Raw genomic sequence first — 144,179 nt, forward strand, 5'->3', positions numbered from 1 at the left:
CCATGCCAGCCACAATGCATCCATGACAGTCACACTGCCCTCATAACAGCCACACAGTTTCTAATCTCAGCCACATTGCCACCATGAAAGCCAAAATGTCCCCATGACAACCATAATCAATATTATGCCTAATATGCTAGTCACAATGCCCTCGAAACCAAACTACAATTCCTCAATGATAACCACAATGTCTACCATCCCAGCCAGAATGCCTCCCATAGCAGCAGCAATGCCCATATGCCAGCCACAATATCCCCATTACAGCCACAAAGACCTTCATGACTGCAACGATACCATCTATTCTGATTTTGCCAGTCAATGCCCTATGACAGCCACAATGTCCACCATGCCAGTCATACTTCTCTCAATGCCCCATATGCCAGCCACATTGCCCACTTAGCCATTAGCAATAAAACCATAACAACCACAATGCCTCGTGACAACCACAATGCCTCGTGACAACCACAATGCCCGATGACAGCTAAAATGCACTCATGACAAATACAATGCCTTCATTGACAAATTTACCAGTCACAATGCCTCCAAAAATGTCACAATGCCTCCAAAAATGTCACAATGCCCTCAAGACAGCCGCGCTGTCTCTAAACCCAGTCCCGATTTTCCCATGAAAGTCACAATGTCCCCTGACAACCACAATCTCGGAATGTATTATATGCCAAGAACAATGCCTTCAATGCCAATTACAATTCCCCAAGGACAACCAGAATGCCCTTAATGCTCCCTATAATAGCTACAATGCCCATATGAAAGACACAATGTCCTTCATAGCCGTAAAATCACCCTGAATGCTTCCTATGTCTACATCATAGCCTCCATGAGAACTACAATCACTCACATGGCAGCAGCAAAAGGCCAGTTATAGTGCCCCCATGACAGCCACAGTGTCTAATGCCTGCCGCAATGTCCCCATGAAAGCAACAATGCCCCCATGAAAGTCACAATTCTTGAATGCCTCCTGTGCCAGCCAAAGTGCCCTCAATGCCAATTATAAATTTCTTGAGAATAACCCCAATGCCCTCATTTCTCCCTGTTTGCCACTAAGCCCTTTATACCAGCCACAAGGCGTACATGACAGCAAAACTTTCCTAATAGGAAAGGGCAGATGGTGATAAATGTGTATGTTGGAATGTAAATGCAGTGCACCCATGTGTAGAAAACAAAGGCATTAACAATGCCTTTAAATATCTATAGCCAATATATGTACTACTAGACATATATCCTTATATACCAGGAAGGTATTACCACACCTCTGAAAGTCCAGAGCTATAATCTAGCCTGATAATTATCAGTAATTAATAATAATATTAATTACCGGTCCACAGATTCCTCCATTGCCGCTGACTGGAGGATTCCATATCTTAGTTCTCATCACTTTCAAATGGACACCTAGAATAAAAAGAAAAGAAAAAAAGACGTGTGATAATACTTTCCTGGTATATGCTATAGATGAATTGGAAACAGTAAAGAGACCTTAGTGTGTCTAGTTTCTAATAACACCCTAAAATATTTTAAGGGGCAATTAAACAATTTCTGGGAAAGCCATTCTGAGGAGCCAAACTAGAAATCCCACCTCAAGCCTTCCTATCCAAAATTATGCACCGATCATGCCATCCTGACTAGAAACCATAAGTAGGATATAATAGTCTCTAATCACAACTCCTAAATAATTCAACAATCACACCAAAGATCAGCTGCCAAGAAGAAATAGCAGTCTCCTCCACATCTGTATAAAACAGAAAAACATTCTATAGTCCATTCAGTGTACCATTTACAACTCATATATGACATGGGCCTAAATGTGACCTAGAGAGGACACAGTATAGCTATTATCAGTCATCATGAAGAATATCACACATTCAACAAAGACCTCACATGCGTCAAGTTAAGACACAAAGTGATATCACTAGTAGCGAAAATAGCTAGATGCTGACTTGCAACTTGTGGCCAAATGACTAGAGAGGCAAAGAAAATTAGACACATCAACTATACTGTGCCACTCATAGTAAAAAAATAAATAAACATTGTCCACACAAACCCTAAATCAAAAAGTCATGACAGTCACAATTTTCCAGTGACAGCCAAAATGCACCTATGACAGCTACATTGTCCCATCACATCTAAATGGCTCCAATGACAGCCACAAAGTCCTCACTGCCAGCCACATTTCCCCCACATGACAACCACAAAGTCATCAATGCCCCCTATGCAAATCACAATGCCTTCAATGCCTGCTAAGTTAACCAAAATTCCCACATGACAACCGTAGTGCCCGCCGTGCCAGCCACAGGACCTTAAAAAAAGCCACAATGCTTTTCAGGTCAGCCACAATGCCCTCACAAGACCCACAATGTACCTTATTCCATCTACAATGCGCCATGCCAGCCACAAGGTTCTTATAATAGCCACATTATGCCCCATGTCATTTACATAGTCTCCTAAGTCACTAAACCCCCATGACACCCACATTGACCCATGACACCTACATTGATCCCATGACACACGCAACCTACGTTATCTCCACCAAAATGCCATAATGGCAGCCACCATGCTGTCAGTGGCCACTATGCCAGCCACAATGTACCCATGCCAGCTACAGTGTACTTTATCCCAGCAGCAATGCCGTTGATACCCCTTATCCAAGCTACAATGACCACCCAAATGTCCTTTATTCAACACACAATGGCCTGAGTATCTATATGCAAACTACAATTAACCACATGACAGCCACAAAGCTCCCATGTAAGCCACAATGCGCCAATGACATTGCCCTCAATGCCACCAAGGCATTTACAATGCCCAATGTTGGCAATAATGCTCCTGTAAGAGTGACTATGCCCTCATAAAACCAACAATGTCATTTATAAGGGACACAATGCCACTATGACAGACAAAATACCCTCCATGACAGCCACAAAGCCGCCAGAAAATCAACAATCATGCAACCACAATGGATTTTATCCATGCAATAATGCCGTCAATGCCCCTTATGCCAGCCCGAAGGCCAAAATGGAAACCACAAATTGTCAATGCTCCTTTGCAAGCCACTATGCCTTTATTAAAGCCACAATGAACTCACTTTCCCCTTTGCTAACCAAGACATGACAGACACAAATCCCCCGTGCAAGCTATAATGACACCTGCAAGCCACAATATCCTCAGGACACTCACTATGTCCCATAGCCCAGTCATAATATCCTCAATGTTAGCCACAACTTCCTCCATGCCTGCCACAATGCCAACCAACCTCAAAGCCCCCATTACAGCCACAATACCACGTGACTGCCATAATGCTTCTAACCAATATTCCATATGGCAGCTAAAATGTCCCCATGACAGCTACAAAGTCCAGTGTCCCTTATTCCTTTCAAAATGCCCCTTATCCAAACCAGATTGCTCTCAATGCCGCCTAAGCCAACTGCAATACAACCATGACAGCCACAATGGCTTCAATAGCCCTATGACAACTACAATACCCCATGACAGTCATTATGCCAGGAGCCACAATGCCACTATGTGAGCCACAATTTACTTTAGCGCAGCCACAGTGCTGCCAATGCCTCTTATGCCAGCCCCAATGCTCCCACCTATAGGAGCCATTATGCCCACATGACTGCCACACTGTCCCTGAGCCCAGCCACAATATCTCCATTACAGCCACAATGTTCTCAATTCCCCTTTTGCCAACGAAAATTCAGAAATTACACAATGCCCTCCTCCATGCCTGTCACAATGCCATTAATGGCCCTATTCCAACTAGATTGCCCCTATTCTACGCACAATGCCCCTAATGCAAGCGACAAGGCCACATGACACCCGCTATGTCTTATCCAAATAGCCAAATACCAGCCACAATGGCTCCCATTAATGCAACAATGCACTCATGAGAGCCACTATGCCATAATTCCAGCCACATTACCCTCCATGCCCCCTTAGCCATTCGGAATACAACCATGGCAACCACAATTCACTTATTGCCTCTTAAGAGAACCATAATGCCCCAAGACAAACAAAATGCTCTCAGGACAACTATCACATTCCCAAACACAATGCCCATTTTAATACCACATGTCCAACTAAGTCACAATGCCCTTATTGTTCACTTTACCAGTCACAATGCCAACACAAATATCACAATGCCTCCAAAAAAGTCACAATGTCCTCATGACAGCCAAACTATCTCTAATTCCCAGTCACGATGTTACTATAAAAGCCACAATGTCCTCTGACAACAACAACCCCAAAATTAGCCACCAATCACATCAAAGATCAGATGTCTAGAAGAAATAACACTCTCCTCCACATCTGTATAAAACAGAAAACCATTCTACAATCTATTCAGAGGACCATTTACAACATGGGGTGAAACGTGACCTACAGAGGACACTGTATAGATAATATCATCCATCAGGATAAATATCACACATTCAATAAAGACCTCACAAGTGCATGTTATGACACACAGTGATATCACTAGTAGTGAAAATAGCTGGACACGGACTTGTAACTTCTGGCCAAATGACTAGAGAGGCAAAGAAAAGGAGACACATCAACTATACTGCGCTACTCATAGCAAAAAATTGAAACCCTGCCCACACAAACCCTACAAAAATTAACCATATTTCAGGATAGACTTTCATGAACACAGCTAATAACCAGAAAGCTTGTGTTAACATAATGACAAACAAAATATACTGGGCTTGGCAATGACATTGTCATTTTTAAGTTTAGGAACACCTCAACCAAACCGAATCTGATCAGGGAAATCCAACTCAAAATCATTTTATTCTCAAAACTGCATGAATTATTTCTATCACACCTACATTACTTAAAGATAACACTTTCTATAAAAATTTTATCAACATTTAACAGCCCCACAAAACATTAAAAACATACTTTTACTGAAATGTTTAAGCAACTGTTTCTCACTTAACTTGTGCCTCCTGGAACAAAAACCCTTTGAGTAAAATCTATTTTTCTTCTTTGCTCTCCTAAATTAACAAGTTATGACAGACACAATGCTCCAATGACAGCCAAAATGTCCCTATGACAGCTACATTGCCCCTTATAACAGCCACTATGCCTCCATGACATCCACAATATCTAAGCCACTATGCTGGCTACAATGTCCCCATGCCAGCCACAATGTACTTTATCCCAGCAGCAATGCTGCCTACAACCGTTATCCCAGCCACAATGACCGCCACAATGTCCTTAATGCAAGCCACAGTGCCCTCAATGCTGATATACAAACTACAATGCGCCCATGTCAGCCAAACTCTGTTTTATCCCAGCATCATTGCCATTATGAAAACCACATTGTTCCCATTGCAAACACAATCCCCAAATGCCTTATATGCCAGACACAATGCCTTTAATGCCAATTTAAATTCCTCAATCAGAACCACATTGCCCTCATTGCTTTCTATGTCAGCCATAATGCCCCCATGTCAGTCACTATGCACTTCATACATGTCCTGAAAGCCTCCTTTGCGAGCCACAATGCTGGCATAACAACTACAAAGACCCCAATACAGCCACAATGCCTCTTATGCCAGCACTTTCATCTTTGCCAACAACCAAATGATAGACACAAATTTCCATACCAGCCATAGTGACACCTGCCAGCCACAATGCCCTCACGACACCTGCTATGTCACTTATCCCAGTCAAAATGCCCCTGTTAACCAGTGTTCTCCATGCCAGCCACATTGCCAACCAACAACAAAGCCCCATGACAGCCACAAAAACCCCATGTCAATCATAATGCCACAAAAAAAAAATCGCCAATAACCCATATCCAAGCCAAAATATCCCCATGACAGCTACAATGACCGCAGTGTCTCTATTCCCACCCACAGTGCCCTCAAAATCCATTATGCTAGCCACAATGCTCTCAATGCCCTAAGCCAACCAGCATACAACCATGACCACCACAATGGCCTCAATACCCCTATGACAACTACAATGCCCCATGACACCACATTTGCAAGACAGAATGCCAGCCACAGTAATCTCACTTCCCCATGCCAAGCACGTTGACTCAATGACAACCACATACATTCAATGCCCCTATGACAGCCAAAAAGCTCTCACTGGCCTGACACAAAGTTCTCCATGCCAATCACAATGTACTCACTTCCCCTTTGTCCATCACAAAGCCCCCATGCCAGCCATGATGGCACATGCCAGTCACAATTCTACCATGACACCGGCAGGTTCTCTATTCCCACCCACAATGCCCTCAGAACCTATTATGCCAGCCACAATGCCCTAAGCCAACCACAATAAAACCATGGCAATCAGAATGGCCTCAATGCCCCTATGACAACTACAATGCCCCATGACAATGTTGCCATAACAATACCAATATCCTCATCTCGTCCAAAATGCCCTTATGACACCCACAATGTCCATTATTTCAGCCACTGTCTTTATTACAGCAACAATAACCTCCAGGCCAGTCACAGTGCTCTATATTTCTTTTTTCGTCAACCACAATTGGATTATGCCAGGTACAGTGCCCTTCAAGTCAGCCACAATACACTCAATGCCTCCTTTCCTAAAAGAAAGTCTCCATATCACCCACAGTGCCGACATAAGAACAGCTATATCCCTTTTTCTAGTCACTATTCCCCCATGCCAGTCACCATGTACTTTATTCCAGAAACAATGCCGCCAATGCAAACCACAATGCCCACATAACAATCGCTATAGGTCATCCAAATATCCCAATGCCAGGCAGAATGGTTCCCATGCAAACAACAATGCCCTTATAAGAGCCACTATGCCCCCATGACATCCACAATGTGCCCTATCCCAGCCACAATATCTCCATTACAGTCAAAAGCCCCACTATTCCAGACACATACCCCTCAATGCCCCCTTAGCCATTCAGAATACAACCATGACAACTACATGCCCTTAATGCTTCTTATGAAAACCACAATGCCATATGACAACCAAAATGTTCTCATGACAACTACAATGCCCACTTTCTCAATCACAATGCCCATTTCAATACCGCAAGGTCTCCAAAAAAGTCACAATGCCCTCATGACAGCCACACTGTCTCTAATTCCAGTTACGATGTCCCCATGAAGGCCACAATGCATGCCATGCCAGCCACAATGCACTAAAATGTCTTACATACCAACTAATCACAAAGCCTCCATGACAGTCATAAAAATCCCACAACAGCCACAAATGAAATCAACAATGTCCCTTATCCCAGCTAAAATGCTCCCATGACAGCTACAATATCCACAATGTCCCTTATCCCAGACAAAATGCCCCATGACGACGACAATGCCCTCAATGACTCTTAAGCCAGTCACAATATCCCCATTTCAACACGATGCTAGGTACTTTGTTCTCATGACGGTAACTTTTCCTCTACAACTGCTACCATGCGAACATGACAACTACAATTCCCTCACTGTTAATCAGCCGATATGCCCAAATAAACATTTCTATGCTCTCTATGCCAGCCACAATGGCTACATGACTGTCACACTGTCCCCCATGATAGCTACACTGTTTCTAATCTCAGCCACATTGCCACCATGAAAGCCAAAATGTCAACATGATCATCACAATCCCCAAATACCTAATATGCTAATCAAAATGCCCTCAATACGAATTTCTCGATGATGACCACAATGCCCACAATGTCCAACATCCCAGTAACAATGCCTCCCATGGCAGCAGCAATGCCCATGTGCCAGTCAAAATGCTCCCTTAAGAACCACTATGCCCCCGTGACCCCCACATTGTCCCTTATACCAGACACAAAACCCTCCAAGCCAGCCACAATGCCCTGAACTCCCCTTTTGCCAAAGGCATTATGGAAATGACAGCCACAAGGTCCTCCATGCAAGTCACAATGCCAATCATGGGCTATGCAATTTAGAATAGACATATTCTAACCAAAATGCCCCTAATGCAAGGCATTATGCCACAAAGACACTCGCTATATGCCTTATTTCAGTCAGAATGCTCCAATACCAGCCAGAATTGCTCCCAATATTAGCCACAATGCCAACCAACCACAAAAACCCCATCATAGTCACAATGTCCCGTGACAGTCACAACGTATCCATGTAATAATCAACAATAGACATCACAGCAACAAAGCCTCCGTGAAAGATGCAATGCACAGTGTCCATCATCCCACCCACAATGCACCTTATGCCAGCCACAATGCTCTCAATGCCCCATTAAGAAAACAACCATGACAAGCACATTGCCCTCAATGCCTCTTATGACAACCACACAGCCCTATGACAACCAAAATGCCCTTATGACAACTGCAATGCCCACTTTACCAGCCACAAAGCCCAATAAAAAAACACTATGCCTCCAAACAAGTCACAATGCTATCATGACAGCCACACTGACTCTAATCCCAATCACGGTGCCCCCATCAAAGCCACTGATCACCATATTCCTGGAATGCATCATATACCAGCAACAAAGACACCATTGCCAATTAGAATTTCCTAAGGAAAACCACAACGCCCCTATGAAGGCCACAATGTTCTCCATAGCAGTAACATTACCCTGAATGCCTCGTATGTCTACCCCAATGCCCCATGACAACTACATGGCAACATCAATAGTCCAACGGCAAAACAAGTATGACAACCACAATGCCCCTTGACGGCCTAATTGACCCATGATAGCTATAATGCCTCATTAGCCAATTTAGCAGCCACAATGCCAATATAAATACCTCAATGCTCTCCATGCCTGCCCTAATGCCCACAATGTCGCTTATATCAGCCACTACATCTTTATTACAGCCACAATGAGCTTCAAGCCAGCCGTAGTGCATTCAATTCCTTTTTGCCAACCACAATGGGATTATGCCAGTTACAATGCCCTTCATGTCAGCTTGAATTCCTTCAATTCCCCCTTTCCAAACAAAAATGCCTCCATACCACGCACAAAGCCCCCATGAAAGCTACAATGCCGACATGACAACCACTATATCCCTTTTCCCAGTCACAATTCCCTCATGCCAGCCACAATGTACTTTAGCCATACAACAACGCTGTCAATGAACCTTAAGCTCGCCGCAAAGCATTTAAAGCCCCTACACCGGCCACAAATCCCCATTAAAACCAAAGTGCCCTAACTTCCTCCTTTGCCAGTTACAATGACCTCCATGCTAGGCAGAATGCTCCTAATTTTCTATTCGCCAACCACAATATCTCCAAGACAGACACAAAGCCCTCATGTCAGCCATAATGCCACATTCCAGCCACAATGCCCCCATGCCAAACACAATGCCCCAATGACAACTACAAACCTTTAATAACCGTATGCCAAACATACTGCCTCCATGACTGCCAAAATATCCTCACATCCCCTTTTGGCCTTAGGACACCTGCTATGTCCCTTATACCAGCCTAAATGCCCCAATGTTAACCACAGTGTTAACCATGCCAGCCACATTGCCAACCAACCACAAAGCCCCATGACAGCCACTAAAACCCCAGGAAAGTCACAATGACACCAATAAATCAACAATAACCCATATCCAAACCAAAATATCCTTTTGACAGATACAATGTCTACAGTATCTCTATTTCCACCCACAATGCCCTTAAAACCCATTATGCCAGCCACATTGCCCTTAATGCCCTAAACTGACCACAATACAACCATGACAACCACAATGGCCTCAATGCCCTATGACAACTACAATGCCCCATGACAATGCTCAAATAACATTCGCAAAATCCCTTATCTCCGCCAAAATGCCCTTCTGACACCAACAATGTCTCTTATCTCACCCACTGTCTTTATTACAGCCACAATGAACTCAATGTCAACCAGAATTCTCCATTCTTTTCTGCCAACCACAATGGGATTATGCCAGTTACAATGCCCTTCATGTCAGTCACAATGCACTCAATGACACAGTTCCAAAAAGAAAGTCTCCACAACACCATCAGTGCCCCCATTCCAGGCATAATGCCATAATGACAACAGCTATATCCCTTTTCACAATTCCACCAAGCCAGCCAAAATGTACATTAGCCAAGAATAATGCCGCTAATGCCCCTTATGCCAACCACAATGCCTCAATGAACAACACAATTTGCTTAATGTCTATTATGACAGCCACAATGCCCTGAATGACCCATATGCCTGCTACAATGTCCCTATCACATCCGCAAAGCTCCATGTAAACAACAGTCAACAATGTACTTGATCTATGCAGCAATGCCATAAATGGCCCTCAAACCTTTAATGCCCATATGCCAACCATATTGCCTTTATACCAGCCACAATGCCCTCACTTCCCCCTTTGCAAACCACAATGAGTAAATGACAACCACATACGTTCACATGCCCTTATGACAGCCAAAATGCTCTCACTTGCCTAACACAAAGCCCTCCATGCCAGTCACAATGTACTCAATTCCCCTTTGCCAATCACAAAGCCCCAATGCCAGCATGATGGCACATGTTAGCTACAATGCCACTAAGAAATCAACAATGTTCCTTTTCCCAGTCAAAATGCTGCCTGGACAGCTACAATGTCCACAATGCCCCTAACCCAGTCAAAATGCCACCATGACAACAATAACGTCCTTTATCCCAGCAAATAAGACTTACGACAACCGCATAGCCCTCTATGACTTATGCCAGCCACAATGCCCTCCATGCCAGCCACAATGCCCTTAATGTCTCATATATAAAACAACAATGCCCCATGACACTCACAATGCCATCAATGCCCACAAGGCATCCACAGTGCCCCATGAGAGATCATACGGCCACATGACAGCCATTATTTCCCTACAACAGCTAGCATTCGACTATGACAATTAAAGTCCCCAACAACTTTTTTTTCACTTTTTTACTAGTCCCATTAGGGGACTATAATATGCGATTCTCCGATCGCTATTATAATACACTGCAATACTTTTGTATTGCAGTGTATTACTGCCTGTCCGTTTAACACGGACAGGCATCTGCTATGTCATGCCTGCGGCATGATCTAGCAGGCATTCACTCCAGGCAGCCTGGGTGCCTTTATTAGACCCCCGGCTGCCATTACAGACACAGACACTCGGCGATCGTATCGCCGGGTGTCGGTGGGGGAGAGAGGGAGCTCCCTCCCTCTCTCCAAAACCACTCAGATGCGGTGCTCGCTATTGAGCACCGCATCTGAGGGGTTAAACGTGTGACATCGATACTAATATCGATCTCACACGGCAGAGCAGGGACGCTCCCAGCCCTCAGCTGCCTCTAGCCACAAAGCCGCCAGAAAATCAACAATCATGCAACCACAATGGATTTTATCCATGCAATAATGCCGTCAATGCCCCTTATGCCAGCCCGAAGGCCAAAATGGAAACCACAAAATGTCAATGCTCCTTTGCAAGCCACTATGCCTTTATTAAAGCCACAATGAACTCACTTTCCCCTTTGCTAATCAAGACATGACAGACACAAATCCCCCGTGCCAGCTATAATGACACCTGCAAGCCACAATATCCTCAGGACACTCGCTATGTCCCATAGCCCAGTCATAATATCCTCAATGTTAGCCACAACTTCCTCCATGCCTGCCACAATGCCAACCAACCTCAAAGCCCCCATTACAGCCACAATACCACGTGACTGCCATAATGCTTCTAACCAATATCCCATATGGCAGCTAAAATGTCCCCATGACAGCTACAAAGTCCAGTGTCCCTTATTCCTTTCAAAATGCCCCTTATCCAAACCAGATTGCTCTCAATGCCGCCTAAGCCAACTGCAATACAACCATGACAGCCACAATGGCTTCAATAGCCCTATGACAACTACAATACCCCATGACAGTCATTATGCCAGGAGCCACAATGCCACTATGTGAGCCACAATTTACTTTAGCGCAGCCACAGTGCTGCCAATGCCTCTTATGCCAGCCCCAATGCTCCCACCTATAGGAGCCATTATGCCCACATGACTGCCACACTGTCCCTGAGCCCAGCCACAATATCTCCATTACAGCCACAATGTTCTCAATTCCCCTTTTGCCAACGAAAATTCAGAAATTACACAATGCCCTCCTCCATGCCTGTCACAATGCCATTAATGGCCCTATTCCAACTAGATTGCCCCTATTCTACGCACAATGCCCCTAATGCAAGCGACAAGGCCACATGACACCCGCTATGTCTTATCCAAATAGCCAAATACCAGCCACAATGGCTCCCATTAATGCAACAATGCACTCATGAGAGCCACTATGCCTCAATTCCAGCCACATTACCCTCCATGCCCCCTTAGCCATTCGGAATACAACCATGGCAACCACAATTCACTTATTGCCTCTTAAGAGAACCATAATGCCCCAAGACAAACAAAATGCTCTCAGGACAACTATCACATTCCCAAACACAATGCCCATTTTAATACCACATGTCCAACTAAGTCACAATGCCCTTATTGTTCACTTTACCAGTCACAATGCCAACACAAATATCACAATGCCTCCAAAAAAGTCACAATGTCCTCATGACAGCCAAACTATCTCTAATTCCCAGTCACGATGTTACTATAAAAGCCACAATGTCCTCTGACAACAACAATCACGGAATGCATTATATGACAGCAACAATGCCTTCGATGCGAATTACAATTCCGTGAAGACAAACCCTAAGCCCTCAATTCTCCCTATGCCAGCCACAATACCCTCCATACCAGCCAAACATTTCCCATTGGGGAAGTGGAGATGGTGATGAATGTGTATGTTGGAATGTAAATGCAGTGCACCCATGTGTAGAACACAAAGGCATTTACAATGCCCTTAAATATCTATAGCCAATATATGTACTACTAGACATATATCCTAATATACCAGGAAGGTATTACCACACCTCTGAAAGTCCAGAGCTAGAAACTAGCCTGATAATTATCAGTAATTAATAATAATTACCAGTCATTTGATTCTTCTATTGCCGCTGTCTGAAGGATTCCATATCTTGCTTCTCTTCAATTTCAAATAGACACCTAGAAAAAAAAAACAGGAAAGAGGTGTGATAATACGTTCCTGGTATATGCTATAGATGTATTGGAAACAGTAAAGAGATTTTAGTGTGCCTAGTTTCTAATAAAACCCCCAAATATTTTAAGGGCCATTTAAACCCTTTTTTGTGATACATTCTGAGGAGCCAAACTAGATATCCAGCCTCAAGTCTTCCTATCCAATAGTATGCACAGACCACCCCATCTTGACTAGAAGCCACAAGTAGGATATAATTGACTCTGATCACAACCCCAAAATTAGCCACCAATTACATCAAAGATCAGATGTCTAGAAGAAATAACACTTTCCTCCACATCTGTATAAAACAGAAAACCATTCTACAATCTATTCAGAGGACCATTTACAACATGGGGCGAAACGTGACCTACAGAGGACACTGTATAGATAATATCATCCATCAGGATAAATATCACACATTCAATAAAGACCTCACAAGTGCATGTTATGACACACAGTGATATCACTAGTAGTGAAAATAGCTGGACACGGACTTGTAACTTCTGGCCAAATGACTAGAGAGGCAAAGAAAAGGAGACACATCAACTATACTGCGCTACTCATAGCAAAAAATTTAAACCCTGCCCACACAAACCCTACAAAAATTAACCATATTTCAGGATATACTTTCATGAACACAGCTAATAACCAGAAAGCTTGTGTTAACATAATGACAAACAAAATATACTGGGCTTGGCAATGACATTGTCATTTTTAAGTTTAGGAACACCTCAACCAAACCGAATCTGATCAGGGAAATCCAACTCAAAATCATTTTATTCTCAAAACTGCATGAATTATTTCTATCACACCTACTTTACTTAAAGATAACACTTTCTATAAAAATTTTATCAACATTTAACAGCCCCACAAAACATTAAAAACATACTTTTACTGAAATGTTTAAGCAACTGTTTCTCACTTAACTTGTGCCTCCTGGAACAAAAACCCTTTGAGTAAAATCTATTTTTCTTCTTTGCTCTCCTAAATTAACAAGTTATGACAGACACAATGCTCCAATGACAGCCAAAATGTCCCTATGACAGCTACATTGCCCCTTATAACAGCCATTATGCCTCCATGACATCCACAATATCTAAGCCACTATGCTGGCTACAATGTCCCCATGCCAGCTACAATGTACTTTATCCCAGCAGCAATGCTGCCTACAACCGTTATCCCAGCCACAATGACCGCCACAATGTCCTTAATGCAAGCCACAGTGCCCTCAATGCTGACATACAAACTACAATGCGCCCATGTCAGCCAAACTCTGTTTTATCCCAGCATCATTGCCATTATGAAAACCACATTGTTCCCATTGCAAACACAATCCCCAAATGCCTTATATGCCAGACACAATGCCTTTAATGCCCATTTAAATTCCTCAATCAGAACCACATTGCCCTCATTGCTTTCTATGTCAGCCATAATGCCCTCATGTCAGTCACTATGCACTTCATACATGTCCTGAAAGCCTCCTTTGCGAGCCACAATGCTGGCATAACAACTACAAAGACCCCAATACAGCCACAATGCCTCTTATGCCAGCACTTTCATCTTTGCCAACAACCACATGATAGACACAAATTTCCATACCAGCCATAGTGACACCTGCCAGCCACAATGCCCTCACGACACCTGCTATGTCACTTATCCCAGTCAAAATGCCCCTGTTAACCAGTGTTCTCCATGCCAGCCACATTGCCAACCAACAACAAAGCCCCATGACAGCCACAAAAACCCCATGTCAATCATAATGCCACAAAAAAAAAATCGCCAATAACCCATATCCAAGCCAAAATATCCCCATGACAGCTACAATGACCGCAGTGTCTCTATTCCCACCCACAGTGCCCTCAAAATCCATTATGCTAGCCACAATGCTCTCAATGCCCTAAGCCAACCAGCATACAACCATGACCACCACAATGGCCTCAATACCCCTATGACAACTACAATGCCCCATGACACAACATTTGCGAGACAGAATGCCAGCCACAGTAATCTCACTTCCCCATGCCAAGCACGTTGACTCAATGACAACCACATACATTCAATGCCCCTATGACAGCCAAAAAGCTCTCACTGGCCTGACACAAAGTTCTCCATGCCAATCACAATGTACTCACTTCCCCTTTGTCCATCACAAAGCCCCCATGCCAGCAATGATGGCACATGCCAGTCACAATTCTACCATGACACCGGCAGGTTCTCTATTCCCACCCACAATGCCCTCAGAACCTATTATGCCAGCCACAATGCCCTAAGCCAACCACAATAAAACCATGGCAATCAGAATGGCCTCAATGCCCCTATGACAACTACAATGCCCCATGACAATGTTGCCATAACAATACCAATATCCTCATCTCCTCCAAAATGCCCTTATGACACCCACAATGTCCATTATTTCAGCCACTGTCTTTATTACAGCAACAATAACCTCCAGGCCAGTCACAGTGCTCTATATTTCTTTTTTCGTCAACCACAATTGGATTATGCCAGGCACAGTGCCCTTCAAGTCAGCCACAATACACTCAATGCCTCCTTTCCTAAAAGAAAGTCTCCATATCACACACAGTGCCGACATAAGAACAGCTATATCCCTTTTTCTAGTCACTATTCCCCCATGCCAGTCACCATGTACTTTATTCCAGAAACAATGCCGCCAATGCAAACCACAATGCCCACATAACAATCGCTATAGGTCATCCAAATATCCCAATGCCAGGCAGAATGGTTCCCATGCAAACAACAATGCCCTTATAAAAGCCACTATGCCCCCATGACATCCACAATGTGCCCTATCCCAGCCACAATATCTCCATTACAGTCAAAAGCCCCACTATTCCAGCCACATACCCCTCAATGCCCCCTTAGACATTCAGAATACAACCATGACAACTACATGCCCTTAATGCTTCTTATGAAAACCACAATGCCATATGACAACCAAAATGTTCTCATGACAACTACAATGCCCACTTTCTCAATCACAATGCCCATTTCAATACCGCAAGGTCTCCAAAAAAGTCACAATGCCCTCATGACAGCCACACTGTCTCTAATTCCAGTTACGATGTCCCCATGAAGGCCACAATGCATGCCATGCCAGCCACAATGCACTAAAATGTCTTACATACCAACTAATCACAAAGCCTCCATGACAGTCATAAAAATCCCACAACAGCCACAAATGAAATCAACAATGTCCCTTATCCCAGCTAAAATGCTCCCATGACAGCTACAATATCCACAATGTCCCTTATCCCAGACAAAATGCCCCATGACGACGACAATGCCCTCAATGACTCTTAAGCCAGTCACAATATCCCCATTTCAACACGATGCTAGGTACTTGGTTCTCATGACGGTAACTTTTCCTCTACAACTGCTACCATGCGAACATGACAACTACAATTCCCTCACTGTTAATTTTACCAGCCGCAATGCCCAAATAAACACTTCTATGCTCTCTATGCCAGCCACAATGGCTACATGACTGTCACACTGTCCCCCATGATAGCTACACTGTTTCTAATCTCAGCCACATTGCCACCATGAAAGCCAAAATGTCAACATGATCATCACAATCCCCAAATGCCTAATATGCTAATCAAAATGCCCTCAATACGAATTTCTCGATGATGACCACAATGCCCACAATGTCCAACATCCCAGTAACAATGCCTCCCATGGCAGCAGCAATGCCCATGTGCCAGTCAAAATGCTCCCTTTAGAACCACTATGCCCCCGTGACCCCCACATTGTCCCTTATACCAGACACAAAACCCTCCAAGCCAGCCACAATGCCCTGAACTCCCCTTTTGCCAAAGGCATTATGGAAATGACAGCCACAAGGTCCTCCATGCAAGTCACAATGCCAATCATGGGCTATGCAATTTAGAATAGACATATTCTAACCAAAATGCCCCTAATGCAAGGCATGATGCCACAAAGACACTCGCTATATGCCTTATTTCAGTCAGAATGCTCCAATACCAGCCACAATTGCTCCCAATATTAGCCACAATGCCAACCAACCACAAAAACCCCATCATAGTCACAATGTCCCGTGACAGTCACAACGTATCCATGTAATAATCAACAATATCTCACATCACAGCAACAAAGCCTCCGTGAAAGATGAAATGCACAGTGTCCATCATCCCACCCACAATGCACCTTATGCCAGCCACAATGCTCTCAATGCCCCATTAAGAAAACAACCATGACAAGCACATTGCCCTCAATGCCTCTTATGACAACCACACAGCCCTATGACAACCAAAATGCCCTTATGACAACCAAAATGCCCACATTACCAGCCACAAAGCCCAATAAAAAACACTATGCCTCCAAACAAGTCACAATGCTATCATGACAGCCACACTGTCTCTAATCCAAATCACGGTGCCCCCATCAAAGCCACTGATCACCATATTCCTGGAATGCATCATATACCAGCAACAAAGACACCAATGCCAATTAGAATTTCCTAAGGAAAACCACAACGCCCCTATGAAGGCCACAATGTTCTCCATAGCAGTAACATTACACTGAATGCCTCCTATGCCTACCCCAATGCCCCATGACAACTACAAAGCCTTACATGGCAACATCAATAGTCCAACGGCAAAACAAGTATGACAACCACAATGCCCCTTGACGGCCTAATTGACCCATGATAGCTATAATGCCTCATTAGCCAATTTAGCAGCCACAATGCCAATATAAATACCTCAATGCTCTCCATGCCTGCCCTAATGCCCACAATGTCGCTTATATCAGCCAGTACATCTTTATTACAGCCACAATGAGCTTCAAGCCAGCCGTAGTGCATTCAATGCCTTTTTGCCAACCACAATGGGATTATGCCAGTTACAATGCCCTTCATGTCAGCTTGAATTCCTTCAATTCCCCCTTTCCAAACAAAAATGCCTCCATACCACGCACAAAGCCCCCATGAAAGCTACAATGCCGACATGACAACCACTATATCCCTTTTCCCAGTCACAATTCCCTCATGCCAGCCACAATGTACTTTATCCATACAACAACGCTGTCAATGAACCTTAAGCTCGCCGCAAAGCATTTAAAGCCCCTACACCGGCCACAAATCCCCATTATAACCAAAGTGCCCTAACTTCCTCCTTTGCCAGTTACAATGACCTCCATGCTAGGCAGAATGCTCCTAATTTTCTATTCGCCAACCACAATATCTCCAAGACAGACACAAAGCCCTCATGTCAGCCATAATGCCACATTCCAGCCACAATGCCCCCATGCCAAACACAATGCCCCAATGACAACTACAAACCTTTAATAACCGTATGCCAAACATACTGCCTCCATGACTGCCAAAATATCCTCACATCCCCTTTTGGCCTTAGGTTAGGACACCTGCTATGTCCCTTATACCAGCCTAAATGCCCCAATGTTAACCACAGTGTTCACCATGCCAACCACATTGCCAAAAAAACACAAAGTCCCATGACAGCCACTAAAACCCCAGGACAATGACACCAATAAATCAACAATAACCCATATCCAAACCAAAATATCCTTTTGACAGCTACAATGTCTACAGTATCTCTATTTCCACCCACAATGCCCTTAAAACCCATTATGCCAGCCACATTGCCCTCAATACCCTAAACCGACCACAATACAACCATGACAACCACAATGGCCTCAATGCCCTATGACAACTACAATGCCCCATGACAATGCTCAAATAACATTCCCAAAATCCCTCATCTCCGCCAAAATGCCCTTCTGACACCAACAATGTCTCTTATCTCACCCACTGCCTTTATTACAGCCACAATGAACTCAATGTCAAACAGAGTTCTCCATTCTTTTTTGCCAACCACAATGGGATTATGCCAGTTACAATGCCCTTCATATCAGTCACAATGCACTCAATGACACAGTTCCAAAAAGAAAGTCTCCACAACACCATCAGTGCCCCCATTCCTGGCATAATGCCATAATGACAACAGCTATATCCCTTTTCACAATTCCACCAAGCCAGCCAAAATGTACATTAGCCAAGAATAATGCCGCTAATGCCCCTTATGCCAACCACAATGCCTCAATGAACAACACAATTTGCTTAATGTCTATTATGACAGCCACAATGCCCTGAATGACCCATATGCCTGCTACAATGTCCCTATCACATCCGCAAAGCTCCATGTAACCAACAGTCAACAATGTACTTTATCTATGCAGCAATGCCATAAATGGCCCTCAAACCTTTAATGCCCATATGCCAACCATATTGCCTTTATACCAGCCACAATGCCCTCACTTCCCCCTTTGCAAACCACAATGAGTAAATGACAACCACATACGTTCACATGCCCTTATGACAGCCAAAATGCTCTCACTTGCCTGACACAAAGCCCTCCATGCCAGTCACAATGTACTCAATTCCACTTTGCCAATCACAAAGCCCCAATGCCAGCATGATGGCACATGTTAGCTACAATGCCACTAAGAAATCAACAATGTTCCTTTTCCCAGTCAAAATGCTGCCTGGAAAGCTACAATGTCCACAATGCCCCTAACCCAGTCAAAATGCCACCATGACAACAATAACGTCCTTTATCCCAGCAAATAAGACTTACGACAACCGCAATGCCCTCCATGCCAGCCACAATGCCCTTAATGTCTCATATATAAAACAACAATGCCCCATGACACTCACGCCATCAATGCCCACAAGGCATCCACAGTGCCCCATGAGAGATCATATGGCCACATGACAGCCATTATTTCCCTACAACAGCTAGTATTCGACTATGACAATTAAAGTCCCCTCACTGTCGATTTTACCAGCAACAATGGCCAAATAAACACATCAATGCTCTCCATGCCAGCCACAATGCATCCATGACAGTCACACTGCCCTCATAACAGCCACACAGTTTCTAATCTCAGCCACATTGCCACCATGAAAGCCAAAATGTCCCCATGACAACCATAATCAATATTATGCCTAATATGCTAGTCACAATGCCCTCGAAACCAAACTACAATTCCTCAATGATAACCACAATGTCTACCATCCCAGCCAGAATGCCTCCCATAGCAGCAGCAATGCCCATATGCCAGCCACAATATCCCCATTACAGCCACAAAGACCTTCATGACTGCAACGATACCATCTATTCTGATTTTGCCAGTCAATGCCCTATGACAGCCACAATGTCCACCATGCCAGTCATACTTCTCTCAATGCCCCATATGCCAGCCACATTGCCCACTTAGCCATTAGCAATAAAACCATAACAACCACAATGCCTCGTGACAACCACAATGCCTCGTGACAACCACAATGCCCGATGACAGCTAAAATGCACTCATGACAAATACAATGCCTTCATTGACAAATTTACCAGTCACAATGCCTCCAAAAATGTCACAATGCCTCCAAAAATGTCACAATGCCCTCAAGACAGCCGCGCTGTCTCTAAACCCAGTCCCGATTTTCCCATGAAAGTCACAATGTCCCCTGACAACCACAATCTCGGAATGTATTATATGCCAAGAACAATGCCTTCAATGCCAATTACAATTCCCCAAGGACAACCAGAATGCCCTTAATGCTCCCTATAATAGCTACAATGCCCACATGAAAGACACAATGTCCTTCATAGCCGTAAAATCACCCTGAATGCCTCCTATGTCTACATCATAGCCTCCATGAGAACTACAATCACTCACATGGCAGCAGCAAAAGGCCAACCGCAATACAATCATGACAACCACAATTCCCCTTGATGGCCTAATTGCCCCCTTGACAACTACAATGCTTCTGCAGAAGCCACAATGCCCACTACATGACAGTTATAGTGCCCCCATGACAGCCACAGTGTCTAATCCCTGCCGCAATGTCCCCATGAAAGCAACAATGCCCCCATGAAAGTCACAATTCTTGAATGCCTCCTGTGCCAGCCAAAGTGCCCTCAATGCCAATTATAAATTTCTTGAGAATAACCCCAATGCCCTCATTTCTCCCTGTTTGCCACTAAGCCCTTTATGCCAGCCACAAGGCGTACATGACAGCAAAACTTTCCTAATAGGAAAGGGCAGATGGTGATAAATGTGTATGTTGGAATGTAAATGCAGTGCACCCATGTGTAGAAAACAAAGGCATTAACAATGCCTTTAAATATCTATAGCCAATATATGTACTACTAGACATATATCCTTATATACCAGGAAGGTATTACCACACCTCTGAAAGTCCAGAGCTATAATCTAGCCTGATAATTATCAGTAATTAATAATAATATTAATTACCGGTCCACAGATTCCTCCATTGCCGCTGACTGGAGGATTCCATATCTTAGTTCTCATCACTTTCAAATGGACACCTAGAATAAAAAGAAAAGAAAAAAAGACGTGTGATAATACTTTCCTGGTATATGCTATAGATGAATTGGAAACAGTAAAGAGACCTTAGTGTGTCTAGTTTCTAATAACACCCTAAAATATTTTAAGGGGCAATTAAACAATTTCTGGGAAAGCCATTCTGAGGAGCCAAACTAGAAATCCCACCTCAAGCCTTCCTATCCAAAATTATGCACCGATCATGCCATCCTGACTAGAAACCATAAGTAGGATATAATAGTCTCTAATCACAACTCCTAAATAATTCAACAATCACACCAAAGATCAGCTGCCAAGAAGAAATAGCACTCTCCTCCACATCTGTATAAAACAGAAAAACATTCTATAGTCCATTCAGTGTACCATTTACAACTCATATATGACATGGGCCTAAATGTGACCTAGAGAGGACACAGTATAGCTATTATCAGTCATCATGAAGAATATCACACATTCAACAAAGACCTCACATGCGTCAAGTTAAGACACAAAGTGATATCACTAGTAGCGAAAATAGCTAGATGCTGACTTGCAACTTGTGGCCAAATGACTAGAGAGGCAAAGAAAATTAGACACATCAACTATACTGTGCCACTCATAGTAAAAAAATAAATAAACATTGTCCACACAAACCCTATATCAAAAAGTCATGACAGTCACAATTTTCCAGTGACAGCCAAAATGCACCTATGACAGCTACATTGTCCCATCACATCTAAATGGCTCCAATGACAGCCACAAAGTCCTCACTGCCAGCCACATTTCCCCCACATGACAACCACAAAGTCATCAATGCCCCCTATGCAAATCACAATGCCTTCAATACCTGCTAAGTTAACCAAAATTCCCACATGACAACCATAGTGCCCGCCGTGCCAGCCACAGGACCTTAAAAAAAGCCACAATGCTTTTCAGGTCAGCCACAATGCCCTCACAAGACCCACAATGTACCTTATTCCATCTACAATGCGCCATGCCAGCCACAAGGTTCTTATAATAGCCACATTATGCCCCATGTCATTTACATAGTCTCCTAAGTCACTAAACCCCCATGACACCCACATTGACCCATGACACACGCAACCTACGTTATCTCCACCAAAATGCCATAATGGCAGCCACCATGCTGTCAGTTGCCACTATGCCAGCCACAATGTACCCATGCCAGCTACAGTGTACTTTATCCCAGCAGCAATGCCGTTGATACCCCTTATCCAAGCTACAATGACCACCCAAATGTCCTTTATTCAACACACAATGGCCTGAGTATCTATATGCAAACTACAATTAACCACATGACAGCCACAAAGCTCCCATGTAAGCCACAATGCGCCAATGACATTGCCCTCAATGCCACCAAGGCATTTACAATGCCCAATGTTGGCAATAATGCTCCTGTAAGAGTGACTATGCCCTCATGAAACCAACAATGTCATTTATAAGGGACACAATGCCACTATGACAGACAAAATACCCTCCATGACAGCCACAAAGCCGCCAGAAAATCAACAATCATGCAACCACAATGGATTTTATCCATGCAATAATGCCGTCAATGCCCCTTATGCCAGCCCGAAGGCCAAAATGGAAACCACAAATTGTCAATGCTCCTTTGCAAGCCACTATGCCTTTATTAAAGCCACAATGAACTCACTTTCCCCTTTGCTAACCAAGACATGACAGACACAAATCCCCCGTGCCAGCTATAATGACACCTGCAAGCCACAATATCCTCAGGACACTCGCTATGTCCTATAGCCCAGTCATAATATCCTCAATGTTAGCCACAACTTCCTCCATGCCTGCCACAATGCCAACCAACCTCAAAGCCCCCATTACAGCCACAATACCACGTGACTGCCATAATGCTTCTAACCAATATCCCATATGGCAGCTAAAATGTCCCCATGACAGCTACAAAGTCCAGTGTCCCTTATTCCTTTCAAAATGCCCCTTATCCAAACCAGATTGCTCTCAATGCCGCCTAAGCCAACTGCAATACAACCATGACAGCCACAATGGCTTCAATAGCCCTATGACAACTACAATACCCCATGACAGTCATTATGCCAGGAGCCACAATGCCACTATGTGAGCCACAATTTACTTTAGCGCAGCCACAGTGCTGCCAATGCCTCTTATGCCAGCCCCAATGCTCCCACCTATAGGAGCCATTATGCCCACATGACTGCCACACTGTCCCTGAGCCCAGCCACAATATCTCCATTACAGCCACAATGTTCTCAATTCCCCTTTTGCCAACGAAAATTCAGAAATTACACAATGCCCTCCTCCATGCCTGTCACAATGCCATTAATGGCCCTATTCCAACTAGATTGCCCCTATTCTACGCACAATGCCCCTAATGCAAGCGACAAGGCCACATGACACCCGCTATGTCTTATCCAAATAGCCAAATACCAGCCACAATGGCTCCCATTAATGCAACAATGCACTCATGAGAGCCACTATGCCTCAATTCCAGCCACATTACCCTCCATGCCCCCTTAGCCATTCGGAATACAACCATGGCAACCACAATTCACTTATTGCCTCTTAAGAGAACCATAATGCCCCAAGACAAACAAAATGCTCTCAGGACAACTATCACATTCCCAAACACAATGCCCATTTTAATACCACATGTCCAACTAAGTCACAATGCCCTTATTGTTCACTTTACCAGTCACAATGCCAACACAAATATCACAATGCCTCCAAAAAAGTCACAATGTCCTCATGACAGCCAAACTATCTCTAATTCCCAGTCACGATCCACAATGTCCTCTGACAACAACAATCACGGAATGCATCATATGACAGCAACAATGCCTTCGATGCGAATTACAATTCCGTGAAGACAAACCCTAAGCCCTCAATTCTCCCTATGCCAGCCACAATACCCTCCATACCAGCCAAACATTTCCCATTGGGGAAGTGGAGATGGTGATGAATGTGTATGTTGGAATGTAAATGCAGTGCACCCATGTGTAGAACACAAAGGCATTTACAATGCCCTTAAATATCTATAGCCAATATATGTACTACTAGACATATATCCTAATATACCAGGAAGGTATTACCACACCTCTGAAAGTCCAGAGCTAGAAACTAGCCTGATAATTATCAGTAATTAATAATAATTACCAGTCATTTGATTCTTCTATTGCCGCTGTCTGAAGGATTCCATATCTTGCTTCTCTTCAATTTCAAATAGACACCTAGAAAAAAAAAAACAGGAAAGAGGTGTGATAATACGTTCCTGGTATATGCTATAGATGTATTGGAAACAGTAAAGAGATTTTAGTGTGCCTAGTTTCTAATAAAACCCCCAAATATTTTAAGGGCCATTTAAACCCTTTTTTGTGATACATTCTGAGGAGCCAAACTAGATATCCAGCCTCAAGTCTTCCTATCCAATAGTATGCACAGACCACCCCATCTTGACTAGAAGCCACAAGTAGGATATAATTGACTCTGATCACAACCCCAAAATTAGCCACCAATCACATCAAAGATCAGATGTCTAGAAGAAATAACACTCTCCTCCACATCTGTATAAAACAGAAAACCATTCTACAATCTATTCAGAGGACCATTTACAACATGGGGCGAAACGTGACCTACAGAGGACACTGTATAGATAATATCATCCATCAGGATAAATATCACACATTCAATAAAGACCTCACAAGTGCATGTTATGACACACAGTGATATCACTAGTAGTGAAAATAGCTGGACACGGACTTGTAACTTCTGGCCAAATGACTAGAGAGGCAAAGAAAAGGAGACACATCAACTATACTGCGCTACTCATAGCAAAAAATTTAAACCCTGCCCACACAAACCCTACAAAAATTAACCATATTTCAGGATAGACTTTCATGAACACAGCTAATAACCAGAAAGCTTGTGTTAACATAATGACAAACAAAATATACTGGGCTTGGCAATGACATTGTCATTTTTAAGTTTAGGAACACCTCAACCAAACCGAATCTGATCAGGGAAATCCAACTCAAAATCATTTTATTCTCAAAACTGCATGAATTATTTCTATCACACCTACTTTACTTAAAGATAACACTTTCTATAAAAATTTTATCAACATTTAACAGCCCCACAAAACATTAAAAACATACTTTTACTGAAATGTTTAAGCAACTGTTTCTCACTTAACTTGTGCCTCCTGGAACAAAAACCCTTTGAGTAAAATCTATTTTTCTTCTTTGCTCTCCTAAATTAACAAGTTATGACAGACACAATGCTCCAATGACAGCCAAAATGTCCCTATGACAGCTACATTGCCCCTTATAACAGCCATTATGCCTCCATGACATCCACAATATCTAAGCCACTATGCTGGCTACAATGTCCCCATGCCAGCCACAATGTACTTTATCCCAGCAGCAATGCTGCCTACAACCGTTATCCCAGCCACAATGACCGCCACAATGTCCTTAATGCAAGCCACAGTGCCCTCAATGCTGATATACAAACTACAATGCGCCCATGTCAGCCAAACTCTGTTTTATCCCAGCATCATTGCCATTATGAAAACCACATTGTTCCCATTGCAAACACAATCCCCAAATGCCTTATATGCCAGACACAATGCCTTTAATGCCAATTTAAATTCCTCAATCAGAACCACATTGCCCTCATTGCTTTCTATGTCAGCCATAATGCCCCCATGTCAGTCACTATGCACTTCATACATGTCCTGAAAGCCTCCTTTGCGAGCCACAATGCTGGCATAACAACTACAAAGACCCCAATACAGCCACAATGCCTCTTATGCCAGCACTTTCATCTTTGCCAACAACCACATGATAGACACAAATTCCCATACCAGCCATAGTGACACCTGCCAGCCACAATGCCCTCACGACACCTGCTATGTCACTTATCCCAGTCAAAATGCCCCTGTTAACCAGTGTTCTCCATGCCAGCCACATTGCCAACCAACAACAAAGCCCCATGACAGCCACAAAAACCCCATGTCAATCATAATGCCACAAAAAAAAAATCGCCAATAACCCATATCCAAGCCAAAATATCCCCATGACAGCTACAATGACCGCAGTGTCTCTATTCCCACCCACAGTGCCCTCAAAATCCATTATGCTAGCCACAATGCTCTCAATGCCCTAAGCCAACCAGCATACAACCATGACCACCACAATGGCCTCAATACCCCTATGACAACTACAATGCCCCATGACACCACATTTGCGAGACAGAATGCCAGCCACAGTAATCTCACTTCCCCATGCCAAGCACGTTGACTCAATGACAACCACATACATTCAATGCCCCTATGACAGCCAAAAAGCTCTCACTGGCCTGACACAAAGTTCTCCATGCCAATCACAATGTACTCGCTTCCCCTTTGTCCATCACAAAGCCCCCATGCCAGCCATGATGGCACATGCCAGTCACAATTCTACCATGACACCGGCAGGTTCTCTATTCCCACCCACAATGCACTCAGAACCTATTATGCCAGCCACAATGCCCTAAGCCAACCACAATAAAACCATGGCAATCAGAATGGCCTCAATGCCCCTATGACAACTACAATGCCCCATGACAATGTTGCCATAACAATACCAATATCCTCATCTCCTCCAAAATGCCCTTATGACACCCACAATGTCCATTATTTCAGCCACTGTCTTTATTACAGCAACAATAACCTCCAGGCCAGTCACAGTGCTCTATATTTCTTTTTTCGTCAACCACAATTGGATTATGCCAGGTACAGTGCCCTTCAAGTCAGCCACAATGCACTCAATGCCTCCTTTCCAAAAAGAAAGTCTCCATATCACCCACAGTGCCGACATAAGAACATCTATATCCCTTTTTTCAGTCTTTATTCCCCCATGCCAGTCACAATGTACTTTATTCCAGAAACAATGCCGCCAATGCAAACCACAATGCCCACATAACAATCGCTATAGGTCATCCAAATATCCCAATGCCAGGCAGAATGGTTCCCATGCAAACAACAATGCCCTTATAAGAGCCACTATGCCCCCATGACATCCACAATGTGCCCTATCCCAGCCACAATATCTCCATTACAGTCAAAAGCCCCACTATTCCAGCGACATACCCCTCAATGCCCCCTTAGCCATTCAGAATACAACCATGACAACTACATGCCCTTAATGCTTCTTATGAAAACCACAATGCCATATGACAACCAAAATGTTCTCATGACAACTACAATGCCCACTTTCTCAATCACAATGCCCATTTCAATACCGCAAGGTCTCCAAAAAAAGTCGCAATGCCCTCATGACAGCCACACTGTCTCTAATTCCAGTTACGATGTCACCATGAAGGCCACAATGCATGCCATGCCAGCCACAATGCACTAAATGTCTTACATACCAACTAATCACAAAGCCTCCATGACAGTCATAAAAATCCCACAACAGCCACAAATGAAATCAACAATGTCCCTTATCCCAGCTAAAATGCTCCCATGACAGCTACAATATCCACGATGTCCCTTATCCCAGACAAAATGCCCCATGATGACGACAATGCCCTCAATGACTCTTAAGCCAGTCACAATACCCCCATTTCAACACGATGCTAGGTACTTTGTTCTCATGACGGTAACTTTTCCTCTACAACTGCTACAATGCGAACATGACAACTACAATTCCCTCACTGTTAATTTTACCAGCCGCAATGCCCAAATAAACACTTCTATGCTCTCTATGCCAGCCACAATGGCTACATGACTGTCACACTGTCCCCCATGATAGCTACACTGTTTCTAATCTCAGCCACATTGCCACCATGAAAGCCAAAATGTCAACATGATCATCACAATCCCCAAATGCCTAATATGCTAATCAAAATGCCCTCAATACGAATTTCTCGATGATGACCACAATGCCCACAATGTCCAACATCCCAGTAACAATGCCTCCCATGGCAGCAGCAATGCCCATGTGCCAGTCAAAATGCTCCCTTTAGAACCACTATGCCCCCGTGACCCCCACATTGTCCCTTATACCAGACACAAAACCCTCCAAGCCAGCCACAATGCCCTGAACTTCCCTTTTGCCAAAGGCATTATGGAAATGACAGCCACAAGGTCCTCCATGCAAGTCACAATGCCAATCATGGGCTATGCAATTTAGAATAGACATATTCTAACCAAAATGCCCCTAATGCAAGGCATGATGCCACAAAGACACTCGCTATATGCCTTATTTCAGTCAGAATGCTCCAATACCAGCCACAATTGCTCCCAATATTAGCCACAATGCCAACCAACCACAAAAACCCCATCATAGTCACAATGTCCCGTGACAGTCACAACGTATCCATGTAATAATCAACAATATCTCACATCACAGCAACAAAGCCTCCGTGAAAGATGCAATGCACAGTGTCCATCATCCCACCCACAATGCACCTTATGCCAGCCACAATGCTCTCAATGCCCCATTAAGAAAACAACCATGACAAGCACATTGCCCTCAATGCCTCTTATGACAACCACACAGCCCTATGACAACCAAAATGCCCTTATGACAACCAAAATGTCCACTTTACCAGCCACAAAGCCCAATAAAAAACACTATGCCTCCAAACAAGTCACAATGCTATCATGACAGCCACACTGTCTCTAATCCCAATCACGGTGCCCCCATCAAAGCCACTGATCACCATATTCCTGGAATGCATCATATACCAGCAACAAAGACACCAATGCCAATTAGAATTTCCTAAGGAAAACCACAACGCCCCTATGAAGGCCACAATGTTCTCCATAGCAGTAACATTACACTGAATGGCTCTTATGCCTACCCCAATGCCCCATGACAACTACAAAGCCTTACATGGCAACATCAATAGTCCAACGGCAAAACAAGTATGACAACCACAATGCCCCTTGACGGCCTAATTGACCCATGATAGCTATAATGCCTCATTAGCCAATTTAGCAGCCACAATGCCAATATAAATACCTCAATGCTCTCCATGCCTGCCCTAATGCCCACAATGTCGCTTATATCAGCCAGTACATCTTTATTACAGCCACAATGAGCTTCAAGCCAGCCATAGTGCATTCAATGCCTTTTTGCCAACCACAATGGGATTATGCCAGTTACAATGCCCTTCATGTCAGCTTGAATTCCTTCAATTCCCCCTTTCCAAACAAAAATGCCTCCATACCACGCACAAAGCCCCCATGAAAGCTACAATGCCGACATGACAACCACTATATCCCTTTTCCCAGTCACAATTCCCTCATGCCAGCCACAATGTACTTTAGCCATACAACAACGCTGTCAATGAACCTTAAGCTCGCCGCAAAGCATTTAAAGCCCCTACACCGGCCACAAATCCCCATTAAAACCAAAGTGCCCTAACTTCCTCCTTTGCCAGTTACAATGACCTCCATGCTAGGCAGAATGCTCCTAATTTTCTATTCGCCAACCACAATATCTCCAAGACAGACACAAAGCCCTCATGTCAGCCATAATGCCACATTCCAGCCACAATGCCCCCATGCCAAACACAATGCCCCAATGACAACTACAAACCTTTAATAACCGTATGCCAAACATACTGCCTCCATGACTGCCAAAATATCCTCACATCCCCTTTTGGCCTTAGGTTAGGACACCTGCTATGTCCCTTATACCAGCCTAAATGCCCCAATGTTAACCACAGTGTTCACCATGCCAACCACATTGCCAAAAAAACACAAAGCCCCATGACAGCCACTAAAACCCCAGGACAATGACACCAATAAATCAACAATAACCCATATCCAAACCAAAATATCCTTTTGACAGCTACAATGTCTACAGTATCTCTATTTCCACCCACAATGCCCTTAAAACCCATTATGCCAGCCACATTGCCCCCAATACCCTAAACCGACCACAATACAACCATGACAACCACAATGGCCTCAATGCCCTATGACAACTACAATGCCCCATGACAATGCTCAAATAACATTCGCAAAATCCCTCATCTCCGCCAAAATGCCCTTCTGACACCAACAATGTCTCTTATCTCACCCACTGCCTTTATTACAGCCACAATGAACTCAATGTCAAACAGAATTCTCCATTCTTTTTTGCCAACCACAATGGGATTATGCCAGTTACAATGCCCTTCATATCAGTCACAATGCACTCAATCACACAGTTCCAAAAAGAAAGTCTCCACAACACCATCAGTGCCCCCATTCCTGGCATAATGCCATAATGACAACAGCTATATCCCTTTTCACAATTCCACCAAGCCAGCCAAAATGTACATTAGCCAAGAATAATGCCGCTAATGCCCCTTATGCCAACCACAATGCCTCAATGAACAACACAATTTGCTTAATGTCTATTATGACAGCCACAATGCCCTGAATGACCCATATGCCTGCTACAATGTCCCTATCACATCCGCAAAGCTCCATATAACCAACAGTCAACAATGTACTTTATCTATGCAGCAATGCCATAAATGGCCCTCAAACCTTTAATGCCCATATGCCAACCATATTGCCTTTATACCAGCCACAATGCCCTCACTTCCCCCTTTGCAAACCACAATGAGTAAATGACAACCACATACGTTCACATGCCCTTATGACAGCCAAAATGCTCTCACTTGCCTGACACAAAGCCCTCCATGCCAGTCACAATGTACTCAATTCCCCTTTGCCAATCACAAAGCCCCAATGCCAGCATGATGGCACATGTTAGCTACAATGCCACTAAGAAATCAACAATGTTCCTTTTCCCAGTCAAAATGCTGCCTGGACAGCTACAATGTCCACAATGCCCCTAACCCAGTCAAAATGCCACCATGACAACAATAACGTCCTTTATCCCAGCAAATAAGACTTACGACAACCGCAATGCCCTCTATGACTTATGCCAGCCACAATGCCCTCCATGCCAGCCACAATGCCCTTAATGTCTCATATATAAAACAACAATGCCCCATGACACTCACGCCATCAATGCCCACAAGGCATCCACAGTGCCCCATGAGAGATCATATGGCCACATGACAGCCATTATTTCCCTACAACAGCTAGTATTCGACTATGACAATTAAAGTCCCCTCACTGTCGATTTTACCAGCAACAATGGCCAAATAAACACATCAATGCTCTCCATGCCAGCCACAATGCATCCATGACAGTCACACTGCCCTCATAACAGCCACACAGTTTCTAATCTCAGCCACATTGCCACCATGAAAGCCAAAATGTCCCCATGACAACCATAATCAATATTATGCCTAATATGCTAGTCACAATGCCCTCGAAACCAAACTACAATTCCTCAATGATAACCACAATGTCTACCATCCCAGCCAGAATGCCTCCCATAGCAGCAGCAATGCCCATATGCCAGCCACAATATCCCCATTACAGCCACAAAGACCTTCATGACTGCAACGATACCATCTATTCTGATTTTGCCAGTCAATGCCCTATGACAGCCACAATGTCCACCATGCCAGTCATACTTCTCTCAATGCCCCATATGCCAGCCACATTGCCCACTTAGCCATTAGCAATAAAACCATAACAACCACAATGCCTCGTGACAACCACAATGCCTCGTGACAACCACAATGCCCGATGACAGCTAAAATGCACTCATGACAAATACAATGCCTTCATTGACAAATTTACCAGTCACAATGCCTCCAAAAATGTCACAATGCCTCCAAAAATGTCACAATGCCCTCAAGACAGCCGCGCTGTCTCTAAACCCAGTCCCGATTTTCCCATGAAAGTCACAATGTCCCCTGACAACCACAATCTCGGAATGTATTATATGCCAAGAACAATGCCTTCAATGCCAATTACAATTCCCCAAGGACAACCAGAATGCCCTTAATGCTCCCTATAATAGCTACAATGCCCACATGAAAGACACAATGTCCTTCATAGCCGTAAAATCACCCTGAATGCCTCCTATGTCTACATCATAGCCTCCATGAGAACTACAATCACTCACATGGCAGCAGCAAAAGGCCAACCGCAATACAATCATGACAACCACAATTCCCCTTGATGGCCTAATTGCCCCCTTGACAACTACAATGCTTCTGCAGAAGCCACAATGCCCACTACATGACAGTTATAGTGCCCCCATGACAGCCACAGTGTCTAATGCCTGCCGCAATGTCCCCATGAAAGCAACAATGCCCCCATGAAAGTCACAATTCTTGAATGCCTCCTGTGCCAGCCAAAGTGCCCTCAATGCCAATTATAAATTTCTTGAGAATAACCCCAATGCCCTCATTTCTCCCTGTTTGCCACTAAGCCCTTTATGCCAGCCACAAGGCGTACATGACAGCAAAACTTTCCTAATAGGAAAGGGTAGATGGTGATAAATGTGTATGTTGGAATGTAAATGCAGTGCACCCATGTGTAGAAAACAAAGGCATTAACAATGCCTTTAAATATCTATAGCCAATATATGTACTACTAGACATATATCCTTATATACCAGGAAGGTATTACCACACCTCTGAAAGTCCAGAGCTATAATCTAGCCTGATAATTATCAGTAATTAATAATAATATTAATTACCGGTCCACAGATTCCTCCATTGCCGCTGACTGGAGGATTCCATATCTTAGTTCTCATCACTTTCAAATGGACACCTAGAATAAAAAGAAAAGAAAAAAAGACGTGTGATAATACTTTCCTGGTATATGCTATAGATGAATTGGAAACAGTAAAGAGACCTTAGTGTGTCTAGTTTCTAATAACACCCTAAAATATTTAAAGGGGCAATTAAACAATTTCTGGGAAAGCCATTCTGAGGAGCCAAACTAGAAATCCCACCTCAAGCCTTCCTATCCAAAATTATGCACCGATCATGCCATCCTGACTAGAAACCATAAGTAGGATATAATAGTCTCTAATCACAACTCCTAAATAATTCAACAATCACACCAAAGATCAGCTGCCAAGAAGAAATAGCAGTCTCCTCCACATCTGTATAAAACAGAAAAACATTCTATAGTCCATTCAGTGTACCATTTACAACTCATATATGACATGGGCCTAAATGTGACCTAGAGAGGACACAGTATAGCTATTATCAGTCATCATGAAGAATATCACACATTCAACAAAGACCTCACATGCGTCAAGTTAAGACACAAAGTGATATCACTAGTAGCGAAAATAGCTAGATGCTGACTTGCAACTTGTGGCCAAATGACTAGAGAGGCAAAGAAAATTAGACACATCAACTATACTGTGCCACTCATAGTAAAAAAATAAATAAACATTGTCCACACAAACCCTAAATCAAAAAGTCATGACAGTCACAATTTTCCAGTGACAGCCAAAATGCACCTATGACAGCTACATTGTCCCATCACATCTAAATGGCTCCAATGACAGCCACAAAGTCCTCACTGCCAGCCACATTTCCCCCACATGACAACCACAAAGTCATCAATGCCCCCTATGCAAATCACAATGCCTTCAATACCTGCTAAGTTAACCAAAATTCCCACATGACAACCGTAGTGCCCGCCGTGCCAGCCACAGGACCTTAAAAAAAGCCACAATGCTTTTCAGGTCAGCCACAATGCCCTCACAAGACCCACAATGTACCTTATTCCATCTACAATGCGCCATGCCAGCCACAAGGTTCTTATAATAGCCACATTATGCCCCATGTCATTTACATAGTCTCCTAAGTCACTAAACCCCCATGACACCCACATTGACCCATGACACCTACATTGATCCCATGACACACGCAACCTACGTTATCTCCACCAAAATGCCATAATGGCAGCCACCATGCTGTCAGTGGCCACTATGCCAGCCACAATGTACCCATGCCAGCTACAGTGTACTTTATCCCAGCAGCAATGCCGTTGATACCCCTTATCCAAGCTACAATGACCACCCAAATGTCCTTTATTCAACACACAATGGCCTGAGTATCTATATGCAAACTACAATTAACCACATGACAGCCACAAAGCTCCCATGTAAGCCACAATGCGCCAATGACATTGCCCTCAATGCCACCAAGGCATTTACAATGCCCAATGTTGGCAATAATGCTCCTGTAAGAGTGACTATGCCCTCATAAAACCAACAATGTCATTTATAAGGGACACAATGCCACTATGACAGACAAAATACCCTCCATGACAGCCACAAAGCCGCCAGAAAATCAACAATCATGCAACCACAATGGATTTTATCCATGCAATAATGCCGTCAATGCCCCTTATGCCAGCCCGAAGGCCAAAATGGAAACCACAAATTGTCAATGCTCCTTTGCAAGCCACTATGCCTTTATTAAAGCCACAATGAACTCACTTTCCCCTTTGCTAACCAAGACATGACAGACACAAATCCCCCGTGCAAGCTATAATGACACCTGCAAGCCACAATATCCTCAGGACACTCGCTATGTCCCATAGCCCAGTCATAATATCCTCAATGTTAGCCACAACTTCCTCCATGCCTGCCACAATGCCAACCAACCTCAAAGCCCCCATTACAGCCACAATACCACGTGACTGCCATAATGCTTCTAACCAATATCCCATATGGCAGCTAAAATGTCCCCATGACAGCTACAAAGTCCAGTGTCCCTTATTCCTTTCAAAATGCCCCTTATCCAAACCAGATTGCTCTCAATGCCGCCTAAGCCAACTGCAATACAACCATGACAGCCACAATGGCTTCAATAGCCCTATGACAACTACAATACCCCATGACAGTCATTATGCCAGGAGCCACAATGCCACTATGTGAGCCACAATTTACTTTAGCGCAGCCACAGTGCTGCCAATGCCTCTTATGCCAGCCCCAATGCTCCCACCTATAGGAGCCATTATGCCCACATGACTGCCACACTGTCCCTGAGCCCAGCCACAATATCTCCATTACAGCCACAATGTTCTCAATTCCCCTTTTGCCAACGAAAATTCAGAAATTACACAATGCCCTCCTCCATGCCTGTCACAATGCCATTAATGGCCCTATTCCAACTAGATTGCCCCTATTCTACGCACAATGCCCCTAATGCAAGCGACAAGGCCACATGACACCCGCTATGTCTTATCCAAATAGCCAAATACCAGCCACAATGGCTCCCATTAATGCAACAATGCACTCATGAGAGCCACTATGCCTCAATTCCAGCCACATTACCCTCCATGCCCCCTTAGCCATTCGGAATACAACCATGGCAACCACAATTCACTTATTGCCTCTTAAGAGAACCATAATGCCCCAAGACAAACAAAATGCTCTCAGGACAACTATCACATTCCCAAACACAATGCCCATTTTAATACCACATGTCCAACTAAGTCACAATGCCCTTATTGTTCACTTTACCAGTCACAATGCCAACACAAATATCACAATGCCTCCAAAAAAGTCACAATGTCCTCATGACAGCCAAACTATCTCTAATTCCCAGTCACGATGTTACTATAAAAGCCACAATGTCCTCTGACAACAACAACCCCAAAATTAGCCACCAATCACATCAAAGATCAGATGTCTAGAAGAAATAACACTCTCCTCCACATCTGTATAAAACAGAAAACCATTCTACAATCTATTCAGAGGACCATTTACAACATGGGGTGAAACGTGACCTACAGAGGACACTGTATAGATAATATCATCCATCAGGATAAATATCACACATTCAATAAAGACCTCACAAGTGCATGTTATGACACACAGTGATATCACTAGTAGTGAAAATAGCTGGACACGGACTTGTAACTTCTGGCCAAATGACTAGAGAGGCAAAGAAAAGGAGACACATCAACTATACTGCGCTACTCATAGCAAAAAATTTAAACCCTGCCCACACAAACCCTACAAAAATTAACCATATTTCAGGATAGACTTTCATGAACACAGCTAATAACCAGAAAGCTTGTGTTAACATAATGACAAACAAAATATACTGGGCTTGGCAATGACATTGTCATTTTTAAGTTTAGGAACACCTCAACCAAACCGAATCTGATCAGGGAAATCCAACTCAAAATCATTTTATTCTCAAAACTGCATGAATTATTTCTATCACACCTACATTACTTAAAGATAACACTTTCTATAAAAATTTTATCAACATTTAACAGCCCCACAAAACATTAAAAACATACTTTTACTGAAATGTTTAAGCAACTGTTTCTCACTTAACTTGTGCCTCCTGGAACAAAAACCCTTTGAGTAAAATCTATTTTTCTTCTTTGCTCTCCTAAATTAACAAGTTATGACAGACACAATGCTCCAATGACAGCCAAAATGTCCCTATGACAGCTACATTGCCCCTTATAACAGCCACTATGCCTCCATGACATCCACAATATCTAAGCCACTATGCTGGCTACAATGTCCCCATGCCAGCCACAATGTACTTTATCCCAGCAGCAATGCTGCCTACAACCGTTATCCCAGCCACAATGACCGCCACAATGTCCTTAATGCAAGCCACAGTGCCCTCAATGCTGATATACAAACTACAATGCGCCCATGTCAGCCAAACTCTGTTTTATCCCAGCATCATTGCCATTATGAAAACCACATTGTTCCCATTGCAAACACAATCCCCAAATGCCTTATATGCCAGACACAATGCCTTTAATGCCAATTTAAATTCCTCAATCAGAACCACATTGCCCTCATTGCTTTCTATGTCAGCCATAATGCCCCCATGTCAGTCACTATGCACTTCATACATGTCCTGAAAGCCTCCTTTGCGAGCCACAATGCTGGCATAACAACTACAAAGACCCCAATACAGCCACAATGCCTCTTATGCCAGCACTTTCATCTTTGCCAACAACCAAATGATAGACACAAATTTCCATACCAGCCATAGTGACACCTGCCAGCCACAATGCCCTCACGACACCTGCTATGTCACTTATCCCAGTCAAAATGCCCCTGTTAACCAGTGTTCTCCATGCCAGCCACATTGCCAACCAACAACAAAGCCCCATGACAGCCACAAAAACCCCATGTCAATCATAATGCCACAAAAAAAAAATCGCCAATAACCCATATCCAAGCCAAAATATCCCCATGACAGCTACAATGACCGCAGTGTCTCTATTCCCACCCACAGTGCCCTCAAAATCCATTATGCTAGCCACAATGCTCTCAATGCCCTAAGCCAACCAGCATACAACCATGACCACCACAATGGCCTCAATACCCCTATGACAACTACAATGCCCCATGACACCACATTTGCAAGACAGAATGCCAGCCACAGTAATCTCACTTCCCCATGCCAAGCACGTTGACTCAATGACAACCACATACATTCAATGCCCCTATGACAGCCAAAAAGCTCTCACTGGCCTGACACAAAGTTCTCCATGCCAATCACAATGTACTCACTTCCCCTTTGTCCATCACAAAGCCCCCATGCCAGCCATGATGGCACATGCCAGTCACAATTCTACCATGACACCGGCAGGTTCTCTATTCCCACCCACAATGCCCTCAGAACCTATTATGCCAGCCACAATGCCCTAAGCCAACCACAATAAAACCATGGCAATCAGAATGGCCTCAATGCCCCTATGACAACTACAATGCCCCATGACAATGTTGCCATAACAATACCAATATCCTCATCTCGTCCAAAATGCCCTTATGACACCCACAATGTCCATTATTTCAGCCACTGTCTTTATTACAGCAACAATAACCTCCAGGCCAGTCACAGTGCTCTATATTTCTTTTTTCGTCAACCACAATTGGATTATGCCAGGTACAGTGCCCTTCAAGTCAGCCACAATACACTCAATGCCTCCTTTCCTAAAAGAAAGTCTCCATATCACCCACAGTGCCGACATAAGAACAGCTATATCCCTTTTTCTAGTCACTATTCCCCCATGCCAGTCACCATGTACTTTATTCCAGAAACAATGCCGCCAATGCAAACCACAATGCCCACATAACAATCGCTATAGGTCATCCAAATATCCCAATGCCAGGCAGAATGGTTCCCATGCAAACAACAATGCCCTTATAAGAGCCACTATGCCCCCATGACATCCACAATGTGCCCTATCCCAGCCACAATATCTCCATTACAGTCAAAAGCCCCACTATTCCAGACACATACCCCTCAATGCCCCCTTAGCCATTCAGAATACAACCATGACAACTACATGCCCTTAATGCTTCTTATGAAAACCACAATGCCATATGACAACCAAAATGTTCTCATGACAACTACAATGCCCACTTTCTCAATCACAATGCCCATTTCAATACCGCAAGGTCTCCAAAAAAGTCACAATGCCCTCATGACAGCCACACTGTCTCTAATTCCAGTTACGATGTCCCCATGAAGGCCACAATGCATGCCATGCCAGCCACAATGCACTAAAATGTCTTACATACCAACTAATCACAAAGCCTCCATGACAGTCATAAAAATCCCACAACAGCCACAAATGAAATCAACAATGTCCCTTATCCCAGCTAAAATGCTCCCATGACAGCTACAATATCCACAATGTCCCTTATCCCAGACAAAATGCCCCATGACGACGACAATGCCCTCAATGACTCTTAAGCCAGTCACAATATCCCCATTTCAACACGATGCTAGGTACTTTGTTCTCATGACGGTAACTTTTCCTCTACAACTGCTACCATGCGAACATGACAACTACAATTCCCTCACTGTTAATCAGCCGATATGCCCAAATAAACATTTCTATGCTCTCTATGCCAGCCACAATGGCTACATGACTGTCACACTGTCCCCCATGATAGCTACACTGTTTCTAATCTCAGCCACATTGCCACCATGAAAGCCAAAATGTCAACATGATCATCACAATCCCCAAATACCTAATATGCTAATCAAAATGCCCTCAATACGAATTTCTCGATGATGACCACAATGCCCACAATGTCCAACATCCCAGTAACAATGCCTCCCATGGCAGCAGCAATGCCCATGTGCCAGTCAAAATGCTCCCTTAAGAACCACTATGCCCCCGTGACCCCCACATTGTCCCTTATACCAGACACAAAACCCTCCAAGCCAGCCACAATGCCCTGAACTCCCCTTTTGCCAAAGGCATTATGGAAATGACAGCCACAAGGTCCTCCATGCAAGTCACAATGCCAATCATGGGCTATGCAATTTAGAATAGACATATTCTAACCAAAATGCCCCTAATGCAAGGCATTATGCCACAAAGACACTCGCTATATGCCTTATTTCAGTCAGAATGCTCCAATACCAGCCAGAATTGCTCCCAATATTAGCCACAATGCCAACCAACCACAAAAACCCCATCATAGTCACAATGTCCCGTGACAGTCACAACGTATCCATGTAATAATCAACAATAGACATCACAGCAACAAAGCCTCCGTGAAAGATGCAATGCACAGTGTCCATCATCCCACCCACAATGCACCTTATGCCAGCCACAATGCTCTCAATGCCCCATTAAGAAAACAACCATGACAAGCACATTGCCCTCAATGCCTCTTATGACAACCACACAGCCCTATGACAACCAAAATGCCCTTATGACAACTGCAATGCCCACTTTACCAGCCACAAAGCCCAATAAAAAAACACTATGCCTCCAAACAAGTCACAATGCTATCATGACAGCCACACTGACTCTAATCCCAATCACGGTGCCCCCATCAAAGCCACTGATCACCATATTCCTGGAATGCATCATATACCAGCAACAAAGACACCATTGCCAATTAGAATTTCCTAAGGAAAACCACAACGCCCCTATGAAGGCCACAATGTTCTCCATAGCAGTAACATTACCCTGAATGCCTCGTATGTCTACCCCAATGCCCCATGACAACTACATGGCAACATCAATAGTCCAACGGCAAAACAAGTATGACAACCACAATGCCCCTTGACGGCCTAATTGACCCATGATAGCTATAATGCCTCATTAGCCAATTTAGCAGCCACAATGCCAATATAAATACCTCAATGCTCTCCATGCCTGCCCTAATGCCCACAATGTCACTTATATCAGCCACTACATCTTTATTACAGCCACAATGAGCTTCAAGCCAGCCGTAGTGCATTCAATTCCTTTTTGCCAACCACAATGGGATTATGCCAGTTACAATGCCCTTCATGTCAGCTTGAATTCCTTCAATTCCCCCTTTCCAAACAAAAATGCCTCCATACCACGCACAAAGCCCCCATGAAAGCTACAATGCCGACATGACAACCACTATATCCCTTTTCCCAGTCACAATTCCCTCATGCCAGCCACAATGTACTTTAGCCATACAACAACGCTGTCAATGAACCTTAAGCTCGCCGCAAAGCATTTAAAGCCCCTACACCGGCCACAAATCCCCATTAAAACCAAAGTGCCCTAACTTCCTCCTTTGCCAGTTACAATGACCTCCATGCTAGGCAGAATGCTCCTAATTTTCTATTCGCCAACCACAATATCTCCAAGACAGACACAAAGCCCTCATGTCAGCCATAATGCCACATTCCAGCCACAATGCCCCCATGCCAAACACAATGCCCCAATGACAACTACAAACCTTTAATAACCGTATGCCAAACATACTGCCTCCATGACTGCCAAAATATCCTCACATCCCCTTTTGGCCTTAGGACACCTGCTATGTCCCTTATACCAGCCTAAATGCCCCAATGTTAACCACAGTGTTAACCATGCCAGCCACATTGCCAACCAACCACAAAGCCCCATGACAGCCACTAAAACCCCAGGAAAGTCACAATGACACCAATAAATCAACAATAACCCATATCCAAACCAAAATATCCTTTTGACAGATACAATGTCTACAGTATCTCTATTTCCACCCACAATGCCCTTAAAACCCATTATGCCAGCCACATTGCCCTTAATGCCCTAAACTGACCACAATACAACCATGACAACCACAATGGCCTCAATGCCCTATGACAACTACAATGCCCCATGACAATGCTCAAATAACATTCGCAAAATCCCTTATCTCCGCCAAAATGCCCTTCTGACACCAACAATGTCTCTTATCTCACCCACTGTCTTTATTACAGCCACAATGAACTCAATGTCAACCAGAATTCTCCATTCTTTTCTGCCAACCACAATGGGATTATGCCAGTTACAATGCCCTTCATGTCAGTCACAATGCACTCAATGACACAGTTCCAAAAAGAAAGTCTCCACAACACCATCAGTGCCCCCATTCCAGGCATAATGCCATAATGACAACAGCTATATCCCTTTTCACAATTCCACCAAGCCAGCCAAAATGTACATTAGCCAAGAATAATGCCGCTAATGCCCCTTATGCCAACCACAATGCCTCAATGAACAACACAATTTGCTTAATGTCTATTATGACAGCCACAATGCCCTGAATGACCCATATGCCTGCTACAATGTCCCTATCACATCCGCAAAGCTCCATGTAAACAACAGTCAACAATGTACTTGATCTATGCAGCAATGCCATAAATGGCCCTCAAACCTTTAATGCCCATATGCCAACCATATTGCCTTTATACCAGCCACAATGCCCTCACTTCCCCCTTTGCAAACCACAATGAGTAAATGACAACCACATACGTTCACATGCCCTTATGACAGCCAAAATGCTCTCACTTGCCTAACACAAAGCCCTCCATGCCAGTCACAATGTACTCAATTCCCCTTTGCCAATCACAAAGCCCCAATGCCAGCATGATGGCACATGTTAGCTACAATGCCACTAAGAAATCAACAATGTTCCTTTTCCCAGTCAAAATGCTGCCTGGACAGCTACAATGTCCACAATGCCCCTAACCCAGTCAAAATGCCACCATGACAACAATAACGTCCTTTATCCCAGCAAATAAGACTTACGACAACCGCATAGCCCTCTATGACTTATGCCAGCCACAATGCCCTCCATGCCAGCCACAATGCCCTTAATGTCTCATATATAAAACAACAATGCCCCATGACACTCACAATGCCATCAATGCCCACAAGGCATCCACAGTGCCCCATGAGAGATCATACGGCCACATGACAGCCATTATTTCCCTACAACAGCTAGCATTCGACTATGACAATTAAAGTCCCCAACAACTTTTTTTTCACTTTTTTACTAGTCCCATTAGGGGACTATAATATGCGATTCTCCGATCGCTATTATAATACACTGCAATACTTTTGTATTGCAGTGTATTACTGCCTGTCCGTTTAACACGGACAGGCATCTGCTAGGTCATGCCTGCGGCATGATCTAGCAGGCATTCACTCCAGGCAGCCTGGGTGCCTTTATTAGACCCCCGGCTGCCATTACAGACACAGACACTCGGCGATCGTATCGCCGGGTGTCGGTGGGGGAGAGAGGGAGCTCCCTCCCTCTCTCCAAAACCACTCAGATGCGGTGCTCGCTATTGAGCACCGCATCTGAGGGGTTAAACGTGTGAGATCGATACTAATATCGATCTCACACGGCAGAGCAGGGACGCTCCCAGCCCTCAGCTGCCTCTAGCCACAAAGCCGCCAGAAAATCAACAATCATGCAACCACAATGGATTTTATCCATGCAATAATGCCGTCAATGCCCCTTATGCCAGCCCGAAGGCCAAAATGGAAACCACAAAATGTCAATGCTCCTTTGCAAGCCACTATGCCTTTATTAAAGCCACAATGAACTCACTTTCCCCTTTGCTAATCAAGACATGACAGACACAAATCCCCCGTGCCAGCTATAATGACACCTGCAAGCCACAATATCCTCAGGACACTCGCTATGTCCCATAGCCCAGTCATAATATCCTCAATGTTAGCCACAACTTCCTCCATGCCTGCCACAATGCCAACCAACCTCAAAGCCCCCATTACAGCCACAATACCACGTGACTGCCATAATGCTTCTAACCAATATCCCATATGGCAGCTAAAATGTCCCCATGACAGCTACAAAGTCCAGTGTCCCTTATTCCTTTCAAAATGCCCCTTATCCAAACCAGATTGCTCTCAATGCCGCCTAAGCCAACTGCAATACAACCATGACAGCCACAATGGCTTCAATAGCCCTATGACAACTACAATACCCCATGACAGTCATTATGCCAGGAGCCACAATGCCACTATGTGAGCCACAATTTACTTTAGCGCAGCCACAGTGCTGCCAATGCCTCTTATGCCAGCCCCAATGCTCCCACCTATAGGAGCCATTATGCCCACATGACTGCCACACTGTCCCTGAGCCCAGCCACAATATCTCCATTACAGCCACAATGTTCTCAATTCCCCTTTTGCCAACGAAAATTCAGAAATTACACAATGCCCTCCTCCATGCCTGTCACAATGCCATTAATGGCCCTATTCCAACTAGATTGCCCCTATTCTACGCACAATGCCCCTAATGCAAGCGACAAGGCCACATGACACCCGCTATGTCTTATCCAAATAGCCAAATACCAGCCACAATGGCTCCCATTAATGCAACAATGCACTCATGAGAGCCACTATGCCTCAATTCCAGCCACATTACCCTCCATGCCCCCTTAGCCATTCGGAATACAACCATGGCAACCACAATTCACTTATTGCCTCTTAAGAGAACCATAATGCCCCAAGACAAACAAAATGCTCTCAGGACAACTATCACATTCCCAAACACAATGCCCATTTTAATACCACATGTCCAACTAAGTCACAATGCCCTTATTGTTCACTTTACCAGTCACAATGCCAACACAAATATCACAATGCCTCCAAAAAAGTCACAATGTCCTCATGACAGCCAAACTATCTCTAATTCCCAGTCACGATCCACAATGTCCTCTGACAACAACAATCACGGAATGCATCATATGACAGCAACAATGCCTTCGATGCGAATTACAATTCCGTGAAGACAAACCCTAAGCCCTCAATTCTCCCTATGCCAGCCACAATACCCTCCATACCAGCCAAACATTTCCCATTGGGGAAGTGGAGATGGTGATGAATGTGTATGTTGGAATGTAAATGCAGTGCACCCATGTGTAGAACACAAAGGCATTTACAATGCCCTTAAATATCTATAGCCAATATATGTACTACTAGACATATATCCTAATATACCAGGAAGGTATTACCACACCTCTGAAAGTCCAGAGCTAGAAACTAGCCTGATAATTATCAGTAATTAATAATAATTACCAGTCATTTGATTCTTCTATTGCCGCTGTCTGAAGGATTCCATATCTTGCTTCTCTTCAATTTCAAATAGACACCTAGAAAAAAAAAACAGGAAAGAGGTGTGATAATACGTTCCTGGTATATGCTATAGATGTATTGGAAACAGTAAAGAGATTTTAGTGTGCCTAGTTTCTAATAAAACCCCCAAATATTTTAAGGGCCATTTAAACCCTTTTTTGTGATACATTCTGAGGAGCCAAACTAGATATCCAGCCTCAAGTCTTCCTATCCAATAGTATGCACAGACCACCCCATCTTGACTAGAAGCCACAAGTAGGATATAATTGACTCTGATCACAACCCCAAAATTAGCCACCAATCACATCAAAGATCAGATGTCTAGAAGAAATAACACTCTCCTCCACATCTGTATAAAACAGAAAACCATTCTACAATCTATTCAGAGGACCATTTACAACATGGGGCGAAACGTGACCTACAGAGGACACTGTATAGATAATATCATCCATCAGGATAAATATCACACATTCAATAAAGACCTCACAAGTGCATGTTATGACACACAGTGATATCACTAGTAGTGAAAATAGCTGGACACGGACTTGTAACTTCTGGCCAAATGACTAGAGAGGCAAAGAAAAGGAGACACATCAACTATACTGCGCTACTCATAGCAAAAAATTTAAACCCTGCCCACACAAACCCTACAAAAATTAACCATATTTCAGGATATACTTTCATGAACACAGCTAATAACCAGAAAGCTTGTGTTAACATAATGACAAACAAAATATACTGGGCTTGGCAATGACATTGTCATTTTTAAGTTTAGGAACACCTCAACCAAACCGAATCTGATCAGGGAAATCCAACTCAAAATCATTTTATTCTCAAAACTGCATGAATTATTTCTATCACACCTACTTTACTTAAAGATAACACTTTCTATAAAAATTTTATCAACATTTAACAGCCCCACAAAACATTAAAAACATACTTTTACTGAAATGTTTAAGCAACTGTTTCTCACTTAACTTGTGCCTCCTGGAACAAAAACCCTTTGAGTAAAATCTATTTTTCTTCTTTGCTCTCCTAAATTAACAAGTTATGACAGACACAATGCTCCAATGACAGCCAAAATGTCCCTATGACAGCTACATTGCCCCTTATAACAGCCATTATGCCTCCATGACATCCACAATATCTAAGCCACTATGCTGGCTACAATGTCCCCATGCCAGCCACAATGTACTTTATCCCAGCAGCAATGCTGCCTACAACCGTTATCCCAGCCACAATGACCGCCACAATGTCCTTAATGCAAGCCACAGTGCCCTCAATGCTGATATACAAACTACAATGCGCCCATGTCAGCCAAACTCTGTTTTATCCCAGCATCATTGCCATTATGAAAACCACATTGTTCCCATTGCAAACACAATCCCCAAATGCCTTATATGCCAGACACAATGCCTTTAATGCCAATTTAAATTCCTCAATCAGAACCACATTGCCCTCATTGCTTTCTATGTCAGCCATAATGCCCCCATGTCAGTCACTATGCACTTCATACATGTCCTGAAAGCCTCCTTTGCGAGCCACAATGCTGGCATAACAACTACAAAGACCCCAATACAGCCACAATGCCTCTTATGCCAGCACTTTCATCTTTGCCAACAACCACATGATAGACACAAATTCCCATACCAGCCATAGTGACACCTGCCAGCCACAATGCCCTCACGACACCTGCTATGTCACTTATCCCAGTCAAAATGCCCCTGTTAACCAGTGTTCTCCATGCCAGCCACATTGCCAACCAACAACAAAGCCCCATGACAGCCACAAAAACCCCATGTCAATCATAATGCCACAAAAAAAAAATCGCCAATAACCCATATCCAAGCCAAAATATCCCCATGACAGCTACAATGACCGCAGTGTCTCTATTCCCACCCACAGTGCCCTCAAAATCCATTATGCTAGCCACAATGCTCTCAATGCCCTAAGCCAACCAGCATACAACCATGACCACCACAATGGCCTCAATACCCCTATGACAACTACAATGCCCCATGACACCACATTTGCGAGACAGAATGCCAGCCACAGTAATCTCACTTCCCCATGCCAAGCACGTTGACTCAATGACAACCACATACATTCAATGCCCCTATGACAGCCAAAAAGCTCTCACTGGCCTGACACAAAGTTCTCCATGCCAATCACAATGTACTCGCTTCCCCTTTGTCCATCACAAAGCCCCCATGCCAGCCATGATGGCACATGCCAGTCACAATTCTACCATGACACCGGCAGGTTCTCTATTCCCACCCACAATGCACTCAGAACCTATTATGCCAGCCACAATGCCCTAAGCCAACCACAATAAAACCATGGCAATCAGAATGGCCTCAATGCCCCTATGACAACTACAATGCCCCATGACAATGTTGCCATAACAATACCAATATCCTCATCTCCTCCAAAATGCCCTTATGACACCCACAATGTCCATTATTTCAGCCACTGTCTTTATTACAGCAACAATAACCTCCAGGCCAGTCACAGTGCTCTATATTTCTTTTTTCGTCAACCACAATTGGATTATGCCAGGTACAGTGCCCTTCAAGTCAGCCACAATGCACTCAATGCCTCCTTTCCAAAAAGAAAGTCTCCATATCACCCACAGTGCCGACATAAGAACATCTATATCCCTTTTTTCAGTCTTTATTCCCCCATGCCAGTCACAATGTACTTTATTCCAGAAACAATGCCGCCAATGCAAACCACAATGCCCACATAACAATCGCTATAGGTCATCCAAATATCCCAATGCCAGGCAGAATGGTTCCCATGCAAACAACAATGCCCTTATAAGAGCCACTATGCCCCCATGACATCCACAATGTGCCCTATCCCAGCCACAATATCTCCATTACAGTCAAAAGCCCCACTATTCCAGCGACATACCCCTCAATGCCCCCTTAGCCATTCAGAATACAACCATGACAACTACATGCCCTTAATGCTTCTTATGAAAACCACAATGCCATATGACAACCAAAATGTTCTCATGACAACTACAATGCCCACTTTCTCAATCACAATGCCCATTTCAATACCGCAAGGTCTCCAAAAAAAGTCGCAATGCCCTCATGACAGCCACACTGTCTCTAATTCCAGTTACGATGTCACCATGAAGGCCACAATGCATGCCATGCCAGCCACAATGCACTAAATGTCTTACATACCAACTAATCACAAAGCCTCCATGACAGTCATAAAAATCCCACAACAGCCACAAATGAAATCAACAATGTCCCTTATCCCAGCTAAAATGCTCCCATGACAGCTACAATATCCACGATGTCCCTTATCCCAGACAAAATGCCCCATGATGACGACAATGCCCTCAATGACTCTTAAGCCAGTCACAATACCCCCATTTCAACACGATGCTAGGTACTTTGTTCTCATGACGGTAACTTTTCCTCTACAACTGCTACAATGCGAACATGACAACTACAATTCCCTCACTGTTAATTTTACCAGCCGCAATGCCCAAATAAACACTTCTATGCTCTCTATGCCAGCCACAATGGCTACATGACTGTCACACTGTCCCCCATGATAGCTACACTGTTTCTAATCTCAGCCACATTGCCACCATGAAAGCCAAAATGTCAACATGATCATCACAATCCCCAAATGCCTAATATGCTAATCAAAATGCCCTCAATACGAATTTCTCGATGATGACCACAATGCCCACAATGTCCAACATCCCAGTAACAATGCCTCCCATGGCAGCAGCAATGCCCATGTGCCAGTCAAAATGCTCCCTTTAGAACCACTATGCCCCCGTGACCCCCACATTGTCCCTTATACCAGACACAAAACCCTCCAAGCCAGCCACAATGCCCTGAACTTCCCTTTTGCCAAAGGCATTATGGAAATGACAGCCACAAGGTCCTCCATGCAAGTCACAATGCCAATCATGGGCTATGCAATTTAGAATAGACATATTCTAACCAAAATGCCCCTAATGCAAGGCATGATGCCACAAAGACACTCGCTATATGCCTTATTTCAGTCAGAATGCTCCAATACCAGCCACAATTGCTCCCAATATTAGCCACAATGCCAACCAACCACAAAAACCCCATCATAGTCACAATGTCCCGTGACAGTCACAACGTATCCATGTAATAATCAACAATATCTCACATCACAGCAACAAAGCCTCCGTGAAAGATGCAATGCACAGTGTCCATCATCCCACCCACAATGCACCTTATGCCAGCCACAATGCTCTCAATGCCCCATTAAGAAAACAACCATGACAAGCACATTGCCCTCAATGCCTCTTATGACAACCACACAGCCCTATGACAACCAAAATGCCCTTATGACAACCAAAATGTCCACTTTACCAGCCACAAAGCCCAATAAAAAACACTATGCCTCCAAACAAGTCACAATGCTATCATGACAGCCACACTGTCTCTAATCCCAATCACGGTGCCCCCATCAAAGCCACTGATCACCATATTCCTGGAATGCATCATATACCAGCAACAAAGACACCAATGCCAATTAGAATTTCCTAAGGAAAACCACAACGCCCCTATGAAGGCCACAATGTTCTCCATAGCAGTAACATTACACTGAATGGCTCTTATGCCTACCCCAATGCCCCATGACAACTACAAAGCCTTACATGGCAACATCAATAGTCCAACGGCAAAACAAGTATGACAACCACAATGCCCCTTGACGGCCTAATTGACCCATGATAGCTATAATGCCTCATTAGCCAATTTAGCAGCCACAATGCCAATATAAATACCTCAATGCTCTCCATGCCTGCCCTAATGCCCACAATGTCGCTTATATCAGCCAGTACATCTTTATTACAGCCACAATGAGCTTCAAGCCAGCCGTAGTGCATTCAATGCCTTTTTGCCAACCACAATGGGATTATGCCAGTTACAATGCCCTTCATGTCAGCTTGAATTCCTTCAATTCCCCCTTTCCAAACAAAAATGCCTCCATACCACGCACAAAGCCCCCATGAAAGCTACAATGCCGACATGACAACCACTATATCCCTTTTCCCAGTCACAATTCCCTCATGCCAGCCACAATGTACTTTAGCCATACAACAACGCTGTCAATGAACCTTAAGCTCGCCGCAAAGCATTTAAAGCCCCTACACCGGCCACAAATCCCCATTAAAACCAAAGTGCCCTAACTTCCTCCTTTGCCAGTTACAATGACCTCCATGCTAGGCAGAATGCTCCTAATTTTCTATTCGCCAACCACAATATCTCCAAGACAGACACAAAGCCCTCATGTCAGCCATAATGCCACATTCCAGCCACAATGCCCCCATGCCAAACACAATGCCCCAATGACAACTACAAACCTTTAATAACCGTATGCCAAACATACTGCCTCCATGACTGCCAAAATATCCTCACATCCCCTTTTGGCCTTAGGTTAGGACACCTGCTATGTCCCTTATACCAGCCTAAATGCCCCAATGTTAACCACAGTGTTCACCATGCCAACCACATTGCCAAAAAAACACAAAGCCCCATGACAGCCACTAAAACCCTAGGACAATGACACCAATAAATCAACAATAACCCATATCCAAACCAAAATATCCTTTTGACAGCTACAATGTCTACAGTATCTCTATTTCCACCCACAATGCCCTTAAAACCCATTATGCCAGCCACATTGCCCCCAATACCCTAAACCGACCACAATACAACCATGACAACCACAATGGCCTCAATGCCCTATGACAACTACAATGCCCCATGACAATGCTCAAATAACATTCGCAAAATCCCTCATCTCCGCCAAAATGCCCTTCTGACACCAACAATGTCTCTTATCTCACCCACTGCCTTTATTACAGCCACAATGAACTCAATGTCAAACAGAATTCTCCATTCTTTTTTGCCAACCACAATGGGATTATGCCAGTTACAATGCCCTTCATATCAGTCACAATGCACTCAATCACACAGTTCCAAAAAGAAAGTCTCCACAACACCATCAGTGCCCCCATTCCTGGCATAATGCCATAATGACAACAGCTATATCCCTTTTCACAATTCCACCAAGCCAGCCAAAATGTACATTAGCCAAGAATAATGCCGCTAATGCCCCTTATGCCAACCACAATGCCTCAATGAACAACACAATTTGCTTAATGTCTATTATGACAGCCACAATGCCCTGAATGACCCATATGCCTGCTACAATGTCCCTATCACATCCGCAAAGCTCCATATAACCAACAGTCAACAATGTACTTTATCTATGCAGCAATGCCATAAATGGCCCTCAAACCTTTAATGCCCATATGCCAACCATATTGCCTTTATACCAGCCACAATGCCCTCACTTCCCCCTTTGCAAACCACAATGAGTAAATGACAACCACATACGTTCACATGCCCTTATGACAGCCAAAATGCTCTCACTTGCCTGACACAAAGCCCTCCATGCCAGTCACAATGTACTCAATTCCCCTTTGCCAATCACAAAGCCCCAATGCCAGCATGATGGCACATGTTAGCTACAATGCCACTAAGAAATCAACAATGTTCCTTTTCCCAGTCAAAATGCTGCCTGGACAGCTACAATGTCCACAATGCCCCTAACCCAGTCAAAATGCCACCATGACAACAATAACGTCCTTTATCCCAGCAAATAAGACTTACGACAACCGCAATGCCCTCTATGACTTATGCCAGCCACAATGCCCTCCATGCCAGCCACAATGCCCTTAATGTCTCATATATAAAACAACAATGCCCCATGACACTCACGCCATCAATGCCCACAAGGCATCCACAGTGCCCCATGAGAGATCATATGGCCACATGACAGCCATTATTTCCCTACAACAGCTAGTATTCGACTATGACAATTAAAGTCCCCTCACTGTCGATTTTACCAGCAACAATGGCCAAATAAACACATCAATGCTCTCCATGCCAGCCACAATGCATCCATGACAGTCACACTGCCCTCATAACAGCCACACAGTTTCTAATCTCAGCCACATTGCCACCATGAAAGCCAAAATGTCCCCATGACAACCATAATCAATATTATGCCTAATATGCTAGTCACAATGCCCTCGAAACCAAACTACAATTCCTCAATGATAACCACAATGTCTACCATCCCAGCCAGAATGCCTCCCATAGCAGCAGCAATGCCCATATGCCAGCCACAATATCCCCATTACAGCCACAAAGACCTTCATGACTGCAACGATACCATCTATTCTGATTTTGCCAGTCAATGCCCTATGACAGCCACAATGTCCACCATGCCAGTCATACTTCTCTCAATGCCCCATATGCCAGCCACATTGCCCACTTAGCCATTAGCAATAAAACCATAACAACCACAATGCCTCGTGACAACCACAATGCCTCGTGACAACCACAATGCCCGATGACAGCTAAAATGCACTCATGACAAATACAATGCCTTCATTGACAAATTTACCAGTCACAATGCCTCCAAAAATGTCACAATGCCTCCAAAAATGTCACAATGCCCTCAAGACAGCCGCGCTGTCTCTAAACCCAGTCCCGATTTTCCCATGAAAGTCACAATGTCCCCTGACAACCACAATCTCGGAATGTATTATATGCCAAGAACAATGCCTTCAATGCCAATTACAATTCCCCAAGGACAACCAGAATGCCCTTAATGCTCCCTATAATAGCTACAATGCCCACATGAAAGACACAATGTCCTTCATAGCCGTAAAATCACCCTAAATGCCTCCTATGTCTACATCATAGCCTCCATGAGAACTACAATCACTCACATGGCAGCAGCAAAAGGCCAACCGCAATACAATCATGACAACCACAATTCCCCTTGATGGCCTAATTGCCCCCTTGACAACTACAATGCTTCTGCAGAAGCCACAATGCCCACTACATGACAGTTATAGTGCCCCCATGACAGCCACAGTGTCTAATGCCTGCCGCAATGTCCCCATGAAAGCAACAATGCCCCCATGAAAGTCACAATTCTTGAATGCCTCCTGTGCCAGCCAAAGTGCCCTCAATGCCAATTATAAATTTCTTGAGAATAACCCCAATGCCCTCATTTCTCCCTGTTTGCCACTAAGCCCTTTATGCCAGCCACAAGGCGTACATGACAGCAAAACTTTCCTAATAGGAAAGGGTAGATGGTGATAAATGTGTATGTTGGAATGTAAATGCAGTGCACCCATGTGTAGAAAACAAAGGCATTAACAATGCCTTTAAATATCTATAGCCAATATATGTACTACTAGACATATATCCTTATATACCAGGAAGGTATTACCACACCTCTGAAAGTCCAGAGCTATAATCTAGCCTGATAATTATCAGTAATTAATAATAATATTAATTACCGGTCCACAGATTCCTCCATTGCCGCTGACTGGAGGATTCCATATCTTAGTTCTCATCACTTTCAAATGGACACCTAGAATAAAAAGAAAAGAAAAAAAGACGTGTGATAATACTTTCCTGGTATATGCTATAGATGAATTGGAAACAGTAAAGAGACCTTAGTGTGTCTAGTTTCTAATAACACCCTAAAATATTTAAAGGGGCAATTAAACAATTTCTGGGAAAGCCATTCTGAGGAGCCAAACTAGAAATCCCACCTCAAGCCTTCCTATCCAAAATTATGCACCGATCATGCCATCCTGACTAGAAACCATAAGTAGGATATAATAGTCTCTAATCACAACTCCTAAATAATTCAACAATCACACCAAAGATCAGCTGCCAAGAAGAAATAGCAGTCTCCTCCACATCTGTATAAAACAGAAAAACATTCTATAGTCCATTCAGTGTACCATTTACAACTCATATATGACATGGGCCTAAATGTGACCTAGAGAGGACACAGTATAGCTATTATCAGTCATCATGAAGAATATCACACATTCAACAAAGACCTCACATGCGTCAAGTTAAGACACAAAGTGATATCACTAGTAGCGAAAATAGCTAGATGCTGACTTGCAACTTGTGGCCAAATGACTAGAGAGGCAAAGAAAATTAGACACATCAACTATACTGTGCCACTCATAGTAAAAAAATAAATAAACATTGTCCACACAAACCCTAAATCAAAAAGTCATGACAGTCACAATTTTCCAGTGACAGCCAAAATGCACCTATGACAGCTACATTGTCCCATCACATCTAAATGGCTCCAATGACAGCCACAAAGTCCTCACTGCCAGCCACATTTCCCCCACATGACAACCACAAAGTCATCAATGCCCCCTATGCAAATCACAATGCCTTCAATACCTGCTAAGTTAACCAAAATTCCCACATGACAACCGTAGTGCCCGCCGTGCCAGCCACAGGACCTTAAAAAAAGCCACAATGCTTTTCAGGTCAGCCACAATGCCCTCACAAGACCCACAATGTACCTTATTCCATCTACAATGCGCCATGCCAGCCACAAGGTTCTTATAATAGCCACATTATGCCCCATGTCATTTACATAGTCTCCTAAGTCACTAAACCCCCATGACACCCACATTGACCCATGACACCTACATTGATCCCATGACACACGCAACCTACGTTATCTCCACCAAAATGCCATAATGGCAGCCACCATGCTGTCAGTGGCCACTATGCCAGCCACAATGTACCCATGCCAGCTACAGTGTACTTTATCCCAGCAGCAATGCCGTTGATACCCCTTATCCAAGCTACAATGACCACCCAAATGTCCTTTATTCAACACACAATGGCCTGAGTATCTATATGCAAACTACAATTAACCACATGACAGCCACAAAGCTCCCATGTAAGCCACAATGCGCCAATGACATTGCCCTCAATGCCACCAAGGCATTTACAATGCCCAATGTTGGCAATAATGCTCCTGTAAGAGTGACTATGCCCTCATAAAACCAACAATGTCATTTATAAGGGACACAATGCCACTATGACAGACAAAATACCCTCCATGACAGCCACAAAGCCGCCAGAAAATCAACAATCATGCAACCACAATGGATTTTATCCATGCAATAATGCCGTCAATGCCCCTTATGCCAGCCCGAAGGCCAAAATGGAAACCACAAATTGTCAATGCTCCTTTGCAAGCCACTATGCCTTTATTAAAGCCACAATGAACTCACTTTCCCCTTTGCTAACCAAGACATGACAGACACAAATCCCCCGTGCAAGCTATAATGACACCTGCAAGCCACAATATCCTCAGGACACTCGCTATGTCCCATAGCCCAGTCATAATATCCTCAATGTTAGCCACAACTTCCTCCATGCCTGCCACAATGCCAACCAACCTCAAAGCCCCCATTACAGCCACAATACCACGTGACTGCCATAATGCTTCTAACCAATATCCCATATGGTAGCTAAAATGTCCCCATGACAGCTACAAAGTCCAGTGTCCCTTATTCCTTTCAAAATGCCCCTTATCCAAACCAGATTGCTCTCAATGCCGCCTAAGCCAACTGCAATACAACCATGACAGCCACAATGGCTTCAATAGCCCTATGACAACTACAATACCCCATGACAGTCATTATGCCAGGAGCCACAATGCCACTATGTGAGCCACAATTTACTTTAGCGCAGCCACAGTGCTGCCAATGCCTCTTATGCCAGCCCCAATGCTCCCACCTATAGGAGCCATTATGCCCACATGACTGCCACACTGTCCCTGAGCCCAGCCACAATATCTCCATTACAGCCACAATGTTCTCAATTCCCCTTTTGCCAACGAAAATTCAGAAATTACACAATGCCCTCCTCCATGCCTGTCACAATGCCATTAATGGCCCTATTCCAACTAGATTGCCCCTATTCTACGCACAATGCCCCTAATGCAAGCGACAAGGCCACATGACACCCGCTATGTCTTATCCAAATAGCCAAATACCAGCCACAATGGCTCCCATTAATGCAACAATGCACTCATGAGAGCCACTATGCCTCAATTCCAGCCACATTACCCTCCATGCCCCCTTAGCCATTCGGAATACAACCATGGCAACCACAATTCACTTATTGCCTCTTAAGAGAACCATAATGCCCCAAGACAAACAAAATGCTCTCAGGACAACTATCACATTCCCAAACACAATGCCCATTTTAATACCACATGTCCAACTAAGTCACAATGCCCTTATTGTTCACTTTACCAGTCACAATGCCAACACAAATATCACAATGCCTCCAAAAAAGTCACAATGTCCTCATGACAGCCAAACTATCTCTAATTCCCAGTCACGATGTTACTATAAAAGCCACAATGTCCTCTGACAACAACAACCCCAAAATTAGCCACCAATCACATCAAAGATCAGATGTCTAGAAGAAATAACACTCTCCTCCACATCTGTATAAAACAGAAAACCATTCTACAATCTATTCAGAGGACCATTTACAACATGGGGTGAAACGTGACCTACAGAGGACACTGTATAGATAATATCATCCATCAGGATAAATATCACACATTCAATAAAGACCTCACAAGTGCATGTTATGACACACAGTGATATCACTAGTAGTGAAAATAGCTGGACACGGACTTGTAACTTCTGGCCAAATGACTAGAGAGGCAAAGAAAAGGAGACACATCAACTATACTGCGCTACTCATAGCAAAAAATTTAAACCCTGCCCACACAAACCCTACAAAAATTAACCATATTTCAGGATAGACTTTCATGAACACAGCTAATAACCAGAAAGCTTGTGTTAACATAATGACAAACAAAATATACTGGGCTTGGCAATGACATTGTCATTTTTAAGTTTAGGAACACCTCAACCAAACCGAATCTGATCAGGGAAATCCAACTCAAAATCATTTTATTCTCAAAACTGCATGAATTATTTCTATCACACCTACATTACTTAAAGATAACACTTTCTATAAAAATTTTATCAACATTTAACAGCCCCACAAAACATTAAAAACATACTTTTACTGAAATGTTTAAGCAACTGTTTCTCACTTAACTTGTGCCTCCTGGAACAAAAACCCTTTGAGTAAAATCTATTTTTCTTCTTTGCTCTCCTAAATTAACAAGTTATGACAGACACAATGCTCCAATGACAGCCAAAATGTCCCTATGACAGCTACATTGCCCCTTATAACAGCCACTATGCCTCCATGACATCCACAATATCTAAGCCACTATGCTGGCTACAATGTCCCCATGCCAGCCACAATGTACTTTATCCCAGCAGCAATGCTGCCTACAACCGTTATCCCAGCCACAATGACCGCCACAATGTCCTTAATGCAAGCCACAGTGCCCTCAATGCTGATATACAAACTACAATGCGCCCATGTCAGCCAAACTCTGTTTTATCCCAGCATCATTGCCATTATGAAAACCACATTGTTCCCATTGCAAACACAATCCCCAAATGCCTTATATGCCAGACACAATGCCTTTAATGCCAATTTAAATTCCTCAATCAGAACCACATTGCCCTCATTGCTTTCTATGTCAGCCATAATGCCCCCATGTCAGTCACTATGCACTTCATACATGTCCTGAAAGCCTCCTTTGCGAGCCACAATGCTGGCATAACAACTACAAAGACCCCAATACAGCCACAATGCCTCTTATGCCAGCACTTTCATCTTTGCCAACAACCAAATGATAGACACAAATTTCCATACCAGCCATAGTGACACCTGCCAGCCACAATGCCCTCACGACACCTGCTATGTCACTTATCCCAGTCAAAATGCCCCTGTTAACCAGTGTTCTCCATGCCAGCCACATTGCCAACCAACAACAAAGCCCCATGACAGCCACAAAAACCCCATGTCAATCATAATGCCACAAAAAAAAAATCGCCAATAACCCATATCCAAGCCAAAATATCCCCATGACAGCTACAATGACCGCAGTGTCTCTATTCCCACCCACAGTGCCCTCAAAATCCATTATGCTAGCCACAATGCTCTCAATGCCCTAAGCCAACCAGCATACAACCATGACCACCACAATGGCCTCAATACCCCTATGACAACTACAATGCCCCATGACACCACATTTGCAAGACAGAATGCCAGCCACAGTAATCTCACTTCCCCATGCCAAGCACGTTGACTCAATGACAACCACATACATTCAATGCCCCTATGACAGCCAAAAAGCTCTCACTGGCCTGACACAAAGTTCTCCATGCCAATCACAATGTACTCACTTCCCCTTTGTCCATCACAAAGCCCCCATGCCAGCCATGATGGCACATGCCAGTCACAATTCTACCATGACACCGGCAGGTTCTCTATTCCCACCCACAATGCCCTCAGAACCTATTATGCCAGCCACAATGCCCTAAGCCAACCACAATAAAACCATGGCAATCAGAATGGCCTCAATGCCCCTATGACAACTACAATGCCCCATGACAATGTTGCCATAACAATACCAATATCCTCATCTCGTCCAAAATGCCCTTATGACACCCACAATGTCCATTATTTCAGCCACTGTCTTTATTACAGCAACAATAACCTCCAGGCCAGTCACAGTGCTCTATATTTCTTTTTTCGTCAACCACAATTGGATTATGCCAGGTACAGTGCCCTTCAAGTCAGCCACAATACACTCAATGCCTCCTTTCCTAAAAGAAAGTCTCCATATCACCCACAGTGCCGACATAAGAACAGCTATATCCCTTTTTCTAGTCACTATTCCCCCATGCCAGTCACCATGTACTTTATTCCAGAAACAATGCCGCCAATGCAAACCACAATGCCCACATAACAATCGCTATAGGTCATCCAAATATCCCAATGCCAGGCAGAATGGTTCCCATGCAAACAACAATGCCCTTATAAGAGCCACTATGCCCCCATGACATCCACAATGTGCCCTATCCCAGCCACAATATCTCCATTACAGTCAAAAGCCCCACTATTCCAGACACATACCCCTCAATGCCCCCTTAGCCATTCAGAATACAACCATGACAACTACATGCCCTTAATGCTTCTTATGAAAACCACAATGCCATATGACAACCAAAATGTTCTCATGACAACTACAATGCCCACTTTCTCAATCACAATGCCCATTTCAATACCGCAAGGTCTCCAAAAAAGTCACAATGCCCTCATGACAGCCACACTGTCTCTAATTCCAGTTACGATGTCCCCATGAAGGCCACAATGCATGCCATGCCAGCCACAATGCACTAAAATGTCTTACATACCAACTAATCACAAAGCCTCCATGACAGTCATAAAAATCCCACAACAGCCACAAATGAAATCAACAATGTCCCTTATCCCAGCTAAAATGCTCCCATGACAGCTACAATATCCACAATGTCCCTTATCCCAGACAAAATGCCCCATGACGACGACAATGCCCTCAATGACTCTTAAGCCAGTCACAATATCCCCATTTCAACACGATGCTAGGTACTTTGTTCTCATGACGGTAACTTTTCCTCTACAACTGCTACCATGCGAACATGACAACTACAATTCCCTCACTGTTAATCAGCCGATATGCCCAAATAAACATTTCTATGCTCTCTATGCCAGCCACAATGGCTACATGACTGTCACACTGTCCCCCATGATAGCTACACTGTTTCTAATCTCAGCCACATTGCCACCATGAAAGCCAAAATGTCAACATGATCATCACAATCCCCAAATACCTAATATGCTAATCAAAATGCCCTCAATACGAATTTCTCGATGATGACCACAATGCCCACAATGTCCAACATCCCAGTAACAATGCCTCCCATGGCAGCAGCAATGCCCATGTGCCAGTCAAAATGCTCCCTTAAGAACCACTATGCCCCCGTGACCCCCACATTGTCCCTTATACCAGACACAAAACCCTCCAAGCCAGCCACAATGCCCTGAACTCCCCTTTTGCCAAAGGCATTATGGAAATGACAGCCACAAGGTCCTCCATGCAAGTCACAATGCCAATCATGGGCTATGCAATTTAGAATAGACATATTCTAACCAAAATGCCCCTAATGCAAGGCATTATGCCACAAAGACACTCGCTATATGCCTTATTTCAGTCAGAATGCTCCAATACCAGCCAGAATTGCTCCCAATATTAGCCACAATGCCAACCAACCACAAAAACCCCATCATAGTCACAATGTCCCGTGACAGTCACAACGTATCCATGTAATAATCAACAATAGACATCACAGCAACAAAGCCTCCGTGAAAGATGCAATGCACAGTGTCCATCATCCCACCCACAATGCACCTTATGCCAGCCACAATGCTCTCAATGCCCCATTAAGAAAACAACCATGACAAGCACATTGCCCTCAATGCCTCTTATGACAACCACACAGCCCTATGACAACCAAAATGCCCTTATGACAACTGCAATGCCCACTTTACCAGCCACAAAGCCCAATAAAAAAACACTATGCCTCCAAACAAGTCACAATGCTATCATGACAGCCACACTGACTCTAATCCCAATCACGGTGCCCCCATCAAAGCCACTGATCACCATATTCCTGGAATGCATCATATACCAGCAACAAAGACACCATTGCCAATTAGAATTTCCTAAGGAAAACCACAACGCCCCTATGAAGGCCACAATGTTCTCCATAGCAGTAACATTACCCTGAATGCCTCGTATGTCTACCCCAATGCCCCATGACAACTACATGGCAACATCAATAGTCCAACGGCAAAACAAGTATGACAACCACAATGCCCCTTGACGGCCTAATTGACCCATGATAGCTATAATGCCTCATTAGCCAATTTAGCAGCCACAATGCCAATATAAATACCTCAATGCTCTCCATGCCTGCCCTAATGCCCACAATGTCGCTTATATCAGCCACTACATCTTTATTACAGCCACAATGAGCTTCAAGCCAGCCGTAGTGCATTCAATTCCTTTTTGCCAACCACAATGGGATTATGCCAGTTACAATGCCCTTCATGTCAGCTTGAATTCCTTCAATTCCCCCTTTCCAAACAAAAATGCCTCCATACCACGCACAAAGCCCCCATGAAAGCTACAATGCCGACATGACAACCACTATATCCCTTTTCCCAGTCACAATTCCCTCATGCCAGCCACAATGTACTTTAGCCATACAACAACGCTGTCAATGAACCTTAAGCTCGCCGCAAAGCATTTAAAGCCCCTACACCGGCCACAAATCCCCATTAAAACCAAAGTGCCCTAACTTCCTCCTTTGCCAGTTACAATGACCTCCATGCTAGGCAGAATGCTCCTAATTTTCTATTCGCCAACCACAATATCTCCAAGACAGACACAAAGCCCTCATGTCAGCCATAATGCCACATTCCAGCCACAATGCCCCCATGCCAAACACAATGCCCCAATGACAACTACAAACCTTTAATAACCGTATGCCAAACATACTGCCTCCATGACTGCCAAAATATCCTCACATCCCCTTTTGGCCTTAGGACACCTGCTATGTCCCTTATACCAGCCTAAATGCCCCAATGTTAACCACAGTGTTAACCATGCCAGCCACATTGCCAACCAACCACAAAGCCCCATGACAGCCACTAAAACCCCAGGAAAGTCACAATGACACCAATAAATCAACAATAACCCATATCCAAACCAAAATATCCTTTTGACAGATACAATGTCTACAGTATCTCTATTTCCACCCACAATGCCCTTAAAACCCATTATGCCAGCCACATTGCCCTTAATGCCCTAAACTGACCACAATACAACCATGACAACCACAATGGCCTCAATGCCCTATGACAACTACAATGCCCCATGACAATGCTCAAATAACATTCGCAAAATCCCTTATCTCCGCCAAAATGCCCTTCTGACACCAACAATGTCTCTTATCTCACCCACTGTCTTTATTACAGCCACAATGAACTCAATGTCAACCAGAATTCTCCATTCTTTTCTGCCAACCACAATGGGATTATGCCAGTTACAATGCCCTTCATGTCAGTCACAATGCACTCAATGACACAGTTCCAAAAAGAAAGTCTCCACAACACCATCAGTGCCCCCATTCCAGGCATAATGCCATAATGACAACAGCTATATCCCTTTTCACAATTCCACCAAGCCAGCCAAAATGTACATTAGCCAAGAATAATGCCGCTAATGCCCCTTATGCCAACCACAATGCCTCAATGAACAACACAATTTGCTTAATGTCTATTATGACAGCCACAATGCCCTGAATGACCCATATGCCTGCTACAATGTCCCTATCACATCCGCAAAGCTCCATGTAAACAACAGTCAACAATGTACTTGATCTATGCAGCAATGCCATAAATGGCCCTCAAACCTTTAATGCCCATATGCCAACCATATTGCCTTTATACCAGCCACAATGCCCTCACTTCCCCCTTTGCAAACCACAATGAGTAAATGACAACCACATACGTTCACATGCCCTTATGACAGCCAAAATGCTCTCACTTGCCTAACACAAAGCCCTCCATGCCAGTCACAATGTACTCAATTCCCCTTTGCCAATCACAAAGCCCCAATGCCAGCATGATGGCACATGTTAGCTACAATGCCACTAAGAAATCAACAATGTTCCTTTTCCCAGTCAAAATGCTGCCTGGACAGCTACAATGTCCACAATGCCCCTAACCCAGTCAAAATGCCACCATGACAACAATAACGTCCTTTATCTCAGCAAATAAGACTTACGACAACCGCATAGCCCTCTATGACTTATGCCAGCCACAATGCCCTCCATGCCAGCCACAATGCCCTTAATGTCTCATATATAAAACAACAATGCCCCATGACACTCACAATGCCATCAATGCCCACAAGGCATCCACAGTGCCCCATGAGAGATCATACGGCCACATGACAGCCATTATTTCCCTACAACAGCTAGCATTCGACTATGACAATTAAAGTCCCCAACAACTTTTTTTTCACTTTTTTACTAGTCCCATTAGGGGACTATAATATGCGATTCTCCGATCGCTATTATAATACACTGCAATACTTTTGTATTGCAGTGTATTACTGCCTGTCCGTTTAACACGGACAGGCATCTGCTAGGTCATGCCTGCGGCATGATCTAGCAGGCATTCACTCCAGGCAGCCTGGGTGCCTTTATTAGACCCCCGGCTGCCATTACAGACACAGACACTCGGCGATCGTATCGCCGGGTGTCGGTGGGGGAGAGAGGGAGCTCCCTCCCTCTCTCCAAAACCACTCAGATGCGGTGCTCGCTATTGAGCACCGCATCTGAGGGGTTAAACGTGTGAGATCGATACTAATATCGATCTCACACGGCAGAGCAGGGACGCTCCCAGCCCTCAGCTGCCTCTAGCCACAAAGCCGCCAGAAAATCAACAATCATGCAACCACAATGGATTTTATCCATGCAATAATGCCGTCAATGCCCCTTATGCCAGCCCGAAGGCCAAAATGGAAACCACAAAATGTCAATGCTCCTTTGCAAGCCACTATGCCTTTATTAAAGCCACAATGAACTCACTTTCCCCTTTGCTAATCAAGACATGACAGACACAAATCCCCCGTGCCAGCTATAATGACACCTGCAAGCCACAATATCCTCAGGACACTCGCTATGTCCCATAGCCCAGTCATAATATCCTCAATGTTAGCCACAACTTCCTCCATGCCTGCCACAATGCCAACCAACCTCAAAGCCCCCATTACAGCCACAATACCACGTGACTGCCATAATGCTTCTAACCAATATCCCATATGGCAGCTAAAATGTCCCCATGACAGCTACAAAGTCCAGTGTCCCTTATTCCTTTCAAAATGCCCCTTATCCAAACCAGATTGCTCTCAATGCCGCCTAAGCCAACTGCAATACAACCATGACAGCCACAATGGCTTCAATAGCCCTATGACAACTACAATACCCCATGACAGTCATTATGCCAGGAGCCACAATGCCACTATGTGAGCCACAATTTACTTTAGCGCAGCCACAGTGCTGCCAATGCCTCTTATGCCAGCCCCAATGCTCCCACCTATAGGAGCCATTATGCCCACATGACTGCCACACTGTCCCTGAGCCCAGCCACAATATCTCCATTACAGCCACAATGTTCTCAATTCCCCTTTTGCCAACGAAAATTCAGAAATTACACAATGCCCTCCTCCATGCCTGTCACAATGCCATTAATGGCCCTATTCCAACTAGATTGCCCCTATTCTACGCACAATGCCCCTAATGCAAGCGACAAGGCCACATGACACCCGCTATGTCTTATCCAAATAGCCAAATACCAGCCACAATGGCTCCCATTAATGCAACAATGCACTCATGAGAGCCACTATGCCTCAATTCCAGCCACATTACCCTCCATGCCCCCTTAGCCATTCGGAATACAACCATGGCAACCACAATTCACTTATTGCCTCTTAAGAGAACCATAATGCCCCAAGACAAACAAAATGCTCTCAGGACAACTATCACATTCCCAAACACAATGCCCATTTTAATACCACATGTCCAACTAAGTCACAATGCCCTTATTGTTCACTTTACCAGTCACAATGCCAACACAAATATCACAATGCCTCCAAAAAAGTCACAATGTCCTCATGACAGCCAAACTATCTCTAATTCCCAGTCACGATGTTACTATAAAAGCCACAATGTCCTCTGACAACAACAATCACGGAATGCATTATATGACAGCAACAATGCCTTCGATGCGAATTACAATTCCGTGAAGACAAACCCTAAGCCCTCAATTCTCCCTATGCCAGCCACAATACCCTCCATACCAGCCAAACATTTCCCATTGGGGAAGTGGAGATGGTGATGAATGTGTATGTTGGAATGTAAATGCAGTGCACCCATGTGTAGAACACAAAGGCATTTACAATGCCCTTAAATATCTATAGCCAATATATGTACTACTAGACATATATCCTAATATACCAGGAAGGTATTACCACACCTCTGAAAGTCCAGAGCTAGAAACTAGCCTGATAATTATCAGTAATTAATAATAATTACCAGTCATTTGATTCTTCTATTGCCGCTGTCTGAAGGATTCCATATCTTGCTTCTCTTCAATTTCAAATAGACACCTAGAAAAAAAAAAACAGGAAAGAGGTGTGATAATACGTTCCTGGTATATGCTATAGATGTATTGGAAGCAGTAAAGAGATTTTAGTGTGCCTAGTTTCTAATAAAACCCCCAAATATTTTAAGGGCCATTTAAACCCTTTTTTGTGATACATTCTGAGGAGCCAAACTAGATATCCAGCCTCAAGTCTTCCTATCCAATAGTATGCACAGACCACCCCATCTTGACTAGAAGCCACAAGTAGGATATAATTGACTCTGATCACAACCCCAAAATTAGCCACCAATTACATCAAAGATCAGATGTCTAGAAGAAATAACACTTTCCTCCACATCTGTATAAAACAGAAAACCATTCTACAATCTATTCAGAGGACCATTTACAACATGGGGCGAAACGTGACCTACAGAGGACACTGTATAGATAATATCATCCATCAGGATAAATATCACACATTCAATAAAGACCTCACAAGTGCATGTTATGACACACAGTGATATCACTAGTAGTGAAAATAGCTGGACACGGACTTGTAACTTCTGGCCAAATGACTAGAGAGGCAAAGAAAAGGAGACACATCAACTATACTGCGCTACTCATAGCAAAAAATTTAAACCCTGCCCACACAAACCCTACAAAAATTAACCATATTTCAGGATATACTTTCATGAACACAGCTAATAACCAGAAAGCTTGTGTTAACATAATGACAAACAAAATATACTGGGCTTGGCAATGACATTGTCATTTTTAAGTTTAGGAACACCTCAACCAAACCGAATCTGATCAGGGAAATCCAACTCAAAATCATTTTATTCTCAAAACTGCATGAATTATTTCTATCACACCTACTTTACTTAAAGATAACACTTTCTATAAAAATTTTATCAACATTTAACAGCCCCACAAAACATTAAAAACATACTTTTACTGAAATGTTTAAGCAACTGTTTCTCACTTAACTTGTGCCTCCTGGAACAAAAACCCTTTGAGTAAAATCTATTTTTCTTCTTTGCTGTCCTAAATTAACAAGTTATGACAGACACAATGCTCCAATGACAGCCAAAATGTCCCTATGACAGCTACATTGCCCCTTATAACAGCCATTATGCCTCCATGACATCCACAATATCTAAGCCACTATGCTGGCTACAATGTCCCCATGCCAGCCACAATGTACTTTATCCCAGCAGCAATGCTGCCTACAACCGTTATCCCAGCCACAATGACCGCCACAATGTCCTTAATGCAAGCCACAGTGCCCTCAATGCTGATATACAAACTACAATGCGCCCATGTCAGCCAAACTCTGTTTTATCCCAGCATCATTGCCATTATGAAAACCACATTGTTCCCATTGCAAACACAATCCCCAAATGCCTTATATGCCAGACACAATGCCTTTAATGCCAATTTAAATTCCTCAATCAGAACCACATTGCCCTCATTGCTTTCTATGTCAGCCATAATGCCCCCATGTCAGTCACTATGCACTTCATACATGTCCTGAAAGCCTCCTTTGCGAGCCACAATGCTGGCATAACAACTACAAAGACCCCAATACAGCCACAATGCCTCTTATGCCAGCACTTTCATCTTTGCCAACAACCACATGATAGACACAAATTTCCATACCAGCCATAGTGACACCTGCCAGCCACAATGCCCTCACGACACCTGCTATGTCACTTATCCCAGTCATAATGCCCCTGTTAACCAGTGTTCTCCATGCCAGCCACATTGCCAACCAACAACAAAGCCCCATGACAGCCACAAAAACCCCATGTCAATCATAATGCCACAAAAAAAAAATCGCCAATAACCCATATCCAAGCCAAAATATCCCCATGACAGCTACAATGACCGCAGTGTCTCTATTCCCACCCACAGTGCCCTCAAAATCCATTATGCTAGCCACAATGCTCTCAATGCCCTAAGCCAACCAGCATACAACCATGACCACCACAATGGCCTCAATACCCCTATGACAACTACAATGCCCCATGACACCACATTTGCGAGACAGAATGCCAGCCACAGTAATCTCACTTCCCCATGCCAAGCACGTTGACTCAATGACAACCACATACATTCAATGCCCCTATGACAGCCAAAAAGCTCTCACTGGCCTGACACAAAGTTCTCCATGCCAATCACAATGTACTCACTTCCCCTTTGTCCATCACAAAGCCCCCATGCCAGCCATGATGGCACATGCCAGTCACAATTCTACCATGACACCGGCAGGTTCTCTATTCCCACCCACAATGCCCTCAGAACCTATTATGCCAGCCACAATGCCCTAAGCCAACCACAATAAAACCATGGTAATCAGAATGGCCTCAATGCCCCTATGACAACTACAATGCCCCATGACAATGTTGCCATAACAATACCAATATCCTCATCTCGTCCAAAATGCCCTTATGACACCCACAATGTCAATTATTTCAGCCACTGTCTTTATTACAGCAACAATAACCTCCAGGCCAGTCACAGTGCTCTATATTTCTTTTTTCGTCAACCACAATTGGATTATGCCAGGTACAGTGCCCTTCAAGTCAGCCACAATACACTCAATGCCTCCTTTCCTAAAAGAAAGTCTCCATATCACCCACAGTGCCGACATAAGAACAGCTATATCCCTTTTTCTAGTCACTATTCCCCCATGCCAGTCACCATGTACTTTATTCCAGAAACAATGCCGCCAATGCAAACCACAATGCCCACATAACAATCGCTATAGGTCATCCAAATATCCCAATGCCAGGCAGAATGGTTCCCATGCAAACAACAATGCCCTTATAAGAGCCACTATGCCCCCATGACATCCACAATGTGCCCTATCCCAGCCACAATATCTCCATTAGTCAAAAGCCCCACTATTCCAGCCACATAACCCTCAATGCCCCCTTAGCCATTCAGAATACAACCATGACAACTACATGCCCTTAATGCTTCTTATGAAAACCACAATGCCATATGACAACCAAAATGTTCTCATGACAACTACAATGCCCACTTTCTCAATCACAATGCCCATTTCAATACCGCAAGGTCTCCAAAAAAGTCACAATGCCCTCATGACAGCCACACTGTCTCTAATTCCAGTTACGATGTCCCCATGAAGGCCACAATGCATGCCATGCCAGCCACAATGCACTAAAATGTCTTACATACCAACTAATCACAAAGCCTCCATGACAGTCATAAAAATCCCACAACAGCCACAAATGAAATCAACAATGTCCCTTATCCCAGCTAAAATGCTCCCATGACAGCTACAATATCCACAATGTCCCTTATCCCAGACAAAATGCCCCATGACGACGACAATGCCCTCAATGACTCTTAAGCCAGTCACAATATCCCCATTTCAACACGATGCTAGGTACTTGGTTCTCATGACGGTAACTTTTCCTCTACAACTGCTACCATGCGAACATGACAACTACAATTCCCTCACTGTTAATTTTACCAGCCGCAATGCCCAAATAAACACTTCTATGCTCTCTATGCCAGCCACAATGGCTACATGACTGTCACACTGTCCCCCATGATAGCTACACTGTTTCTAATCTCAGCCACATTGCCACCATGAAAGCCAAAATGTCAACATGATCATCACAATCCCCAAATGCCTAATATGCTAATCAAAATGCCCTCAATACGAATTTCTCGATGATGACCACAATGCCCACAATGTCCAACATCCCAGTAACAATGCCTCCCATGGCAGCAGCAATGCCCATGTGCCAGTCAAAATGCTCCCTTTAGAACCACTATGCCCCCGTGACCCCCACATTGTCCCTTATACCAGACACAAAACCCTCCAAGCCAGCCACAATGCCCTGAACTCCCCTTTTGCCAAAGGCATTATGGAAATGACAGCCACAAGGTCCTCCATGCAAGTCACAATGCCAATCATGGGCTATGCAATTTAGAATAGACATATTCTAACCAAAATGCCCCTAATGCAAGGCATTATGCCACAAAGACACTCGCTATATGCCTTATTTCAGTCAGAATGCTCCAATACCAGCCAGAATTGCTCCCAATATTAGCCACAATGCCAACCAACCACAAAAACCCCATCATAGTCACAATGTCCCGTGACAGTCACAACGTATCCATGTAATAATCAACAATAGACATCACAGCAACAAAGCCTCCGTGAAAGATGCAATGCACAGTGTCCATCATCCCACCCACAATGCACCTTATGCCAGCCACAATGCTCTCAATGCCCCATTAAGAAAACAACCATGACAAGCACATTGCCCTCAATGCCTCTTATGACAACCACACAGCCCTATGACAACCAAAATGCCCTTATGACAACTGCAATGCCCACTTTACCAGCCACAAAGCCCAATAAAAAAACACTATGCCTCCAAACAAGTCACAATGCTATCATGACAGCCACACTGACTCTAATCCCAATCACGGTGCCCCCATCAAAGCCACTGATCACCATATTCCTGGAATGCATCATATACCAGCAACAAAGACACCATTGCCAATTAGAATTTCCTAAGGAAAACCACAACGCCCCTATGAAGGCCACAATGTTCTCCATAGCAGTAACATTACCCTGAATGCCTCGTATGTCTACCCCAATGCCCCATGACAACTACATGGCAACATCAATAGTCCAACGGCAAAACAAGTATGACAACCACAATGCCCCTTGACGGCCTAATTGACCCATGATAGCTATAATGCCTCATTAGCCAATTTAGCAGCCACAATGCCAATATAAATACCTCAATGCTCTCCATGCCTGCCCTAATGCACACAATGTCGCTTATATCAGCCAGTACATCTTTATTACAGCCACAATGAGCTTCAAGCCAGCCGTAGTGCATTCAATGCCTTTTTGCCAACCACAATGGGATTATGCCAGTTACAATGCCCTTCATGTCAGCTTGAATTCCTTCAATTCCCCCTTTCCAAACAAAAATGCCTCCATACCACGCACAAAGCCCCCATGAAAGCTACAATGCCGACATGACAACCACTATATCCCTTTTCCCAGTCACAATTCCCTCATGCCAGCCACAATGTACTTTATCCATACAACAACGCTGTCAATGAACCTTAAGCTCGCCGCAAAGCATTTAAAGCCCCTACACCGGCCACAAATCCCCATTATAACCAAAGTGCCCTAACTTCCTCCTTTGCCAGTTACAATGACCTCCATGCTAGGCAGAATGCTCCTAATTTTCTATTCGCCAACCACAATATCTCCAAGACAGACACAAAGCCCTCATGTCAGCCATAATGCCACATTCCAGCCACAATGCCCCCATGCCAAACACAATGCCCCAATGACAACTACAAACCTTTAATAACCGTATGCCAAACATACTGCCTCCATGACTGCCAAAATATCCTCACATCCCCTTTTGGCCTTAGGTTAGGACACCTGCTATGTCCCTTATACCAGCCTAAATGCCCCAATGTTAACCACAGTGTTCACCATGCCAACCACATTGCCAAAAAAACACAAAGCCCCATGACAGCCACTAAAACCCCAGGACAATGACACCAATAAATCAACAATAACCCATATCCAAACCAAAATATCCTTTTGACAGCTACAATGTCTACAGTATCTCTATTTCCACCCACAATGCCCTTAAAACCCATTATGCCAGCCACATTGCCCTCAATACCCTAAACCGACCACAATACAACCATGACAACCACAATCGCCTCAATGCCCTATGACAACTACAATGCCCCATGACAATGCTCAAATAACATTCACAAAATCCCTCATCTCCGCCAAAATGCCCTTCTGACACCAACAATGTCTCTTATCTCACCCACTGCCTTTATTACAGCCACAATGAACTCAATGTCAAACAGAATTCTCCATTCTTTTTTGCCAACCACAATGGGATTATGCCAGTTACAATGCCCTTCATATCAGTCACAATGCACTCAATGACACAGTTCCAAAAAGAAAGTCTCCACAACACCATCAGTGCCCCCATTCCTGGCATAATGCCATAATGACAACAGCTATATCCCTTTTCACAATTCCACCAAGCCAGCCAAAATGTACATTAGCCAAGAATAATGCCGCTAATGCCCCTTATGCCAACCACAATGCCTCAATGAACAACACAATTTGCTTAATGTCTATTATGACAGCCACAATGCCCTGAATGACCCATATGCCTGCTACAATGTCCCTATCACATCCGCAAAGCTCCATGTAACCAACAGTCAACAATGTACTTTATCTATGCAGCAATGCCATAAATGGCCCTCAAACCTTTAATGCCCATATGCCAACCATATTGCCTTTATACCAGCCACAATGCCCTCACTTCCCCCTTTGCAAACCACAATGAGTAAATGACAAACCACATACGTTCACATGCCCTTATGACAGCCAAAATGCTCTCACTTGCCTGACACAAAGCCCTCCATGCCAGTCACAATGTACTCAATTCCCCTTTGCCAATCACAAAGCCCCAATGCCAGCATGATGGCACATGTTAGCTACAATGCCACTAAGAAATCAACAATGTTCCTTTTCCCAGTCAAAATGCTGCCTGGAAAGCTACAATGTCCACAATGCCCCTAACCCAGTCAAAATGCCACCATGACAACAATAACGTCCTTTATCCCAGCAAATAAGACTTACGACAACCGCAATGCCCTCTATGACTTATGCCAGCCACAATGCCCTCCATGCCAGCCACAATGCCCTTAATGTCTCATATATAAAACAACAATGCCCCATGACACTCACGCCATCAATGCCCACAAGGCATCCACAGTGCCCCATGAGAGATCATATGGCCACATGACAGCCATTATTTCCCTACAACAGCTAGTATTCGACTATGACAATTAAAGTCCCCTCACTGTCGATTTTACCAGCAACAATGGCCAAATAAACACATCAATGCTCTCCATGCCAGCCACAATGCATCCATGACAGTCACACTGCCCTCATAACAGCCACACAGTTTCTAATCTCAGCCACATTGCCACCATGAAAGCCAAAATGTCCCCATGACAACCATAATCAATATTATGCCTAATATGCTAGTCACAATGCCCTCGAAACCAAACTACAATTCCTCAATGATAACCACAATGTCTACCATCCCAGCCAGAATGCCTCCCATAGCAGCAGCAATGCCCATATGCCAGCCACAATATCCCCATTACAGCCACAAAGACCTTCATGACTGCAACGATACCATCTATTCTGATTTTGCCAGTCAATGCCCTATGACAGCCACAATGTCCACCATGCCAGTCATACTTCTCTCAATGCCCCATATGCCAGCCACATTGCCCACTTAGCCATTAGCAATAAAACCATAACAACCACAATGCCTCGTGACAACCACAATGCCTCGTGACAACCACAATGCCCGATGACAGCTAAAATGCACTCATGACAAATACAATGCCTTCATTGACAAATTTACCAGTCACAATGCCTCCAAAAATGTCACAATGCCTCCAAAAATGTCACAATGCCCTCAAGACAGCCGCGCTGTCTCTAAACCCAGTCCCGATTTTCCCATGAAAGTCACAATGTCCCCTGACAACCACAATCTCGGAATGTATTATATGCCAAGAACAATGCCTTCAATGGCAATTACAATTCCCCAAGGACAACCAGAATGCCCTTAATGCTCCCTATAATAGCTACAATGCCCACATGAAAGACACAATGTCCTTCATAGCCATAAAATCACCCCGAATGCCTCCTATGTCTACATCATAGCCTCCATGAGAACTACAATCACTCACATGGCAGCAGCAAAAGGCCAACCGCAATACAATCATGACAACCACAATTCCCCTTGATGGCCTAATTGCCCCCTTGACAACTACAATGCTTCTGCAGAAGCCACAATGCCCACTACATGACAGTTATAGTGCCCCCATGACAGCCACAGTGTCTAATCCCTGCCGCAATGTCCCCATGAAAGCAACAATGCCCCCATGAAAGTCACAATTCTTGAATGCCTCCTGTGCCAGCCAAAGTGCCCTCAATACTAATTATAAATTTCTTGAGAATAACCCCAATGCCCTCATTTCTCCCTGTTTGCCACTAAGCCCTTTATGCCAGCCACAAGGCGTACATGACAGCAAAACTTTCCTAATAGGAAAGGGCAGATGGTGATAAATGTGTATGTTGGAATGTAAATGCAGTGCACCCATGTGTAGAAAACAAAGGCATTAACAATGCCTTTAAATATCTATAGCCAATATATGTACTACTAGACATATATCCTTATATACCAGGAAGGTATTACCACACCTCTGAAAGTCCAGAGCTATAATCTAGCCTGATAATTATCAGTAATTAATAATAATATTAATTACCGGTCCACAGATTCCTCCATTGCCGCTGACTGGAGGATTCCATATCTTAGTTCTCATCACTTTCAAATGGACACCTAGAATAAAAAGAAAAGAAAAAAAGACGTGTGATAATACTTTCCTGGTATATGCTATAGATGAATTGGAAACAGTAAAGAGACCTTAGTGTGTCTAGTTTCTAATAACACCCTAAAATATTTTAAGGGGCAATTAAACAATTTCTGGGAAAGCCATTCTGAGGAGCCAAACTAGAAATCCCACCTCAAGCCTTCCTATCCAAAATTATGCACCGATCATGCCATCCTGACTAGAAACCATAAGTAGGATATAATAGTCTCTAATCACAACTCCTAAATAATTCAACAATCACACCAAAGATCAGCTGCCAAGAAGAAATAGCACTCTCCTCCACATCTGTATAAAACAGAAAAACATTCTATAGTCCATTCAGTGTACCATTTACAACTCATATATGACATGGGCCTAAATGTGACCTAGAGAGGACACAGTATAGCTATTATCAGTCATCATGAAGAATATCACACATTCAACAAAGACCTCACATGCGTCAAGTTAAGACACAAAGTGATATCACAAGTACCGAAAATAGCTAGATGCTGACTTGCAACTTGTGGCCAAATGACTAGAGAGGCAAAGAAAATTAGACACATCAACTATACTGTGCCACTCATAGTAAAAAAATAAATAAACATTGTCCACACAAACCCTAAATCAAAAAGTCATGATAGTCACAATTTTCCAGTGACAGCCAAAATGCACCTATGACAGCTACATTGTCCCATCACATCTAAATGGCTCCAATGACAGCCACAAAGTCCTCACTGCCAGCCACATTTCCCCCACATGACAACCACAAAGTCATCAATGCCCCCTATGCAAATCACAATGCCTTCAATACCTGCTAAGTTAACCAAAATTCCCACATGACAACCGTAGTGCCCGCCGTGCCAGCCACAGGACCTTAAAAAAAGCCACAATGCTTTTCAGGTCAGCCGCAATGCCCTCACAAGACCCACAATGTACCTTATTCCATCTACAATGCGCCATGCCAGCCACAAGGTTCTTATAATAGCCACATTATGCCCCATGTCATTTACATAGTCTCCTAAGTCACTAAACCCCCATGACACCCACATTGACCCATGACACCTACATTGATCCCATGACACACGCAACCTACGTTATCTCCACCAAAATGCCATAATGGCAGCCACCATGCTGTCAGTGGCCACTATGCCAGCCACAATGTACCCATGCCAGCTACAGTGTACTTTATCCCAGCAGCAATGCCGTTGATACCCCTTATCCAAGCTACAATGACCACCCAAATGTCCTTTATTCAACACACAATGGCCTGAGTATCTATATGCAAACTACAATTAACCACATGACAGCCACAAAGCTCCCATGTAAGCCACAATGCGCCAATGACATTGCCCTCAATGCCACCAAGGCATTTACAATGCCCAATGTTGGCAATAATGCTCCTGTAAGAGTGACTATGCCCTCATGAAACCAACAATGTCATTTATAAGGGACACAATGCCACTATGACAGACAAAATACCCTCCATGACAGCCACAAAGCCGCCAGAAAATCAACAATCATGCAACCACAATGGATTTTATCCATGCAATAATGCCGTCAATGCCCCTTATGCCAGCCCGAAGGCCAAAATGGAAACCACAAATTGTCAATGCTCCTTTGCAAGCCACTATGCCTTTATTAAAGCCACAATGAACTCACTTTCCCCTTTGCTAACCAAGACATGACAGACACAAATCCCCCGTGCCAGCTATAATGACACCTGCAAGCCACAATATCCTCAGGACACTCGCTATGTCCAATAGCCCAGTCATAATATCCTCAATGTTAGCCACAACTTCCTCCATGCCTGCCACAATGCCAACCAACCTCAAAGCCCCCATTACAGCCACAATACCACGTGACTGCCATAATGCTTCTAACCAATATCCCATATGGCAGCTAAAATGTCCCCATGACAGCTACAAAGTCCAGTGTCCCTTATTCCTTTCAAAATGCCCCTTATCCAAACCAGATTGCTCTCAATGCCGCCTAAGCCAACTGCAATACAACCATGACAGCCACAATGGCTTCAATAGCCCTATGACAACTACAATACCCCATGACAGTCATTATGCCAGGAGCCACAATGCCACTATGTGAGCCACAATTTACTTTAGCGCAGCCACAGTGCTGCCAATGCCTCTTATGCCAGCCCCAATGCTCCCACCTATAGGAGCCATTATGCCCACATGACTGCCACACTGTCCCTGAGCCCAGCCACAATATCTCCATTACAGCCACAATGTTCTCAATTCCCCTTTTGCCAACGAAAATTCTGAAATTACACAATGCCCTCCTCCATGCCTGTCACAATGCCATTAATGGCCCTATTCCAACTAGATTGCCCCTATTCTACGCACAATGCCCCTAATGCAAGCGACAAGGCCACATGACACCCGCTATGTCTTATCCAAATAGCCAAATACCAGCCACAATGGCTCCCATTAATGCAACAATGCACTCATGAGAGCCACTATGCCTCAATTCCAGCCACATTACCCTCCTTGCCCCCTTAGCCATTCGGAATACAACCATGGCAACCACTATTCACTTATTGCCTCTTAAGAGAACCATAATGCCCCAAGACAAACAAAATGCTCTCAGGACAACTATCACATTCCCAAACACAATGCCCATTTTAATACCACATGTCCAAATAAGTCACAATGCCCTTATTGTTCACTTTACCAGTCACAATGCCAACACAAATATCACAATGCCTCCAAAAAAGTCACAATGTCCTCATGACAGCCAAACTATCTCTAATTCCCAGTCACGATGTTACTATAAAAGCCACAATGTCCTCTGACAACAACAACCCCAAAATTAGCCACCAATCACATCAAAGATCAGATGTCTAGAAGAAATAACACTCTCCTCCACATCTGTATAAAACAGAAAACCATTCTACAATCTATTCAGAGGACCATTTACAACATGGGGCGAAACGTGACCTACAGAGGACACTGTATAGATAATATCATCCATCAGGATAAATATCACACATTCAATAAAGACCTCACAAGTGCATGTTATGACACACAGTGATATCACTAGTAGTGAAAATAGCTGGACACGGACTTGTAACTTCTGGCCAAATGACTAGAGAGGCAAAGAAAAGGAGACACATCAACTATACTGCGCTACTCATAGCAAAAAATTTAAACCCTGCCCACACAAACCCTACAAAAATTAACCATATTTCAGGATAGACTTTCATGAACACAGCTAATAACCAGAAAGCTTGTGTTAACATAATGACAAACAAAATATACTGGGCTTGGCAATGACATTGTCATTTTTAAGTTTAGGAACACCTCAACCAAACCGAATCTGATCAGGGAAATCCAACTCAAAATCATTTTATTCTCAAAACTGCATGAATTATTTCTATCACACCTACTTTACTTAAAGATAACACTTTCTATAAAAATTTTATCAACATTTAACAGCCCCACAAAACATTAAAAACATACTTTTACTGAAATGTTTAAGCAACTGTTTCTCACTTAACTTGTGCCTCCTGGAACAAAAACCCTTTGAGTAAAATCTATTTTTCTTCTTTGCTGTCCTAAATTAACAAGTTATGACAGACACAATGCTCCAATGACAGCCAAAATGTCCCTATGACAGCTACATTGCCCCTTATAACAGCCATTATGCCTCCATGACATCCACAATATCTAAGCCACTATGCTGGCTACAATGTCCCCATGCCAGCCACAATGTACTTTATCCCAGCAGCAATGCTGCCTACAACCGTTATCCCAGCCACAATGACCGCCACAATGTCCTTAATGCAAGCCACAGTGCCCTCAATGCTGATATACAAACTACAATGCGCCCATGTCAGCCAAACTCTGTTTTATCCCAGCATCATTGCCATTATGAAAACCACATTGTTCCCATTGCAAACACAATCCCCAAATGCCTTATGTGCCAGACACAATGCCTTTAATGCCAATTTAAATTCCTCAATCAGAACCACATTGCCCTCATTGCTTTCTATGTCAGCCATAATGCCCCCATGTCAGTCACTATGCACTTCATACATGTCCTGAAAGCCTCCTTTGCGAGCCACAATGCTGGCATAACAACTACAAAGACCCCAATACAGCCACAATGCCTCTTATGCCAGCACTTTCATCTTTGCCAACAACCACATGATAGACACAAATTTCCATACCAGCCATAGTGACACCTGCCAGCCACAATGCCCTCACGACACCTGCTATGTCACTTATCCCAGTCAAAATGCCCCTGTTAACCAGTGTTCTCCATGCCAGCCACATTGCCAACCAACAACAAAGCCCCATGACAGCCACAAAAACCCCATGTCAATCATAATGCCACAAAAAAAAATCGCCAATAACCCATATCCAAGCCAAAATATCCCCATGACAGCTACAATGACCGCAGTGTCTCTATTCCCACTCACAGTGCCCTCAAAATCCATTATGCTAGCCACAATGCTCTCAATGCCCTAAGCCAACCAGCATACAACCATGACCACCACAATGGCCTCAATACCCCTATGACAACTACAATGCCCCATGACACCACATTTGCGAGACAGAATGCCAGCCACAGTAATCTCACTTCCCCATGCCAAGCACGTTGACTCAATGACAACCACATACATTCAATGCCCCTATGACAGCCAAAAAGCTCTCACTGGCCTGACACAAAGTTCTCCATGCCAATCACAATGTACTCGCTTCCCCTTTGTCCATCACAAAGCCCCCATGCCAGCCATGATGGCACATGCCAGTCACAATTCTACCATGACACCGGCAGGTTCTCTATTCCCACCCACAATGCCCTCAGAACCTATTATGCCAGCCACAATGCCCTAAGCCAACCACAATAAAACCATGGCAATCAGAATGGCCTCAATGCCCCTATGACAACTACAATGCCCCATGACAATGTTGCCATAACAATACCAATATCCTCATCTCCTCCAAAATGCCCTTATGACACCCACAATGTCCATTATTTCAGCCACTGTCTTTATTACAGCAACAATAACCTCCAGGCCAGTCACAGTGCTCTATATTTCTTTTTTCGTCAACCACAATTGGATTATGCCAGGTACAGTGCCCTTCAAGTCAGCCACAATGCACTCAATGCCTCCTTTCCAAAAAGAAAGTCTCCATATCACCCACAGTGCCGACATAAGAACATCTATATCCCTTTTTTCAGTCTTTATTCCCCCATGCCAGTCACAATGTACTTTATTCCAGAAACAATGCCGCCAATGCAAACCACAATGCCCACATAACAATCGCTATAGGTCATCCAAATATCCCAATGCCAGGCAGAATGGTTCCCATGCAAACAACAATGCCCTTATAAGAGCCACTATGCCCCCATGACATCCACAATGTGCCCTATCCCAGCCACAATATCTCCATTACAGTCAAAAGCCCCACTATTCCAGCGACATACCCCTCAATGCCCCCTTAGCCATTCAGAATACAACCATGACAACTACATGCCCTTAATGCTTCTTATGAAAACCACAATGCCATATGACAACCAAAATGTTCTCATGACAACTACAATGCCCACTTTCTCAATCACAATGCCCATTTCAATACCGCAAGGTCTCCAAAAAAAGTCGCAATGCCCTCATGACAGCCACACTGTCTCTAATTCCAGTTACGATGTCCCCATGAAGGCCACAATGCATGCCATGCCAGCCACAATGCACTAAATGTCTTACATACCAACTAATCACAAAGCCTCCATGACAGTCATAAAAATCCCACAACAGCCACAAATGAAATCAACAATGTCCCTTATCCCAGCTAAAATGCTCCCATGACAGCTACAATATCCACGATGTCCCTTATCCCAGACAAAATGCCCCATGATGACGACAATGCCCTCAATGACTCTTAAGCCAGTCACAATACCCCCATTTCAACACGATGCTAGGTACTTTGTTCTCATGACGGTAACTTTTCCTCTACAACTGCTACAATGCGAACATGACAACTACAATTCCCTCACTGTTAATTTTACCAGCCGCAATGCCCAAATAAACACTTCTATGCTCTCTATGCCAGCCACAATGGCTACATGACTGTCACACTGTCCCCCATGATAGCTACACTGTTTCTAATCTCAGCCACATTGCCACCATGAAAGCCAAAATGTCAACATGATCATCACAATCCCCAAATGCCTAATATGCTAATCAAAATGCCCTCAATACGAATTTCTCGATGATGACCACAATGCCCACAATGTCCAACATCCCAGTAACAATGCCTCCCATGGCAGCAGCAATGCCCATGTGCCAGTCAAAATGCTCCCTTTAGAACCACTATGCCCCCGTGACCCCCACATTGTCCCTTATACCAGACACAAAACCCTCCAAGCCAGCCACAATGCCCTGAACTCCCCTTTTGCCAAAGGCATTATGGAAATGACAGCCACAAGGTCCTCCATGCAAGTCACAATGCCAATCATGGGCTATGCAATTTAGAATAGACATATTCTAACCAAAATGCCCCTAATGCAAGGCATGATGCCACAAAGACACTCGCTATATGCCTTATTTCAGTCAGAATGCTCCAATACCAGCCACAATTGCTCCCAATATTAGCCACAATGCCAACCAACCACAAAAACCCCATCATAGTCCCAATGTCCCGTGACAGTCACAACATATCCATGTAATAATCAACAATATCTCACATCACAGCAACAAAGCCTCCGTGAAAGATGCAATGCACAGTGTCCATCATCCCACCCGCAATGCACCTTATGCCAGCCACAATGCTCTCAATGCCCCATTAAGAAAACAACCATGACAAGCACATTGCCCTCAATGCCTCTTATGACAACCACACAGCCCTATGACAACCAAAATGCCCTTATGACAACTGCAATGCCCACTTTACCAGCCACAAAGCCCAATAAAAAACACTATGCCTCCAAACAAGTCACAATGCTATCATGACAGCCACACTGTCTCTAATCCCAATCACGGTGCCCCCATCAAAGCCACTGATCACCATATTCCTGGAATGCATCATATACCAGCAACAAAGACACCAATGCCAATTAGAATTTCCTAAGGAAAACCACAACGCCCCTATGAAGGCCACAATGTTCTCCATAGCAGTAACATTACCCTGAATGCCTCCTATGCCTACCCCAATGCCCCATGACAACTACAAAGCCTTACATGGCAACATCAATAGTCCAACGGCAAAACAAGTATGACAACCACAATGCCCCTTGACGGCCTAATTGACCCATGATAGCTATAATGCCTCATTAGCCAATTTAGCAGCCACAATGCCAATATAAATACCTCAATGCTCTCCATGCCTGCCCTAATGCCCACAATGTCGCTTATATCAGCCAGTACATCTTTATTACAGCCACAATGAGCTTCAAGCCAGCCGTAGTGCATTCAATGCCTTTTTGCCAACCACAATGGGATTATGCCAGTTACAATGCCCTTCATGTCAGCTTGAATTCCTTCAATTCCCCCTTTCCAAACAAAAATGCCTCCATACCACGCACAAAGCCCCCATGAAAGCTACAATGCCGATATGACAACCACTATATCCCTTTTCCCAGTCACAATTCCCTCATGCCAGCCACAATGTACTTTATCCATACAACAACGCTGTCAATGAACCTTAAGCTCGCCGCAAAGCATTTAAAGCCCCTACACCGGCCACAAATCCCCATTATAACCAAAGTGCCCTAACTTCCTCCTTTGCCAGTTACAATGACCTCCATGCTAGGCAGAATGCTCCTAATTTTCTATTCGCCAACCACAATATCTCAAAGACAGACACAAAGCCCTCATGTCAGCCATAATGCCACATTCCAGCCACAATGCCCCCATGCCAAACACAATGCCCCAATGACAACTACAAACCTTTAATAACCGTATGCCAAACATACTGCCTCCATGACTGCCAAAATATCCTCACATCCCCTTTTGGCCTTAGGTTAGGACACCTGCTATGTCCCTTATACCAGCCTAAATGCCCCAATGTTAACCACAGTATTCACCATGCCAACCACATTGCCAAAAAAACACAAAGCCCCATGACAGCCACTAAAACCCCAGGACAATGACACCAATAAATCAACAATAACCCATATCCAAACCAAAATATCCTTTTGACAGCTACAATGTCTACAGTATCTCTATTTCCACCCACAATGCCCTTAAAACCCATTATGCCAGCCACATTGCCCTCAATACCCTAAACCGACCTCAATACAACCATGACAACCACAATCGCCTCAATGCCCTATGACAACTACAATGCCCCATGACAATGCTCAAATAACATTCGCAAAATCCCTCATCTCCGCCAAAATGCCCTTCTGACACCAACAATGTCTCTTATCTCACCCACTGCCTTTATTACAGCCACAATTAACTCAATGTCAAACAGAATTCTCCATTCTTTTTTGCCAACCACAATGGGATTATGCCAGTTACAATGCCCTTCATATCAGTCACAATGCACTCAATGACACAGTTCCAAAAAGAAAGTCTCCACAACACCATCAGTGCCCCCATTCCTGGCATAATGCCATAATGACAACAGCTATATCCCTTTTCACAATTCCACCAAGCCAGCCAAAATGTACATTAGCCAAGAATAATGCCGCTAATGCCCCTTATGCCAACCACAATGCCTCAATGAACAACACAATTTGCTTAATGTCTATTATGACAGCCACAATGCCCTGAATGACCCATATGCCTGCTACAATGTCCCTATCACATCCGCAAAGCTCCATGTAACGAACAGTCAACAATGTACTTTATCTATGCAGCAATGCCATAAATGGCCCTCAAACCTTTAATGCCCATATGCCAACCATATTGCCTTTATACCAGCCACAATGCCCTCACTTCTCCCTTTGCAAACCACAATGAGTAAATGACAAACCACATACGTTCACATGCCCTTATGACAGCCAAAATGCTCTCACTTGCCTGACACAAAGCCCTCCATGCCAGTCACAATGTACTCAATTCCCCTTTGCCAATCACAAAGCCCCAATGCCAGCATGATGGCACATGTTAGCTACAATGCCACTAAGAAATCAACAATGTTCCTTTTCCCAGTCAAAATGCTGCCTGGAAAGCTACAATGTCCACAATGCCCCTAACCCAGTCAAAATGCCACCATGACAACAATAACGTCCTTTATCCCAGCAAATAAGACTTACGACAACCGCAATGCCCTCTATGACTTATGCCAGCCACAATGCCCTCCATGCCAGCCACAATGCCCTTAATGTCTCATATATAAAACAACAATGCCCCATGACACTCACGCCATCAATGCCCACAAGGCATCCACAGTGCCCCATGAGAGATCATATGGCCACATGACAGCCATTATTTCCCTACAACAGCTAGTATTCGACTATGACAATTAAAGTCCCCTCACTGTCGATTTTACCAGCAACAATGGCCAAATAAACACATCAATGCTCTCCATGCCAGCCACAATGCATCCATGACAGTCACACTGCCCTCATAACAGCCACACAGTTTCTAATCTCAGCCACATTGCCACCATGAAAGCCAAAATGTCCCCATGACAACCATAATCAATATTATGCCTAATATGCTAGTCACAATGCCCTCGAAACCAAACTACAATTCCTCAATGATAACCACAATGTCTACCATCCCAGCCAGAATGCCTCCCATAGCAGCAGCAATGCCCATATGCCAGCCACAATATCCCCATTACAGCCACAAAGACCTTCATGACTGCAACGATACCATCTATTCTGATTTTGCCAGTCAATGCCCTATGACAGCCACAATGTCCACCATGCCAGTCATACTTCTCTCAATGCCCCATATGCCAGCCACATTGCCCACTTAGCCATTAGCAATAAAACCATAACAACCACAATGCCTCGTGACAACCACAATGCCTCGTGACAACCACAATGCCCGATGACAGCTAAAATGCACTCATGACAAATACAATGCCTTCATTGACAAATTTACCAGTCACAATGCCTCCAAAAATCTCACAATGCCTCCAAAAATGTCACAATGCCCTCAAGACAGCCGCGCTGTCTCTAAACCCAGTCCCGATTTTCCCATGAAAGTCACAATGTCCCCTGACAACCACAATCTCGGAATGTATTATATGCCAAGAACAATGCCTTCAATGCCAATTACAATTCCCCAAGGACAACCAGAATGCCCTTAATGCTCCCTATAATAGCTACAATGCCCACATGAAAGACACAATGTCCTTCATAGCCGTAAAATCACCCTGAATGCCTCCTATGTCTACATCATAGCCTCCATGAGAACTACAATCACTCACATGGCAGCAGCAAAAGGCCAACCACAATACAATCATGACAACCACAATTCCCCTTGATGGCCTAATTGCCCCCTTGACAACTACAATGCTTCTGCAGAAGCCACAATGCCCACTACATGACAGTTATAGTGCCCCCATGACAGCCACAGTGTCTAATGCCTGCCGCAATGTCCCCATGAAAGCAACAATGCCCCCATGAAAGTCACAATTCTTGAATGCCTCCTGTGCCAGCCAAAGTGCCCTCAATGCCAATTATAAATTTCTTGAGAATAACCCCAATGCCCTCATTTCTCCCTGTTTGCCACTAAGCCCTTTATGCCAGCCACAAGGCGTACATGACAGCAAAACTTTCCTAATAGGAAAGGGCAGATGGTGATAAATGTGTATGTTGGAATGTAAATGCAGTGCACCCATGTGTAGAAAACAAAGGCATTAACAATGCCTTTAAATATCTATAGCCAATATATGTACTACTAGACATATATCCTTATATACCAGGAAGGTATTACCACACCTCTGAAAGTCCAGAGCTATAATCTAGCCTGATAATTATCAGTAATTAATAATAATATTAATTACCGGTCCACAGATTCCTCCATTGCCGCTGACTGGAGGATTCCATATCTTAGTTCTCATCACTTTCAAATGGACACCTAGAATAAAAAGAAAATAAAAAAAGACGTGTGATAATACTTTCCTGGTATATGCTATAGATGAATTGGAAACAGTAAAGAGACCTTAGTGTGTCTAGTTTCTAATAACACCCTAAAATATTTTAAGGGGCAATTAAACAATTTCTGGGAAAGCCATTCTGAGGAGCCAAACTAGAAATCCCACCTCAAGCCTTCCTATCCAAAATTATGCACCGATCATGCCATCCTGACTAGAAACCATAAGTAGGATATAATAGTCTCTAATCACAACTCCTAAATAATTCAACAATCACACCAAAGATCAGCTGCCAAGAAGAAATAGCACTCTCCTCCACATCTGTATAAAACAGAAAAACATTCTATAGTCCATTCAGTGTACCATTTACAACTCATATATGACATGGGCCTAAATGTGACCTAGAGAGGACACAGTATAGCTATTATCAGTCATCATGAAGAATATCACACATTCAACAAAGACCTCACATGCGTCAAGTTAAGACACAAAGTGATATCACAAGTAGCGAAAATAGCTAGATGCTGACTTGCAACTTGTGGCCAAATGACTAGAGAGGCAAAGAAAATTAGACACATCAACTATACTGTGCCACTCATAGTAAAAAAATAAATAAACATTGTCCACACAAACCCTAAATCAAAAAGTCATGACAGTCACAATTTTCCAGTGACAGCCAAAATGCACCTATGACAGCTACATTGTCCCATCACATCTAAATGGCTCCAATGACAGCCACAAAGTCCTCACTGCCAGCCACATTTCCCCCACATGACAACCACAAAGTCATCAATGCCCCCTATGCAAATCACAATGCCTTCAATACCTGCTAAGTTAACCAAAATTCCCACATGACAACCGTAGTGCCCGCCGTACCAGCCACAGGACCTTAAAAAAAGCCACAATGCTTTTCAGGTCAGCCACAATGCCCTCACAAGACCCACAATGTACCTTATTCCATCTACAATGCGCCATGCCAGCCACAAGGTTCTTATAATAGCCACATTATGCCCCATGTCATTTACATAGTCTCCTAAGTCACTAAACCCCCATGACACCCACATTGACCCATGACACCTACATTGATCCCATGACACACGCAACCTACGTTATCTCCACCAAAATGCCATAATGGCAGCCACCATGCTGTCAGTGGCCACTATGCCAGCCACAATGTACCCATGCCAGCTACAGTGTACTTTATCCCAGCAGCAATGCCGTTGATACCCCTTATCCAAGCTACAATGACCACCCAAATGTCCTTTATTCAACACACAATGGCCTGAGTATCTATATGCAAACTACAATTAACCACATGACAGCCACAAAGCTCCCATGTAAGCCACAATGCGCCAATGACATTGCCCTCAATGCCACCAAGGCATTTACAATGCCCAATGTTGGCAATAATGCTCCTGTAAGAGTGACTATGCCCTCATGAAACCAACAATGTCATTTATAAGGGACACAATGCCACTATGACAGACAAAATACCCTCCATGACAGCCACAAAGCCGCCAGAAAATCAACAATTATGCAACCACAATGGATTTTATCCATGCAATAATGCCGTCAATGCCCCTTATGCCAGCCCGAAGGCCAAAATGGAAACCACAAATTGTCAATGCTCCTTTGCAAGCCACTATGCCTTTATTAAAGCCACAATGAACTCACTTTCCCCTTTGCTAACCAAGACATGACAGACACAAATCCCCCGTGCCAGCTATAATGACACCTGCAAGCCACAATATCCTCAGGACACTCGCTATGTCCAATAGCCCAGTCATAATATCCTCAATGTTAGCCACAACTTCCTCCATGCCTGCCACAATGCCAACCAACCTCAAAGCCCCCATTACAGCCACAATACCACGTGACTGCCATAATGCTTCTAACCAATATCCCATATGGCAGCTAAAATGTCCCCATGACAGCTACAAAGTCCAGTGTCCCTTATTCCTTTCAAAATGCCCCTTATCCAAACCAGATTGCTCTCAATGCCGCCTAAGCCAACTGCAATACAACCATGACAGCCACAATGGCTTCAATAGCCCTATGACAAGTACATTACCCCATGACAGTCAGTATGCCAGGAGCCACAATGCCACTATGTGAGCCACAATTTACTTTAGCGCAGCCACAGTGCTGCCAATGCCTCTTATGCCAGCCCCAATGCTCCCACCTATAGGAGCCATTATGCCCACATGACTGCCACACTGTCCCTGAGCCCAGCCACAATATCTCCATTACAGCCACAATGTTCTCAATTCCCCTTTTGCCAACGAAAATTCAGAAATTACACAATGCCCTCCTCCATGCCTGTCACAATGCTATTAATGGCCCTATTCCAACTAGATTGCCCCTATTCTACGCACAATGCCCCTAATGCAAGCGACAAGGCCACATGACACCCGCTATGTCTTATCCAAATAGCCAAATACCAGCCACAATGGCTCCCATTAATGCAACAATGCACTCATGAGAGCCACTATGCCTCAATTCCAGCCACATTACCCTCCATGCCCCCTTAGCCATTCGGAATACAACCATGGCAACCACAATTCACTTATTGCCTCTTAAGAGAACCATAATGCCCCAAGACAAACAAAATGCTCTCAGGACAACTATCACATTCCCAAACACAATGCCCATTTTAATACCACATGTCCAACTAAGTCACAATGCCCTTATTGTTCACTTTACCAGTCACAATGCCAACACAAATATCACAATGCCTCCAAAAAAGTCACAATGTCCTCATGACAGCCAAACTATCTCTAATTCCCAGTCACGATGTTACTATAAAAGCCACAATGTCCTCTGACAACAACAACCCCAAAATTAGCCACCAATCACATCAAAGATCAGATGTCTAGAAGAAATAACACTCTCCTCCACATCTGTATAAAACAGAAAACCATTCTACAATCTATTCAGAGGACCATTTACAACATGGGGCGAAACGTGACCTACAGAGGACACTGTATAGATAATATCATCCATCAGGATAAATATCACACATTCAATAAAGACCTCACAAGTGCATGTTATGACACACAGTGATATCACTAGTAGTGAAAATAGCTGGACACTGACTTGTAACTTCTGGCCAAATGACTAGAGAGGCAAAGAAACGGAGACACATCAACTATACTGCGCTACTCATAGCAAAAAATGTAAACCCTGCCCACACAAACCCTACAAAAATTAACCATATTTCAGGATAGACTTTCATGAACACAGCTAATAACCAGAAAGCTTGTGTTAACATAATGACAAACAAAATATACTGGGCTTGGCAATGACATTGTCATTTTTAAGTTTAGGAACACCTCAATCAAACCGAATCTGATCAGGGAAATCCAACTCAAAATCATTTTATTCTCAAAACTGCATGAATTATTTCTATCACACCTACTTTACTTAAAGATAACACTTTCTATAAAAATTTTATCAACATTTAACAGCCCCACAAAACATTAAAAACATACTTTTACTGAAATGTTTAAGCAACTGTTTCTCACTTAACTTGTGCCACCTGGAACAAAAACCCTTTGAGTAAAATCTATTTTTCTTCTTTGCTCTCCTAAATTAACAAGTTATGACAGACACAATGCTCCAATGACAGCCAAAATGTCCCTATGACAGCTACATTGCCCCTTATAACAGCCATTATGCCTCCATGACATCCACAATATCTAAGCCACTATGCTGGCTACAATGTCCCCATGCCAGCCACAATGTACTTTATCCCAGCAGCAATGCTGCCTACAACCGTTATCCCAGCCACAATGACCGCCACAATGTCCTTAATGCAAGCCACAGTGCCCTCAATGCTGATATACAAACTACAATGCGCCCATGTCAGCCAAACTCTGTTTTATCCCAGCATCATTGCCATTATGAAAACCACATTGTTCCAATTGCAAACACAATCCCCAAATGCCTTATATGCCAGACACAATGCCTTTAATGCCAATTTAAATTCCTCAATCAGAACCACATTGCCCTCATTGCTTTCTATGTCAGCCATAATGCCCCCATGTCAGTCACTATGCACTTCATACATGTCCTGAAAGCCTCCTTTGCGAGCCACAATGCTGGCATAACAACTACAAAGACCCCAATACAGCCACAATGCCTCTTATGCCAGCACTTTCATCTTTGCCAACAACCACATGATAGACACAAATTTCCATACCAGCCATAGTGACACCTGCCAGCCACAATGCCCTCACGACACCTGCTATGTCACTTATCCCAGTCAAAATGCCCCTGTTAACCAGTGTTCTCCATGCCAGCCACATTGCCAACCAACAACAAAGCCCCATGACAGCCACAAAAACCCCATGTCAATCATAATGCCACAAAAAAAAATCTCCAATAACCCATATCCAAGCCAAAATATCCCCATGACAGCTACAATGACCGCAGTGTCTCTATTCCCACCCACAGTGCCCTCAAAATCCATTATGCTAGCCACAATGCTCTCAATGCCCTAAGCCAACCAGCATACAACCATGACCACCACAATGGCCTCAATACCCCTATGACAACTACAATGCCCCATGACACCACATTTGCGAGACAGAATGCCAGCCACAGTAATCTCACTTCCCCATGCCAAGCACGTTGACTCAATGACAACCACATACATTCAATGCCCCTATGACAGCCAAAAAGCTCTCACTGGCCTGACACAAAGTTCTCCATGCCAATCACAATGTACTCACTTCCCCTTTGTCCATCACAAAGCCCCCATGCCAGCCATGATGGCACATGCCAGTCACAATTCTACCATGACACCGGCAGGTTCTCTATTCCCACCCACAATGCCCTCAGAACCTATTATGCCAGCCACAATGCCCTAAGCCAACCACAATAAAACCATGGCAATCAGAATGGCCTCAATGCCCCTATGACAACTACAATGCCCCATGACAATGTTGCCATAACAATACCAATATCCTCATCTCCTCCAAAATGCCCTTATGACACCCACAATGTCCATTATTTCAGCCACTGTCTTTATTACAGCAACAATAACCTCCAGGCCAGTCACAGTGCTCTATATTTCTTTTTTCGTCAACCACAATTGGATTATGCCAGGTACAGTGCCCTTCAAGTCAGCCACAATACACTCAATGCCTCCTTTCCTAAAAGAAAGTCTCCATATCACCCACAGTGCCGACATAAAAACAGCTATATCCCTTTTTCTAGTCACTATTCCCCCATGCCAGTCACCATGTACTTTATTCCAGAAACAATGCCGCCAATGCAAACCACAATGCCCACATAACAATCGCTATAGGTCATCCAAATATCCCAATGCCAGGCAGAATGGTTCCCATGCAAACAACAATGCCCTTATAAGAGCCACTATGCCCCCATGACATCCACAATGTGCCCTATCCCAGCCACAATATCTCCATTACAGTCAAAAGCCCCACTATTCCAGCGACATACCCCTCAATGCCCCCTTAGCCATTCAGAATACAACCTTGACAACTACATGCCCTTAATGCTTCTTGTGAAAACCACAATGCCATATGACAACCAAAATGTTCTCATGACAACTACAATGCCCACTTTCTCAATCACAATGCCCATTTCAATACCGCAAGGTCTCCAAAAAAAGTCGCAATGCCCTCATGACAGCCACACTGTCTCTAATTCCAGTTACGATGTCCCCATGAAGGCCACAATGCATGCCATGCCAGCCACAATGCACTAAATGTCTTACATACCAACTAATCACAAAGCCTCCATGACAGTCATAAAAATCCCACAACAGCCACAAATGAAATCAACAATGTCCCTTATCCCAGCTAAAATGCTCCCATGACAGCTACAATATCCACGATGTCCCTTATCCCAGACAAAATGCCCCATGATGACGACAATGCCCTCAATGACTCTTAAGCCAGTCACAATACCCCCATTTCAACACGATGCTAGGTACTTTGTTCTCATGACGGTAACTTTTCCTCTACAACTGCTACAATGCGAACATGACAACTACAATTCCCTCACTGTTAATTTTACCAGCCGCAATGCCCAAATAAATACTTCTATGCTCTCTATGCCAGCCACAATGGCTACATGACTGTCACACTGTCCCCCATGATAGCTACACTGTTTCTAATCTCAGCCACATTGCCACCATGAAAGCCAAAATGTCAACATGATCATCACAATCCCCAAATGCCTAATATGCTAATCAAAATGCCCTCAATACGAATTTCTCGATGATGACCACAATGCCCACAATGTCCAACATCCCAGTAACAATGCCTCCCATGGCAGCAGCAATGCCCATGTGCCAGTCAAAATGCTCCCTTTAGAACCACTATGCCCCCGTGACCCCCACATTGTCCCTTATACCAGACACAAAACCCTCCAAGCCAGCCACAATGCCCTGAACTCCCCTTTTGCCAAAGGCATTATGGAAATGACAGCCACAAGGTCCTCCATGCAAGTCACAATGCCAATCATGGGCTATGCAATTTAGAATAGACATATTCTAACCAAAATGCCCCTAATGCAAGGCATGATGCCACAAAGACACTCGCTATATGCCTTATTTCAGTCAGAATGCTCCAATACCAGCCACAATTGCTCCCAATATTAGCCACAATGCCAACCAACCACAAAAACCCCATCATAGTCACAATGTCCCGTGACAGTCACAACGTATCCATGTAATAATCAACAATATCTCACATCACAGCAACAAAGCCTCCGTGAAAGATGCAATGCACAGTGTCCATCATCCCACCCACAATGCAACTTATGCCAGCCACAATGCTCTCAATGCCCCATTAAGAAAACAACCATGACAAGCACATTGCCCTCAATGCCTCTTATGACAACCACACAGCCCTATGACAACCAAAATGCCCTTATGACAACTGCAATGCCCACTTTACCAGCCACAAAGCCCAATAAAAAACACTATGCCTCCAAACAAGTCACAATGCTATCATGACAGCCACACTGTCTCTAATCCCAATCACGGTGCCCCCATCAAAGCCACTGATCACCATATTCCTGGAATGCATCATATACCAGCAACAAAGACACCAATGCCAATTAGAATTTCCTAAGGAAAACCACAACGCCCCTATGAAGGCCACAATGTTCTCCATAGCAGTAACATTACACTGAATGCCTCCTATGCCTACCCCAATGCCCCATGACAACTACAAAGCCTTACATGGCAACATCAATAGTCCAACGGCAAAACAAGTATGACAACCACAATGCCCCTTGACGGCCTAATTGACCCATGATAGCTATAATGCCTCATTAGCCAATTTAGCAGCCACAATGCCAATATAAATACCTCAATGCTCTCCATGCCTGCCCTAATGCCCACAATGTCGCTTATATCAGCCAGTACATCTTTATTACAGCCACAATGAGCTTCAAGCCAGCCGTAGTGCATTCAATGCCTTTTTGCCAACCACAATGGGATTATGCCAGTTACAATGCCCTTCATGTCAGCTTGAATTCCTTCAATTCCCCCTTTCCAAACAAAAATGCCTCCATACCATGCACAAAGCCCCCATGAAAGCTACAATGCCGACATGACAACCACTATATCCCTTTTCCCAGTCACAATTCCCTCATGCCAGCCACAATGTACTTTATCCATACAACAACGCTGTCAATGAACCTTAAGCTCGCCGCAAAGCATTTAAAGCCCCTACACCGGCCACAAATCCCCATTATAACCAAAGTGCCCTAACTTCCTCCTTTGCCAGTTACAATGACCTCCATGCTAGGCAGAATGCTCCTAATTTTCTATTCGCCAACCACAATATCTCCAAGACAGACACAAAGCCCTCATGTCAGCCATAATGCCACATTCCAGCCACAATGCCCCCATGCCAAACACAATGCCCCAATGACAACTACAAACCTTTAATAACCGTATGCCAAACATACTGCCTCCATGACTGCCAAAATATCCTCACATCCCCTTTAGGCCTTAGGTTAGGACACCTGCTATGTCCCTTATACCAGCCCAAATGCCCCAATGTTAACCACAGTGTTCACCATGCCAACCACATTGCCAAAAAAACACAAAGCCCCATGACAGCCACTAAAACCCCAGGACAATGACACCAATAAATCAACAATAACCCATATCCAAACCAAAATATCCTTTTGACAGCTACAATGTCTACAGTATCTCTATTTCCACCCACAATGCCCTTAAAACCCATTATGCCAGCCACATTGCCCTCAATACCCTAAACCGACCACAATACAACCATGACAACCACAATGGCCTCAATGCCCTATGACAACTACAATGCCCCATGACAATGCTCAAATAACATTCGCAAAATCCCTCATCTCCGCCAAAATGCCCTTCTGACACCAACAATGTCTCTTATCTCACCCACTGCCTTTATTACAGCCACAATGAACTCAATGTCAAACAGAATTCTCCATTCTTTTTTGCCAACCACAATGGGATTATGCCAGTTACAATGCCCTTCATATCAGTCACAATGCACTCAATGACACAGTTCCAAAAAGAAAGTCTCCACAACACCATCAGTGCCCCCATTCCTGGCATAATGCCATAATGACAACAGCTATATCCCTTTTCACAATTCCACCAAGCCAGCCAAAATGTACATTAGCCAAGAATAATGCCGCTAATGCCCCTTATGCCAACCACAATGCCTCAATGAACAACACAATTTGCTTAATGTCTATTATGACAGCCACAATGCCCTGAATGACCCATATGCCTGCTACAATGTCCCTATCACATCCGCAAAGCTCCATGTAACCAACAGTCAACAATGTACTTTATCTATGCAGCAATGCCATAAATGGCCCTCAAACCTTTAATGCCCATATGCCAACCATATTGCCTTTATACCAGCCACAATGCCCTCACTTCCCCCTTTGCAAACCACAATGAGTAAATGACAACCACATACGTTCACATGCCCTTATGACAGCCAAAATGCTCTCACTTGCCTGACACAAAGCCCTCCATGCCAGTCACAATGTACTCAATTCCCCTTTGCCAATCACAAAGCCCCAATGCCAGCATGATGGCACATGTTAGCTACAATGCCACTAAGAAATCAACAATGTTCCTTTTCCCAGTCAAAATGCTGCCTGGACAGCTACAATGTCCACAATGCCCCTAACCCAGTCAAAATGCCACCATGACAACAATAACGTCCTTTATCCCAGCAAATAAGACTTACGACAACCGCAATGCCCTCTATGACTTATGCCAGCCACAATGCCCTCCATGCCAGCCAGCCACAATGCCCTTAATGTCTCATATATAAAACAACAATGCCCCATGACACTCACGCCATCAATGCCCACAAGGCATCCACAGTGCCCCATGAGAGATCATATGGCCACATGACAGCCATTATTTCCCTACAACAGCTAGTATTCGACTATGACAATTAAAGTCCCCTCACTGTCGATTTTACCAGCAACAATGGCCAAATAAACACATCAATGCTCTCCATGCCAGCCACAATGCATCCATGACAGTCACACTGCCCTCATAACAGCCACACAGTTTCTAATCTCAGCCACATTGCCACCATGAAAGCCAAAATGTCCCCATGACAACCATAATCAATATTATGCCTAATATGCTAGTCACAATGCCCTCGAAACCAAACTACAATTCCTCAATGATAACCACAATGTCTACCATCCCAGCCAGAATGCCTCCCATAGCAGCAGCAATGCCCATATGCCAGCCACAATATCCCCATTACAGCCACAAAGATCTTCATGACTGCAACGATACCATCTATTCTGATTTTGCCAGTCAATGCCCTATGACAGCCACAATGTCCACCATGCCAGTCATACTTCTCTCAATGCCCCATATGCCAGCCACATTGCCCACTTAGCCATTAGCAATAAAACCATAACAACCACAATGCCTCGTGACAACCACAATGCCTCGTGACAACCACAATGCCCGATGACAGCTAAAATGCACTCATGACAAATACAATGCCTTCATTGACAAATTTACCAGTCACAATGCCTCCAAAAATGTCACAATGCCTCCAAAAATGTCACAATGCCCTCAAGACAGCCGCGCTGTCTCTAAACCCAGTCCCGATTTTCCCATGAAAGTCACAATGTCCCCTGACAACCACAATCTCGGAATGTATTATATGCCAAGAACAATGCCTTCAATGCCAATTACAATTCCCCAAGGACAACCAGAATGCCCTTAATGCTCCCTATAATAGCTACAATGCCCACATGAAAGACACAATGTCCTTCATAGCCGTAAAATCACCCTGAATGCCTCCTATGTCTACATCATAGCCTCCATGAGAACTACAATCACTCACATGGCAGCAGCAAAAGGCCAACCGCAATACAATCATGACAACCACAATTCCCCTTGATGGCCTAATTGCCCCCTTGACAACTACAATGCTTCTGCAGAAGCCACAATGCCCACTACATGACAGTTATAGTGCCCCCATGACAACCACAGTGTCTAATCCCTGCCGCAATGTCCCCATGAAAGCAACAATGCCCCCATGAAAGTCACAATTCTTGAATGCCTCCTGTGCCAGCCAAAGTGCCCTCAATGCCAATTATAAATTTCTTGAGAATAACCCCAATGCCCTCATTTCTCCCTGTTTGCCACTAAGCCCTTTATGCCAGCCACAAGGCGTACATGACAGCAAAACTTTCCTAATAGGAAAGGGCAGATGGTGATAAATGTGTATGTTGGAATGTAAATGCAGTGCACCTATGTGTAGAAAACAAAGGCATTAACAATGCCTTTAAATATCTATAGCCAATATATGTACTACTAGACATATATCCTTATATACCAGGAAGGTATTACCACACCTCTGAAAGTCCAGAGCTATAATCTAGCCTGATAATTATCAGTAATTAATAATAATATTAATTACCGGTCCACAGATTCCTCCATTGCCGCTGACTGGAGGATTCCATATCTTAGTTCTCATCACTTTCAAATGGACACCTAGAATAAAAAGAAAAGAAAAAAAGACGTGTGATAATACTTTCCTGGTATATGCTATAGATGAATTGGAAACAGTAAAGAGACCTTAGTGTGTCTAGTTTCTAATAACACCCTAAAATATTTTAAGGGGCAATTAAACAATTTCTGGGAAAGCCATTCTGAGGAGCCAAACTAGAAATCCCACCTCAAGCCTTCCTATCCAAAATTATGCACCGATCATGCCATCCTGACTAGAAACCATAAGTAGGATATAATAGTCTCTAATCACAACTCCTAAATAATTCAACAATCACACCAAAGATCAGCTGCCAAGAAGAAATAGCATTCTCCTCCACATCTGTATAAAACAGAAAAACATTCTATAGTCCATTCAGTGTACCATTTACAACTCATATATGACATGGGCCTAAATGTGACCTAGAGAGGACACAGTATAGCTATTATCAGTCATCATGAAGAATATCACACATTCAACAAAGACCTCACATGCGTCAAGTTAAGACACAAAGTGATATCACTAGTAGCGAAAATAGCTAGATGCTGACTTGCAACTTGTGGCCAAATGACTAGAGAGGCAAAGAAAATTAGACACATCAACTATACTGTGCCACTCATAGTAAAAAAATAAATAAACATTGTCCACACAAACCCTAAATCAAAAAGTCATGACAGTCACAATTTTCCAGTGACAGCCAAAATGCACCTATGACAGCTACATTGTCCCATCACATCTAAATGGCTCCAATGACAGCCACAAAGTCCTCACTGCCAGCCACATTTCCCCCACATGACAACCACAAAGTCATCAATGCCCCCTATGCAAATCACAATGCCTTCAATACCTGCTAAGTTAACCAAAATTCCCACATGACAACCGTAGTGCCCGCCGTGCCAGCCACAGGACCTTAAAAAAAGCCACAATGCTTTTCAGGTCAGCCACAATGCCCTCACAAGACCCACAATGTACCTTATTCCATCTACAATGCGCCATGCCAGCCACAAGGTTCTTATAATAGCCACATTATGCCCCATGTCATTTACATAGTCTCCTAAGTCACTAAACCCCCATGACACCCACATTGACCCATGACACCTACATTGATCCCATGACACACGCAACCTACGTTATCTCCACCAAAATGCCATAATGGCAGCCACCATGCTGTCAGTGGCCACTATGCCAGCCACAATGTACCCATGCCAGCTACAGTGTACTTTATCCCAGCAGCAATGCCGTTGATACCCCTTATCCAAGCTACAATGACCACCCAAATGTCCTTTATTCAACACACAATGGCCTGAGTATCTATATGCAAACTACAATTAACCACATGACAGCCACAAAGCTCCCATGTAAGCCACAATGCGCCAATGACATTGCCCTCAATGCCACCAAGGCATTTACAATGCCCAATGTTGGCAATAATGCTCCTGTAAGAGTGACTATGCCCTCATGAAACCAACAATGTCATTTATAAGGGACACAATGCCACTATGACAGACAAAATACCCTCCATGACAGCCACAAAGCCGCCAGAAAATCAACAATCATGCAACCACAATGGATTTTATCCATGCAATAATGCCGTCAATGCCCCTTATGCCAGCCCGAAGGCCAAAATGGAAACCACAAATTGTCAATGCTCCTTTGCAAGCCACTATGCCTTTATTAAAGCCACAATTAACTCACTTTCCCCTTTGCTAACCAAGACATGACAGACACAAATCCCCCGTGCCAGCTATAATGACACCTGCAAGCCACAATATCCTCAGGACACTCGCTATGTCCCATAGCCCAGTCATAATATCCTCAATGTTAGCCACAACTTCCTCCATGCCTGCCACAATGCCAACCAACCTCAAAGCCCCCATTACAGCCACAATACCACGTGACTGCCATAATGCTTCTAACCAATATCCCATATGGCAGCTAAAATGTCCCCATGACAGCTACAAAGTCCAGTGTCCCTTATTCCTTTCAAAATGCCCCTTATCCAAACCAGATTGCTCTCAATGCCGCCTAAGCCAACTGCAATACAACCATGACAGCCACAATGGCTTCAATAGCCCTATGACAACTACAATACCCCATGACAGTCATTATGCCAGGAGCCACAATGCCACTATGTGAGCCACAATTTACTTTAGCGCAGCCACAGTGCTGCCAATGCCTCTTATGCCAGCCCCAATGCTCCCACCTATAGGAGCCATTATGCCCACATGACTGCCACACTGTCCCTGAGCCCAGCCACAATATCTCCATTACAGCCACAATGTTCTCAATTCCCCTTTTGCCAATGAAAATTCAGAAATTACACAATGCCCTCCTCCATGCCTGTCACAATGCCATTAATGGCCCTATTCCAACTAGATTGCCCCTATTCTACGCACAATGCCCCTAATGCAAGCGACAAGGCCACATGACACCCGCTATGTCTTATCCAAATAGCCAAATACCAGCCACAATGGCTCCCATTAATGCAACAATGCACTCATGAGAGCCACTATGCCTCAATTCCAGCCACATTACCCTCCATGCCCCCTTAGCCATTCGGAATACAACCATGGCAACCACAATTCACTTATTGCCTCTTAAGAGAACCATAATGCCCCAAGACGAACAAAATGCTCTCAGGACAACTATCACATTCCCAAACACAATGCCCATTTTAATACCACATGTCCAACTAAGTCACAATGCCCTTATTGTTCACTTTACCAGTCACAATGCCAACACAAATATCACAATGCCTCCAAAAAAGTCACAATGTCCTCATGACAGCCAAACTATCTCTAATTCCCAGTCACGATGTTACTATAAAAGCCACAATGTCCTCTGACAACAACAATCACGGAATGCATCATATGACAGCAACAATGCCTTCGATGCGAATTACAATTCCGTGAAGACAAACCCTAAGCCCTCAATTCTCCCTATGCCAGCCACAATACCCTCCATACCAGCCAAACATTTCCCATTGGGGAAGTGGAGATGGTGATGAATGTGTATGTTGGAATGTAAATGCAGTGCACCCATGTGTAGAACACAAAGGCATTTACAATGCCCTTAAATATCTATAGCCAATATATGTACTACTAGACATATATCCTAATATACCAGGAAGGTATTACCACACCTCTGAAAGTCCAGAGCTAGAAACTAGCCTGATAATTATCAGTAATTAATAATAATTACCAGTCATTTGATTCTTCTATTGCCGCTGTCTGAAGGATTCCATATCTTGCTTCTCTTCAATTTCAAATAGACACCTAGAAAAAAAAAACAGGAAAGAGGTGTGATAATACGTTCCTGGTATATGCTATAGATGTATTGGAAACAGTAAAGAGATTTTAGTGTGCCTAGTTTCTAATAAAACCCCCAAATATTTTAAGGGCCATTTAAACCCTTTTTTGTGATACATTCTGAGGAGCCAAACTAGATATCCAGCCTCAAGTCTTCCTATCCAATAGTATGCACAGACCACCCCATCTTGACTAGAAGCCACAAGTAGGATATAATTGACTCTGATCACAACCCCAAAATTAGCCACCAATCACATCAAAGATCAGATGTCTAGAAGAAATAACACTCTCCTCCACATTTGTATAAAACAGAAAACCATTCTACAATCTATTCAGAGGACCATTTACAACATGGGGCGAAACGTGACCTACAGAGGACACTGTATAGATAATATCATCCATCAGGATAAATATCACACATTCAATAAAGACCTCACAAGTGCATGTTATGACACACAGTGATATCACTAGTAGTGAAAATAGCTGGACACGGACTTGTAACTTCTGGCCAAATGACTAGAGAGGCAAAGAAAAGGAGACACATCAACTATACTGCGCTACTCATAGCAAAAAATTTAAACCCTGCCCACACAAACCCTACAAAAATTAACCATATTTCAGGATAGACTTTCATGAACACAGCTAATAACCAGAAAGCTTGTGTTAACATAATGACAAACAAAATATACTGGGCTTGGCAATGACATTGTCATTTTTAAGTTTAGGAACACCTCAACCAAACCGAATCTGATCAGGGAAATCCAACTCAAAATCATTTTATTCTCAAAACTGCATGAATTATTTCTATCACACCTACTTTACTTAAAGATAACACTTTCTATAAAAATTTTATCAACATTTAACAGCCCCACAAAACATTAAAAACATACTTTTACTGAAATGTTTAAGCAACTGTTTTTCACTTAACTTGTGCCTCCTGGAACAAAAACCCTTTGAGTAAAATCTATTTTTCTTCTTTGCTCTCCTAAATTAACAAGTTATGACAGACACAATGCTCCAATGACAGCCAAAATGTCCCTATGACAGCTACATTGCCCCTTATAACAGCCATTATGCCTCCATGACATCCACAATATCTAAGCCACTATGCTGGCTACAATGTCCCCATGCCAGCCACAATGTACTTTATCCCAGCAGCAATGCTGCCTACAACCGTTATCCCAGCCACAATGACCGCCACAATGTCCTTAATGCAAGCCACAGTGCCCTCAATGCTGATATACAAACTACAATGCGCCCATGTCAGCCAAACTCTGTTTTATCCCAGCATCATTGCCATTATGAAAACCACATTGTTCCCATTGCAAACACAATCCCCAAATGCCTTATATGCCAGACACAATGCCTTTAATGCCAATTTAAATTCCTCAATCAGAACCACATTGCCCTCATTGCTTTCTATGTCAGCCATAATGCCCCCATGTCAGTCACTATGCACTTCATACATGTCCTGAAAGCCTCCTTTGCGAGCCACAATGCTGGCATAACAACTACAAAGACCCCAATACAGCCACAATGCCTCTTATGCCAGCACTTTCATCTTTGCCAACAGCCACATGATAGACACAAATTTCCATACCAGCCATAGTGACACCTGCCAGCCACAATGCCCTCACGACACCTGCTATGTCACTTATCCCAGTCAAAATGCCCCTGTTAACCAGTGTTCTCCATGCCAGCCACATTGCCAACCAACAACAAAGCCCCATGACAGCCACAAAAACCCCATGTCAATCATAATGCCACAAAAAAAAAAATCGCCAATAACCCATATCCAAGCCAAAATATCCCCATGACAGCTACAATGACCGCAGTGTCTCTATTCCCACCCACAGTGCCCTCAAAATCCATTATGCTAGCCACAATGCTCTCAATGCCCTAAGCCAACCAGCATACAACCATGACCACCACAATGGCCTCAATACCCCTATGACAACTACAATGCCCCATGACACCACATTTGCAAGACAGAATGCCAGCCACAGTAATCTCACTTCCCCATGCCAAGCACGTTGACTCAATGACAACCACATACATTCAATGCCCCTATGACAGCCAAAAAGCTCTCACTGGCCTGACACAAAGTTCTCCATGCCAATCACAATGTACTCACTTCCCCTTTGTCCATCACAAAGCCCCCATGCCAGCCATGATGGCACATGCCAGTCACAATTCTACCATGACACCGGCAGGTTCTCTATTCCCACCCACAATGCCCTCAGAACCTATTATGCCAGCCACAATGCCCTAAGCCAACCACAATAAAACCATGGCAATCAGAATGGCCTCAATGCCCCTATGACAACTACAATGCCCCATGACAATGTTGCCATAACAATACCAATATCCTCATCTCCTCCAAAATGCCCTTATGACACCCACAATGTCCATTATTTCAGCCACTGTCTTTATTACAGCAACAATAACCTCCAGGCCAGTCACAGTGCTCTATATTTCTTTTTTCGTCAACCACAATTGGATTATGCCAGGTACAGTGCCCTTCAAGTCAGCCACAATACACTCAATGCCTCCTTTCCTAAAAGAAAGTCTCCATATCACCCACAGTGCCGACATAAGAACAGCTATATCCCTTTTTCTAGTCACTACTCCCCCATGCCAGTCACCATGTACTTTATTCCAGAAACAATGCCGCCAATGCAAACCACAATGCCCACATAACAATCGCTATAGGTCATCCAAATATCCCAATGCCAGGCAGAATGGTTCCCATGCAAACAACAATGCCCTTATAAGAGCCACTATGCCCCCATGACATCCACAATGTGCCCTATCCCAGCCACAATATCTCCATTACAGTCAAAAGCCCCACTATTCCAGCCACATACCCCTCAATGCCCCCTTAGCCATTCAGAATACAACCATGACAACTACATGCCCTTAATGCTTCTTATGAAAACCACAATGCCATATGACAACCAAAATGTTCTCATGACAACTACAATGCCCACTTTCTCAATCACAATGCCCATTTCAATACCGCAAGGTCTCCAAAAAAGTCACAATGCCCTCATGACAGCCACACTGTCTCTAATTCCAGTTACGATGTCCCCATGAAGGCCACAATGCATGCCATGCCAGCCACAATGCACTAAAATGTCTTACATACCAACTAATCACAAAGCCTCCATGACAGTCATAAAAATCCCACAACAGCCACAAATGAAATCAACAATGTCCCTTATCCCAGCTAAAATGCTCCCATGACAGCTACAATATCCACAATGTCCCTTATCCCAGACAAAATGCCCCATGACGACGACAATGCCCTCAATGACTCTTAAGCCAGTCACAATATCCCCATTTCAACACGATGCTAGGTACTTTGTTCTCATGACGGTAACTTTTCCTCTACAACTGCTACCATGCGAACATGACAACTACAATTCCCTCACTGTTAATTTTACCAGCCGATATGCCCAAATAAACATTTCTATGCTCTCTATGCCAGCCACAATGGCTACATGACTGTCACACTGTCCCCCATGATAGCTACACTGTTTCTAATCTCAGCCACATTGCCACCATGAAAGCCAAAATGTCAACATGCGGCATGATCTAGCAGGCATTCACTCCAGGCAGCCTGGGTGCCTTTATTAGACCCCCGGCTGCCATTACAGACACAGACACTCGGCGATCGTATCGCCGGGTGTCGGTGGGGGAGAGAGGGAGCTCCCTCCCTCTCTCCAAAACCACTCAGATGCGGTGCTCGCTATTGAGCACCGCATCTGAGGGGTTAAACGTGTGAGATCGATACTAATATCGATCTCACACGGCAGAGCAGGGACGCTCCCAGCCCTCAGCTGCCTCTAGCCTCTAGCCACAAAGCCGCCAGAAAATCAACAATCATGCAACCACAATGGATTTTATCCATGCAATAATGCCGTCAATGCCCCTTATGCCAGCCCGAAGGCCAAAATGGAAACCACAAAATGTCAATGCTCCTTTGCAAGCCACTATGCCTTTATTAAAGCCACAATGAACTCACTTTCCCCTTTGCTAACCAAGACATGACAGACACAAATCCCCCGTGCCAGCTATAATGACACCTGCAAGCCACAATATCCTCAGGACACTCGCTATGTCCCATAGCCCAGTCATAATATCCTCAATGTTAGCCACAACTTCCTCCATGCCTGCCACAATGCCAACCAACCTCAAAGCCCCCATTACAGCCACAATACCACGTGACTGCCATAATGCTTCTAACCAATATCCCATATGGCAGCTAAAATGTCCCCATGACAGCTACAAAGTCCAGTGTCCCTTATTCCTTTCAAAATGCCCCTTATCCAAACCAGATTGCTCTCAATGCCGCCTAAGCCAACTGCAATACAACCATGACAGCCACAATGGCTTCAATAGCCCTATGACAACTACAATACCCCATGACAGTCATTATGCCAGGAGCCACAATGCCACTATGTGAGCCACAATTTACTTTAGCGCAGCCACAGTGCTGCCAATGCCTCTTATGCCAGCCCCAATGCTCCCACCTATAGGAGCCATTATGCCCACATGACTGCCACACTGTCCCTGAGCCCAGCCACAATATCTCCATTACAGCCACAATGTTCTCAATTCCCCTTTTGCCAATGAAAATTCAGAAATTACACAATGCCCTCCTCCATGCCTGTCACAATGCCATTAATGGCCCTATTCCAACTAGATTGCCCCTATTCTACGCACAATGCCCCTAATGCAAGCGACAAGGCCACATGACACCCGCTATGTCTTATCCAAATAGCCAAATACCAGCCACAATGGCTCCCATTAATGCAACAATGCACTCATGAGAGCCACTATGCCTCAATTCCAGCCACATTACCCTCCATGCCCCCTTAGCCATTCGGAATACAACCATGGCAACCACAATTCACTTATTGCCTCTTAAGAGAACCATAATGCCCCAAGACAAACAAAATGCTCTCAGGACAACTATCACATTCCCAAACACAATGCCCATTTTAATACCACATGTCCAACTAAGTCACAATGCCCTTATTGTTCACTTTACCAGTCACAATGCCAACACAAATATCACAATGCCTCCAAAAAAGTCACAATGTCCTCATGACAGCCAAACTATCTCTAATTCCCAGTCACGATGTTACTATAAAAGCCACAATGTCCTCTGACAACAACAATCACGGAATGCATCATATGACAGCAACAATGCCTTCGATGCGAATTACAATTCCGTGAAGACAAACCCTAAGCCCTCAATTCTCCCTATGCCAGCCACAATACCCTCCATACCAGCCAAACATTTCCCATTGGGGAAGTGGAGATGGTGATGAATGTGTATGTTGGAATGTAAATGCAGTGCACCCATGTGTAGAACACAAAGGCATTTACAATGCCCTTAAATATCTATAGCCAATATATGTACTACTAGACATATATCCTAATATACCAGGAAGGTATTACCACACCTCTGAAAGTCCAGAGCTAGAAACTAGCCTGATAATTATCAGTAATTAATAATAATTACCAGTCATTTGATTCTTCTATTGCCGCTGTCTGAAGGATTCCATATCTTGCTTCTCTTCAATTTCAAATAGACACCTAGAAAAAAACAACAGGAAAGAGGTGTGATAATACGTTCCTGGTATATGCTATAGATGTATTGGAAACAGTAAAGAGATCTTAGTGTGCCTAGTTTCTAATAAAACCCCCAAATATTTTAAGGGCCATTTAAACCCTTTTTTGTGATACATTCTGAGGAGCCAAACTAGATATCCAGCCTCAAGTCTTCCTATCCAATAGTATGCACAGAGCACCCCATCTTGACTAGAAGCCACAAGTAGGATATAATTGACTCTGATCACAACCCCAAAATTAGCCACCAATCACATCAAAGATCAGATGTCTAGAAGAAATAACACTCTCCTCCACATCTGTATAAAACAGAAAACCATTCTACAATCTATTCAGAGGACCATTTAAAACATGGGGCGAAACGTGACCTACAGAGGACACTGTATAGATAATATCATCCATCAGGATAAATATCACACATTCAATAAAGACCTCACAAGTGCATGTTATGACACACAGTGATATCACTAGTAGTGAAAATAGCTGGACACGGACTTGTAACTTCTGGCCAAATGACTAGAGAGGCAAAGAAAAGGAGACACATCAACTATACTGCGCTACTCATAGCAAAAAATTTAAACCCTGCCCACACAAACCCTACAAAAATTAACCATATTTCAGGATAGACTTTCATGAACACAGCTAATAACCAGAAAGCTTGTGTTAACATAATGACAAACAAAATATACTGGGCTTGGCAATGACATTGTCATTTTTAAGTTTAGGAACACCTCAACCAAACCGAATCTGATCAGGGAAATCCAACTCAAAATCATTTTATTCTCAAAACTGCATGAATTATTTCTATCACACCTACTTTACTTAAAGATAACACTTTCTATAAAAATTTTATCAACATTTAACAGCCCCACAAAACATTAAAAACATACTTTTACTGAAATGTTTAAGCAACTGTTTCTCACTTAACTTGTGCCTCCTGGAACAAAAACCCTTTGAGTAAAATCTATTTTTCTTCTTTGCTCTCCTAAATTAACAAGTTATGACAGACACAATGCTCCAATGACAGCCAAAATGTCCCTATGACAGCTACATTGCCCCTTATAACAGCCATTATGCCTCCATGACATCCACAATATCTAAGCCACTATGCTGGCTACAATGTCCCCATGCCAGCCACAATGTACTTTATCCCAGCAGCAATGCTGCCTACAACCGTTATCCCAGCCACAATGACCGCCACAATGTCCTTAATGCAAGCCACAGTGCCCTCAATGCTGATATACAAACTACAATGCGCCCATGTCAGCCAAACTCTGTTTTATCCCAGCATCATTGCCATTATGAAAACCACATTGTTCCCATTGCAAACACAATCCCCAAATGCCTTACATGCCAGACACAATGCCTTTAATGCCAATTTAAATTCCTCAATCAGAACCACATTGCCCTCATTGCTTTCTATGTCAGCCATAATGCCCCCATGTCAGTCACTATGCACTTCATACATGTCCTGAAAGCCTCCTTTGCGAGCCACAATGCTGGCATAACAACTACAAAGACCCCAATACAGCCACAATGCCTCTTATGCCAGCACTTTCATCTTTGCCAACAGCCACATGATAGACACAAATTTCCATACCAGCCATAGTGACACCTGCCAGCCACAATGCCCTCACGACACCTGCTATGTCACTTATCCCAGTCAAAATGCCCCTGTTAACCAGTGTTCTCCATGCCAGCCACATTGCCAACCAACAACAAAGCCCCATGACAGCCACAAAAACCCCATGTCAATCATAATGCCACAAAAAAAAAATCGCCAATAACCCATATCCAAGCCAAAATATCCCCATGACAGCTACAATGACCGCAGTGTCTCTATTCCCACCCACAGTGCCCTCAAAATCCATTATGCTAGCCACAATGCTCTCAATGCCCTAAGCCAACCAGCATACAACCATGACCACCACAATGGCCTCAATACCCCTATGACAACTACAATGCCCCATGACACCACATTTGCAAGACAGAATGCCAGCCACAGTAATCTCACTTCCCCATGCCAAGCACGTTGACTCAATGACAACCACATACATTCAATGCCCCTATGACAGCCAAAAAGCTCTCACTGGCCTGACACAAAGTTCTCCATGCCAATCACAATGTACTCACTTCCCCTTTGTCCATCACAAAGCCCCCATGCCAGCCATGATGGCACATGCCAGTCACAATTCTACCATGACACCGGCAGGTTCTCTATTCCCACCCACAATGCCCTCAGAACCTATTATGCCAGCCACAATGCCCTAAGCCAACCACAATAAAACCATGGCAATCAGAATGGCCTCAATGCCCCTATGACAACTACAATGCCCCATGACAATGTTGCCATAACAATACCAATATCCTCATCTCCTCCAAAATGCCCTTATGACACCCACAATGTCCATTATTTCAGCCACTGTCTTTATTACAGCAACAATAACCTCCAGGCCAGTCACAGTGCTCTATATTTCTTTTTTCGTCAACCACAATTGGATTATGCCAGGTACAGTGCCCTTCAAGTCAGCCACAATACACTCAATGCCTCCTTTCCTAAAAGAAAGTCTCCATATCACCCACAGTGCCGACATAAGAACAGCTATATCCCTTTTTCTAGTCACTATTCCCCCATGCCAGTCACCATGTACTTTATTCCAGAAACAATGCCGCCAATGCAAACCACAATGCCCACATAACAATCGCTATAGGTCATCCAAATATCCCAATGCCAGGCAGAATGGTTCCCATGCAAACAACAATGCCCTTATAAGAGCCACTATGCCCCCATGACATCCACAATGTGCCCTATCCCAGCCACAATATCTCCATTACAGTCAAAAGCCCCACTATTCCAGCCACATACCCCTCAATGCCCCCTTAGCCATTCAGAATACAACCATGACAACTACATGCCCTTAATGCTTCTTATGAAAACCACAATGCCATATGACAACCAAAATGTTCTCATGACAACTACAATGCCCACTTTCTCAATCACAATGCCCATTTCAATACCGCAAGGTCTCCAAAAAAGTCACAATGCCCTCATGACAGCCACACTGTCTCTAATTCCAGTTACGATGTCCCCATGAAGGCCACAATGCATGCCATGCCAGCCACAATGCACTAAAATGTCTTACATACCAACTAATCACAAAGCCTCCATGACAGTCATAAAAATCCCACAACAGCCACAAATGAAATCAACAATGTCCCTTATCCCAGCTAAAATGCTCCCATGACAGCTACAATATCCACAATGTCCCTTATCCCAGACAAAATGCCCCATGACGACGACAATGCCCTCAATGACTCTTAAGCCAGTCACAATATCCCCATTTCAACACGATGCTAGGTACTTTGTTCTCATGACGGTAACTTTTCCTCTACAACTGCTACCATGCGAACATGACAACTACAATTCCCTCACTGTTAATTTTACCAGCCGATATGCCCAAATAAACATTTCTATGCTCTCTATGCCAGCCACAATGGCTACATGACTGTCACACTGTCCCCCATGATAGCTACACTGTTTCTAATCTCAGCCACATTGCCACCATGAAAGCCAAAATGTCAACATGCGGCATGATCTAGCAGGCATTCACTCCAGGCAGCCTGGGTGCCTTTATTAGACCCCCGGCTGCCATTACAGACACAGACACTCGGCGATCGTATCGCCGGGTGTCGGTGGGGGAGAGAGGGAGCTCCCTCCCTCTCTCCAAAACCACTCAGATGCGGTGCTCGCTATTGAGCACCGCATCTGAGGGGTTAAACGTGTGAGATCGATACTAATATCGATCTCACACGGCAGAGCAGGGACGCTCCCAGCCCTCAGCTGCCTCTAGCCTCTAGCCACAAAGCCGCCAGAAAATCAACAATCATGCAACCACAATGGATTTTATCCATGCAATAAAGCCGTCAATGCCCCTTATGCCAGCCCGAAGGCCAAAATGGAAACCACAAAATGTCAATGCTCCTTTGCAAGCCACTATGCCTTTATTAAAGCCACAATGAACTCACTTTCCCCTTTGCTAACCAAGACATGACAGACACAAATCCCCCGTGCCAGCTATAATGACACCTGCAAGCCACAATATCCTCAGGACACTCGCTATGTCCCATAGCCCAGTCATAATATCCTCAATGTTAGCCACAACTTCCTCCATGCCTGCCACAATGCCAACCAACCTCAAAGCCCCCATTACAGCCACAATACCACGTGACTGCCATAATGCTTCTAACCAATATCCCATATGGCAGCTAAAATGTCCCCATGACAGCTACAAAGTCCAGTGTCCCTTATTCCTTTCAAAATGCCCCTTATCCAAACCAGATTGCTCTCAATGCCGCCTAAGCCAACTGCAATACAACCATGACAGCCACAATGGCTTCAATAGCCCTATGACAACTACAATACCCCATGACAGTCATTATGCCAGGAGCCACAATGCCACTATGTGAGCCACAATTTACTTTAGCGCAGCCACAGTGCTGCCAATGCCTCTTATGCCAGCCCCAATGCTCCCACCTATAGGAGCCATTATGCCCACATGACTGCCACACTGTCCCTGAGCCCAGCCACAATATCTCCATTACAGCCACAATGTTCTCAATTCCCCTTTTGCCAATGAAAATTCAGAAATTACACAATGCCCTCCTCCATGCCTGTCACAATGCCATTAATGGCCCTATTCCAACTAGATTGCCCCTATTCTACGCACAATGCCCCTAATGCAAGCGACAAGGCCACATGACACCCGCTATGTCTTATCCAAATAGCCAAATACCAGCCACAATGGCTCCCATTAATGCAACAATGCACTCATGAGAGCCACTATGCCTCAATTCCAGCCACATTACCCTCCATGCCCCCTTAGCCATTCGGAATACAACCATGGCAACCACAATTCACTTATTGCCTCTTAAGAGAACCATAATGCCCCAAGACAAACAAAATGCTCTCAGGACAACTATCACATTCCCAAACACAATGCCCATTTTAATACCACATGTCCAACTAAGTCACAATGCCCTTATTGTTCACTTTACCAGTCACAATGCCAACACAAATATCACAATGCCTCCAAAAAAGTCACAATGTCCTCATGACAGCCAAACTATCTCTAATTCCCAGTCACGATGTTACTATAAAAGCCACAATGTCCTCTGACAACAACAATCACGGAATGCATCATATGACAGCAACAATGCCTTCGATGCGAATTACAATTCCGTGAAGACAAACCCTAAGCCCTCAATTCTCCCTATGCCAGCCACAATACCCTCCATACCAGCCAAACATTTCCCATTGGGGAAGTGGAGATGGTGATGAATGTGTATGTTGGAATGTAAATGCAGTGCACCCATGTGTAGAACACAAAGGCATTTACAATGCCCTTAAATATCTATAGCCAATATATGTACTACTAGACATATATCCTAATATACCAGGAAGGTATTACCACACCTCTGAAAGTCCAGAGCTAGAAACTAGCCTGATAATTATCAGTAATTAATAATAATTACCAGTCATTTGATTCTTCTATTGCCGCTGTCTGAAGGATTCCATATCTTGCTTCTCTTCAATTTCAAATAGACACCTAGAAAAAAACAACAGGAAAGAGGTGTGATAATACGTTCCTGGTATATGCTATAGATGTATTGGAAACAGTAAAGAGATCTTAGTGTGCCTAGTTTCTAATAAAACCCCCAAATATTTTAAGGGCCATTTAAACCCTTTTTTGTGATACATTCTGAGGAGCCAAACTAGATATCCAGCCTCAAGTCTTCCTATCCAATAGTATGCACAGAGCACCCCATCTTGACTAGAAGCCACAAGTAGGATATAATTGACTCTGATCACAACCCCAAAATTAGCCACCAATCACATCAAAGATCAGATGTCTAGAAGAAATAACACTCTCCTCCACATCTGTATAAAACAGAAAACCATTCTACAATCTATTCAGAGGACCATTTAAAACATGGGGCGAAACGTGACCTACAGAGGACACTGTATAGATAATATCATCCATCAGGATAAATATCACACATTCAATAAAGACCTCACAAGTGCATGTTATGACACACAGTGATATCACTAGTAGTGAAAATAGCTGGACACGGACTTGTAACTTCTGGCCAAATGACTAGAGAGGCAAAGAAAAGGAGACACATCAACTATACTGCGCTACTCATAGCAAAAAATTTAAACCCTGCCCACACAAACCCTACAAAAATTAACCATATTTCAGGATAGACTTTCATGAACACAGCTAATAACCAGAAAGCTTGTGTTAACATAATGACAAACAAAATATACTGGGCTTGGCAATGACATTGTCATTTTTAAGTTTAGGAACACCTCAACCAAACCGAATCTGATCAGGGAAATCCAACTCAAAATCATTTTATTCTCAAAACTGCATGAATTATTTCTATCACACCTACTTTACTTAAAGATAACACTTTCTATAAAAATTTTATCAACATTTAACAGCCCCACAAAACATTAAAAACATACTTTTACTGAAATGTTTAAGCAACTGTTTCTCACTTAACTTGTGCCTCCTGGAACAAAAACCCTTTGAGTAAAATCTATTTTTCTTCTTTGCTCTCCTAAATTAACAAGTTATGACAGACACAATGCTCCAATGACAGCCAAAATGTCCCTATGACAGCTACATTGCCCCTTATAACAGCCATTATGCCTCCATGACATCCACAATATCTAAGCCACTATGCTGGCTACAATGTCCCCATGCCAGCCACAATGTACTTTATCCCAGCAGCAATGCTGCCTACAACCGTTATCCCAGCCACAATGACCGCCACAATGTCCTTAATGCAAGCCACAGTGCCCTCAATGCTGATATACAAACTACAATGCGCCCATGTCAGCCAAACTCTGTTTTATCCCAGCATCATTGCCATTATGAAAACCACATTGTTCCCATTGCAAACACAATCCCCAAATGCCTTATATGCCAGACACAATGCCTTTAATGCCAATTTAAATTCCTCAATCAGAACCACATTGCCCTCATTGCTTTCTATGTCAGCCATAATGCCCCCATGTCAGTCACTATGCACTTCATACATGTCCTGAAAGCCTCCTTTGCGAGCCACAATGCTGGCATAACAACTACAAAGACCCCAATACAGCCACAATGCCTCTTATGCCAGCACTTTCATCTTTGCCAACAACCACATGATAGACACAAATTTCCATACCAGCCATAGTGACACCTGCCAGCCACAATGCCCTCACGACACCTGCTATGTCACTTATCCCAGTCAAAATGCCCCTGTTAACCAGTGTTCTCCATGCCAGCCACATTGCCAACCAACAACAAAGCCCCATGACAGCCACAAAAACCCCATGTCAATCATAATGCCACAAAAAAAAAATCGCCAATAACCCATATCCAAGCCAAAATATCCCCATGACAGCTACAATGACCGCAGTGTCTCTATTCCCACCCACAGTGCCCTCAAAATCCATTATGCTAGCCACAATGCTCTCAATGTCCTAAGCCAACCAGCATACAACCATGACCACCACAATGGCCTCAATACCCCTATGACAACTACAATGCCCCATGACACCACATTTGCGAGACAGAATGCCAGCCACAGTAATCTCACTTCCCCATGCCAAGCACGTTGACTCAATGACAACCACATACATTCAATGCCCCTATGACAGCCAAAAAGCTCTCACTGGCCTGACACAAAGTTCTCCATGCCAATCACAATGTACTCACTTCCCCTTTGTCCATCACAAAGCCCCCATGCCAGCCATGATGGCACATGCCAGTCACAATTCTACCATGACACCGGCAGGTTCTCTATTCCCACCCACAATGCCCTCAGAACCTATTATGCCAGCCACAATGCCCTAAGCCAACCACAATAAAACCATGGCAATCAGAATGGCCTCAATGCCCCTATGACAACTACAATGCCCCATGACAATGTTGCCATAACAATACCAATATCCTCATCTCCTCCAAAATGCCCTTATGACACCCACAATGTCCATTATTTCAGCCACTGTCTTTATTACAGCAAAAATAACCTCCAGGCCAGTCACAGTGCTCTATATTTCTTTTTTCGTCAACCACAATTGGATTATGCCAGGTACAGTGCCCTTCAAGTCAGCCACAATACACTCAATGCCTCCTTTCCTAAAAGAAAGTCTCCATATCACCCACAGTGCCGACATAAGAACAGCTATATCCCTTTTTCTAGTCACTATTCCCCCATGCCAGTCACCATGTACTTTATTCCAGAAACAATGCCGCCAATGCAAACCACAATGCCCACATAACATATAGGTCATCCAAATATCCCAATGCCAGGCAGAATGGTTCCCATGCAAACAACAATGCCCTTATAAAAGCCACTATGCCCCCATGACATCCACAATGTGCCCTATCCCAGCCACAATATCTCCATTACAGTCAAAAGCCCCACTATTCCAGCCACATACCCCTCAATGCCCCCTTAGCCATTCAGAATACAACCATGACAACTACATGCCCTTAATGCTTCTTATGAAAACCACAATGCCATATGACAACCAAAATGTTCTCATGACAACTGCAATGCCCACTTTCTCAATCACAATGCCCATTTCAATACCGCAAGGTCTCCAAAAAAGTCACAATGCCCTCATGACAGCCACACTGTCTCTAATTCCAGTTACGATGTCCCCATGAAGGCCACAATGCATGCCATGCCAGCCACAATGCACTAAAATGTCTTACATACCAACTAATCACAAAGCCTCCATGACAGTCATAAAAATCCCACAACAGCCACAAATGAAATCAACAATGTCCCTTATCCCAGCTAAAATGCTCCCATGACAGCTACAATATCCACAATGTCCCTTATCCCAGACAAAATGCCCCATGACGACGACAATGCCCTCAATGACTCTTAAGCCAGTCACAATATCCCCATTTCAACACGATGCTAGGTACTTTGTTCTCATGACGGTAACTTTTCCTCTACAACTGCTACCATGCGAACATGACAACTACAATTCCCTCACTGTTCATTTTACCAGCCGCAATGCCCAAATAAACATTTCTATGCTCTCTATGCCAGCCACAATGGCTACATGACTGTCACACTGTCCCCCATGATAGCTACACTGTTTCTAATCTCAGCCACATTGCCACCATGAAAGCCAAAATGTCAACATGATCATCACAATCCCCAAATGCCTAATATGCTAATCAAAATGCCCTCAATACGAATTTCTCGATGATGACCACAATGCCCACAATGTCCAACATCCCAGTAACAATGCCTCCCATGGCAGCAGCAATGCCCATGTGCCAGTCAAAATGCTCCCTTTAGAACCACTATGCCCCCGTGACCCCCACATTGTCCCTTATACCAGACACAAAACCCTCCAAGCCAGCCACAATGCCCTGAACTCCCCTTTTGCCAAAGGCATTATGGAAATGACAGCCACAAGGTCCTCCATGCAAGTCACAATGCCAATCATGGGCTATGCAATTTAGAATAGACATATTCTAACCAAAATGCCCCTAATGCAAGGCATGATGCCACAAAGACACTCGCTATATGCCTTATTTCAGTCAGAATGCTCCAATACCAGCCACAATTGCTCCCAATATTAGCCACAATGCCAACCAACCACAAAAACCCCATCATAGTCACAATGTCCCGTGACAGTCACAACGTATCCATGTAATAATCAACAATAGACATCACAGCAACAAAGCCTCCGTGAAAGATGTAATGCACAGTGTCCATCATCCCACCCACAATGCACCTTATGCCAGCCACAATGCTCTCAATGCCCCATTAAGAAAACAACCATGACAAGCACATTGCCCTCAATGCCTTTTATGACAACCACACAGCCCTATGACAACCAAAATGCCCTTATGACAACTGCAATGCCCACTTTACCAGCCACAAAGCCCAATAAAAAAACACTATGCCTCCAAACAAGTCACAATGCTATCATGACAGCCACACTGTCTCTAATCCCAATCACGGTGCCCCCATCAAAGCCACTGATCACCATATTCCTGGAATGCATCATATACCAGCAACAAAGACACCAATGCCAATTAGAATTTCCTAAGGAAAACCACAACGCCCCTATGAAGGCCACAATGTTCTCCATAGCAGTAACATTACCCTGAATGCCTCCTATGTCTACCCCAATGCCCCATGACAACTACAAAGCCTTACATGGCAACATCAATAGTCCAACGGCAAAACAAGTATGACAACCACAATGCCCCTTGACGGCCTAATTGACCCATGATAGCTATAATGCCTCATTAGCCAATTTAGCAGCCACAATGCCAATATAAATACCTCAATGCTCTCCATGCCTGCCCTAATGCCCACAATGTCGCTTATATCAGCCACTACATCTTTATTACAGCCACAATGAGCTTCAAGCCAGCCGTAGTGCATTCAATTCCTTTTTGCCAACCACAATGGGATTATGCCAGTTACAATGCCCTTCATGTCAGCTTGAATTCCTTCAATTCCCCCTTTCCAAACAAAAATGCCTCCATACCACGCACAAAGCCCCCATGAAAGCTACAATGCCGACATGACAACCACTATATCCCTTTTCCCAGTCACAATTCCCTCATGCCAGCCACAATGTACTTTAGCCATACAACAACGCTGTCAATGAACCTTAAGCTAGCCGCAAAGCATTTAAAGCCCCTACACCGGCCACAAATCCCCATTAAAACCAAAGTGCCCTAACTTCCTCCTTTGCCAGTTACAATGACCTCCATGCTAGGCAGAATGCTCCTAATTTTCTATTCGCCAACCACAATATCTCCAAGACAGACACAAAGCCCTCATGTCAGCCATAATGCCACATTCCAGCCACAATGCCCCCATGCCAAACACAATGCCCCAATGACAACTACAAACCTTTAATAACCGTATGCCAAACATACTGCCTCCATGACTGCCAAAATATCCTCACATCCCCTTTTGGCCTTAGGACACCTGCTATGTCCCTTATACCAGCCTAAATGCCCCAATGTTAACCACAGTGTTAACCATGCCAGCCACATTGCCAACCAACCACAAAGCCCTATGACAGCCACTAAAACCCCAGGAAAGTCACAATGACACCAATAAATCAACAATAACCCATATCCAAACCAAAATATCCTTTTGACAGATACAATGTCTACAGTATCTCTATTTCCACCCACAATGCCCTTAAAACCCATTATGCCAGCCACATTGCCCTTAATGCCCTAAACTGACCACAATACAACCATGACAACCACAATGGCCTCAATGCCCTATGACAACTACAATGCCCCATGACAATGCTCAAATAACATTCGCAAAATCCCTTATCACCGCCAAAATGCCCTTCTGACACCAACAATGTCTCTTATCTCACCCACTGTCTTTATTACAGCCACAATGAACTCAATGTCAACCAGAATTCTCCATTCTTTTCTGCCAACCACAATGGGATTATGCCAGTTACAATGCCCTTCATGTCAGTCACAATGCACTCAATGACACAGTTCCAAAAAGAAAGTCTCCACAACACCATCAGTGCCCCCATTCCAGGCATAATGCCATAATGACAACAGCTATATCCCTTTTCACAATTCCACCAAGCCAGCCAAAATGTACATTAGCCAAGAATAATGCCGCTAATGCCCCTTATGCCAACCACAATGCCTCAATGAACAACACAATTTGCTTAATGTCTATTATGACAGCCACAATGCCCTGAATGACCCATATGCCTGCTACAATGTCCCTATCACATCCGCAAAGCTCCATGTAAACAACAGTCAACAATGTACTTGATCTATGCAGCAATGCCATAAATGGCCCTCAAACCTTTAATGCCCATATGCCAACCATATTGCCTTTATACCAGCCACAATGCCCTCACTTCCCCCTTTGCAAACCACAATGAGTAAATGACAACCACATACGTTCACATGCCCTTATGACAGCCAAAATGCTCTCACTTGCCTGACACAAAGCCCTCCATGCCAGTCACAATGTACTCAATTCCCCTTTGCCAATCACAAAGCCCCAATGCCAGCATGATGGCACATGTTAGCTACAATGCCACTAAGAAATCAACAATGTTCCTTTTCCCAGTCAAAATGCTGCCTGGACAGCTACAATGTCCACAATGCCCCTAACCCAGTCAAAATGCCACCATGACAACAATAACGTCCTTTATCCCAGCAAATAAGACTTACGACAACCGCATAGCCCTCTATGACTTATGCCAGCCACAATGCCCTCCATGCCAGCCACAATGCCCTTAATGTCTCATATATAAAACAACAATGCCCCATGACACTCACAAAGCCATCAATGCCCACAAGGCATCCACAGTGCCCCATGAGAGATCATACGGCCACATGACAGCCATTATTTCCCTACAACAGCTAGCATTCGACTATGACAATTAAAGTCCCCAACAACTTTTTTTTCACTTTTTTACTAGTCCCATTAACACGGACAGGCATCTGCTAGGTCATGCCTGCGGCATGATCTAGCAGGCATTCACTCCAGGCAGCCTGGGTGCCTTTATTAGACCCCCGGCTGCCATTACAGACAGAGACACTCAGCGATCGTATCGCCGGGTGTCGGTGGGGGAGAGAGGGAGCTCCCTCCCTCTCTCCAAAACCACTCAGATGCGGTGCTCGCTATTGAGCACCGCATCTGAGGGGTTAAACGTGTGAGATCGATACTAATATCGATCTCACACGGCAGAGCAGGGACGCTCCCAGCCCTCAGCTGCCTCTAGCCTCTAGCCACAAAGCCGCCAGAAAATCAACAATCATGCAACCACAATGGATTTTATCCATGCAATAATGCCGTCAATGCCCCTTATGCCAGCCCGAAGGCCAAAATGGAAACCACAAAATGTCAATGCTCCTTTGCAAGCCACTATGCCTTTATTAAAGCCACAATGAACTCACTTTCCCCTTTGCTAACCAAGACATGACAGACAAAAATCCCCCGTGCCAGCTATGACACCTGCAAGCCACAATATCCTCAGGACACTCGCTATGTCCCATAGCCCAGTCATAATATCCTCAATGTTAGCCACAACTTCCTCCATGCCTGCCACAATGCCAACCAACCTCAAAGCCCCCATTACAGCCACAATACCACGTGACTGCCATAATGCTTCTAACCAATATCCCATATGGCAGCTAAAATGTCCCCATGACAGCTACAAAGTCCAGTGTCCCTTATTCCTTTCAAAATGCCCCTTATCCAAACCAGATTGCTCTCAATTCCGCCTAAGCCAACTGCAATACAACCATGACAGCCACAATGGCTTCAATAGCCCTATGACAACTACAATACCCCATGACAGTCATTATGCCAGGAGCCACAATGCCACTATGTGAGCCACAATTTACTTTAGCGCAGCCACAGTGCTGCCAATGCCTCTTATGCCAGCCCCAATGCTCCCACCTATAGGAGCCATTATGCCCACATGACTGCCACACTGTCCCTGAGCCCAGCCACAATATCTCCATTACAGCCACAATGTTCTCAATTCCCCTTTTGCCAACGAAAATTCAGAAATTACACAATGCCCTCCTCCATGCCTGTCACAATGCCATTAATGGCCCTATTCCAACTAGATTGCCCCTATTCTACGCACAATGCCCCTAATGCAAGCGACAAGGCCACATGACACCCGCTATGTCTTATCCAAATAGCCAAATACCAGCCACAATGGCTCCCATTAATGCAACAATGCACTCATGAGCGCCACTATGCCCAATTCCAGCCACATTACCCTCCATGCCCCCTTAGCCATTCGGAATACAACCATGGCAACCACAATTCACTTATTGCCTCTTAAGAGAACCATAATGCCCCAAGACAAACAAAATGCTCTCAGGACAACTATCACATTCCCAAACACAATGCCCATTTTAATACCACATGTCCAACTAAGTCACAATGCCCTTATTGTTCACTTTACCAGTCACAATGCCAACACAAATATCACAATGCCTCCAAAAAAGTCACAATGTCCTCATGACAGCCAAACTATCTCTAATTCCCAGTCACGATGTTACTATAAAAGCCACAATGTCCTCTGACTACAACAATCACGGAATGCATCATATGACAGCAACAATGCCTTCGATGCGAATTACAATTCCGTGAAGACAAACCCTAAGCCCTCAATTCTCCCTATGCCAGCCACAATACCCTCCATACCAGCCAAACATTTCCCATTGGGGAAGTGGAGATGGTGATGAATGTGTATGTTGGAATGTAAATGCAGTGCACCCATGTGTAGAACACAAAGGCATTTACAATGCCCTTAAATATCTATAGCCAATATATGTACTACTAGACATATATCCTAATATACCAGGAAGGTATTACCACACCTCTGAAAGTCCAGAGCTAGAAACTAGCCTGATAATTATCAGTAATTAATAATAATTACCAGTCATTTGATTCTTCTATTGCCGCTGTCTGAAGGATTCCATATCTTGCTTCTCTTCAATTTCAAATAGACACCTAGAAAAAAAAAACAGGAAAGAGGTGTGATAATACGTTCCTGGTATATGCTATAGATGTATTGGAAACAGTAAAGAGATCTTAGTGTGCCTAGTTTCTAATAAAACCCCCAAATATTTTAAGGGCCATTTAAACCCTTTTTTGTGATACATTCTGAGGAGCCAAACTAGATATCCAGCCTCAAGTCTTCCTATCCAATAGTATGCACAGACCACCCCATCTTGACTAGAAGCCACAAGTAGGATATAATTGACTCTGATCACAACCCCAAAATTAGCCACCAATCACATCAAAGATCAGATGTCTAGAAGAAATAACACTCTCCTCCACATCTGTATAAAACAGAAAACCATTCTACAATCTATTCAGAGGACCATTTAAAACATGGGGCGAAACGTGACCTACAGAGGACACTGTATAGATAATATCATCCATCAGGATAAATATCACACATTCAATAAAGACCTCACAAGTGCATGTTATGACACACAGTGATATCACTAGTAGTGAAAATAGCTGGACACGGACTTGTAACTTCTGGCCAAATGACTAGAGAGGCAAAGAAAAGGAGACACATCAACTATACTGCGCTACTCATAGCAAAAAATGTAAACCCTGCCCACACAAACCCTACAAAAATTAACCATATTTCAGGATAGACTTTCATGAACACAGCTAATAACCAGAAAGCTTGTGTTAACATAATGACAAACAAAATATACTGGGCTTGGCAATGACATTGTCATTTTTAAGTTTAGGAACACCTCAACCAAACCGAATCTGATCAGGGAAATCCAACTCAAAATCATTTTATTCTCAAAACTGCATGAATTATTTCTATCACACCTACTTTACTTAAAGATAACACTTTCTATAAAAATTTTATCAACATTTAACAGCCCCACAAAACATTAAAAACATACTTTTACTGAAATGTTTAAGCAACTGTTTCTCACTTAACTTGTGCCTCCTGGAACAAAAACCCTTTGAGTAAAATCTATTTTTCTTCTTTGCTCTCCTAAATTAACAAGTTATGACAGACACAATGCTCCAATGACAGCCAAAATGTCCCTATGACAGCTACATTGCCCCTTATAACAGCCATTATGCCTCCATGACATCCACAATATCTAAGCCACTATGCTGGCTACAATGTCCCCATGCCAGCCACAATGTACTTTATCCCAGCAGCAATGCTGCCTACAACCGTTATCCCAGCCACAATGACCGCCACAATGTCCTTAATGCAAGCCACAGTGCCCTCAATGCTGATATACAAACTACAATGCGCCCATGTCAGCCAAACTCTGTTTTATCCCAGCATCATTGCCATTATGAAAACCACATTGTTCCCATTGCAAACACAATCCCCAAATGCCTTATATGCCAGACACAATGCCTTTAATGCCAATTTAAATTCCTCAATCAGAACCACATTGCCCTCATTGCTTTCTATGTCAGCCATAATGCCCCCATGTCAGTCACTATGCACTTCATACATGTCCTGAAAGCCTCCTTTGCGAGCCACAATGCTGGCATAACAACTACAAAGACCCCAATACAGCCACAATGCCTCTTATGCCAGCACTTTCATCTTTGCCAACAACCACATGATAGACACAAATTTCCATACCAGCCATAGTGACACCTGCCAGCCACAATGCCCTCACGACACCTGCTATGTCACTTATCCCAGTCAAAATGCCCCTGTTAACCAGTGTTCTCCATGCCAGCCACATTGCCAACCAACAACAAAGCCCCATGACAGCCACAAAAACCCCATGTCAATCATAATGCCACAAAAAAAAAATCGCCAATAACCCATATCCAAGCCAAAATATCCCCATGACAGCTACAATGACCGCAGTGTCTCTATTCCCACCCACAGTGCCCTCAAAATCCATTATGCTAGCCACAATGCTCTCAATGTCCTAAGCCAACCAGCATACAACCATGACCACCACAATGGCCTCAATACCCCTATGACAACTACAATGCCCCATGACACCACATTTGCGAGACAGAATGCCAGCCACAGTAATCTCACTTCCCCATGCCAAGCACGTTGACTCAATGACAACCACATACATTCAATGCCCCTATGACAGCCAAAAAGCTCTCACTGGCCTGACACAAAGTTCTCCATGCCAATCACAATGTACTCACTTCCCCTTTGTCCATCACAAAGCCCCCATGCCAGCCATGATGGCACATGCCAGTCACAATTCTACCATGACACCGGCAGGTTCTCTATTCCCACCCACAATGCCCTCAGAACCTATTATGCCAGCCACAATGCCCTAAGCCAACCACAATAAAACCATGGCAATCAGAATGGCCTCAATGCCCCTATGACAACTACAATGCCCCATGACAATGTTGCCATAACAATACCAATATCCTCATCTCCTCCAAAATGCCCTTATGACACCCACAATGTCCATTATTTCAGCCACTGTCTTTATTACAGCAAAAATAACCTCCAGGCCAGTCACAGTGCTCTATATTTCTTTTTTCGTCAACCACAATTGGATTATGCCAGGTACAGTGCCCTTCAAGTCAGCCACAATACACTCAATGCCTCCTTTCCTAAAAGAAAGTCTCCATATCACCCACAGTGCCGACATAAGAACAGCTATATCCCTTTTTCTAGTCACTATTCCCCCATGCCAGTCACCATGTACTTTATTCCAGAAACAATGCCGCCAATGCAAACCACAATGCCCACATAACATATAGGTCATCCAAATATCCCAATGCCAGGCAGAATGGTTCCCATGCAAACAACAATGCCCTTATAAAAGCCACTATGCCCCCATGACATCCACAATGTGCCCTATCCCAGCCACAATATCTCCATTACAGTCAAAAGCCCCACTATTCCAGCCACATACCCCTCAATGCCCCCTTAGCCATTCAGAATACAACCATGACAACTACATGCCCTTAATGCTTCTTATGAAAACCACAATGCCATATGACAACCAAAATGTTCTCATGACAACTGCAATGCCCACTTTCTCAATCACAATGCCCATTTCAATACCGCAAGGTCTCCAAAAAAGTCACAATGCCCTCATGACAGCCACACTGTCTCTAATTCCAGTTACGATGTCCCCATGAAGGCCACAATGCATGCCATGCCAGCCACAATGCACTAAAATGTCTTACATACCAACTAATCACAAAGCCTCCATGACAGTCATAAAAATCCCACAACAGCCACAAATGAAATCAACAATGTCCCTTATCCCAGCTAAAATGCTCCCATGACAGCTACAATATCCACAATGTCCCTTATCCCAGACAAAATGCCCCATGACGACGACAATGCCCTCAATGACTCTTAAGCCAGTCACAATATCCCCATTTCAACACGATGCTAGGTACTTTGTTCTCATGACGGTAACTTTTCCTCTACAACTGCTACCATGCGAACATGACAACTACAATTCCCTCACTGTTCATTTTACCAGCCGCAATGCCCAAATAAACATTTCTATGCTCTCTATGCCAGCCACAATGGCTACATGACTGTCACACTGTCCCCCATGATAGCTACACTGTTTCTAATCTCAGCCACATTGCCACCATGAAAGCCAAAATGTCAACATGATCATCACAATCCCCAAATGCCTAATATGCTAATCAAAATGCCCTCAATACGAATTTCTCGATGATGACCACAATGCCCACAATGTCCAACATCCCAGTAACAATGCCTCCCATGGCAGCAGCAATGCCCATGTGCCAGTCAAAATGCTCCCTTTAGAACCACTATGCCCCCGTGACCCCCACATTGTCCCTTATACCAGACACAAAACCCTCCAAGCCAGCCACAATGCCCTGAACTCCCCTTTTGCCAAAGGCATTATGGAAATGACAGCCACAAGGTCCTCCATGCAAGTCACAATGCCAATCATGGGCTATGCAATTTAGAATAGACATATTCTAACCAAAATGCCCCTAATGCAAGGCATGATGCCACAAAGACACTCGCTATATGCCTTATTTCAGTCAGAATGCTCCAATACCAGCCACAATTGCTCCCAATATTAGCCACAATGCCAACCAACCACAAAAACCCCATCATAGTCACAATGTCCCGTGACAGTCACAACGTATCCATGTAATAATCAACAATAGACATCACAGCAACAAAGCCTCCGTGAAAGATGTAATGCACAGTGTCCATCATCCCACCCACAATGCACCTTATGCCAGCCACAATGCTCTCAATGCCCCATTAAGAAAACAACCATGACAAGCACATTGCCCTCAATGCCTTTTATGACAACCACACAGCCCTATGACAACCAAAATGCCCTTATGACAACTGCAATGCCCACTTTACCAGCCACAAAGCCCAATAAAAAAACACTATGCCTCCAAACAAGTCACAATGCTATCATGACAGCCACACTGTCTCTAATCCCAATCACGGTGCCCCCATCAAAGCCACTGATCACCATATTCCTGGAATGCATCATATACCAGCAACAAAGACACCAATGCCAATTAGAATTTCCTAAGGAAAACCACAACGCCCCTATGAAGGCCACAATGTTCTCCATAGCAGTAACATTACCCTGAATGCCTCCTATGTCTACCCCAATGCCCCATGACAACTACAAAGCCTTACATGGCAACATCAATAGTCCAACGGCAAAACAAGTATGACAACCACAATGCCCCTTGACGGCCTAATTGACCCATGATAGCTATAATGCCTCATTAGCCAATTTAGCAGCCACAATGCCAATATAAATACCTCAATGCTCTCCATGCCTGCCCTAATGCCCACAATGTCGCTTATATCAGCCACTACATCTTTATTACAGCCACAATGAGCTTCAAGCCAGCCGTAGTGCATTCAATTCCTTTTTGCCAACCACAATGGGATTATGCCAGTTACAATGCCCTTCATGTCAGCTTGAATTCCTTCAATTCCCCCTTTCCAAACAAAAATGCCTCCATACCACGCACAAAGCCCCCATGAAAGCTACAATGCCGACATGACAACCACTATATCCCTTTTCCCAGTCACAATTCCCTCATGCCAGCCACAATGTACTTTAGCCATACAACAACGCTGTCAATGAACCTTAAGCTAGCCGCAAAGCATTTAAAGCCCCTACACCGGCCACAAATCCCCATTAAAACCAAAGTGCCCTAACTTCCTCCTTTGCCAGTTACAATGACCTCCATGCTAGGCAGAATGCTCCTAATTTTCTATTCGCCAACCACAATATCTCCAAGACAGACACAAAGCCCTCATGTCAGCCATAATGCCACATTCCAGCCACAATGCCCCCATGCCAAACACAATGCCCCAATGACAACTACAAACCTTTAATAACCGTATGCCAAACATACTGCCTCCATGACTGCCAAAATATCCTCACATCCCCTTTTGGCCTTAGGACACCTGCTATGTCCCTTATACCAGCCTAAATGCCCCAATGTTAACCACAGTGTTAACCATGCCAGCCACATTGCCAACCAACCACAAAGCCCCATGACAGCCACTAAAACCCCAGGAAAGTCACAATGACACCAATAAATCAACAATAACCCATATCCAAACCAAAATATCCTTTTGACAGATACAATGTCTACAGTATCTCTATTTCCACCCACAATGCCATTAAAACCCATTATGCCAGCCACATTGCCCTTAATGCCCTAAACTGACCACAATACAACCATGACAACCACAATGGCCTCAATGCCCTATGACAACTACAATGCCCCATGACAATGCTCAAATAACATTCGCAAAATCCCTTATCACCGCCAAAATGCCCTTCTGACACCAACAATGTCTCTTATCTCACCCACTGTCTTTATTACAGCCACAATGAACTCAATGTCAACCAGAATTCTCCATTCTTTTCTGCCAACCACAATGGGATTATGCCAGTTACAATGCCCTTCATGTCAGTCACAATGCACTCAATGACACAGTTCCAAAAAGAAAGTCTCCACAACACCATCAGTGCCCCCATTCCAGGCATAATGCCATAATGACAACAGCTATATCCCTTTTCACAATTCCACCAAGCCAGCCAAAATGTACATTAGCCAAGAATAATGCCGCTAATGCCCCTTATGCCAACCACAATGCCCCAATGAACAACACAATTTGCTTAATGTCTATTATGACAGCCACAATGCCCTGAATGACCCATATGCCTGCTACAATGTCCCTATCACATCCGCAAAGCTCCATGTAAACAACAGTCAACAATGTACTTGATCTATGCAGCAATGCCATAAATGGCCCTCAAACCTTTAATGCCCATATGCCAACCATATTGCCTTTATACCAGCCACAATGCCCTCACTTCCCCCTTTGCAAACCACAATGAGTAAATGACAACCACATACGTTCACATGCCCTTATGACAGCCAAAATGCTCTCACTTGCCTGACACAAAGCCCTCCATGCCAGTCACAATGTACTCAATTCCCCTTTGCCAATCACAAAGCCCCAATGCCAGCATGATGGCACATGTTAGCTACAATGCCACTAAGAAATCAACAATGTTCCTTTTCCCAGTCAAAATGCTGCCTGGACAGCTACAATGTCCACAATGCCCCTAACCCAGTCAAAATGCCACCATGACAACAATAACGTCCTTTATCCCAGCAAATAAGACTTACGACAACCGCATAGCCCTCTATGACTTATGCCAGCCACAATGCCCTCCATGCCAGCCACAATGCCCTTAATGTCTCATATATAAAACAACAATGCCCCATGACACTCACAAAGCCATCAATGCCCACAAGGCATCCACAGTGCCCCATGAGAGATCATACGGCCACATGACAGCCATTATTTCCCTACAACAGCTAGCATTCGACTATGACAATTAAAGTCCCCAACAACTTTTTTTTCACTTTTTTACTAGTCCCATTAACACGGACAGGCATCTGCTAGGTCATGCCTGCGGCATGATCTAGCAGGCATTCACTCCAGGCAGCCTGGGTGCCTTTATTAGACCCCCGGCTGCCATTACAGACAGAGACACTCAGCGATCGTATCGCCGGGTGTCGGTGGGGGAGAGAGGGAGCTCCCTCCCTCTCTCCAAAACCACTCAGATGCGGTGCTCGCTATTGAGCACCGCATCTGAGGGGTTAAACGTGTGAGATCGATACTAATATCGATCTCACACGGCAGAGCAGGGACGCTCCCAGCCCTCAGCTGCCTCTAGCCTCTAGCCACAAAGCCGCCAGAAAATCAACAATCATGCAACCACAATGGATTTTATCCATGCAATAATGCCGTCAATGCCCCTTATGCCAGCCCGAAGGCCAAAATGGAAACCACAAAATGTCAATGCTCCTTTGCAAGCCACTATGCCTTTATTAAAGCCACAATGAACTCACTTTCCCCTTTGCTAACCAAGACATGACAGACAAAAATCCCCCGTGCCAGCTATGACACCTGCAAGCCACAATATCCTCAGGACACTCGCTATGTCCCATAGCCCAGTCATAATATCCTCAATGTTAGCCACAACTTCCTCCATGCCTGCCACAATGCCAACCAACCTCAAAGCCCCCATTACAGCCACAATACCACGTGACTGCCATAATGCTTCTAACCAATATCCCATATGGCAGCTAAAATGTCCCCATGACAGCTACAAAGTCCAGTGTCCCTTATTCCTTTCAAAATGCCCCTTATCCAAACCAGATTGCTCTCAATTCCGCCTAAGCCAACTGCAATACAACCATGACAGCCACAATGGCTTCAATAGCCCTATGACAACTACAATACCCCATGACAGTCATTATGCCAGGAGCCACAATGCCACTATGTGAGCCACAATTTACTTTAGCGCAGCCACAGTGCTGCCAATGCCTCTTATGCCAGCCCCAATGCTCCCACCTATAGGAGCCATTATGCCCACATGACTGCCACACTGTCCCTGAGCCCAGCCACAATATCTCCATTACAGCCACAATGTTCTCAATTCCCCTTTTGCCAACGAAAATTCAGAAATTACACAATGCCCTCCTCCATGCCTGTCACAATGCCATTAATGGCCCTATTCCAACTAGATTGCCCCTATTCTACGCACAATGCCCCTAATGCAAGCGACAAGGCCACATGACACCCGCTATGTCTTATCCAAATAGCCAAATACCAGCCACAATGGCTCCCATTAATGCAACAATGCACTCATGAGCGCCACTATGCCTCAATTCCAGCCACATTACCCTCCATGCCCCCTTAGCCATTCGGAATACAACCATGGCAACCACAATTCACTTATTGCCTCTTAAGAGAACCATAATGCCCCAAGACAAACAAAATGCTCTCAGGACAACTATCACATTCCCAAACACAATGCCCATTTTAATACCACATGTCCAACTAAGTCACAATGCCCTTATTGTTCACTTTACCAGTCACAATGCCAACACAAATATCACAATGCCTCCAAAAAAGTCACAATGTCCTCATGACAGCCAAACTATCTCTAATTCCCAGTCACGATGTTACTATAAAAGCCACAATGTCCTCTGACTACAACAATCACGGAATGCATCATATGACAGCAACAATGCCTTCGATGCGAATTACAATTCCGTGAAGACAAACCCTAAGCCCTCAATTCTCCCTATGCCAGCCACAATACCCTCCATACCAGCCAAACATTTCCCATTGGGGAAGTGGAGATGGTGATGAATGTGTATGTTGGAATGTAAATGCAGTGCACCCATGTGTAGAACACAAAGGCATTTACAATGCCCTTAAATATCTATAGCCAATATATGTACTACTAGACATATATCCTAATATACCAGGAAGGTATTACCACACCTCTGAAAGTCCAGAGCTAGAAACTAGCCTGATAATTATCAGTAATTAATAATAATTACCAGTCATTTGATTCTTCTATTGCCGCTGTCTGAAGGATTCCATATCTTGCTTCTCTTCAATTTCAAATAGACACCTAGAAAAAAAAAACAGGAAAGAGGTGTGATAATACGTTCCTGGTATATGCTATAGATGTATTGGAAACAGTAAAGAGATCTTAGTGTGCCTAGTTTCTAATAAAACCCCCAAATATTTTAAGGGCCATTTAAACCCTTTTTTGTGATACATTCTGAGGAGCCAAACTAGATATCCAGCCTCAAGTCTTCCTATCCAATAGTATGCACAGAGCACCCCATCTTGACTAGAAGCCACAAGTAGGATATAATTGACTCTGATCACAACCCCAAAATTAGCCACCAATCACATCAAAGATCAGATGTCTAGAAGAAATAACACTCTCCTCCACATCTGTATAAAACAGAAAACCATTCTACAATCTATTCAGAGGACCATTTAAAACATGGGGCGAAACGTGACCTACAGAGGACACTGTATAGATAATATCATCCATCAGGATAAATATCACACATTCAATAAAGACCTCACAAGTGCATGTTATGACACACAGTGATATCACTAGTAGTGAAAATAGCTGGACACGGACTTGTAACTTCTGGCCAAATGACTAGAGAGGCAAAGAAAAGGAGACACATCAACTATACTGCGCTACTCATAGCAAAAAATGTAAACCCTGCCCACACAAACCCTACAAAAATTAACCATATTTCAGGATAGACTTTCATGAACACAGCTAATAACCAGAAAGCTTGTGTTAACATAATGACAAACAAAATATACTGGGCTTGGCAATGACATTGTCATTTTTAAGTTTAGGAACACCTCAACCAAACCGAATCTGATCAGGGAAATCCAACTCAAAATCATTTTATTCTCAAAACTGCATGAATTATTTCTATCACACCTACTTTACTTAAAGATAACACTTTCTATAAAAATTTTATCAACATTTAACAGCCCCACAAAACATTAAAAACATACTTTTACTGAAATGTTTAAGCAACTGTTTCTCACTTAACTTGTGCCTCCTGGAACAAAAACCCTTTGAGTAAAATCTATTTTTCTTCTTTGCTCTCCTAAATTAACAAGTTATGACAGACACAATGCTCCAATGACAGCCAAAATGTCCCTATGACAGCTACATTGCCCCTTATAACAGCCATTATGCCTCCATGACATCCACAATATCTAAGCCACTATGCTGGCTACAATGTCCCCATGCCAGCCACAATGTACTTTATCCCAGCAGCAATGCTGCCTACAACCGTTATCCCAGCCACAATGACCGCCACAATGTCCTTAATGCAAGCCACAGTGCCCTCAATGCTGATATACAAACTACAATGCGCCCATGTCAGCCAAACTCTGTTTTATCCCAGCATCATTGCCATTATGAAAACCACATTGTTCCCATTGCAAACACAATCCCCAAATGCCTTATATGCCAGACACAATGCCTTTAATGCCAATTTAAATTCCTCAATCAGAACCACATTGCCCTCATTGCTTTCTATGTCAGCCATAATGCCCCCATGTCAGTCACTATGCACTTCATACATGTCCTGAAAGCCTCCTTTGCGAGCCACAATGCTGGCATAACAACTACAAAGACCCCAATACAGCCACAATGCCTCTTATGCCAGCACTTTCATCTTTGCCAACAACCACATGATAGACACAAATTTCCATACCAGCCATAGTGACACCTGCCAGCCACAATGCCCTCACGACACCTGCTATGTCACTTATCCCAGTCAAAATGCCCCTGTTAACCAGTGTTCTCCATGCCAGCCACATTGCCAACCAACAACAAAGCCCCATGACAGCCACAAAAACCCCATGTCAATCATAATGCCACAAAAAAAAAATCGCCAATAACCCATATCCAAGCCAAAATATCCCCATGACAGCTACAATGACCGCAGTGTCTCTATTCCCACCCACAGTGCCCTCAAAATCCATTATGCTAGCCACAATGCTCTCAATGTCCTAAGCCAACCAGCATACAACCATGACCACCACAATGGCCTCAATACCCCTATGACAACTACAATGCCCCATGACACCACATTTGCGAGACAGAATGCCAGCCACAGTAATCTCACTTCCCCATGCCAAGCACGTTGACTCAATGACAACCACATACATTCAATGCCCCTATGACAGCCAAAAAGCTCTCACTGGCCTGACACAAAGTTCTCCATGCCAATCACAATGTACTCACTTCCCCTTTGTCCATCACAAAGCCCCCATGCCAGCCATGATGGCACATGCCAGTCACAATTCTACCATGACACCGGCAGGTTCTCTATTCCCACCCACAATGCCCTCAGAACCTATTATGCCAGCCACAATGCCCTAAGCCAACCACAATAAAACCATGGCAATCAGAATGGCCTCAATGCCCCTATGACAACTACAATGCCCCATGACAATGTTGCCATAACAATACCAATATCCTCATCTCCTCCAAAATGCCCTTATGACACCCACAATGTCCATTATTTCAGCCACTGTCTTTATTACAGCAAAAATAACCTCCAGGCCAGTCACAGTGCTCTATATTTCTTTTTTCGTCAACCACAATTGGATTATGCCAGGTACAGTGCCCTTCAAGTCAGCCACAATACACTCAATGCCTCCTTTCCTAAAAGAAAGTCTCCATATCACCCACAGTGCCGACATAAGAACAGCTATATCCCTTTTTCTAGTCACTATTCCCCCATGCCAGTCACCATGTACTTTATTCCAGAAACAATGCCGCCAATGCAAACCACAATGCCCACATAACATATAGGTCATCCAAATATCCCAATGCCAGGCAGAATGGTTCCCATGCAAACAACAATGCCCTTATAAAAGCCACTATGCCCCCATGACATCCACAATGTGCCCTATCCCAGCCACAATATCTCCATTACAGTCAAAAGCCCCACTATTCCAGCCACATACCCCTCAATGCCCCCTTAGCCATTCAGAATACAACCATGACAACTACATGCCCTTAATGCTTCTTATGAAAACCACAATGCCATATGACAACCAAAATGTTCTCATGACAACTGCAATGCCCACTTTCTCAATCACAATGCCCATTTCAATACCGCAAGGTCTCCAAAAAAGTCACAATGCCCTCATGACAGCCACACTGTCTCTAATTCCAGTTACGATGTCCCCATGAAGGCCACAATGCATGCCATGCCAGCCACAATGCACTAAAATGTCTTACATACCAACTAATCACAAAGCCTCCATGACAGTCATAAAAATCCCACAACAGCCACAAATGAAATCAACAATGTCCCTTATCCCAGCTAAAATGCTCCCATGACAGCTACAATATCCACAATGTCCCTTATCCCAGACAAAATGCCCCATGACGACGACAATGCCCTCAATGACTCTTAAGCCAGTCACAATATCCCCATTTCAACACGATGCTAGGTACTTTGTTCTCATGACGGTAACTTTTCCTCTACAACTGCTACCATGCGAACATGACAACTACAATTCCCTCACTGTTCATTTTACCAGCCGCAATGCCCAAATAAACATTTCTATGCTCTCTATGCCAGCCACAATGGCTACATGACTGTCACACTGTCCCCCATGATAGCTACACTGTTTCTAATCTCAGCCACATTGCCACCATGAAAGCCAAAATGTCAACATGATCATCACAATCCCCAAATGCCTAATATGCTAATCAAAATGCCCTCAATACGAATTTCTCGATGATGACCACAATGCCCACAATGTCCAACATCCCAGTAACAATGCCTCCCATGGCAGCAGCAATGCCCATGTGCCAGTCAAAATGCTCCCTTTAGAACCACTATGCCCCCGTGACCCCCACATTGTCCCTTATACCAGACACAAAACCCTCCAAGCCAGCCACAATGCCCTGAACTCCCCTTTTGCCAAAGGCATTATGGAAATGACAGCCACAAGGTCCTCCATGCAAGTCACAATGCCAATCATGGGCTATGCAATTTAGAATAGACATATTCTAACCAAAATGCCCCTAATGCAAGGCATGATGCCACAAAGACACTCGCTATATGCCTTATTTCAGTCAGAATGCTCCAATACCAGCCACAATTGCTCCCAATATTAGCCACAATGCCAACCAACCACAAAAACCCCATCATAGTCACAATGTCCCGTGACAGTCACAACGTATCCATGTAATAATCAACAATAGACATCACAGCAACAAAGCCTCCGTGAAAGATGTAATGCACAGTGTCCATCATCCCACCCACAATGCACCTTATGCCAGCCACAATGCTCTCAATGCCCCATTAAGAAAACAACCATGACAAGCACATTGCCCTCAATGCCTTTTATGACAACCACACAGCCCTATGACAACCAAAATGCCCTTATGACAACTGCAATGCCCACTTTACCAGCCACAAAGCCCAATAAAAAAACACTATGCCTCCAAACAAGTCACAATGCTATCATGACAGCCACACTGTCTCTAATCCCAATCACGGTGCCCCCATCAAAGCCACTGATCACCATATTCCTGGAATGCATCATATACCAGCAACAAAGACACCAATGCCAATTAGAATTTCCTAAGGAAAACCACAACGCCCCTATGAAGGCCACAATGTTCTCCATAGCAGTAACATTACCCTGAATGCCTCCTATGTCTACCCCAATGCCCCATGACAACTACAAAGCCTTACATGGCAACATCAATAGTCCAACGGCAAAACAAGTATGACAACCACAATGCCCCTTGACGGCCTAATTGACCCATGATAGCTATAATGCCTCATTAGCCAATTTAGCAGCCACAATGCCAATATAAATACCTCAATGCTCTCCATGCCTGCCCTAATGCCCACAATGTCGCTTATATCAGCCACTACATCTTTATTACAGCCACAATGAGCTTCAAGCCAGCCGTAGTGCATTCAATTCCTTTTTGCCAACCACAATGGGATTATGCCAGTTACAATGCCCTTCATGTCAGCTTGAATTCCTTCAATTCCCCCTTTCCAAACAAAAATGCCTCCATACCACGCACAAAGCCCCCATGAAAGCTACAATGCCGACATGACAACCACTATATCCCTTTTCCCAGTCACAATTCCCTCATGCCAGCCACAATGTACTTTAGCCATACAACAACGCTGTCAATGAACCTTAAGCTAGCCGCAAAGCATTTAAAGCCCCTACACCGGCCACAAATCCCCATTAAAACCAAAGTGCCCTAACTTCCTCCTTTGCCAGTTACAATGACCTCCATGCTAGGCAGAATGCTCCTAATTTTCTATTCGCCAACCACAATATCTCCAAGACAGACACAAAGCCCTCATGTCAGCCATAATGCCACATTCCAGCCACAATGCCCCCATGCCAAACACAATGCCCCAATGACAACTACAAACCTTTAATAACCGTATGCCAAACATACTGCCTCCATGACTGCCAAAATATCCTCACATCCCCTTTTGGCCTTAGGACACCTGCTATGTCCCTTATACCAGCCTAAATGCCCCAATGTTAACCACAGTGTTAACCATGCCAGCCACATTGCCAACCAACCACAAAGCCCCATGACAGCCACTAAAACCCCAGGAAAGTCACAATGACACCAATAAATCAACAATAACCCATATCCAAACCAAAATATCCTTTTGACAGATACAATGTCTACAGTATCTCTATTTCCACCCACAATGCCCTTAAAACCCATTATGCCAGCCACATTGCCCTTAATGCCCTAAACTGACCACAATACAACCATGACAACCACAATGGCCTCAATGCCCTATGACAACTACAATGCCCCATGACAATGCTCAAATAACATTCGCAAAATCCCTTATCACCGCCAAAATGCCCTTCTGACACCAACAATGTCTCTTATCTCACCCACTGTCTTTATTACAGCCACAATGAACTCAATGTCAACCAGAATTCTCCATTCTTTTCTGCCAACCACAATGGGATTATGCCAGTTACAATGCCCTTCATGTCAGTCACAATGCACTCAATGACACAGTTCCAAAAAGAAAGTCTCCACAACACCATCAGTGCCCCCATTCCAGGCATAATGCCATAATGACAACAGCTATATCCCTTTTCACAATTCCACCAAGCCAGCCAAAATGTACATTAGCCAAGAATAATGCCGCTAATGCCCCTTATGCCAACCACAATGCCCCAATGAACAACACAATTTGCTTAATGTCTATTATGACAGCCACAATGCCCTGAATGACCCATATGCCTGCTACAATGTCCCTATCACATCCGCAAAGCTCCATGTAAACAACAGTCAACAATGTACTTGATCTATGCAGCAATGCCATAAATGGCCCTCAAACCTTTAATGCCCATATGCCAACCATATTGCCTTTATACCAGCCACAATGCCCTCACTTCCCCCTTTGCAAACCACAATGAGTAAATGACAACCACATACGTTCACATGCCCTTATGACAGCCAAAATGCTCTCACTTGCCTGACACAAAGCCCTCCATGCCAGTCACAATGTACTCAATTCCCCTTTGCCAATCACAAAGCCCCAATGCCAGCATGATGGCACATGTTAGCTACAATGCCACTAAGAAATCAACAATGTTCCTTTTCCCAGTCAAAATGCTGCCTGGACAGCTACAATGTCCACAATGCCCCTAACCCAGTCAAAATGCCACCATGACAACAATAACGTCCTTTATCCCAGCAAATAAGACTTACGACAACCGCATAGCCCTCTATGACTTATGCCAGCCACAATGCCCTCCATGCCAGCCACAATGCCCTTAATGTCTCATATATAAAACAACAATGCCCCATGACACTCACAAAGCCATCAATGCCCACAAGGCATCCACAGTGCCCCATGAGAGATCATACGGCCACATGACAGCCATTATTTCCCTACAACAGCTAGCATTCGACTATGACAATTAAAGTCCCCAACAACTTTTTTTTCACTTTTTTACTAGTCCCATTAACACGGACAGGCATCTGCTAGGTCATGCCTGCGGCATGATCTAGCAGGCATTCACTCCAGGCAGCCTGGGTGCCTTTATTAGACCCCCGGCTGCCATTACAGACAGAGACACTCAGCGATCGTATCGCCGGGTGTCGGTGGGGGAGAGAGGGAGCTCCCTCCCTCTCTCCAAAACCACTCAGATGCGGTGCTCGCTATTGAGCACCGCATCTGAGGGGTTAAACGTGTGAGATCGATACTAATATCGATCTCACACGGCAGAGCAGGGACGCTCCCAGCCCTCAGCTGCCTCTAGCCTCTAGCCACAAAGCCGCCAGAAAATCAACAATCATGCAACCACAATGGATTTTATCCATGCAATAATGCCGTCAATGCCCCTTATGCCAGCCCGAAGGCCAAAATGGAAACCACAAAATGTCAATGCTCCTTTGCAAGCCACTATGCCTTTATTAAAGCCACAATTAACTCACTTTCCCCTTTGCTAACCAAGACATGACAGACAAAAATCCCCCGTGCCAGCTATGACACCTGCAAGCCACAATATCCTCAGGACACTCGCTATGTCCCATAGCCCAGTCATAATATCCTCAATGTTAGCCACAACTTCCTCCATGCCTGCCACAATGCCAACCAACCTCAAAGCCCCCATTACAGCCACAATACCACGTGACTGCCATAATGCTTCTAACCAATATCCCATATGGCAGCTAAAATGTCCCCATGACAGCTACAAAGTCCAGTGTCCCTTATTCCTTTCAAAATGCCCCTTATCCAAACCAGATTGCTCTCAATTCCGCCTAAGCCAACTGCAATACAACCATGACAGCCACAATGGCTTCAATAGCCCTATGACAACTACAATACCCCATGACAGTCATTATGCCAGGAGCCACAATGCCACTATGTGAGCCACAATTTACTTTAGCGCAGCCACAGTGCTGCCAATGCCTCTTATGCCAGCCCCAATGCTCCCACCTATAGGAGCCATTATGCCCACATGACTGCCACACTGTCCCTGAGCCCAGCCACAATATCTCCATTACAGCCACAATGTTCTCAATTCCCCTTTTGCCAACGAAAATTCAGAAATTACACAATGCCCTCCTCCATGCCTGTCACAATGCCATTAATGGCCCTATTCCAACTAGATTGCCCCTATTCTACGCACAATGCCCCTAATGCAAGCGACAAGGCCACATGACACCCGCTATGTCTTATCCAAATAGCCAAATACCAGCCACAATGGCTCCCATTAATGCAACAATGCACTCATGAGCGCCACTATGCCTCAATTCCAGCCACATTACCCTCCATGCCCCCTTAGCCATTCGGAATACAACCATGGCAACCACAATTCACTTATTGCCTCTTAAGAGAACCATAATGCCCCAAGACAAACAAAATGCTCTCAGGACAACTATCACATTCCCAAACACAATGCCCATTTTAATACCACATGTCCAACTAAGTCACAATGCCCTTATTGTTCACTTTACCAGTCACAATGCCAACACAAATATCACAATGCCTCCAAAAAAGTCACAATGTCCTCATGACAGCCAAACTATCTCTAATTCCCAGTCACGATGTTACTATAAAAGCCACAATGTCCTCTGACTACAACAATCACGGAATGCATCATATGACAGCAACAATGCCTTCGATGCGAATTACAATTCCGTGAAGACAAACCCTAAGCCCTCAATTCTCCCTATGCCAGCCACAATACCCTCCATACCAGCCAAACATTTCCCATTGGGGAAGTGGAGATGGTGATGAATGTGTATGTTGGAATGTAAATGCAGTGCACCCATGTGTAGAACACAAAGGCATTTACAATGCCCTTAAATATCTATAGCCAATATATGTACTACTAGACATATATCCTAATATACCAGGAAGGTATTACCACACCTCTGAAAGTCCAGAGCTAGAAACTAGCCTGATAATTATCAGTAATTAATAATAATTACCAGTCATTTGATTCTTCTATTGCCGCTGTCTGAAGGATTCCATATCTTGCTTCTCTTCAATTTCAAATAGACACCTAGAAAAAAAAAACAGGAAAGAGGTGTGATAATACGTTCCTGGTATATGCTATAGATGTATTGGAAACAGTAAAGAGATTTTAGTGTGCCTAGTTTCTAATAAAACCCCCAAATATTTTAAGGGCCATTTAAACCCTTTTTTGTGATACATTCTGAGGAGCCAAACTAGATATCCAGCCTCAAGTCTTCCTATCCAATAGTATGCACAGACCACCCCATCTTGACTAGAAGCCACAAGTAGGATATAATTGACTCTGATCACAACCCCAAAATTAGCCACCAATCACATCAAAGATCAGATGTCTAGAAGAAATAACACTCTCCTCCACATCTGTATAAAACAGAAAACCATTCTACAATCTATTCAGAGGACCATTTACAACATGGGGCGAAACATGACCTACAGAGGACACTGTATAGATAATATCATCCATCAGGATAAATATCACACATTCAATAAAGACCTCACAAGTGCATGTTATGACACACAGTGATATCACTAGTAGTGAAAATAGCTGGACACGGACTTGTAACTTCTGGCCAAATGACTAGAGAGGCAAAGAAAAGGAGACACATCAACTATACTGCGCTACTCATAGCAAAAAATTTAAACCCTGCCCACACAAACCCTACAAAAATTAACCATATTTCAGGATAGACTTTCATGAACACAGCTAATAACCAGAAAGCTTGTGTTAACATAATGACAAACAAAATATACTGGGCTTGGCAATGACATTGTCATTTTTAAGTTTAGGAACACCTCAACCAAACCGAATCTGATCAGGGAAATCCAACTCAAAATCATTTTATTCTCAAAACTGCATGAATTATTTCTATCACACCTACTTTACTTAAAGATAACACTTTCTATAAAAATTTTATCAACATTTAACAGCCCCACAAAACATTAAAAACATACTTTTACTGAAATGTTTAAGCAACTGTTTCTCACTTAACTTGTGCCTCCTGGAACAAAAACCCTTTGAGTAAAATCTATTTTTCTTCTTTGCTCTCCTAAATTAACAAGTTATGACAGACACAATGCTCCAATGACAGCCAAAATGTCCCTATGACAGCTACATTGCCCCTTATAACAGCCATTATGCCTCCATGACATCCACAATATCTAAGCCACTATGCTGGCTACAATGTCCCCATGCCAGCCACAATGTACTTTATCCCAGCAGCAATGCTGCCTACAACCGTTATCCCAGCCACAATGACCGCCACAATGTCCTTAATGCAAGCCACAGTGCCCTCAATGCTGATATACAAACTACAATGCGCCCATGTCAGCCAAACTCTGTTTTATCCCAGCATCATTGCCATTATGAAAACCACATTGTTCCCATTGCAAACACAATCCCCAAATGCCTTATATGCCAGACACAATGCCTTTAATGCCAATTTAAATTCCTCAATCAGAACCACATTGCCCTCATTGCTTTCTATGTCAGCCATAATGCCCCCATGTCAGTCACTATGCACTTCATACATGTCCTGAAAGCCTCCTTTGCGAGCCACAATGCTGGCATAACAACTACAAAGACCCCAATACAGCCACAATGCCTCTTATGCCAGCACTTTCATCTTTGCCAACAACCACATGATAGACACAAATTTCCATACCAGCCATAGTGACACCTGCCAGCCACAATGCCCTCACGACACCTGCTATGTCACTTATCCCAGTCAAAATGCCCCTGTTAACCAGTGTTCTCCATGCCAGCCACATTGCCAACCAACAACAAAGCCCCATGACAGCCACAAAAACCCCATGTCAATCATAATGCCACAAAAAAAAAATCGCCAATAACCCATATCCAAGCCAAAATATCCCCATGACAGCTACAATGACCGCAGTGTCTCTATTCCCACCCACAGTGCCCTCAAAATCCATTATGCTAGCCACAATGCTCTCAATGTCCTAAGCCAACCAGCATACAACCATGACCACCACAATGGCCTCAATACCCCTATGACAACTACAATGCCCCATGACACCACATTTGCGAGACAGAATGCCAGCCACAGTAATCTCACTTCCCCATGCCAAGCACGTTGACTCAATGACAACCACATACATTCAATGCCCCTATGACAGCCAAAAAGCTCTCACTGGCCTGACACAAAGTTCTCCATGCCAATCACAATGTACTCACTTCCCCTTTGTCCATCACAAAGCCCCCATGCCAGCCATGATGGCACATGCCAGTCACAATTCTACCATGACACCGGCAGGTTCTCTATTCCCACCCACAATGCCCTCAGAACCTATTATGCCAGCCACAATGCCCTAAGCCAACCACAATAAAACCATGGCAATCAGAATGGCCTCAATGCCCCTATGACAACTACAATGCCCCATGACAATGTTGCCATAACAATACCAATATCCTCATCTCCTCCAAAATGCCCTTATGACACCCACAATGTCCATTATTTCAGCCACTGTCTTTATTACAGCAAAAATAACCTCCAGGCCAGTCACAGTGCTCTATATTTCTTTTTTCGTCAACCACAATTGGATTATGCCAGGTACAGTGCCCTTCAAGTCAGCCACAATACACTCAATGCCTCCTTTCCTAAAAGAAAGTCTCCATATCACCCACAGTGCCGACATAAGAACAGCTATATCCCTTTTTCTAGTCACTATTCCCCCATGCCAGTCACCATGTACTTTATTCCAGAAACAATGCCGCCAATGCAAACCACAATGCCCACATAACATATAGGTCATCCAAATATCCCAATGCCAGGCAGAATGGTTCCCATGCAAACAACAATGCCCTTATAAAAGCCACTATGCCCCCATGACATCCACAATGTGCCCTATCCCAGCCACAATATCTCCATTACAGTCAAAAGCCCCACTATTCCAGCCACATACCCCTCAATGCCCCCTTAGCCATTCAGAATACAACCATGACAACTACATGCCCTTAATGCTTCTTATGAAAACCACAATGCCATATGACAACCAAAATGTTCTCATGACAACTACAATGCCCACTTTCTCAATCACAATGCCCATTTCAATACCGCAAGGTCTCCAAAAAAGTCACAATGCCCTCATGACAGCCACACTGTCTCTAATTCCAGTTACGATGTCCCCATGAAGGCCACAATGCATGCCATGCCAGCCACAATGCACTAAAATGTCTTACATACCAACTAATCACAAAGCCTCCATGACAGTCATAAAAATCCCACAACAGCCACAAATGAAATCAACAATGTCCCTTATCCCAGCTAAAATGCTCCCATGACAGCTACAATATCCACAATGTCCCTTATCCCAGACAAAATGCCCCATGAGGACGACAATGCCCTCAATGACTCTTAAGCCAGTCACAATATCCCCATTTCAACACGATGCTAGGTACTTTGTTCTCATGACGGTAACTTTTCCTCTACAACTGCTACCATGCGAACATGACAACTACAATTCCCTCACTGTTCATTTTACCAGCCGCAATGCCCAAATAAACATTTCTATGCTCTCTATGCCAGCCACAATGGCTACATGACTGTCACACTGTCCCCCATGATAGCTACACTGTTTCTAATCTCAGCCACATTGCCACCATGAAAGCCAAAATGTCAACATGATCATCACAATCCCCAAATGCCTAATATGCTAATCAAAATGCCCTCAATACGAATTTCTCGATGATGACCACAATGCCCACAATGTCCAACATCCCAGTAACAATGCCTCCCATGGCAGCAGCAATGCCCATGTGCCAGTCAAAATGCTCCCTTTAGAACCACTATGCCCCCGTGACCCCCACATTGTCCCTTATACCAGACACAAAACCCTCCAAGCCAGCCACAATGCCCTGAACTCCCCTTTTGCCAAAGGCATTATGGAAATGACAGCCACAAGGTCCTCCATGCAAGTCACAATGCCAATCATGGGCTATGCAATTTAGAATAGACATATTCTAACCAAAATGCCCCTAATGCAAGGCATGATGCCACAAAGACACTCGCTATATGCCTTATTTCAGTCAGAATGCTCCAATACCAGCCACAATTGCTCCCAATATTAGCCACAATGCCAACCAACCACAAAAACCCCATCATAGTCACAATGTCCCGTGACAGTCACAACGTATCCATGTAATAATCAACAATAGACATCACAGCAACAAAGCCTCCGTGAAAGATGCAATGCACAGTGTCCATCATCCCACCCACAATGCACCTTATGCCAGCCACAATGCTCTCAATGCCCCATTAAGAAAACAACCATGACAAGCACATTGCCCTCAATGCCTTTTATGACAACCACACAGCCCTATGACAACCAAAATGCCCTTATGACAACTGCAATGCCCACTTTACCAGCCACAAAGCCCAATAAAAAAACACTATGCCTCCAAACAAGTCACAATGCTATCATGACAGCCACACTGTCTCTAATCCCAATCACGGTGCCCCCATCAAAGCCACTGATCACCATATTCCTGGAATGCATCATATACCAGCAACAAAGACACCAATGCCAATTAGAATTTCCTAAGGAAAACCACAACGCCCCTATGAAGGCCACAATGTTCTCCATAGCAGTAACATTACCCTGAATGCCTCCTATGTCTACCCCAATGCCCCATGACAAATACAAAGCCTTACATGGCAACATCAATAGTCCAACGGCAAAACAAGTATGACAACCACAATGCCCCTTGACGGCCTAATTGACCCATGATAGCTATAATGCCTCATTAGCCAATTTAGCAGCCACAATGCCAATATAAATACCTCAATGCTCTCCATGCCTGCCCTAATGCCCACAATGTCGCTTATATCAGCCACTACATCTTTATTACAGCCACAATGAGCTTCAAGCCAGCCGTAGTGCATTCAATTCCTTTTTGCCAACCACAATGGGATTATGCCAGTTACAATGCCCTTCATGTCAGCTTGAATTCCTTCAATTCCCCCTTTCCAAACAAAAATGCCTCCATACCACGCACAAAGCCCCCATGAAAGCTACAATGCCGACATGACAACCACTATATCCCTTTTCCCAGTCACAATTCCCTCATGCCAGCCACAATGTACTTTAGCCATACAACAACGCTGTCAATGAACCTTAAGCTAGCCGCAAAGCATTTAAAGCCCCTACACCGGCCACAAATCCCCATTAAAACCAAAGTGCCCTAACTTCCTCCTTTGCCAGTTACAATGACCTCCATGCTAGGCAGAATGCTCCTAATTTTCTATTCGCCAACCACAATATCTCCAAGACAGACACAAAGCCCTCATGTCAGCCATAATGCCACATTCCAGCCACAATGCCCCCATGCCAAACACAATGCCCCAATGACAACTACAAACCTTTAATAACCGTATGCCAAACATACTGCCTCCATGACTGCCAAAATATCCTCACATCCCCTTTTGGCCTTAGGACACCTGCTATGTCCCTTATACCAGCCTAAATGCCCCAATGTTAACCACAGTGTTAACCATGCCAGCCACATTGCCAACCAACCACAAAGCCCCATGACAGCCACTAAAACCCCAGGAAAGTCACAATGACACCAATAAATCAACAATAACCCATATCCAAACCAAAATATCCTTTTGACAGATACAATGTCTACAGTATCTCTATTTCCACCCACAATGCCCTTAAAACCCATTATGCCAGCCACATTGCCCTTAATGCCCTAAACTGACCACAATACAACCATGACAACCACAATGGCCTCAATGCCCTATGACAACTACAATGCCCCATGACAATGCTCAAATAACATTCGCAAAATCCCTTATCACCGCCAAAATGCCCTTCTGACACCAACAATGTCTCTTATCTCACCCACTGTCTTTATTACAGCCACAATGAACTCAATGTCAACCAGAATTCTCCATTCTTTTCTGCCAACCACAATGGGATTATGCCAGTTACAATGCCCTTCATGTCAGTCACAATGCACTCAATGACACAGTTCCAAAAAGAAAGTCTCCACAACACCATCAGTGCCCCCATTCCAGGCATAATGCCATAATGACAACAGCTATATCCCTTTTCACAATTCCACCAAGCCAGCCAAAATGTACATTAGCCAAGAATAATGCCGCTAATGCCCCTTATGCCAACCACAATGCCTCAATGAACAACACAATTTGCTTAATGTCTATTATGACAGCCACAATGCCCTGAATGACCCATATGCCTGCTACAATGTCCCTATCACATCCGCAAAGCTCCATGTAAACAACAGTCAACAATGTACTTGATCTATGCAGCAATGCCATAAATGGCCCTCAAACCTTTAATGCCCATATGCCAACCATATTGCCTTTATACCAGCCACAATGCCCTCACTTCCCCCTTTGCAAACCACAATGAGTAAATGACAACCACATACGTTCACATGCCCTTATGACAGCCAAAATGCTCTCACTTGCCTGACACAAAGCCCTCCATGCCAGTCACAATGTACTCAATTCCCCTTTGCCAATCACAAAGCCCCAATGCCAGCATGATGGCACATGTTAGCTACAATGCCACTAAGAAATCAACAATGTTCCTTTTCCCAGTCAAAATGCTGCCTGGACAGCTACAATGTCCACAATGCCCCTAACCCTGTCAAAATGCCACCATGACAACAATAACGTCCTTTATCCCAGCAAATAAAACTTACGACAACCGCATAGCCCTCTATGACTTATGCCAGCCACAATGCCCTCCATGCCAGCCACAATGCCCTTAATGTCTCATATATAAAACAACAATGCCCCATGACACTCACAATGCCATCAATGCCCACAAGGCATCCACAGTGCCCCATGAGAGATCATACGGCCACATGACAGCCATTATTTCCCTACAACAGCTAGCATTCGACTATGACAATTAAAGTCCCCAACAACTTTTTTTTCACTTTTTTACTAGTCCCATTAGGGGACTATAATATGCGATTCTCCGATCGCTATTATAATACACTGCAATACTTTTGTATTGCAATGTATTACTGCCTGTCCGTTTAACACGGACAGGCATCTGCTAGGTCATGCCTGCGGCATGATCTAGCAGGCATTCACTGCAGGCAGCCTTGGTGCCTTTATTAGACCCCCGGCTGCCATTACAGACACAGACACTCGGCGATCGTATCGCCGGGTGTCGGTGGGGGAGAGAGGGAGCTCCCTCCCTCTCTCCAAAACCACTCAGATGCGGTGCTCGCTATTGAGCACCGCATCTGAGGGGTTAAACGTGTGAGATCGATACTAATATCGATCTCACACGGCAGAGCAGGGACGCTCCCAGCCCTCAGCTGCCTCTAGCCACAAAGCCGCCAGAAAATCAACAATCATGCAACCACAATGGATTTTAT

The sequence above is a fragment of the Rhinoderma darwinii genome, chromosome 3 (genome assembly GCF_050947455.1).
Source record: "Rhinoderma darwinii isolate aRhiDar2 chromosome 3, aRhiDar2.hap1, whole genome shotgun sequence".
NCBI lineage: Eukaryota > Metazoa > Chordata > Amphibia > Anura > Rhinodermatidae > Rhinoderma > Rhinoderma darwinii.